The sequence below is a fragment of the Pristiophorus japonicus genome, chromosome X (assembly GCF_044704955.1).
Source record: "Pristiophorus japonicus isolate sPriJap1 chromosome X, sPriJap1.hap1, whole genome shotgun sequence".
In the NCBI taxonomy this organism is placed as follows: domain Eukaryota; kingdom Metazoa; phylum Chordata; class Chondrichthyes; family Pristiophoridae; genus Pristiophorus; species Pristiophorus japonicus.
The window spans coordinates 21,573,999-21,718,177 of record NC_092010.1 but is presented as its reverse complement, the minus strand read 5'-3'; positions in this window follow the sequence as shown (position 1 = coordinate 21,718,177).

Sequence of the window (144,179 nt, the reverse complement as noted above, 5' to 3'; positions counted from 1 at the left end):
GTGGGAGCAGTGAGTGTCTAATGGGAAAAGTGGGATCAGTGTGTGTCTCATGGAAAAAGTTGGATCAGTGTGTCTAATGGGAAAAGTGGGATCAGAGAAAGTCGAATGGGAAAAGTGGGATCCGTGAGAGTCTAATGGGAAAAGTGGGATCAGAGAGTCGAATGGGAAAAGTGGGATCAGAGAGAGTCGAATGGGAAAAGTGGAATCAGTGAGTGTCTAATGGGAAAAGTTGGATCCGTGAGAGTCTAATGGGAAAAGTGGGATCAGAGAGTCGAATGGGAAAAGTGGGATCAGTGAGTGTCTATTGGCAAAAGTGGGATCAGTGAGAGTCTAAGGGGAAAAGTGGGATCAGTGAATGTCGAATGGGAAAAGTGAGATCAGTGAGTCTGATGGGATACGTGGGATCAGAGAGTGTATAATGGGAAAAGTGGGATCAGTTAGTGTCTAATGGGAAAATTGGGATCAGCGTGAGACTAATGGGAAAAGTGAAATCAGTGAGAGCCTGATGGGAAAAGTGGGCTCAGAGAGTCTAATGGGAAAGGTGGGATCAGTGAATCTAATGCGAAAAGCGGGCTCAATGAGTGTCTAATGGGAAAAGTGGGATCAGTGAGTGTCTAAGGGGAAAAGTGGGATCAGGGAGTCTAATGGGAAAAGTGTGGTCAGTGAGAGTCTAATGGGAAAAGTGGGATCAGGGAGTCTAATGGGAAAAGTGTGGTCAGTGAGAATCTAATGGGCAAAGTGGGATCAGGGAGTCTAATGGGAAAAGTGGGATCAGTGAGAGTCTAATGTGAAAAGTGGGATCAGGGTGTCTCATGGGAAAAGTGTGGTCAGTGAGAGTCTAATGGGAAAAGTGGGATCAGGCAGTCATATGGGAAAAGTGTGGTCAGAGAGAGTCTAATGGGAAAAGTGGGATCAGAGAGTCTAATGGGAAAAGTGGGATCAGAGAGTCTAATTGGAAAATGGGATCAGTGTGTGTCTAATGGGAAAAGTGGGATCTAAGAGTCTAATGGGAAAGGTGGGATCAGTGAGTCCAATGGGAAAAGTGGGAGCAGTGAGTGTCTAATGGGAAAAGTGGGATCAGTGTGTGTCTCATGGAAAAAGTTGGATCAGTGTGTCTAATGGGAAAAGTGGGATCAGAGAAAGTCGAATGGGAAAAGTGGGATCCGTGAGAGTCTAATGGGAAAAGTGGGATCAGAGAGTCGAATGGGAAAAGTGGGATCAGAGAGAGTCGAATGGGAAAAGTGGAATCAGTGAGTGTCTAATGGGAAAAGTTGGATCCGTGAGAGTCTAATGGGAAAAGTGGGATCAGAGAGTCGAATGGGAAAAGTGGGATCAGTGAGTGTCTATTGGCAAAAGTGGGATCAGTGAGAGTCTAAGGGGAAAAGTGGGATCAGTGAATGTCGAATGGGAAAAGTGAGATCAGTGAGTCTGATGGGATACGTGGGATCAGAGAGTGTATAATGGGAAAAGTGGGATCAGTTAGTGTCTAATGGGAAAATTGGGATCAGCGTGAGACTAATGGGAAAAGTGAAATCAGTGAGAGCCTGATGGGAAAAGTGGGCTCAGAGAGTCTAATGGGAAAGGTGGGATCAGTGAATCTAATGCGAAAAGCGGGCTCAATGAGTGTCTAATGGGAAAAGTGGGATCAGTGAGTGTCTAAGGGGAAAAGTGGGATCAGGGAGTCTAATGGGAAAAGTGTGGTCAGTGAGAGTCTAATGGGATTAGTGGGATCAGGGAGTCTAATGGGAAAAGTGTGGTCAGTGAGAATCTAATGGGCAAAGTGGGATCAGGGAGTCTAATGGGAAAAGTGGGATCAGTGAGAGTCTAATGTGAAAAGTGGGATCAGGGTGTCTCATGGGAAAAGTGTGGTCAGTGAGAGTCTAATGGGAAAAGTGGGATCAGGCAGTCATATGGGAAAAGTGTGGTCAGTGAGAGTCTAATGGGAAAAGTGGGATCAGGGAGTCTAATGGGAAAAGTGGGATCAGTGCGTGTCTAAGGGGAAAAGTGGGATCAGTGAGAGTCTAATGGGAAAAGTGGGATGAGTGAGTCAAGTGGGAAAAGTGGGATCAGGGAGCCTAATGGGAAAAGTGGGATCAGGCAGTCATATGGCAAAAGTGTGGTCAGTGAGAATCTAATGGGAAAACTGGGATCAGCGAGTCTAATTGGAAAAATGGGATCCGTGAGTGTCTAATGGGAAAAGTGGGATCAGAGAGTCAAATGGGAAAAGTGGGATCAGAGAGATTCGAACGGGAAAAGTGGAATCAGTGAGTGTCTAATGGGAAAAGTTGGATCAGGGAGTCTAATGGGAAAAGTGTGGTCAATGAGAGTCTAATGGGAGAAGTGGGATCAGAGAGTCTAATGGGAAAAGTGGGATCAGAGAGTCTAATGTGAGCAGTGGGATCACTGAGTGTCTAAGGGGAAAAGTGGGATCAGTGAGAGTCTAATGGGGAAAGTGGGATCAGTGAGTCTTATGGGACAAGTGGGATCAGGGAGTCCAATGGGAAAAGTGTGGTCAGTGGGAGTCTAATGGGAAAGGTGGGATCAGAGAGTCTAATGGGAAAAGTGGAATCAGTGAGAATCTAATGGGAAAAGTGTAATCACAGAGTCTAATGGGAAAAGTTAGATCAGTGTGTGTCTAATGAGAAAAGTGGGATCAGAGAGAGTGTAATGGGAAAAGTGGGATCAGAGAGTCTAATGGGAAAAGTGGGGTCAGTGAGAGTCTGATGGGAAAAGTGGGATCAGTGAGTCTAATAGGAAAAGTGGGGGCAGGGAGAGTCTAATCGGAAAAGTGGGATCAGAGAGCATCTAATGGGAAAAGTCGGATCAGTGCGGGTCTTATGCAAAAAGTGGGATCAGTGAGAGTCCAACGGGAAAAGTGGGATCAGAGAGAGTCAAATGGGAAAAGTGGGATCAGGGGGTGTCTAATGGGAAAAGTGGGATCAGAGAGCATCTAATGGGAAAAGTCGGATCCGTGCGAGTCTTATGCAAAAAGTGGAATCAGTGAGAGTCCAATGGGAAAAGTGGGATCAGAGAGAGTCTAATGGGAAAAGTGGGACCAGAGAGAGTCTAATGGGTAAAGTGGGATCAGAGAGTCTAATGGGAAAAGTGGGATCAGGGAGAGTCTAATGGGAATAGTGGGATCAGAGAGAGTCCAATGGGAAAAGTGGAATCAGAGAGAGTCTAATGGGAAAAGTGGGATCAGAGAGTCTAATGGGAAAAGTGGGATCAGAGAGTCTAATTGGAAAATGGGATCAGTGTGTGTCTAATGGGAAAAGTGGGATCTAAGAGTCTAATGGGAAAGGTGGGATCAGTGAGTCCAATGGGAAAAGTGGGAGCAGTGAGTGTCTAATGGGAAAAGTGGGATCAGTGTGTGTCTCATGGAAAAAGTTGGATCAGTGTGTCTAATGGGAAAAGTGGGATCAGAGAAAGTCGAATGGGAAAAGTGGGATCCGTGAGAGTCTAATGGGAAAAGTGGGATCAGAGAATCGAATGGGAAAAGTGGGATCAGAGAGAGTCGAATGGGAAAAGTGGAATCAGTGAGTGTCTAATGGGAAAAGTTGGATCCGTGAGAGTCTAATGGGAAAAGTGGGATCAGAGAGTCGAATGGGAAAAGTGGGATCAGTGAGTGTCTATTGGCAAAAGTGGGATCAGTGAGAGTCTAAGGGGAAAAGTGGGATCAGTGAATGTCGAATGGGAAAAGTGAGATCAGTGAGTCTGATGGGATACGTGGGATCAGAGAGTGTATAATGGGAAAAGTGGGATCAGTTAGTGTCTAATGGGAAAATTGGGATCAGCGTGAGACTAATGAAAAAACTGAAATCAGTGAGAGCCTGATGGGAAAAGTGGGCTCAGAGAGTCTAATGGGAAAGGTGGGATCAGTGAATCTAATGCGAAAAAGCGGGCTCAATGAGTGTCTAATGGGAAAAGTGGGATCAGTGAGTGTCTAAGGGGAAAAGTGGGATCAGGGAGTCTAATGGGAAAAGTGTGGTCAGTGAGAGTCTAATGGGAAAAGTGGGATCAGGGAGTCTAATGGGAAAAGTGTGGTCAGTGAGAATCTAATGGGCAAAGTGGGATCAGGGAGTCTAATGGGAAAAGTGGGATCAGTGAGAGTCTAATGTGAAAAGTGGGATCAGGGTGTCTCATGGGAAAAGTGTGGTCAGTGAGAGTCTAATGGGAAAAGTGGGATCAGGGAGTCTAATGGGAAAAGTGTGGTCAGTGAGAATCTAATGGGAAAAGTGGGATCAGGGAGTCTAATGGGAAAAGTGGGATCAGAGAGTATAATGGGAAAAGTGGGATCACTGAGTGTCTCATGGGAAAAGTGGGATCAGTGAGAATCTGTTACGAAAAGTGGGATCATAGAGTCTAAGGGGAAAAGTGGGATTAGTGAGAGTCTAATGGGAAAAGTGTGGTCAGTGAGTGTCTAATGGGAAAAGTGGGATCAGGGAGTCTAATGGGAAAAGTGGGATCAGAGAGTCTATTGGGAAAAGTGGGATCAGTGAGTGTCAAAGGGGAAAAGTGGGATCAGGGAGTCTAATGGGAAATGTGGGATCAGAGAGTCTAATGGGAGATGTGGGATGAGTGAGTCTAGTGGGGAAAGTGGGATCAGGGAGTCTAATGGGAAAAGTGTGGTCAGTGAGAGTCTAATGGGAAAAGTGGGATCAGTGAGTCTAATGGGAAAAGTGGGATCAGGGAGTCTAATGGGAAAAGTGGGATCAGAGAGTCTATTGGGAAAAGTGGGATCACTGAGTGTCTCAGGGGAAAAGTGGGATCAGTGAGAGTCTAATGGGAAAAGTGGGATCAGAGAGTCTATTGGGAAAAGTGGGATCAGTGCGTGTCTAAGGGGAAAAGTGGGATGAGTGAGAGTCTAATGGGAAAAGTGTGGTCAGTGAGAGTCTAATGGGAAAAGTGGGATCAGGCAGTCATATGGGAAAATGTGGTCAGTGAGAGTCTAATGGGAAAAGTGGGATCACTGAGTGTCTCAGGGGAAAAGTGGGATCAGTGAGAGTCTAATGGGAAAAGTGGGATCAGAGAGTCTATTGGGAAAAGTGGGATCAGTGCGTGTCTAAGGGGAAAAGTGGGATGAGTGAGAGTCTAATGGGAAAAGTGGGATGAGTGAGTCGAGTGGGAAAAGTTGGATCAGGGAGTCTAATGGGAAAAGTGTGGTCAGTGAGAGTCTAATGGGAAAATTGGGATCAGTGAGTCTAATGGGAAAAGTGGGATCAGGCAGTCATATGGGATAAGTGTGGTCAGTGAGAATCTAATGGGAAAACTGGGATCAGCGAGTCTAATTGGAAAAATGGGATCCGTGAGTGTCTAATGGGAAAAGCGGGATCAGAGAGTCGAATGGGAAAAGTGGGATCAGAGAGATTCGAACGGGAAAGTGGAATCAGTGAGTGTCTAATGGGAAAAGTTGGATCAGGGAGTCTAATGGGAAAAGTGTGGTCAGTGAGAGTCTAATGGGAAAAGTGGGATCAGGGAGTCTAATGGGAAAAGTGGGATCAGTGAGTGTCTAACGGGAAAAGTGTGGTCAGTGAGAGTCTAATGGGAAAAGTGGGATCAGTGAGTCTAATGGGAAAAGTGGGATCAGGCAGTCATATGGGAAAAGTGTTGTCAGTGAGAGTCTAATGGGAAAAGTGGGATCAGGGAGTCTAATGGGAAAAGTGGGATCAGTGAGTATCTAATGGGAAAAGTGGGATCAGGGAGTCGAATGGGAAAAGTGGGATCAGAGATTCTAATGGGAAAAGTGGGATCAGGGAGTCTAATGGGAAAAGTGTGGTCAGTGAGAGTCTAATGGGAAAAGTGGGATCAGTGAGTCTAATGGGAAAATTGGGATCAGAGAGTCATATGGGAAAAGTGTGGTCAGTGAGAGTCTGATGGTAAAAGTGGGATCAGGGAGTCTAATGGGAAAAGTGGGATCAGTGAGTGTCTAAGGGGAAAAGTGTGGTCAGTGAGAGCCTAATGGGAAAAGTGGGATCAGGGATTCTAATGGGAAAAGTGTGGTCAGTAAGAGTCTAATGGGAAAAGTGGGATCAGGGAGTCTAATGGGAAAAGTGTGGTCAGTGAGAATCTAATGGGAAATGTGGGATCAGGGAGTCCAATGGGAAAAATGGGATCCATGAGTGTCTAATGGGAAAATTGGGATCAGAGAGTCGAATGGGAAAAGTGGAATCAGAGAGATTCGAACGGGAAAAGTGGAATCAGTGAGTGTCTGATGGGAAAAGTTGGATCAGGGAGTCTAATGAGAAAAGTGTGGTCAGTGAGAGTCTAATGGGAAAAGTGGGATCAGTGAGTCTATTGGGAAAAGTAGGATCAGGGAGTCTAATGGGAAATGTGGGATCAGAGAGTCTATTGGGAAAAGTGGGATCAGTGAGTGTCAAAGGGGAAAAGTGGGATCAGGGAGTCTAATGGGAAAAGTGGGATCAGAGAGTCTAATGGGAGATGTGGGATGAGTGAGTCTAGTGGGAAAAGTGGGATCAGGGAGTCTAATGGGAAAAGTGTGGTCAGTGAGAGTCTAATGGGAAAAGTGGGACCAGTGAGTCTAATGGGAAAAGTGGGATCAGGCAGTCATATGGGAAAATGTGGTCAGTGAGAGTCTAATGGGAAAAGTGGGATCAGGGAGTCTAATGGGAGAAGTGGGATCACTGAGTGTCTCAGGGGAAAAGTGGGATCAGTGCGTGTCTAAGGGGAAAAGTGGGATCAGTGAGAGTCTAATGGGAAAAGTGGGATGAGTAAGTCGAGTGGGAAAAGTTGGATCAGGGAGTCTAATGGGAAAAGTGTGGTCAGTGAGAGTCTAATGGGAAAAGTGGGATCAGTGAGTCTAATGGGAAAAGTGGGATCAGGCAGTCATATGGGAAAAGTGTGGTCAGTGAGAATCTAATGGGAAAACTGGGATCAGCGAGTCTATTTGGAAAAATGGGATCCGTGAGTGTCTAATGGGAAAAGTGGGATCTGAGAGTCGAATGGGAAAAGTGGGATCAGAGAGATTCGAACGGGAAAAGTGGAATCAGTGAGTGTCTAATGGGAAAAGTTGGATCAGGGAGTCTAATGGGAAAAGTGTGGTCAATGAGAGTCTAATGGGAAAAGTGGGATCAGGGAGTCTAATGGGAAAAGTGGGATCAGAGAGTCTAATGTGAGCAGTGGGATCACTGAGTGTCTAAGGGGAAAAGTGGGATCAGTGAGAGTCTAATGGGGAAAGTGGGATCAGTGAGTGTCGAAGGGGAAAAGTGGGATCAGGGAGTCTAATGGGAAAAGTAGGATCAGAGAGTCTAATGGGAGAAGTGGGATGAGTGAGTGTAGTGGGAAAAGTGGGATCATGGAGTCTAATGGGAAAAGTGTGGTCAGTGAGAGTCTAATGGGAAAAGTGGGATCAGTGAGTCTAATGGGAAAAGTGGGATCAGGCAGTCATATGGGAAAAGTGTGGTCAGTGAGAGTCTAATGGGAAAAGTGGGATCAGGGAGTCTAATGGGAAAAGTGGGATCAGTGAGTGTCTAACGGGAAAAGTGTGGTCAGTGAGAGTCTAATGGGAAAAGTGGGATCAGTGAGTCTAATGGGAAAAGTGGGATCGGGCAGTCATATGGGAAAAGTGTTGTCAGTGAGAGTCTAATGGGAAAAGTGGGACCAGGGAGTCTAATGGGAAAAGTGGGATCAGTGAGTGTCTAACGGGAAAAGTGTGGTCAGTGAGAGTCTAATGGGAAAAGTGGGATCAGTGAGTCTAATGGGAAAAGTGGGATCAGGCAGTCATATGGGAAAAGTGTTGTCAGTGAGAGTCTAATGGGAAAAGTGGGATCAGGGAGTCTAATGGGAAAAGTGGGATCAGTGAGTGTCTAATGGGAAAAGTGGGATCAGGCAGTCATATGGGAAAAGTGTGGTCAGTGAGAATCTAATGGGAAAACTGGGATCAGCGAGTCTATTTGGAAAAATGGGATCCGTGAGTGTCTAATGGGAAAAGTGGGATTTGAGAGTCGAATGGGAAAAGTGGGATCAGAGAGATTCGAACGGGAAAAGTGGAATCAGTGAGTGTCTAATGGGAAAAGTTGGATCAGGGAGTCTAATGGGAAAAGTGTGGTCAATGAGAGTCTAATGGGAAAAGTGGGATCAGGGAGTCTAATGGGAAAAGTGGGATCAGAGAGTCTAATGTGAGCAGTGGGATCACTGAGTGTCTAAGGGGAAAAGTGGGATCAGTGAGAGTCTAATGGGGAAAGTGGGATCAGTGAGTGTCGAAGGGGAAAAGTGGGATCAGGGAGTCTAATGGGAAAAGTAGGATCAGAGAGTCTAATGGGAGAAGTGGGATGAGTGAGTGTAGTGGGAAAAGTGGGATGATGGAGTCTAATGGGAAAAGTGTGGTCAGTGAGAGTCTAATGGGAAAAGTGGGATCAGTGAGTCTAATGGGAAAAGTGGGATCAGGCAGTCATATGGGAAAAGTGTGGTCAGTGATAGTCTAATGGGAAAAGTGGGATCAGGGAGTCTAATGGGAAAAGTGGTATCAGTGAGTGTCTAACGGGAAAAGTGTGGTCAGTGAGAGTCTAATGGGAAAAGTGGGATCAGTGAGTCTAATGGGAAAAGTGGGATCAGGCAGTCATATGGGAAAAGTGTTGTCAGTGAGAGTCTAATGGGAAAAGTGGGATCAGGGAGTCTAATGGGAAAAGTGGGATCAGTGAGTGTCTAATGGGAAAAGTGGGATCAGGGAGTCGAATGGGAAAAGTGGGATCAGAGATTCTAATGGGAAAAGTGGGATCAAGGAGTCTAATGGGAAAAGTGTGGTCAGTGAGAGTCTAATGGGAAAAGTGGGATCAGAGAGTCAAATGGGAAAAGTGGGATCAGAGAGTCTATTGGGAAAAGTGGGATCAGTGCGTGTCTAAGGGGAAAAGTGGGATCAGTGAGAGTCTAATGGTAAAAGTGGGATAAGTGAGTCAAGTGGGAAAAGTGGGATCAGGGAGTCGAATGGGAAAAGTGTGGTCAGTGAGAGTCTAATGGGAAAAGTGGGATCAGTGAGTCTAATGGGAAAGTTGGGATCAGGCAGTCATATGGGAAAAGTGTGGTCAGTGAGAGTCTAATGGGAAAAGTGGGATCAGGGAGTCTAATGGGAAAAGTGGGATCAGTGAGTCTAATGGGAAAAGTGGGATCAGGGAGAGTCTAATGGGAATAGTGGGATCAGAGAGAGTCCAATGGGAAAAGTGGGATCAGTGAGAGTCCAATGGGAAAAGTGGGATCAGAGAGAGTCTAATGGGAAAAGTGGGACCAGAGAGAGTCTAATGGGAAAAGTGGGATCACAGAGTCTGATGGGAAAAGTGGGATCAGGGAGAGTCTAATGGGAATAGTGGGATCAGAGAGAGTCCAATGGGAAAAGTGGGATCAGTGAGAGTCTAATGGGAAAAGTGGAATCAGAGAGAGTCTAATGGGAAAAGTGGGATCAGAGAGTCTAATGGGAAAAGTGGGATCAGGGAGAATCTAATGGGAACAGTGGAATCAGAGAGTCTAATTGGAAAATGGGACCAGTGTGTGTCTAATGGGAAAAGTGGGATCAGAGAGTCTAATGGGAAAGGTGGGATCAGTGAGTCCAATGGGAAAAGTGGGAGCAGTGAGTGTCTAATGGGAAAAGTGGGATCAGTGTGTGTCTCATGGAAAATGTGGGATCCGTGAGAGTCTAATGGGAAAAGTGGGATCAGAGAGTCGAATGGGAAAAGTGGGATCAGAGAGAGTCGAATGGGAAAAGTGGAATCAGTGAGTGTCTAATGAGAAAAGTTGGAGTATTGAGAATCTGATGGGAAAAGTGGGATCAGTGAGTCTAATGGGAAAAGTGGGATCAATAAGTGTCTAGTGGCAAAAGTGGGATCAGTGAGAGTCTAAGGGGAAAAGTGGGATCAGTGAATGTCGAATGGGAAAAGTGAGATCAGTGAGTCTGATGGGAAACGTGGGATCAGAGAGTGTATAATGGGAAAAGTGGGATCCGTTAGTGTCTAATGGGAAAATTGGGATCAGCGTGAGACTAATGGGAAAAGTGAAATCAGTGAGAGTCTGATGGGAAAAGTGGGATCAGAGAGTCTAATGGGAAAGGTGGGATCAGTGAATCTAATGGGAAAAGCGGGCTCAATGAGTGTCTCATGGGAAAAGTGGGATCAGTGAGTGTCTAAGGGGAAATGTGGGATCAGGGAGTCTAATGGGAAAAGTGTGGTCAGTGAGAGTCTAATGGGAAAAGTGGGATCAGGGAGTCTAATGGGAAAAGTGTGGTCAGTGAGAATCTAATGGGCAAAGTGGGATCAGGGAGTCTAATGGGAAAAGTGGGATCAGTGAGTGTCTAAGGGGAAAAGTGGGATCAGTGAGAGTCTAATGGGAAAAGTGGGATCAGGGTGTCTCATGGGAAAAGTGTGGTCAGTGAGAGTCTAATGGGAAAAGTGGGATCAGGGAGCCTAATGGGAAAAGTGTGGTCAGTGAGAATCTAATGGGAAAAGTGGGATCAGGGAATCTAATGGGAAAAGTGGGATCAGAGAGTATAATGGGAAAAGTGGGATCACTGAGTGTCTCATGGGAAAAGTGGGATCAGTGAGAATCTGTTACGAAAAGTGGGATCACAGAGTCTAACGGGAAAAGTGGGATTAGTGTGAGTCTAATGGGAAATTTGTGGTCAGTGAGAGTCTAATGGGAAAAGTGGGATCAGGGAGTCGAATGGGAAAAGTGGGATCAGAGAGTCTAATGGGAAAAGTGAGATCAGGGAGTCTAATGGGAAAAGTGTGGTCAGTGAGTGTCTAATGGGAAAAGTGGGATCAGGGAGTCTAATGGGAAAAGTGGGATCAGAGAGTCTATTGGGAAAAGTGGGATCAGTGAGTGTCGAAGGGGAAAAGTGGGATCAGGGAGTCTAATGGGAAAAGTGGGATCAGAGAGTCTAATGGGAGATGTGGGATGAGTGAGTCTAGTGGGAAAAGTGGGATCAGGGAGTCTAATGGGAAAAGTGTGGTCAGTGAGAGTCTAATGGGAAAAGTGGGACCAGTGAGTCTAATGGGAAAAGTGGGATCAGGCAGTCATATGGGAAAATGTGGTCAGTGAGAGTCTAATGGGAAAAGTGGGATCAGGGAGTCTAATGGGAGAAGTGGGATCACTGAGTGTCTCAGGGGAAAAGTGGGATCAGTGAGAGTCTAATGGGAAAAGTGGGATCAGAGAGTCTAATGGGAAAAGTGGGATCAGTGAGTGTCTCATGGGAAAAGTGGGATCAGTGAGAATCTGTTTCGAAAAGTGGGATCACAGAGTCTAAGGGGAAAAGTGGGATTAGTGAGAGTCTAATGGGAAAAGTGTGGTCAGTGAGAGTCTAATGGGAAAAGTGGGATCAGGGAGTCGAATGGGAACAGTGGAATCAGAGAGTCTAATTGGAAAATGGGATCAGTGTGTGTCTAATGGGAAAAGTGGGATCAGAGAGTCTGATGGGAAAGGTGGGATCAGTGAGTCCAATGGGAAAAGTGGGAGCAGTGAGTGTCTAATGGGAAAATTGGGATCAGTGTGGGTCTCATGGAAAAAGTGGGATCCGTGAGAGTCTAATGGGAAAAGTGGGATCAGAGAGTCGAATGGGAAAAGTGGGATCAGAGAGAGTCGAATGGGAAAAGTGGAATCAGTGAGAGTCTAAGGGGAAAAGTGGGATCAGTGAATGTCGAATGGGAAAAGTGAGATCAGTGAGTCTGATGGGATACGTGGGATCAGAGAGTGTTATAATGGGAAAAGTGGAATCCGTTAATGTCTAATGGGAAAATTGGGATCAGCGTGAGACTAATGGGAAAACTGAAATCAGTGAGAGTCTGATGGGAAAAGTGGGATCAGAGAGTCTAATGGGAAAGGTGGGATCAGTGAATCTAATGCGAAAAGCGGGCTCAATGAGTGTCTCATGGGAAAAGTGGGATCAGTGAGTGTCTAAGGGGAAAAGTGGGATCAGGGAGTCTAATGGGAAAAGTGTGGTCAGTGAGAGTCTAATGGGAAAAGTGGAATCAGGGAGTCGAATGGGAAAAGTGGGATCAGAGATTCTAATGGGAATAGTGGGATCAGGGAGTCTAATGGGAAAAGTGTGGTCAGTGAGAGTCTAATGGGAAAAGTGGGATCAGGGAGTCGAATGGGAAAAGTGGGATCAGAGATTCTAATGGGAAAAGTGGGATCAGGGAGTCTAATGGGAAAAGTGTGGTCAGTGAGAGTCTAATGGGAAAAGTGGGATCAGGGAGTCTAATGGGAAAAGTGGGATCAGAGAGTCTATTGGGAAACGTGGGATCAGTGCGTGTCTAAGGGGAAAAGTGGGATCAGTGAGAGTCTAATGGGAAAAATGGGATGAGTGAGTCTAGTGGGAAAAGTGGGATCAGGGAGTCTAATGGGAAAAGTGCGGTCAGTGAGCGTCTAATTGGAAAAGTGGGATCAGGGTGTCTAATGGGAAAAGTGGGATCAGGCAGTCATATGGGAAAAGTGTGGTCAGTGAAACTCTAATGGGAAAAGTGGAATCAGGGAGTCTAATGGGAAAAGTGGGATCAGTGAGTGTCTAAGGGGAAAAGTGGGATAAGTGAGAGTCTTATGGGAAAAGTGGGATCTGGAAGTCTAATGGGAAAAGTGGGATCAGAGAGTCTAATGGGAGAAGTGGGATCACTGAGTGTCTAAGGGGAAAAGTGGGATCAGTGAGAGTCTTATGGGAAAAGTGGGATCAGTGAGTCTAATGGGAAAAGTGTGATCAGGGAGTCCAATGGGAAAAGTGTGGTCAGTGAGAGTCTAATGGGAAAAGTGGGATCAGGGAGTCTAATGGGAAAAGTGGGATCAGAGAGTCTAATGGGAAAAGTGGGATCAGTGAGAATCTATTGGGAAAAGTGGGATCACAGATTCTAATGGGAAAAGTGGGATCAGTGAGTGTCTAAGGGGAAAAGTGGGATTAGTGAGAGTCTAATGGGAAAAGTGGGATCAGGGTGTCTAATGGAAAAAGTGGGATCAGTGAGTGTCTAAGGGGAAAAGTGGGATCAGTGAGAGTCTAATGGGAAAAGTGTGATCAGGGAGTCCAATGGGAAAAGTGTGGTCAGTGAGAGTCTAATGGGAAAAGTGGGATCAGGGAGTCTAATGGGAAAAGTGGGATCAGAGAGTCTAATGGGAAAAGTGGGATCAGTGAGAATCTATTGGGAAAAGTGGGATCACAGATTCTAATGGGAAAAGTGGGATCAGTGAGTGTCTAAGGGGAAAAGTGGGATCAGTGAGAGTCTAATGGGAAAAGTGGGATCAGGGTGTCTAATGGAAAAAGTGGGATCAGTGAGTGTCTAAGGGGAAAAGTGGGATCAGTGAGAGTCTAATGGGAAAAGTGGGATCAGGGTGTCTAATGGGAGAAGTGGGATCAGGGAGAGTCTAATGAGAAAAGTGGGATAAGAGAGCATCTAATCGGAAAAGTCAGATCAGTGCGAGTCTTATGCAAAAAGTGGGATCAGTGAGAGTCCAACGGGTAAAGTGGGATCAGAGAGAGTCTAATGGGAAAAGTGGGACCAGAGAGAGTCTAATGGGAAAAGTGGAATCAGAGAGAGTCTAATGGGAAAAGTGGGAACAGAGAGTATAATGGGAAAAGTGGGATCAGGGAGAATCTAATGAGAACAGTGGGATCAGAGCGTCTAATGGAAAAATGGATCAGTGTGTGTCTAATGGGAAAAGTGGGATCGGAGAGACTAATGGGAAAGGTGGGATCAGTGAGTCCAATGGGAAAAGTGAGAGCAGTGAGTGTCTAATGGGAAAAGTGGGATCAGAGAAAGTCGAATGGGAAAGTGGGATCAGAGTGCGTCATATGGGAAAAGTGGGATCAGTGAGAGTCTAATGTCAAAAGTTGGATCAGAGAGATTGCAATGGGAAAAGTGGGATCAGTGAGATTCTAATGGGAAAAGTGGAATCAGGGAGAGTCTAATGGGAATAGTGGAATCAGGGAAAGTCAAGTGGAAATAGTAGGATCAGAGAGTCTAATGGGAAAAGTGGGATCGGAGAGTCTAATGGGAAAGGTGGGTTCAGTGAGTCCAATGGGAAAAGTGGGAGCAGTGAGTGTCTCATGGGAAAAGTTTGGATCAGTGTGTGTCCCACGGAAAAAGTGGGATCAGTGTGTCTAACGGCAAAAGTGGGATCAGTGGAAGTCTAATGGGAAAAGTGGGATGCGTGAGTGTCTAATGGGAAATGTGGGATCAGAGAGTCGAATGGGAAAAGTGGGCTCAGAGAGAGTCGAATGGGAAAAGTGGAATCAGTGAGTGTCTAATGGGAAAAGTTGGAGTATTGAGAATCTGATGGGAAAAGTGGGATCAGTGAGTTTAATGGGAAAAGTGAGATCAGTGAGTGTCTAGTGGCAAAAGTGGGATCAGTGAGAGTCTAAGGGGAAAAGTGGGATCAGTGAATGTCGAATGGGAAAAGTGAGATCAGTGAGTCTGATGGGAAACGTGGGATCAGAGAGTGTATAATGGGAAAAGTGTGATTAGTTAGTGTCTAATGGGAAAATTGGGATCAACGTGAGACTAATGGGAAAAGTGGAATCAGTGAAAGACTGATGGGAAAAGTGGAATCAGAGAGTTTAATGGGAAAAGTGGGATCAGTGAGTCAGATGGGAAAAGTGGGATCAGAGAGTCTAATGGGAAAGATGGGATCAGTGAATCTAATGGGAAAAGCGGGGTCAATGAGTGTCTAATGGGAAAAGTGGGATCAGAGAGTCAAATGGGAAAAGTGGGATCAGAGAGTCTATTGGGAAAAGTGGGATCAGTGCGTGTCTAAGGGGAAAAGTGGGATCAGTGAGAGTCTAATGGTAAAAGTGGGATAAGTGAGTCAAGTGGGAAAAGTGGGATCAGGGAGTCGAATGGGAAAAGTGTGGTCAGTGAGAGTCTAATGGGAAAAGTGGGATCAGTGAGTCTAATGGGAAAGTTGGGATCAGGCAGTCATATGGGAAAAGTGTGGTCAGTGAGAGTCTAATGGGAAAAGTGGGATCAGGGAGTCTAATGGGAAAAGTGGGATCAGTGAGTCTAATGGGAAAAGTGGGATCAGGGAGAGTCTAATGGGAATAGTGGGATCAGAGAGAGTCCAATGGGAAAAGTGGGATCAGTGAGAGTCCAATGGGAAAAGTGGGATCAGAGAGAGTCTAATGGGAAAAGTGGGACCAGAGAGAGTCTAATGGGAAAAGTGGGATCACAGAGTCTGATGGGAAAAGTGGGATCAGGGAGAGTCTAATGGGAATAGTGGGATCAGAGAGAGTCCAATGGGAAAAGTGGGATCAGTGAGAGTCTAATGGGAAAAGTGGAATCAGAGAGAGTCTAATGGGAAAAGTGGGATCAGAGAGTCTAATGGGAAAAGTGGGATCAGGGAGAATCTAATGGGAACAGTGGAATCAGAGAGTCTAATTGGAAAATGGGACCAGTGTGTGTCTAATGGGAAAAGTGGGATCAGAGAGTCTAATGGGAAAGGTGGGATCAGTGAGTCCAATGGGAAAAGTGGGAGCAGTGAGTGTCTAATGGGAAAAGTGGGATCAGTGTGTGTCTCATGGAAAATGTGGGATCCGTGAGAGTCTAATGGGAAAAGTGGGATCAGAGAGTCGAATGGGAAAAGTGGGATCAGAGAGAGTCGAATGGGAAAAGTGGAATCAGTGAGTGTCTAATGAGAAAAGTTGGAGTATTGAGAATCTGATGGGAAAAGTGGGATCAGTGAGTCTAATGGGAAAAGTGGGATCAATAAGTGTCTAGTGGCAAAAGTGGGATCAGTGAGAGTCTAAGGGGAAAAGTGGGATCAGTGAATGTCGAATGGGAAAAGTGAGATCAGTGAGTCTGATGGGAAACGTGGGATCAGAGAGTGTATAATGGGAAAAGTGGGATCCGTTAGTGTCTAATGGGAAAATTGGGATCAGCGTGAGACTAATGGGAAAAGTGAAATCAGTGAGAGTCTGATGGGAAAAGTGGGATCAGAGAGTCTAATGGGAAAGGTGGGATCAGTGAATCTAATGGGAAAAGCGGGCTCAATGAGTGTCTCATGGGAAAAGTGGGATCAGTGACTGTCTAAGGGGAAATGTGGGATCAGGGAGTCTAATGGGAAAAGTGTGGTCAGTGAGAGTCTAATGGGAAAAGTGGGATCAGGGAGTCTAATGGGAAAAGTGTGGTCAGTGAGAATCTAATGGGCAAAGTGGGATCAGGGAGTCTAATGGGAAAAGTGGGATCAGTGAGTGTCTAAGGGGAAAAGTGGGATCAGTGAGAGTCTAATGGGAAAAGTGGGATCAGGGTGTCTCATGGGAAAAGTGTGGTCAGTGAGAGTCTAATGGGAAAAGTGGGATCAGGGAGCCTAATGGGAAAAGTGTGGTCAGTGAGAATCTAATGGGAAAAGTGGGATCAGGGAATCTAATGGGAAAAGTGGGATCAGAGAGTATAATGGGAAAAGTGGGATCACTGAGTGTCTCATGGGAAAAGTGGGATCAGTGAGAATCTGTTACGAAAAGTGGGATCACAGAGTCTAACGGGAAAAGTGGGATTAGTGTGAGTCTAATGGGAAATTTGTGGTCAGTGAGAGTCTAATGGGAAAAGTGGGATCAGGGAGTCGAATGGGAAAAGTGGGATCAGAGAGTCTAATGGGAAAAGTGAGATCAGGGAGTCTAATGGGAAAAGTGTGGTCAGTGAGTGTCTAATGGGAAAAGTGGGATCAGGGAGTCTAATGGGAAAAGTGGGATCAGAGAGTCTATTGGGAAAAGTGGGATCAGTGAGTGTCGAAGGGGAAAAGTGGGATCAGGGAGTCTAATGGGAAAAGTGGGATCAGAGAGTCTAATGGGAGATGTGGGATGAGTGAGTCTAGTGGGAAAAGTGGGATCAGGGAGTCTAATGGGAAAAGTGTGGTCAGTGAGAGTCTAATGGGAAAAGTGGGACCAGTGAGTCTAATGGGAAAAGTGGGATCAGGCAGTCATATGGGAAAATGTGGTCAGTGAGAGTCTAATGGGAAAAGTGGGATCAGGGAGTCTAATGGGAGAAGTGGGATCACTGAGTGTCTCAGGGGAAAAGTGGGATCAGTGAGAGTCTAATGGGAAAAGTGGGATCAGAGAGTCTAATGGGAAAAGTGGGATCAGTGAGTGTCTCATGGGAAAAGTGGGATCAGTGAGAATCTGTTTCGAAAAGTGGGATCACAGAGTCTAAGGGGAAAAGTGGGATTAGTGAGAGTCTAATGGGAAAAGTGTGGTCAGTGAGAGTCTAATGGGAAAAGTGGGATCAGGGAGTCGAATGGGAACAGTGGAATCAGAGAGTCTAATTGGAAAATGGGATCAGTGTGTGTCTAATGGGAAAAGTGGGATCAGAGAGTCTAATGGGAAAGGTGGGATCAGTGAGTCCAATGGGAAAAGTGGGAGCAGTGAGTGTCTAATGGGAAAATTGGGATCAGTGTGGGTCTCATGGAAAAAGTGGGATCCGTGAGAGTCTAATGGGAAAAGTGGGATCAGAGAGTCGAATGGGAAAAGTGGGATCAGAGAGAGTCGAATGGGAAAAGTGGAATCAGTGAGAGTCTAAGGGGAAAAGTGGGATCAGTGAATGTCGAATGGGAAAAGTGAGATCAGTGAGTCTGATGGGATACGTGGGATCAGAGAGTGTTATAATGGGAAAAGTGGAATCCGTTAATGTCTAATGGGAAAATTGGGATCAGCGTGAGACTAATGGGAAAACTGAAATCAGTGAGAGTCTGATGGGAAAAGTGGGATCAGAGAGTCTAATGGGAAAGGTGGGATCAGTGAATCTAATGCGAAAAGCGGGCTCAATGAGTGTCTCATGGGAAAAGTGGGATCAGTGAGTGTCTAAGGGGAAAAGTGGGATCAGGGAGTCTAATGGGAAAAGTGTGGTCAGTGAGAGTCTAATGGGAAAAGTGGAATCAGGGAGTCGAATGGGAAAAGTGGGATCAGAGATTCTAATGGGAATAGTGGGATCAGGGAGTCTAATGGGAAAAGTGTGGTCAGTGAGAGTCTAATGGGAAAAGTGGGATCAGGGAGTCGAATGGGAAAAGTGGGATCAGAGATTCTAATGGGAAAAGTGGGATCAGGGAGTCTAATGGGAAAAGTGTGGTCAGTGAGAGTCTAATGGGAAAAGTGGGATCAGGGAGTCTAATGGGAAAAGTGGGATCAGAGAGTCTATTGGGAAACGTGGGATCAGTGCGTGTCTAAGGGGAAAAGTGGGATCAGTGAGAGTCTAATGGGAAAAATGGGATGAGTGAGTCTAGTGGGAAAAGTGGGATCAGGGAGTCTAATGGGAAAAGTGCGGTCAGTGAGCGTCTAATTGGAAAAGTGGGATCAGGGTGTCTAATGGGAAAAGTGGGATCAGGCAGTCATATGGGAAAAGTGTGGTCAGTGAAACTCTAATGGGAAAAGTGGAATCAGGGAGTCTAATGGGAAAAGTGGGATCAGTGAGTGTCTAAGGGGAAAAGTGGGATAAGTGAGAGTCTTATGGGAAAAGTGGGATCTGGAAGTCTAATGGGAAAAGTGGGATCAGAGAGTCTAATGGGAGAAGTGGGATCACTGAGTGTCTAAGGGGAAAAGTGGGATCAGTGAGAGTCTTATGGGAAAAGTGGGATCAGTGAGTCTAATGGGAAAAGTGTGATCAGGGAGTCCAATGGGAAAAGTGTGGTCAGTGAGAGTCTAATGGGAAAAGTGGGATCAGGGAGTCTAATGGGAAAAGTGGGATCAGAGAGTCTAATGGGAAAAGTGGGATCAGTGAGAATCTATTGGGAAAAGTGGGATCACAGATTCTAATGGGAAAAGTGGGATCAGTGAGTGTCTAAGGGGAAAAGTGGGATCAGTGAGAGTCTAATGGGAAAAGTGGGATCAGGGTGTCTAATGGAAAAAGTGGGATCAGTGAGTGTCTAAGGGGAAAATTGGGATCAGCGTGAGACTAATGGGAAAACTGAAATCAGTGAGAGTCTGATGGGAAAAGTGGGATCAGAGAGTCTAATGGGAAAGGTGGGATCAGTGAATCTAATGCGAAAAGCGGGCTCAATGAGTGTCTCATGGGAAAAGTGGGATCAGTGAGTGTCTAAGGGGAAAAGTGGGATCAGGGAGTCTAATGGGAAAAGTGTGGTCAGTGAGAGTCTAATGGGAAAAGTGGAATCAGGGAGTCGAATGGGAAAAGTGGGATCAGAGATTCTAATGGGAATAGTGGGATCAGGGAGTCTAATGGGAAAAGTGTGGTCAGTGAGAGTCTAATGGGAAAAGTGGGATCAGGGAGTCGAATGGGAAAAGTGGGATCAGAGATTCTAATGGGAAAAGTGGGATCAGGGAGTCTAATGGGAAAAGTGTGGTCAGTGAGAGTCTAATGGGAAAAGTGGGATCAGGGAGTCTAATGGGAAAAGTGGGATCAGAGAGTCTATTGGGAAACGTGGGATCAGTGCGTGTCTAAATGGAAAAGTGGGATCAGTGAGAGTCTAATGGGAAAAATGGGATGAGTGAGTCTAGTGGGAAAAGTGGGATCAGGGAGTCTAATGGGAAAAGTGCGGTCAGTGAGCGTCTAATTGGAAAAGTGGGATCAGGGTGTCTAATGGGAAAAGTGGGATCAGGCAGTCATATGGGAAAAGTGTGGTCAGTGAAACTCTAATGGGAAAAGTGGAATCAGGGAGTCTAATGGGAAAAGTGGGATCAGTGAGTGTCTAAGGGGAAAAGTGGGATAAGTGAGAGTCTTATGGGAAAAGTGGGATCTGGAAGTCTAATGGGAAAAGTGGGATCAGAGAGTCTAATGGGAGAAGTGGGATCACTGAGTGTCTAAGGGGAAAAGTGGGATCAGTGAGAGTCTTATGGGAAAAGTGGGATCAGTGAGTCTAATGGGAAAAGTGTGATCAGGGAGTCCAATGGGAAAAGTGTGGTCAGTGAGAGTCTAATGGGAAAAGTGGGATCAGGGAGTCTAATGGGAAAAGTGGGATCAGAGAGTCTAATGGGAAAAGTGGGATCAGTGAGAATCTATTGGGAAAAGTGGGATCACAGATTCTAATGGGAAAAGTGGGATCAGTGAGTGTCTAAGGGGAAAAGTGGGATCAGTGAGAGTCTAATGGGAAAAGTGGGATCAGGGTGTCTAATGGAAAAAGTGGGATCAGTGAGTGTCTAAGGGGAAAAGTGGGATCAGTGAGAGTCTAATGGGAAAAGTGTGATCAGGGAGTCCAATGGGAAAAGTGTGGTCAGTGAGAGTCTAATGGGAAAAGTGGGATCAGGGAGTCTAATGGGAAAAGTGGGATCAGAGAGTCTAATGGGAAAAGTGGGATCAGTGAGAATCTATTGGGAAAAGTGGGATCACAGATTCTAATGGGAAAAGTGGGATCAGTGAGTGTCTAAGGGGAAAAGTGGGATCAGTGAGAGTCTAATGGGAAAAGTGGGATCAGGGTGTCTAATGGAAAAAGTGGGATCAGTGAGTGTCTAAGGGGAAAAGTGGGATCAGTGAGAGTCTAATGGGAAAAGTGGGATCAGGGTGTCTAATGGGAGAAGTGGGATCAGGGAGAGTCTAATGAGAAAAGTGGGATAAGAGAGCATCTAATCGGAAAAGTCAGATCAGTGCGAGTCTTATGCAAAAAGTGGGATCAGTGAGAGTCCAACGGGTAAAGTGGGATCAGAGAGAGTCTAATGGGAAAAGTGGGACCAGAGAGAGTCTAATGGGAAAAGTGGAATCAGAGAGAGTCTAATGGGAAAAGTGGGAACAGAGAGTATAATGGGAAAAGTGGGATCAGGGAGAATCTAATGAGAACAGTGGGATCAGAGCGTCTAATGGAAAAATGGATCAGTGTGTGTCTAATGGGAAAAGTGGGATCGGAGAGACTAATGGGAAAGGTGGGATCAGTGAGTCCAATGGGAAAAGTGAGAGCAGTGAGTGTCTAATGGGAAAAGTGGGATCAGAGAAAGTCGAATGGGAAAGTGGGATCAGAGTGCGTCATATGGGAAAAGTGGGATCAGTGAGAGTCTAATGTCAAAAGTTGGATCAGAGAGATTACAATGGGAAAAGTGGGATCAGTGAGATTCTAATGGGAAAAGTGGAATCAGGGAGAGTCTAATGGGAATAGTGGAATCAGGGAAAGTCAAGTGGAAATAGTAGGATCAGAGAGTCTAATGGGAAAAGTGGGATCGGAGAGTCTAATGGGAAAGGTGGGTTCAGTGAGTCCAATGGGAAAAGTGGGAGCAGTGAGTGTCTCATGGGAAAAGTTTGGATCAGTGTGTGTCCCACGGAAAAAGTGGGATCAGTGTGTCTAACGGCAAAAGTGGGATCAGTGGAAGTCTAATGGGAAAAGTGGGATGCGTGAGTGTCTAATGGGAAATGTGGGATCAGAGAGTCGAATGGGAAAAGTGGGCTCAGAGAGAGTCGAATGGGAAAAGTGGAATCAGTGAGTGTCTAATGGGAAAAGTTGGAGTATTGAGAATCTGATGGGAAAAGTGGGATCAGTGAGTTTAATGGGAAAAGTGAGATCAGTGAGTGTCTAGTGGCAAAAGTGGGATCAGTGAGAGTCTAAGGGGAAAAGTGGGATCAGTGAATGTCGAATGGGAAAAGTGAGATCAGTGAGTCTGATGGGAAACGTGGGATCAGAGAGTGTATAATGGGAAAAGTGTGATTAGTTAGTGTCTAATGGGAAAATTGGGATCAACGTGAGACTAATGGGAAAAGTGGAATCAGTGAAAGACTGATGGGAAAAGTGGAATCAGAGAGTCTAATGGGAAAAGTGGGATCAGTGAGTCAGATGGGAAAAGTGGGATCAGAGAGTCTAATGGGAAAGATGGGATCAGTGAATCTAATGGGAAAAGCGGGGTCAATGAGTGTCTAATGGGAAAAGTGGGATCAGTGAGTGTCTAATGGGAAAAGTGGGATCAGTGAGAGTTTAATGGGAAAAGTGGGATCAGGGAGTCTAATGGGAAAAGTGTGGTCAGTGAGAGTCTAATAGGAAAAGTGGGATCAGGGAGTCTAATGGGAAAAGTGTGGTCAGTGAGAGTCTAATGGGAAAAGTGGGATCAGAGAATCTATTGGGAAAAGTGGGATCAGTGAGTGTCGAAGGGGAAAAGTGGGATTAGTGAGAGTCTAATAGGAAAAGTGAAGTCAGTGAGAGTCTATTGGGAAAAGTGGGATCAGGGAGTCTAATGGGAAAAGTGGGATCAGTGAGAGTCTAATGGGAAAAATGGGATGAGTGAGTCTAGTGGGAAAAGTGGGATCAGGGAGTCTAATGGGAAAAGTGTGCTCAGTGAGAGTCTAATGGTAAAAGTGGAATCAGGGAGGCTAATGGGAAAAGTGGGATCAGAGAGTCTATTGGGAAAAGTGGAATCAGTGCATGTCTAAGGGGAAAAGTGGGATCAGTGAGAGTCTAATGGGAAAAGTGGGATGAGTGAGTCTAGTGGAAAAAGTGGGATCAGGAAGTCTAATTGGAAAATTGTGGTCAGTGAGAGTCTAAATGGGAAAAATGGGATGAGTGAGTCTAATGGGAAAAGTGGGATCAGGCAGTCATATGGGAAAAGTGTGGTCAGTGAGAGTCTAATGGGAATAGTGGGATCAGGGAGTCGAATGGGAAAAGTGGGATCAGAGAGTCTAATGGGAAAAATGGGATCAGTGAGTGTCTAAGGGGATAAGTGGGATCAGTGAGAGTCTAATGGGAAAAGTGGGATGAGTGAGTCTAGTGGGAAAAGTGGGATCAGGGAGTCTAATGGGAAAAGTGTGGTCAGTGAGAGTCTAATGGTAAAAGTGGGATCAGTGAGTCTATTGGGAAAAGTGGGATCAGGCAGTCATATGGGAAAAATGTGGTCAGTGAGAGTCTAATGGGAAAAGTGGGATCAGGGAGTCTAATGGGAAAAGTGGGATCAGTGAGTGTCTAAGGGGAAATGTGGCATCAGTGAGAGTCTAATGGGAAAAGTGGGATCAGTGAGAGTCTAATGGGAAAAGTGGGATCAGGGAGTCTAATGGGAAAAGTGTGGTCAGTGAGAGTCTAATGGGAAAAGTGGGATCAGGGAGTCTAATGGGAAAAGTGGGATAGTGAGAATGTATTGGGAAAAGTGGGATCACAGAGTCTAATGGGAAAAGTTAGATCAGTGAGTGTCAAACGGGAAAAGTGGGATCAGAGAGAGTGTAATCGGAAAAGTGGGATCAGAGTGTCTAATGGGAAAAGTGGGGTCAGTGAGAGTCTAAGGGGAAACGTTTGATCAGTGAATGTCGAATGGGAAAAGTGAGATCAGTTAGTGTCTAATGGGAAAATTGGGATCAGCGTGAGACTAATGAGAAAAGTGGAATCAGTGAGAGTCTGATGGGAAAAGTGGGATCAGAGAGTCTAATGGGAAAGGTGGGATCAGTGAATCTAATGGGAAAAGCGGGCTCAATGAGTGTCTAATGGGAAAAGTGGGATCAGTGAGTGTCTAAGGGGAAAAGTGGGATCAGTGAGAGTCTAATGGGAAAAGTGGGATCAGGGAGTCTAATGGGAAAAGTGTGGTCAGTGAGAGTCTATTAGGAAAAATGGGATCAGGGCGTCTAATGGGAAAAGTGTGTTCAGTGAGAATCTAATGGGAAAAGTGGGATCAGTGTGTGTCTCACGGAAAAAAATGGGATCAGTGTTTCTAATGGGAAAAGTGGGATCAGTGAGTGTCTAATGGGAAAAGTGGGCTCGGAGAGTGTCGAATGGGAAAAGTGGGATCAGTGAGTCTAATGGGAAAAGTGGGATCGGAGAGTCTAATGTGAATAGTAGGATCAGAGAGTCTAATGAGAAAAGTGGGATCAGTGTGTGTCTAATGGGAAAAGTGGGATCGGGGAGTCTAATGGGAAAGGTGGGATCAGTGAGTCCAATGGGAAAGTGGGAGCAGTGAGTGTCTAATGGGAAAATTGGGATCAGTGTTTGTCTCACGGAAAAAGTGGGATCAGTGTTTCTAATGAGAAAAGTGGGATCAGAGAAAGTCTAATGGGAAAAATGGGTTCAGTGAGTGTCTAATGGGAAAAGTGGGATCAGAGAGTCGAATGGGAAAAGTGGGGTCAGTGAGTGGAATGGGAAAGGTGGGATCAGTGAGTGTCTAATGGGAAAAGTGGGAGTAGAGAGAGTCTGTTGGGAAAATGGGATCAGTGAGTCTAATGGGAAATGTGGTATCAGTGAGTTTCTAATTTCAAAAGTGGGATCAGTGAGAGTCTAATGGGAAAAGTGAGATCAGTGAATGTCGAATGGGAAAAGTGGGATCAGTGAGACTGATGGGAAACGTGGGATCAGAGAGTGTAGAATGCGAAAAGTGGGATCATTCAGTGTCTAATAGTAAAAGTGGGATCAGCGAGAGACTAATGGGAAAAGTGGAATCAGTGAGAGTCTGATGGGAAAAGTGGGATCAGAGAGAGTCTAATGGGAAAAGTGGGATAAGACATCGAATGGGAAAGGTGGGATCAGTGAATCTGATGGGAAAGGCGGGCTCAGTGAGTGTCTAATGGGAAAAGTGGGATCAGTGAAAGTCTAATGGGAAAGGTGGGATCAGTGAGAGTCCAATGGGAAAAGTGGGATCAGTGGGTCTAATGGGAAAAGTGGGATCAGGGAGTCTAAAGGGAAAAGTGGGATCAGAGAGTCTAATGGGAAAAGTGGGATCACTGAGTGTCTAATGGGAAAAATGGGATCAGAGAGAGTGTAATGGGAAAAGTGGGATCAGAGAATCTAATGGGAAAAGTGGGATCAGAGAGTCTAATGGGAGATGTGGGATGAGTGAGTCTAGTGGGAAAAGTGGGATCAGAGAGTCTAATGGGAAAAGTGAGGTCAGTGAGTCGAATGGGAAAAGTGGGATCAGGGAGAGTCTAATGGGAAAAGTGGGATCAGAGAGCATCTAATGGGAAAAGTCGGATCAGTGCGAGGCTTATGCGAAAAGTGGGATCAGTGAGAGTCAAATGGGAAAAGTCGGATCAGTGCGAGTCTGATGCGAAAAGTGGGATCAGTGAGAGTCCAATGGGAAAAGTGGGATCAGAGAGAGTCTAATGGGAAAAGTGGAATCAGAGAGTCTAATGGGAAAAGTGGGATCAGGGAGAGTCTAATGGGAATAGTGGGATCAGAGAGTCTAATGAGAAAATGAGATCAGTGTATGTCTAATGGGAAAAGTGGGATCGGAGAGTCTAATGGGAAAGGTGGGATCAGTGAGTCCAATGGGAAAAGTGGGAGCAGTGAGTGTCTACTGGGAAAAGTGGGATCAGTGTGTGTCTCACGGAAAAAAGTGGGATCAGTGAGTGTCTAATGGGAAAAGTGGGATCAGAGAGTCTAATAGGAAAAGTCAGTGAGTCGAATGGGAAAGGTGGGATCAGTGAGTGTCTAATGGGAAAAGTGGGATCAGTGAGTGTCTAATGGGAAAATTGGGAACAGTGAGTCTAATGGGAAAAGTGGGATCAGAGTGTCTAATGGAAAAATTGGGATCAGTGAGTCTAATGGGAAAAGTCAGATCAGTGAGTGTCTAATGGGAAAAGTGGGACCAGTGAGTGTCTAATGGGAAAAATGTGATCAGAGAGAGTCTAACAGGAAAAATGGTATCAGTGAGTCTGATGGGAAAGGTGGGATCAGTGAGAGTCTAATGGGAAAAGTGGGATCCGAGAGTGTCTAATGGGAAAAGTGGGATCAGAGAGTGTCTAATGGTAAAAGTGGGATCACAGAGTCTAATATGAAAAGTTAGATCAGTGAGTGTCTAATGGTAAAAGTGGGATCAGAGAGAGTGTAATGGGAAAAGTGGGATCAGAGAATCTAATGAGAAAAGTGGGATCAGTGAGTGTCTAATGGGAAAAGTGGGAGTAGAGAGAGTCTGATGGGAAAAGTGGGATCAGTGAGTCTCATGGGAAATGTGGGATCAGTGAGTTTCTAATGACAAAAGTGGGATCAGTGAGAGTCTAATGGGAAAAGAGGGATCAGTGAGTCTGATGGGAAACGTGTGATCAGAGAGTGTCTAATGGGAAAAGTGGGATCATTTGATGTCTAATGGGAAAAGTGGGATCATCGAGAGACTAATGGGAAAAGTGGAATCAGTGAGAGTCTGATGGGAAAAGTGGGATCAGAGAGAGACTAATGGGAAAAGTGGAATCAGTGAGAGTCTAATGTGAAAAGTGGGATCAGCGAGAGACTAATGGGAAAAGTGGAATCAGTGAGAGTCTGATGGGAAAAGTGGGAGCAGTGAGTTTCTAATGGGAAAAGTGGGATCGGAGAGTGCCTAATGGGAAAAGTGGGATCAGTGAGTCTAATGGGAAAAGTGGGATCAGTGTGTGTCAAATGGGAAAATTTGGATCAGTGAGTGTCTAATGGGAAAAGTGGGATCAGAGAGAGTCGAACGGGAGAAGTGGGCTCTGTGAGTCTAATGGGAAAATTAGGATCAGTGAGTCTAATGGGAAAATTGGGATCAGTGAGATTCTAATGGGAAAAGTGGGATCAGTGAGAGTCTAATGGGAAAAGTGGGATCAGTGAGAGTCTAATGGGAAAATTGGGATTAGTGAATCTAATGGGAAAATTGGGATCAGTAGTGTCTAATGGGAAAAGTGGGATCAGAGAGTCTAATGGGAAAATTGGCGTCAGTGAGTCGAATGGGAAAGGTGGGATCAGTGAGTGTCTAATGGGAAAAGTGGGAGTAGAGAGAGTCTGATGGGAAAAGTGGGATCAGTGAGTCCCATGGGAAATGTGGGATCAGTGAGTTTCTAATGGCAAAAGTGGGATCAGTGAGAGTCTAATGGAAAAAGTGGGATCAGTGAGTCTGATGGGAAAAGTGGGATCAGAGAGTCTAATGGGAAAAGTGGGATCAGGGAGAGTCTAATGGGAATAGTGGGATCAGAGAGTCTAATGGGAAAATGTGATCAGTGTGTGTCTAATGGGAAAAGTGGGATCGGAGAGTCTAATGGGAAAGGTGGGCTCAGTGAATCCAATGGGAAAAGTGGGAGAAGTGAGTGTCTAATGGGAAAAGTGGGATCAGTGTGTGTCTCATGGAAAAACGTGGGATCAGTGAGTATCTAATGCGAAAAGTGGGATCAGAGAGTCTAATGGGAAAAGTGAGGTCAGTGAGTCGAATGGGAAAGGTGGGATCAGTGAGTCTAATAGGAAAAGTGGGATCAGTGCAAGTCTTATGCGAAAAGTGGGATCAGTGAGAGTCCAACGGGAAAAGTGGGATCAGAGAGAGTCTAATGAGAAAAGTGGAAGCAGTGAGAGTCTAATGGGAATAGTGGGATCAGAGAGTCTAATGGGAAAATGTGATCAGTGTGTGTCTAATGGGAAAAGTGGGATCGGAGAGTCTAATGGGAAAGGTGGGATCAGTGAGTCCAATGGGAAAAGTGGGAGCAGTGAGTGTCTAATGGGAAAAGTGGGATCAGTGAGACTCAAATGGGAAAAGTGGGATAAGACATCGAATGGGAAAGGTGGGATCAGTGAATCTGATGGGAAAGGCGGGCTCAGTGAGTGTCTAATGGGAAAAGTGGGATCAGTGAAAGTCTAATGGGAAAGGTGGGATCAGTGAGAGTCCAATGGGAAAAGTGGGATCAGTGGGTCTAATGGGAAAAGTGGGATCAGGGAGTCTAAAGGGAAAAGTGGGATCAGAGAGTCTAATGGGAAAAGTGGGATCACTGAGTGTCTAATGGGAAAAATGGGATCAGAGAGAGTGTAATGGGAAAAGTGGGATCAGAGAATCTAATGGGAAAAGTGGGGTCAGTGAGAGTCTAATGGGAAAAATGGGATCAGAGAGAGTGTAATGGGAAAAGTGGGATCAGAGAATCTAATGGGAAAAGTGGGGTCAGTGAGAGTCTAATGGGAAAAATGGGATCAGAGAGAGTGTAATGGGAAAAATGGGATCAGAGAATCTAATGGGAAAAGTGGGATCAGAGAGCATCTAATGGGAAAAGTCGGATCAGTGCGAGTCTTATGCGAAAAGTTGGATCATGAGAGTCCAACGGGAAAAGTGGGATCAGAGAGAGTCTAATGAGAAAAGTGGAATCTGTGAGAGTCTAATGGGAAAAGTGGGATCAGAGAGTGTAGAATGCGAAAAGTGGGATCATTCAGTGTCTAATAGTAAAAGTGGGATCAGCGAGAGACTAATGGGAAAAGTGGAATCAGTGAGAGTCTGATGGGAAAAGTGGGATCAGAGAGAGTCTAATGGGAAAAGTGGAGTCAGTGAGTGTCTAATGGGAAAAGTGTGATCAGTGAGATTCAAATGGGAAAAGTGGGATAAGACATCGAATGGGAAAGGTGGGATCAGTGAATCTGATGGGAAAGGCGGGCTCAGTGAGTGTCTAATGGGAAAAGTGGGATCAGTGAAAGTCTAATGGGAAAGGTGGGATCAGTGAGAGTCCAATGGGAAAAGTGGGATCAGTGGGTCTAATGGGAAAAGTGGGATCAGGGAGTCTAAAGGGAAAAGTGGGATCAGAGAGTCTAATGGGAAAAGTGGGATCACTGAGTGTCTAATGGGAAAAATGGGATCAGAGAGAGTGTAATGGGAAAAGTGGGATCAGAGAATCTAATGGGAAAAGTGGGGTCAGTGAGAGTCTAATGGGAAAAATGGGATCAGAGAGAGTGTAATGGGAAAAGTGGGATCAGAGAATCTAATGGGAAAAGTGGGGTCAGTGAGAGTCTAATGGGAAAAATGGGATCAGAGAGAGTGTAATGGGAAAAATGGGATCAGAGAATCTAATGGGAAAAGTGGGATCAGAGAGCATCTAATGGGAAAAGTCGGATCAGTGCGAGTCTTATGCGAAAAGTTGGATCATGAGAGTCCAACGGGAAAAGTGGGATCAGAGAGAGTCTAATGAGAAAAGTGGAATCTGTGAGAGTCTAATGGGAAAAGTGGGATCAGAGAGAGTCTAATGGGAAAAGTGGGATCAGAGATTCTAATGGGAAAAGTGGGATCAGGGAGAGTCTAATGGGAATAGTGGGATCAGAGAGTCTAATGGGAAAATGTGATCAGTGTGTGTCTAATGGGAAAAGTGGGATCGGAGAGTCTAATGGGAAAGGTGGGATCAGTGAGTCCAATGGGAAAAGTGGGAGCAGTGAGTGTCTAATGGGAAAAGTGGGATCAGTATGTGTCTCATGGAAAAAAATGGGATCAGTGTTTCTAATGGGAAAAGTGGGATCAGAGAAAGTCTAATGGGAAAAGTGGGATCAGTGAGTGTCTAATGGGAAAAGGGGGATCAGAGGGTCTAATGGGAAAAGTGGCGTCAGTGAGTCGAATGGGAAAGGTGGGATCAGTGAGTGCCTAATGGGAAAATTGGGAGTAGAGAGAGTCTGATGGGAAAAGTGGGATCAGTGAGTCCCATGGGAAATGTGGGAGCAGTGAGTTTCTAATGGCAAAAGTGGGATCAGTGAGAGTCTAATTGGAAAAGTGGGATCAGTGAGTCTGATGGAAAACGTGGGATCAGAGAGTGTCTAATGGGAAAAGTGGGATCATTTAGTGTCAAATGGGAAAAGTCGGATCAGTGCGAGTCTTATGTGAAAAGTGGGATCAGTGAGTGTCTAATGGGAAAAGTGGGATCAGAGAGTCTAATGGGAAAAGTGAGGTCAGTGAGTCGAATGGGAAAAGTGGGATCAGGGAGAGTCTAATGGGAAAAGTGGGATCAGAGAGCATCTAATGGGAAAAGTCGGATCAGTGCGAGGCTTATGCGAAAAGTGGGATCAGTGAGAGTCAAATGGGAAAAGTCGGATCAGTGCGAGTCTGATGCGAAAAGTGGGATCAGTGAGAGTCCAATGGGAAAAGTGGGATCAGAGAGAGTCTAATGGGAAAAGTGGGATCAGAGAGTCTAATGGGAAAAGTGGGATCAGGGAGAGTCTAATGGGAATAGTGGGATCAGAGAGTCTAATGAGAAAATGAGATCAGTGTATGTCTAATGGGAAAAGTGGGATCGGAGAGTCTAATGGGAAAGGTGGGATCAGTGAGTCCAATGGGAAAAGTGGGAGCAGTGAGTGTCTACTGGGAAAAGTGGGATCAGTGTGTGTCTCACGGAAAAAAGTGGGATCAGTGAGTGTCTAATGGGAAAAGTGGGATCAGAGAGTCTAATAGGAAAAGTCAGTGAGTCGAATGGGAAAGGTGGGATCAGTGAGTGTCTAATGGGAAAAGTGGGATCAGTGAGTGTCTAATGGGAAAATTGGGAACAGTGAGTCTAATGGGAAAAGTGGGATCAGAGTGTCTAATGGAAAAATTGGGATCAGTGAGTCTAATGGGAAAAGTCAGATCAGTGAGTGTCTAATGGGAAAAGTGGGACCAGTGAGTGTCTAATGGGAAAAATGTGATCAGAGAGAGTCTAACAGGAAAAATGGTATCAGTGAGTCTGATGGGAAAGGTGGGATCAGTGAGAGTCTAATGGGAAAAGTGGGATCCGAGAGTGTCTAATGGGAAAAGTGGGATCAGAGAGTCTAATGGGAAAAGTGGGATAGTGAGAATCTACTGGAAAAAGTGGGATCACAGAGTCTAATGTGAAAAGTTAGATCAGTGAGTGTCTAATGGTAAAAGTGGGATCAGAGAGAGTGTAATGGGAAAAGTGGGATCAGAGAATCTAATGAGAAAAGTGGGATCAGTGAGTGTCTAATGGGAAAAGTGGGAGTAGAGAGAGTCTGATGGGAAAAGTGGGATCAGTGAGTCTCATGGGAAATGTGGGATCAGTGAGTTTCTAATGACAAAAGTGGGATCAGTGAGAGTCTAATGGGAAAAGAGGGATCAGTGAGTCTGATGGGAAACGTGTGATCAGAGAGTGTCTAATGGGAAAAGTGGGATCATTTGATGTCTAATGGGAAAAGTGGGATCATCGAGAGACTAATGGGAAAAGTGGAATCAGTGAGAGTCTGATGGGAAAAGTGGGATCAGAGAGAGACTAATGGGAAAAGTGGAATCAGTGAGAGTCTGATGGGAAAAGTGGGAGCAGTGAGTTTCTAATGGGAAAAGTGGGATCGGAGAGTGCCTAATGGGAAAAGTGGGATCAGTGAGTCTAATGGGAAAAGTGGGATCAGAGTGTGTCAAATGGGAAAATTTGGATCAGTGAGTGTCTAATGGGAAAAGTGGGATCAGAGAGAGTCGAACGGGAGAAGTGGGCTCTGTGAGTCTAATGGGAAAATTAGGATCAGTGAGTCTAATGGGAAAATTGGGATCAGTGAGATTCTAATGGGAAAAGTGGGATCAGTGAGAGTCTAATGGGAAAAGTGGGATCAGTGAGAGTCTAATGGGAAAATTGGGATTAGTGAATCTAATGGGAAAATTGGGATCAGTAGTGTCTAATGGGAAAAGTGGGATCAGAGAGTCTAATGGGAAAATTGGCGTCAGTGAGTCGAATGGGAAAGGTGGGATCAGTGAGTGTCTAATGGGAAAAGTGGGAGTAGAGAGAGTCTGATGGGAAAAGTGGGATCAGTGAGTCCCATGGGAAATGTGGGATCAGTGAGTTTCTAATGGCAAAAGTGGGATCAGTGAGAGTCTAATGGGAAAAGTGGGATCAGTGAGTCTGATGGGAAAAGTGGGATCAGAGAGTCTAATGGGAAAAGTGGGATCAGGGAGAGTCTAATGGGAATAGTGGGATCAGAGAGTCTAATGGGAAAATGTGATCAGTGTGTGTCTAATGGGAAAAGTGGGATCGGAGAGTCTAATGGGAAAGGTGGGATCAGTGAGTCCAATGGGAAAAGTGGGAGAAGTGAGTGTCTAATGGGAAAAGTGGGATCAGTGTGTGTCTCATGGAAAAACGTGGGATCAGTGAGTATCTAATGCGAAAAGTGGGATCAGAGAGTCTAATGGGAAAAGTGAGGTCAGTGAGTCGAATGGGAAAGGTGGGATCAGTGAGTCTAATAGGAAAAGTGGGATCAGTGCAAGTCTTATGCGAAAAGTGGGATCAGTGAGAGTCCAACGGGAAAAGTGGGATCAGAGAGAGTCTAATGAGAAAAGTGGAAGCAGTGAGAGTCTAATGGGAATAGTGGGATCAGAGAGTCTAATGGGAAAATGTGATCAGTGTGTGTCTAATGGGAAAAGTGGGATCGGAGAGTCTAATGGGAAAGGTGGGATCAGTGAGTCCAATGGGAAAAGTGGGAGCAGTGAGTGTCCAATGGGAAAAGTGGGATCAGTGTGTGTCTCACGGAAAAAAATGGGATCAGTGTTTCTAATGGGAAAAGTGGGATCAGAAAAAGTCTGATGGGAAAAGTGGGATCAGTGAGTGTCTAATGGAAAAGTGGGATCAGAGAGTCTAATGGGAACAGTGGGGTCAGTGAGTCGAATGGGAAAGATGGGATCAGTGAGTGCCTAATGGGAAAAGTGGGAGTAGAGAGAGTCTGATGGGAAAAGTGGGATCAGTGAGTCCAATGGGAAATGTGGGATCAGTGAGTTTCTAATGGCAAAAGTGGGATCAGTGAGAGTCTAATGGGAAAAGTGGGATCAGTGAGTCTGATGGGAAACGTGGGATCAGAGAGTGTCTAATGGGAAAAGTGGGATCATTTAGTGTCAAATGGGAAAAGTCGGATCAGTGCGAATCTTATGCGAAAAGTGGGATCAGTGAGAGTCCAATGGGAAAAGTAGGATCAGAGAGTCTAATGGGAAAAGTGGGATCAGGGAGAGTCTAATGGGAAAAGTGGGATCGGAGAGTCTAATGGGAAAGGTGGGATCAGTGAGTCCAATGGGAAAAGTGGGAGCAGTGAGTGTCTCCTGGGAAAAGTGGGATCAGTGTGTGTCTCACGGAAAAAAGTGGGATAAGTGAGTGTCTAATGGGAAAAGTGGGATCAGAGAGTCTAATAGGAAAAGTGGGGTCAGTGAGTCGAATGGGAAAGGTGGGATCAGTGAGTGTCTAATGGGAAAAGTGGGAGTAGAGAGAGTCTGATGGGAAAAGTGAGATCAGTGAGTCTCATGGGAAATGTGGGATCAGTGAGTTTCTAATGACAAAAGTGGGATCAGTGAGAGTCCAATGGGAAAAGTTGGATCAGTGAGTCTGATGGGAAACGTGGGATCAGAGAGTGTCTAATGGGAAAAGTGGGATAATTTAATGTCTAATGGGAAAAGTGGGATCATCGAGAGACTAATGGGAAAAGTGAAATCAGTGAGAGTCTGATGGGAAAATTGGGATCAGAGAGAGTCTGATGGGAAAAGTGGGATCAGTGAGTGTCTAATGTGAAAATTGGTATCAGCGAGAGACTAATGGGAAAAGTGGAATCAGTGAGAGTCTGATGGGAAAAGTGGGAGCAGTGAGTTTCTAATGGGAAAAGTGGGATCAGTGTGTGTCAAATGGGAAAATTGGGATCAGTGAGTGTCTAATGGGAAAAGTGGGGTCAGAGAGAGTCGAACGGGAGAACTGGGCTCTGTGAGGCTAATGGGATAAGTGGGATCAGTGAGAGTCTAATGGGAAAATTAGGATCAGTGAGTCTAATGGGAAAATTGGGATCATTGAGTCTAATGGGAAAAATCGGATCAGAGTGTCGAATGGGAAAAGTGTGATCAGAGAGTCCAATGGGAAAATTGGGATCAGAGAGTCTAATGGGAAAAGTGGGGTCAGTGAGTCGATTGGGAAAGGTGGGATCAGTGAGTCTAATGGGAAAAGTTAGATCAGTGAGTGTCTAATGGGAAAAGTGGGAGTAGAGAGAGTCTGATTGGAAAAGTGGGATCAGTGAGTCTCATGGGAAATGTGGGATCAGTGAGTTTCTAATGACAAAAGTGGGATCAGTGAGAGTCTAATGGGAAAAGTGGGATCAGTGAGTCTGATGGGAAACGTGGGATCAGAGAGTGTCTAATGGGAAAAGTGGGATCATTTAATGTCTAATGGGAAAAGTGGGATCATCGAGAGACTAATGGGAAAAGTGGAATCAGTGAGAGTCTGATGGGAAAAGTGGGATCAGAGAGAGTCTGATGGGAAAAGTGGGATCAGTGAGTGTCTAATGTGAAAAGTGGGATCAGCGAGAGACTAATGGGAAAAGTGGAATCAGTGAGAGTCTGATGGGAAAAGTGGGATCAGTGAGAGTCTAATGGGAAAATTGGGATCAGTGAGTCTAATGGGAAAATTGGGATCAGTGAGTGTCTAATGGGAAAAGTGGGATCAGAGAGTCTAATGGTGAAATTGGGATCAGTGAGTCTAATGTGAAAAGTCAGATCATTGAGTGTCTAATGGAAAAAGTGGAATCAGTGAGTGTCTAATGGGAAAAGTGGTATCTGAGAGTGTCTAATGGGAAAAGTGGGATCAGAGAGTCGAATGGGAAAAGTGGGATCAGTGAATGTCTAATGGGAAAAGTGGGATCAGTGAGAATCTATTGGGAAAAGTGGGATCACAGAGTCTAATGGGAAAAGTGGGATCAGAGAGAGTCTAATGGGAAAAGTGGGATCAGTGAGTCTGATGGGCTAAGTGGGATCAGTGAGAGTCTGATGGGAAAAGTGGGATCAGAGAGTCTAATGGGAAAAGTGGGATCAGAGAGTGTCTGATGGGAAAAGTGGGATCAGAGAGAGTCAAATGGGAAAATTGGGATCAGAGAATCTCAAGGAAAAAGTAGGATCAGTGAGTCTAATGGGAAAAGTGGGATCAGTGAGAGTTAAACATGAGGTGGTCAATTGTTCAGGGTCTTGCAGTGGAATCGGGATCAATTGCACTCAATAGGGGAGGAGGGAGAAAAAATGGAAGTCTAGTCAGGGAAGAGGCTTCAATGCTTCCTGAAAGAAGTGGGGGATGACTGCACTGTGGAATAATTACACCTCTGTAGTTTAAACACCTGTCCATTGCCTTCCACAATCTGTCAAGCTGTAATAATCGAACAATCGGCACGTAATTGCATTATTTTATAAATCTCTATCAGCTCGCCTTTAAGACATCACTGCTGTAAAGTAATTAGACGCAGCAGTGTAAGCCTATCTGAGTAAATGAGCCACTTCACCACCCACCATGTGGGGGAACAAATGTAGCCGCAGTACTCCAGATGCAGTCTAACCAACGACCTGTACAGTGACAGAATGATGTACTTTGATTTATACTGAATGCTTCTCTTAATACAAACCCAATACCCTGTTAGCTTTCATCATCACCATCGGCAGTCCCTCGGAATCGAGGAGGACTTGCTTCCACTCTAAAAGTGAGTTCTGAGGTGACTGAACCGTCCAATACGGGAATTAGTCTCTGCATTGGTCATGGGCATTCCCCTCGCAGATCCAAATCTTTTTGCTGAAGATTGTACTCTGCTACTGTCTTAACCCTCGGACATTCACCGATCATTCCCCCAACGCCACTGTCATTAATAAAGACTGGTTACAGCCATGGGGATTAAGATTGATCATTAGCGGACACCAGTAGTAACCTTCCTCCAGACTGATCCACCTCCATTAACTAGAGCTTTTTGGCTGCGGGATTGGAGCCAATTCCAAATCAAGCATATCAACTTCCCACTGACACCAAAAGCTTCAAGTAACCTAGTGTGAGGAACCTTATCAAAGGCTTTCTGAAAGTCCAGGTTGATAATGTCTCCCTGATTTCCCTCATCCACTACCCTAGTGACTTTCTCAAAAAACTCTGTCCAGTTTGTACGACACAACCTTCTTTTCCGGAAGCCGTGTTGATTATTTCTAATTGTCCCTTCCCTTTCCCAGTGATCATAAAGGACATTTCTTAGGCTCCCTTCAAGCATCTTGCTGATAGATGTCATGCTGCTGGGCTTCTTATGTATGTTTGTGTGTGTGTGTGTGTGTGTGTGTGTGTGTGTGTGTGTGTGAGAGAGTGTGTCTGTGTGTGTGTGTCCGTGAGTCTGAGTGTGTGTGCCTGTGGTGTGTGTCTGTCTGTTATTATCTGTGTGTGTGTGTGTGTGTGTGTGTGTGTGTGTGTCTGTGTGTGCAGTCGGTGTCTGTTTCTGTGTGAGTGAGTACATTGGGAGAGGACAGCATTAGGCATGGCTATGATGCCCCCCGTGGTAGAATAGCGTGCAGACATTCACTGTGCAAGCTCATATACCTAGTGCATAATGACAGTGTGCAACGAGAGTGTGGTACAACTCTTAACCCTAATCTGCTACTGCTCCTAGGTGCTACCTGAGTGACAGAGGTGTCTGGCCATTGTGCGTTTAAAGGAGCCCGTGGGGATTGAGCTGATCGAGAGTCGACCTCTTCCAAGACGGCGGTAAAAGCACTTAAAAAATGGTAAGTATGCCAGCTTTCTGGCGGGCCTGAATTTCGGCCCCGTCGCCTCACGATCGATAGTCAGGTTTTTGTCTTTTTTTCGAGTGGCCCAGAAGTCGGTCATAATGGGGGCGGAAGTGCAGCGGTAAGTGCTGGTGAGGTGTGGAAGTGGGGCCGAGACGGATTCTCCGTCCCCGTCACTCAGCAGCGGAGCGGTGATGATGTCATTGTGCGTCTGCATCACCATCTCTCCCCTCCGTTAAAGGGGAGAGAATCGCCGATTATTTCGGCTCGGCCACTGGGCCACCAGGGAGGGTTTCGGCCGGGCCAGCGGTCTGGCACCCAAGAGAGGGTGCCACGATGCCTGTTGGTGGCCCGGCCGAACCCGGGGGGGGGGGCACAATAGTCCGGGAAGTCGGCCGGCAAAAAAATAAAATGGCGGCGGCATTGGGCCCTTGCCTTTAATGGCCGCCGCGCTGCCATGGCTCACAGAGGGAATGAAAGGTGCGCCGACAGAGAGAGCTGTCGGGGGCACCGCTCGGCGAGCATTCGATTTTTCGGTCTGAATTTCGACGGAGGTGGGAGATCCCAGTGCTACGTGCACTGATGACGCACTTACGGCCGCTCGGCAGCAGCACGGCGGGAGTGGGGACCGCCAGGAAACACCCTCCTGCTGAATTTGGCTGGTGGCAGCTATTCGACCAGAAATCCGTGGCCATTCGATTCCATCGCCTGACCGCCGCAATCCGGCGGTAACAGACCGTATTGGGGAGCTGAATTTCAGCACAGATGTGTGTGTGTGTGTGTGTGTATCTGTACGTGCGAGCATGTGTGTGTCTCTCTGCTGTGTTTACATGCATGTCTGGTGTGTGTGTTTATGTGTGTGTGCCTGTGTGTGTCTCTCTGTCTGTGCCTATATACATGTCTATCTGTGTGTGTCTGTGTGTGTCTCTCTGCCTGTCTGTGTCTAAGTGTGTGTTTCTGTGTGTGTGTCTCTCTGTCTGTGTCTATATATGTGTCTGTCTGAGTCTGTGTCTATGTGTGTGTTTCTTTGTGTGTCTCTCTGTCTGTGTCTATATATGTGTGTGTCTCTCTGTCTGTGTCTATGTGTGTGTTTCTGTGTGTCTCCGTCTTTGTCTATATATGTGTCAGTCTGTGTCTGTGTCTATGTGTGTGTTTCTGTGTGTGTCTCTGTCTGTGTCTATATATGTGTGTCTGTCTGTCTGTGCCTATATATGTGTGTGTGTCTCTCTGTCTGTGTCTATGTGTGTGTTTCTGTGTGTGTCTCTGTCTGTGTCTATATATGTGTGTCTGTCTGTCTGTGCCTATATATGTGTGTGTCTCTCTGTCTGTGTCTATGTGTGTGTTTCTGTGTGTCTCCGTCTATGTCTATATATGTGTCTGTCTGTGTCTGTGTCTATGTGTGTGTTTCTGTGTGTCTCTGTGCCTATATATGTGTGTCTGTCTGTCTGTGTTGTGTGTGTGTGTGTCTGTGTGCCTTTCAGGCAGTGCATTCCAGATCACAACATCTCGCTGCGTAAATAAAAGCTTCTCATGCCGCCTCTGTGTCTTTTGTCAATCACCTTAAATCGGTGTCCCCTGGTTACCAACCCCTTTACAGCCTCAGTATTGCGAAGGTGCCTGGCCCTTTAAGATGCGGTGGGCTATTCCACACCATGGGGTCCGGGCGAGATCAGGGATCTCGGCACTGACCCGGGAACCGAGCCTTGGCTCCCCGACCTGTGTGATTCCCCCCACGGCCGCACACGGTGCATGCGCCTGCTGTCAGCGGTCGGAAGCAGCGGCGCGTCTCCTCACGCTCGCCGAATGATCACATGAACCGCGCGGTGACGTTGAAATGCTCTCGGACCGGCACGCTCCCCAAAGACAGGCGCTTGCTGCGCTGGCCACTCGTCCGGATCAGTCAAAGCGCTCCGACTGCCGGTGCACGGCTGCTGGCTCGGGGACTCCTCCCTTCAGGTGGCCGCGAGCTAGTCTGCCGGGCGGGCCGTCACAACCGATCCCCGATCGCACCCGGCGGAACGCCCATCCCCCGGGAAGCGGTCACTGGACAACGACCAGGAACCGGAAGCGCAAGACCGTTGGCTGCCCTCGTAGCCCTGAGGCCAATTGTGCTTCTCCAGCTGCCATCCCGGGCCGAGATCAGGGAGCTCGGCATCGACCGGCCGTCGAGCCGAGACCTCCCCACCCCGATGTGTAGGTGGCCACACGGCTGCATTCGCTCACTATCAGCCGTCGGAAGTATCGACATTTGCCCTCGCACTGACGGAATGATTACACTCACCGCGGCCACATTTAAATGATAAACATACAGGGCACTCACGGCACGTCTGATGGAGCGGGGATCGCTGTCGCAGCACTTTTCTCCACCCTCGGCACTCTGATCGGAGTGAAGACGGAGCAAAGACCTTCAGCGCAGAGTTCAGGGAGTGCGGGGGGATTGGTGGGTGAGTGAGGTCCAACCCACTTTAATCAAGCGTCACTTCAAGTGCCAGCTAAAGAGAGCACGGCTGTAAATGACAGGGTCCGTAGCACTTTCAAGTGCTTCAGCTCTCCCGTAAAGCAGGTATTGCCTTTTCACACAGCCAACTGTTTCGGAGTGGGTGGCCAGATCTCAGTGTTCAGCATGTTTGTGGGGAGCACTGTATCGTGTAGAGTTAAAGCTGAGTCCTGTGCTGTGCCTGGGAGACAAGACACGAGTTGGTGTGTTCTACTCAAGCTGCTGCATTCTATCTTGTTGTGAATGTAGCAGCTTAGGGCTACTGACAGATCGCAGTGCGAGCTCCCACCTCATGGCTCCAGCAGTGACCGTCTCTACCAAATAGTAAACTCCCTGGTGAGCGGCTGATGTCAATTGCCGATCGAACCGCTGCCCTTTCTGCGGAAACAAGAAAGAATTTGCGGTTCAACAGCATCTATCATGGCCACAAATTGCTTCACAGCCAATGAAGTACTTTTGAAGTACTGCAGGAAACAAAGCAGCCCAATTACGAAAAGCAAGCTCCCGCAAAAAGCAATCAGACAATGAGCTGTTTTCGTGATGTTGATTGAGGGGCAATTGGTGGCCAGCACTCCAGCGAAATTACCCTTGTTCTTTTTTAAATAGCGCAGTGGGATCTTGAATTTTGACCTGAGAGGGCAGGCAGGGCCTCGTTTTAAGGTCTCATCTGAAAGATGGCTATTCCAACAATGCAGCACTCCCTCAGTACTGCCCCTCCAACAGTGCAGCATTCCCTCAGTACCGTCCCTCCAACAGTGCAGCGTTCCCTCAGTACTGCCCCTCCGACAGCGCGGTGCTCCCTCAGTACTGCCCCACCGACAGTGCAGCGTTCCCTCAGTTACGCCCCTCCAACAGTGCAGCGTTCCCTCAGTACCGCCCCTCCGACAGTGCAGCGTTCCCTCAGTACCGCCCCTCCAACAGTGCAGCGTTCCCTCAGTACCGCCCCTCCAACAGTGCAGTGTTCCCTCAGTACCGCCCCTCCGACAGTGCAGCATTCCCTCAGTACTGCCCCTCCGACGGTACAGCGTTCCCTCAGTACCACCCCTCCGACAGTGCGGCGCTCCCTCAGTAAGGCCCCTCCAACAGTGCAGCGCTCTCTCAGTACCGCCCCTCCGACGGTTCGGCGCTCCCTCAGTACAGCCCCTCCGATAGTGCGGTGCTACCTCAGTGCTTACCCTCTGACAGTGTGGTGCTCCCTCAGTACTGCCCCTCCAACTGTGAGGCATTCACTCAGTACTCACCCTCCGACAGTGCAGCGCTCCCTCAGTACTGCCCCTTCGACAATGCAGTGCTCCCTCAGTACTGCCCGTCCGACAGTGCGGCACTCCCTCAGTACTGCCCCTTCGACAATGCAGCGCTCCCTCAGTACTGCCCCTCCGACAGAACAGCGTTCCCTCAGTACTGCCCCTCCGACAGTGCGGCGCTCCATTAGTACCGACCCCCCCGATAGTGCGGCACTCCCTCAGAACTGCCCCCCTGACAGTACAGCACTCCCTCAGTACTGTCCCTCCGACAGTGCGGTGCTCCCTCAGGACCGCACCTCCAACAGTGCGACGCTCCCTCAGTACCGCGCCTCCGACAGTGCAGCGTTCCCTCAGTACCAGCCCTCCGACAGTGCGACGCTCCCTCAGTACTGCCCGTCCGACAGTGCGGCTCTCCCTCAGTACTGCCCCTTCGACAATGCAGCACTCCCTCAGTACTGCCCATCCGACAGTGCGGCACTCCCTCAGTACTAACCCTTCGACAGAACAGCGTTCCCTCAGTACCGCCCCTCCGACAGTGCAGCACTCCCTCAGTACTGCCCCTCCAACAGTACAGCGTTTCCTCAGTACCGCCCCTCCAACAGTGTGGCGCTCCCTTAGTACCGCCCCCCCCGATAGTGCGGCACTCCCTCAGAACTGCCCCCCTGACAGTACAGCACTCCCTCAGTACTGCCCCTCCGACAGTGCTGCGCTCCCTCAGTACCGCGCCTCCGACAGTGCAGCGTTCCCTCAGCACTGTCCCTCCGACAGTGCAGCCATCCCTCAGTACTGCCCCTCCGACAGTGCGGTGCTCCCTCAGGACCGCACCTCCGACAGTGCGACGCTCCCTCAGTACCGCGCCTCCGACAGTGCAGCGTTCCCTCAGTACCAGCCCTCCGACAGTGCGGCACTCCCTCAGTACTGCCCGTCCGACAGTGCAGCACTAATCCAGTACTGCCTCTCTGACAGTGCAGCGCTCCCTCAGTACTGCCCCTCCGACAGTACAGCGTTCCCTCAGTACCGCCCCTCCGACAGTGCGGCGCTCCCTTAGTACCGCCCCCCCGATAGTGCGGCACTCCCTAAGTACCGCCCCTCCAACAGTGCAGCGTTCCCTCTGTACCACACCTCCGACAGTGCAGCGTTCCCTCAGTACCACACCTCTGACAGTGCAGCGTTCCCTCGGTACCACCCCTCTGACAGTGCAGCACTCCCTCAGTACCGCCCCTCCGACAGTGCAGCGTTCCCTCAGTACAGGCCCTCCGAAAGAACAGCGTTCCCTCAGTACCGCTCCTCCAACAGTGCAGCACTCTCTCAGTACTGCCCCTCCAACAGTACAGCTTTCCCCCAGTACTGTCCCTTCGACAGTGCTGCGCTCCCTCAGGACCACACCTCCGACAGTGCGACGCTCCCTCAGTACGACACCTCCAACACTGCAGCGTTTTCTCAGTACCACCCCTCCGACAGTGCAGCGCTCCCTCAGTACTGCCCCTCCAACAGTGCAGCCATCCCTCAGTACTGCCCCTCCGACAGTGCAGCGCTCCCTCAGTACTGCCCCTCCAACAGTACAGCGTTCCCTCAGTACCGCCCCTCCAACAGTACAGCACTCCCTCAGTACTGTCCCTCCAACAGTGCTGGGCTCTCTCAGGACCGCCCCTCTGAAAGTGCAGCGTTCCCTCAGTACCACACCTCCGACAGTGCAGCGTTCCCTCAGTACTGTCCCTCCGACAGTGCAGCACTGCCTCAGTACTGTCCCTCCAACAGTGCTGGGCTCTCTCAGGACCGCCCCTCTGAAAGTGCAGCGTTCCCTCAGTACCACACCTCCGACAGTGCTGTGCTCCCTCAGGACCACACCTCCGACAGTGCGACGCTCCCTCAGTACGACACCTCCAACACTGCAGCGTTTTCTCAGTACCACCCCTCCGACAGTGCGGCACTCCCTCAGTACTGCCCCTCCGACAGTGCAGCCATCCCTCAGTACTGCCCCTCCGATAGTGCAGCGCTCCCTCAGTACTGCCCCTCCAACAGTACAGCGTTCCCTCAGTACCGCCCCTCCAACAGTACAGCACTCCCTCAGTACTGTCCCTCCAACAGTGCTGAGCTCTCTCAGGACCGCCCCTCTGAAAGTGCAGCGTTCCCTCAGTACCACACCTTCGACAGTGCGGCACTCCCTCAGTACTGCCCCTCCAACAGTGCAGCACTGCCTCAGTGCTGCCCCTCCGACAGTGCAGCACTCATCCAGTACTGTCCCTCCAACAGGGCAGCGCTCCCTCAGTACTGCCCCTCCGACAGTGCAGCGCTCCCTCAGTACCGCCCCTCCGACAGTGCATCGCTCCCTCAGTACCGCCCCTCCGACAGTGCAGCGCTCCCTCAGTACTGCCCCTCCGACAGTGCAGCGCTCCCTCAGTACTGCCCCTCCGACAGTGCAGCGCTGCCTCAGTACCGCCCCTCCGACAGTGCAGCGCTGCCTCAGTACCGCCCCTCCGACAGTGCAGCGCTCCCTCAGTACTGCCCCTCCGACAGTGCAGCGCTCCCTCAGTACTGCCCCTCCGACAGTGCAGCGCCGCCTCAGTACTGCCCCTCCGACAGTGCAGCGCTCCCTCAGTACTGCCCCTCCGACAGTGCAGCGCCGCCTCAGTACTGCCCCTCCGACAGTGCAGCACTCCCTCAGTACTGCCCCTCCGACAGTGCAGTGCTCCCTCAGTACTGCCCCTCCGACAGTGCAGCGCTCCCTCAGTACTGCTATATATAGCTCCACCTGTGCACTACTGTGGCATGCAGCCAGTGCTGTGTACAAATAAAGAGGGAACAGGCCACGTGACTGGAGTTCCGGAGTATTCTGCCATCTTAAGATTATGTGTGTTTGTGAGTTGTACTGAAGATATAACAATGGCAATGAGAATGTGATAATGGGGGAAAAAAGCTGCAACTTTTGTTGGTGGAGGACTCAGCCAACCGACAGAGAGACTTTGAGAGCTTCTCTGTTTTGATTAACAGCTACAAATCTAAGGTAGTTTACAACCCCACTTATTTGAACTGTCAGAGTACAGATGGCTACGCCTATGGGAATAATAGGGCATTTGGGGGAGTTTCAACGCGACCGAGAAAGATTCGGAGCTTATGTGGAGCGGCTAGAAATGTTTTTCACTGCAAATAATATCATTGAAGTCCCCATTGATGAAAACCGTAACTGGGTGGTGTTGGAACGACAAAGGGCTATTTTCTTAACTGAAGCAGGGCCCGAGGTGTATGACACCCTGAAAAATTTGCTTGTGCCTGTCAAGCCAAAGGACACAACTCTTAGGCAGATTCTAATTAAGTTAGAACAGCACTACAGCCTTGAACCCCTGGATATTGTTGAAAGTTATCGTTTCGGAATACGAGATCAGTTCACTGAAGAAAATATCAGTGAGTACATTGTAACATTAAAAAAGCTATCCATTCACTGTAATTTCGGAATCTTTCAGGACCAAGCATTGCGTGACCGCTTTGTTTGTGGGATGAAAAATGATGCGATCAGAAGACAGTTATTAACAACTCCTAACTTGACTTTTGATTTAGCTTGTCAGACAGCTATGTCAATGAACATGGCCCACCAATATTCCCGAGAATTTCATACTATTTCCAGTCGTCAGACAACCGAGGTGAATCACCTGCAGGTTAAAAGTAAAAGACAGTTGGGCCCCAAGGTCTCAGAAACTGGCCAAGGTAACAATATATTGAAGTCATGCTATCGGTGCCTGGGACAACACATTGCTCAAAGTTGTCCATATGTGAAGGCAGAGTGTTTCATCTGCAGGAAAACTGGGCATCTTGCGAAGGCATGCCGACTGAAGGATAAACCAGCTTTCAAAGCTATAAGTAGAAATCCCCAAAGACTACATAGCATGGAAGAAAAACAACAGGACAAGGAGATTTTAGAGCGACTCATCATCAGGAGCACGAGGGTAACTAACAGCGATTCGAAAAGTATGATCATCCACGTAGATGTCGCAGGAACCAAGATACCCCTGGAAATCGACACGGGTGCATCCGTGAGCTTAGTACCGGAATCGCTGTACCTCGACAAATTGCGTGATTTCCCATTGGAGAAATCCAAGATAGAGCTGCGAGGCTACTCGGAAGAGAACATTCCTGCGGTAGGTCATTTCACCGTACCGGTGAAATACAAGGATCAATTTCAGAGCTTGCCTCTATTAGTAGTGGCAGGAGACAAGCCTGTCTTACTAGGAAGAAATTGGTTGGCATCACTGAAGCTGGATTGGAGTGAAATGTTTCGTGTTGAAAGGAGATTTACGTCAAAGGATGATGTCATCAAGAACTATCCGAAGGTGTTCTGCGAAATAGGCAGTCCGATCCAAGGCTTCAAGGCGAGTGTCAGGGTACAGAAGGACGCTAGATCGGTTTACTGCAAGCCACATTCCGTACCATATGCACTCAAGGAGAAAGTTGATCAAGAACTCAAAAGACTAGAAACTGAGAACATTATTTCTAAGATAGATTGATGTAATTGGACTACACCCATTGTTGTTGTACCTAAGTCCGATGGTAAGGTAAGATTGTGTGGTGATTATAAAGTAACCGTAAACCAGGTTCTAGAGGGCAATATCCTCAATACATTGCCAAATGTAGAAGATTTGTTCACAACACTGATAGGTGGTCAGATCTTCTCAAAGTTGGATCTTACAAATGCCTACTTACAGCTTGAACGAGATGAGGAGTCCAAGTCATGCTTGACTATAAATACTCATCGAGGCCTATATCAATTTAATAGGCTACCATTTGGAGTGTCTTCCACCCCTGCCATATTCCAAGGGGTGATGAACCAGATTTCGCAAGGTATTGAAGAGGTAGTATGTTATTTAGATGACATACTAATTTCAGCACCAAACAGACAAATTCATAATAACATATTGAATGAAGTCCTCAAACGGCTAGAGAAGCACAGAGTACGAGTGTCTGCTCGTAAGTGTGAGTTATTTCAAAACTCCGTGGAGTACTTAGGGGACAGAGTAGACAAAGATGGTTTATATCCAACCAAGAGAAAGCTGGATGCAATCAGAAATGCACCCACTCCCAAGAATATCACTGAACTTCAATCATTTTTGGGTCTTTTGAACTATTATGCGAAATTCCTACCAAATTTAGCTACAGTATTACATCCATGGAATGACCATTTGAAAAAACAAGTCCATTGGAAGTGGTCAGAAGAATGCGATACAGCATTCAAGGAGTGTAAAAGCAAATTGGTAGAGAGCACCATGTTAGTTCACTATGACATATCTAAGGAGATTAAGCTAGCATGTGATGCCTCTCCATAAGGAGTTGGGGCAGTAATCTCTCATGTACTACATAGTGGGGAGGAGAGACCAATTGCTTTTGCTTCACATACTCTCCAATGCCAGTGAGCGTAATTATGTGCAAATCGAAAGGAAAGCTTTTGCACTAATTTTTGGGGTCAAGAAGTTCCACAAAAATTCGTATGGTCGTAAGTTTACCATCGTTACGGACCATAAGCCCCTAACAGCCAGCCCCCATCCAAAGTCCACAGTTCCAACATTCGCTGCAGCCCAAATGCAGAGATGGGCTTTGATTTTGTCAGCATATACATATGATATTGAATACAGACAATCAGCTGATCACAGTAATGCTGAAGCTATGTCTAGATTGCCTTCCCCATCACAAGTTACACCCGATAGGGAAGAAGTGTTTCATTTTTCATACATTGATGAACTGCCAGTCACAGCTGAAGACATTGGTAGAGCAACCAAATGTGACCCAGTGATGTCAAAGGTGTATGATTATATTGCAAATGGATGGCCAAACCAGGCAACAGACAAAGATATTCATCCATTCTTCATTCGTAGGAATGAATTATCAGTCGATAAAGATTGTATCATGTGGGGTGCAAGAGTGGTTATATCAAATAAATTCTGGTCCAAATTATTAGGAGACCTCCATGACCAGAACCTGGGAATGTACTTGACCAAGAGTTTTGCACGCAGTAACTTATGGTGGCCAGGCCTTGATAAAGATATAGAGTACATCGTCACTCAGTGTACAACATGTCAATCGGTAAGCAAGCAACCACCACCAGTACCATTACAGCCATAGAAATGGCCTCCCAGGGTGTGGCAAAGGCTACATATTGATTTTGCTGAGTTAGAAGGACAATAATTGTTCATTGTGATTGATAGCCATTCGAAGTGGGTCGAGGTGTTTCCAATGTAGAAAATAACAAGTAAAACATTAGACATTTTATGAAGATTATTTTCTTCATTTGGCCTCCCAGAAGAAATTGTTTCTGATAATGGACCACAATTTCGTTCAGAAGAATTTGCACAGTTCACGAGCAAAAATGGTGTGAAACATACCAAGGTTCCACCGTACCATCCTGCTTCGAATGGTGCAGCAGAGCGCATTGTACAAATTTTAAAACGTGCCCACATCCAACAAATGTTGGATCCAAATCCAAAGAAACGACAGTTGTCATTAGACCACAAATTGACTAATTTTCTAATAACGTATCGTAATACTCCTCACACAACTACTGGTGGAACACCAGCAGAGTTGTTTCTCAAATGACATCCACGAGCCAGATTCTTGTTGTTAAAACCAAACTTGGCACAGTCCGTAGAAGAGACACAATTAAGACAGAAAGAGAATCCTGATAGAGGTAGAGTAAAAGAGAGAAGTGTGAAATTATATCAGAAGGTGAGATTGAAGAACCATCACCATAAATGGTTAAAGTGGTTACCAGGAAGAGTGCTGAAGATACGTGGTGCTCTCACATATTTGGTCAAGATGTTTGATAATGGACAGGTTAGGTTTGTTCATATTGATTATATTTAACTACAGATATGAAAGTAGTTGAAGGTGGGAATGATTCAATTATTTCTGACTCATCAGATAGTTTTGATACACCAGTAGCATATCCTACATCCAATATACTGGAAACAAATCCAAGAGAAAGTCAGAATTTAAATCTGAGTCCAAGTCAGGCAGACAAACAGTCTAATGTTAGAGAGAATTCAAATGGAAATCAAGGGTGTTGTGTATATAGAAAGAGTCTGACTGGATACTGTGAGCTCAAAGTAAAGTGTGACCTTAGTCTTTTATTGCAGGTCTCCAGAGTGCCTCTCCAACCTGTGATGCCTCCTTAAATACCTGTACTCCCAAGGGATTATGGGATCCCTTGGTACTACGGGGAATGAGCCCTCTAGTGGCTCTACAGAGTAAATACAAGTCCACATACAAAACAACATTCCCCCCAAAGTCAGTAGTGTAACTATTTACAATGTGAGTCGATCTGGGGCCCTTCTTGCCCTGGTTGATGGTCTCGGTGTGAAAGCTGGTATTGTTGAATCATTTGTTGGGGCCTCGCTGGGATGCTGTGCAGCTGGCCTTGCTGGGCTGCCTGGTGTGTTGGGCCCTGCAGGGCTGCTGTGGATGATGGGTTCTGCTTCGTGGTCAACCGTGGTGTCAGTTGCCACTGGTGTGTATGTTGGGGGATCAAAAAAGGTAGGGTCCAAGGTGGGTTGCTCAGGATAGTCCGTGAATCTGAGTTTGATTTTGTCCAAGTGTTTCCGGTGAATGAGTCCATTTGAAAGTTTGACCCGAAACACCCTGCTCCCCTCTTTGGCCACGACAGTGCCGGGAAGCCACTTGGGACCTTGTCCATAATTGAATACAAATACAGGATCATTGACTTCAATCTCGCGTGACACATTTGCGCTATCATGGTCTGCACTTTGTTGAAGCTGCCTGCTCTCTATCTGTTCATGTAGATCAGGTTGAACTAACGAGAGCCTTGTCTAAAGTGCTCTTTTCATGAGCAGTTCAGCAGGTGGGATCCCAGTGAGTGAGTGTGGTCTCGTGCGGTAGCTAAGCAGGACTCGGGATAGGCGAGTCTGCAGTGAGCCTTCAGTTACCCTCGTCAAGCCTTGCTTGATGGTTTGCACTGCTCTCTCTGCCTGACCATTGGACGCTGGTTTAAACGGGGCAGATGTGACATGTTTGATCCCGTTACGGGTCATGAATTCTTTGAACTCAGCACTGGTAAAATATGGCCCGTTGTCGCTCACCAGGATATCGGGTAGGCCGTGTGTGGGAAATATGGCCCGCAGGCTTTCAGTCGTGGCAGCGGACGTGCTAGCTGACATTATCTCACATTCAATCCACTTGGAGTACGCATCTACACACACAAGGAACATTTTACTCAAGAACGGGCCTGCATAGTTGACATGTACCCTAGACCACGGTTTGGAGGGTCAAGACCATAAACTTAGCGGCGCCTCCTTGGGTACATTGTTTAACTGCGAGCATGTATTACATCTGTGACCGCAGGACTCTAAGTCCGCATCGATACCAGGCCACCATACGTGGGATCTGGCTATCGCTTTCATCATTACGATGCCTGGGTGGGTATTGTGGAGGTCATTGATGAAGGTGACTCTGCCCTTCTTGGGGACCACTACTCGATTGCCCCACAGAAGGCAGTCTGCCTGTATGGACATTTCATCTTTGCGCCGCTGGAACGGGTTTATCTCTTCCTGCTTTTCCACTGGGACACTGGACCAGCTCCCGTGAAGCAAACAGCTTTTGACTAGAGATAATAAGGGATCCTGGCTTGTTCAAGTTTTGATCTGTCGGGCAGTGACGGGTGATTGCTCACTCTCAAGTGCTTCCATAACCATGGCAAGATCTGCGGGCTGCGCCATTTCCACCCCCGTGATGGGCAATGGCAGCCTGCTGAGAGCATCAGCACAGTTTTCTGTGCCTGGCATGTGGCGGATGGCGTAGTTGTATGCGGACAACGTGAGCGCCCATCTCTGGATGCGGGACGATGCGTTGGTATTTATCCCTTTACTCTCGGAAAACAGGGATATAAGTGGCTTATGCTCAGTTTCCAATTCGAATTTTAACCCAAACAGGTATTGATGCATTTTCTTTACCCCATAGACACACGCTAACATTTCTTTTTCAATCATGCTGTAGGCTCTCTCAGCCTTAGACAGACTCCTGGATGCATAAGCAACTGGTTGTAGTTTCCCAAAATTCTTAGCTTGTTGCAATACACACCCGACGCCATAAGACGACGCATCACATGCTAGTACCAAACGCTTACATGGATCATACAACACAAGCAATTTGTTTGAGCATAACAATTTTCTCGCTTTTACAAAGGCATTTTCTTGGCTTTTGCCCCAAACCCATTCGTCCCCTTTTCATAGTAAGACAGGCAGTGGTTCTAGCAGTGTGCTGAGACCCAGTAAGAAGTTACCAAAGTAGTTCAAGAGTCCCAGAAACGACCGCAGCTCCGTCACGTTCTATGACCTCGGTGCGTACTCGATTGCCTCCGTCTTCGCGTTGGTGGGCCTGATGCCATCCGCCACAATCCTCCTTCCCAGGAACTCCACTTCAGGCGCCAGGAAAACGCGCTTCAAGCGTTTTAACCTGAGCCCCACGCGGTTGAGTCGACTAAGAACCTCCTCCAGGTTCTGCAGGTGTTCGACTGTGTTCCGACCTGTGACCAAGATGTCGTCCTGGAAGACCACGGTGTGCGGAACCGACTTCAGTAAACTTTCCATGTTTCTCTGGAATATCGCCACCGCTGATCGGATTCCAAACGGGCATCTGTTATAAACAAAAAGACCCTTGTGCGTGTTGATGCAGGTGAGAGCCTTCGATGATTCCTCCAGTTCCTGCGTCATGTAGGCTGAAGTCAGATCCAGCTTCGTGAACGTCTTTCCTCCCGCCAGCGTTGCAAAGAGGTCATTGGCTTTTGGTAGTGGGTATTGGTCCTGCAGGGAGAAACGATTGATAGTTACTTTGTAATCGCCACAGATTCTGACGGTGCCGTCTCCCTTGAGGACTGGGACAATAGGACTGGCTAACTCGCTGAACTCGATCGGTGAAATGATGCCCTCTCGTTGCAGCCGGTCTTGCTCGATCTCTACCCTTTCATCATGTGCGGTACTGCTCTTGCCTTGTGATGGATGGGTCGTGCCCCCGGAATTAGGTGGATCTGCACTTTTGCTCCATGGAATTTCCCGATGCCTGGTTAGAACAGCAAAGGAAATTTGTTTAAGATCTGGGCACACGAAGAATCGTCAGCGGGTGATAGCGCTCGGACGTCGTCCCAGTTCCAGCGTATCTTTCCCAGCCAGCTCCTGCCGAGCAGCATGGGACCATCGACCGGTACCAACAGAGTGGTAGCTTGTGCACCGCTCCATCGTTGGAGACCTTTACAGTAGCACTGCCGATTACAGGAATCAGTTCTTTTGTGTAAGTTCTTAGTTTCGTGCGAACTGGAGTTAAGACTGGCCTTCAGGCCTTGTTGCACCACAACCTTTCGAAAGTCTTTTTGCCCACGATGGACTGGCTTGCGCCCGTGTTCAGCGCCATTGACACCAGGAGTCCATTTAGTTCAACATTCAGCATTATCGGGGGACAATTCGTGGTGAATGTGTGCACCCCATGTACATCTGCCTCCTCTATCTGAGGCTCTGGTTCGTAGTGATCCTCAGTGTATCTGTCCTCCTCTGCAACATGGTGGTTTGCAGGTTTAACAGGCTTTGCAGCTCACCTGCACACTCGTTGGAGGTGTCCCATTGTTCCACAGCCCTTGCAAACGCATCCTTTAAATCGGCATGAATGGAAACGGTGATCACCCCCACAGCGCCAACAAGGTGTTAATGGCCTTGCATTCATCACCCTTGATGGTGGACTCTGAGACATCTGCGGACATGTAGCTGCAGATAAGTGTGACCTGCCCTGTATGTTGCGATTTGAAAACAACATCACTTTGTTCACAGTACTTGTAGCAGCACTCGTGTGCTGAGAGATTTGCTTAGTATAGTCACTGGTGGCAATGAACGCCTGGGCTATCGCTATGGCCTTACTCAAGGTTGGGGTCTGTACAGTCAAAAGTTTGGCAAGTATGGTTTCGTGGCCAATGCCAAGTACGAAAAAGTCTCTGAGCATGTGCTCCAAATGTCCTTCAAATTCGCAATGTCCTGCAACGCGTCTCAGCTCGGCGACATAACTCGCCACTTCCTGGCCTGCAGACCTTTTGTAGATGTAGAACCGGTACCTCGCCATCAGAACGCTTTCCTTCGGGTTCAAATGCTCTCGGACCAGTGTGCACAAATCATTGTATGATTTCTCCGTGGGTTTCACTGGAGTGAGCAGATTCTTCATGAGGCCATACGTTGGTGCCCCACAGATGGTGAGGAGGATCACTCTATGTTTGGCAGCGTTCTCTTCCCCATCTAGCTCGTTGACCAAGTATTGGTCGAATCGCTCCACAAAAGTTTCCCAATCATCTCCCTCCGAAAATTTCTCCAGGATGCCCGCTGTTCTCTGCATCTTTGGGTTCGCTATCTGTATCTCGACGCCAGTTGTTGAGTATGTAGAAAGAGTCAGACTGAACACTGTGAGCTCAAAGTAAAGTGTGACCTTAGTCTTTTATTGCAGGTCTCCAGAGTGCCTCTCCAACCTGTGAAGCCTCCTTAAATACCTGTGCTCCCAAGGGATTATGGGACTCCGGGGAATGAGCCCTCTAGTGGCTGTACAGAGTAAATACAAGTCCACATATATAACAAAGGGCATCTCTTGGAGGAAAACTTTCCTAAGGATCAGCCTCGAATGAGATTAATTTCGACACTGGGTTTGGAAGGTTCTGTTCGAGAGTGAAAGTATCCTCTTCGAAACAGAAAACAAGTGGTTTAGCTTGATTTGTAAATATGGCAACATAAGTATATATCTTTTGTTATGTATAACCATGCAAGTTATGTATGCTGATTGTTTGTTATAATTACTTCTTCATTAAGAAGGGAGAAGTGTAATATTGTGTAACACATAGAGCTCCAACTGGTGGACTCCTGTGGCACTGCAGTACTGTGTACAAATAAAGAGGGAACAGGTCACGAGACTCGAGTTCCGGAGTGTTCTGCCATCTTAAGGCTGTGTGTGTTTTTGTGAGTTGTACTGAAGAGATAACAGCTCCGACAATGCAGCACTCCACCAGTACTGCCCCTCCGACAGTGCAGCACTTACTCAGTTCTGTCCCTCTGACAGTGCAGCGCTCCCTCAGTACTGTCCCTCCCACAGTGCGGCACTCCCTCAGTACTGCCCCTCCAACAGTTCGCCGATCCCTCAATACTGCCCCTCCGACAGATCAACGCTCTCTTTGTACTGCCCCACCGACAGTGCAGCACGCCCTCAGTACAGCCCCTCTGACAGTGCAGCTCTCCCTCAGTACTGCCCCTCCGATAGTACAGTACTCCTCCAGTACAACCCCTCTGACAGTGCGGCACTCCCTCAGTACTGCCACTCCGACAGTGCAGCGCTCCCTCAGTACTGTCTCTCCGACAGTGCAGCACTCCCTCAGTACTGCACCTATGACAGTTCAGCGCTCTCTCTGTGCAGCCCCTGCGACAATGCAGCGCTCCCTCAGTGCTGCCCCTCACACAGTGCGGCAATCCCTCAGTACTGCCCCTCTGACAGTGCAGCGCTATCTCAGTACTGCTCTCTGACAGAGCGGCACTCCCTCAGTACTGCCCTCCGACAGTGCGGTGCTCCCTCAGTACTGCCCCTCTGACAGTGCAGCTCTCCCTCGGTATTGCCCATCCAACAATGCAGCACTCCCTCAGATACTGCCTCTCCAACAGTACAGCATTCCCTCAGTTCTACCCGTCCGACAATGCAGTGCTCCCTCAATACTGACCCTCTGACAATGCAGCGAGTACTGCCCCTCCGACAGTGCAGCCATCCCTCAGTGCTGCCCCTGTGATAGTGCAGCACTCATCAAGTACTGCCCCACCGACAGAGCAGCACTCCCCCAATACTGCCACTCCAACAGGGCAGTGCTCCCTCAGTACTGACCCTCCCACAGTGCAGCACTTCCTCAGTACTGCCCCTCCCACTTTGCAGTACTCAATCGGTACTGCCCCCCCAACAGTTCAGCACTCCCTCAGTACTGTCCCTCCGACATTGCAGCACTCCATCAGTACTGCCCGTCCGACAGTGCAGCCATCCCTCAATGCTGCCCCTCCCACAGTGCAGTACTCCCTCAGTGCTGCCCCTCCCACAGTGCAGCACTCCCTCATTGTTGCCCCTCCCACAGTGCAGTGCTCCCTCGGTACTGCTCTCTTACAGTGCAGCGCTCCATCAGTACAGCTCCTCCGACAGTGCGGCGCTCCCTCAGTACTGCGCCTCCGACAGTGCGGTGCTCCCTCAGTACTGCGCCCTCTGACAGTGCAGCTCTCCCTCGGTATTGCCCGTCCAACAATGCAGCACTCCCTCAGATACTGCTCTACCGACAGTGCAGCGCTCCCTCCGGACTGCCTCTCCGACATTACAGCATTCCCTCAGTACTGCCCGTCCCACAATGCAGCACTCCCTCAGTACTGACCCTCCTCCGACAATGCAGCGAGTACTGCCCCTCCGACAGTGCAACCATCCCCCAATACTGCCACTCCAACAGGGCAGTGCTCCCTCAGTACTGACCCTCCCACAGTGCAGCACTTCCTCAGTACTGCCCCTCCCACTGTGCAGTACTCAATCGGTACTGCCCCTCCGACAGTTCAGCGCTCCCTCATTGCTGCCCCTCCCACAGTGCAGTGCTCCCTCAGTGCTGCCCCTCCAACAATGCAGCGCTCCCTCAGTACAGCCCCTCTGACAGTGCAACGCTCCCTCAGTACAGCCCCTCTGACAGTGCAGCGCTCCCTCAGTGCTGCCCCTCCCACAGTGCGGCGCTCCCTCAGTACTGTCTCTCCGACAGTGCAGCGCTCCCTCAGTGCTGCCCCTCCAACAGTGCGGCACTCCTCAGTACTGCCCCTCTGACAGTACAGCATTCCCTCAGTACTGCCCGTCCGACAATGCAGCGCTCCCTCAGTACTGACCCTCCGACAATGCAGCGAGTACTGCCCCTCCGACAGAGCTCAGTGCTGCCCCTGTGACAGTGCAGCACTCCCCCAATACTGCCCATCCCACTGTGCAGTACTCAGTCGGTACTGCCCCTCCGAAAGTTCAGCACTCCCTCAGTACTGTCCCTCCGACATTGCAGTACTCCGTCAGTACAGCACCTCCGACAGTGCAGCCATCCCTCAGTGCTGCCCCTCTCACAGTGCGGCACTCACTCAGTACTGCCCCTCCCACAGTGCAGTGCTCCCTCAGTACTGCCCCTCTCACAGTGCGGCACTCACTCAGTACTGCCCCTCCGACAGTGCAGCGCTCCCTCAGTACTGCCCCTCCCACTGTGCAGTACTCAATCGGTACTGCCCCTCCGACAGTTCAGCACTCCCTCAGTACTGTCCCTCCGACATTGCAGTACTCCATCAGTACTGCCCCTCCGACAGTGCAGCCATCCCTCAGTGCTGCCCCTCCCACAGTGCAGCACTCCTTCATTGCTGCCCCTCCAACAGTGCAGCGCTCCCTCAGTACAGCCCCTCTGACAGTGCAACGCTCCCTCAGTACAGCCCCTCTGACAGTGCAGCGCTCCCTCAGTGCTGCCCCTCCCACAGTGCGGCGCTCCCTCAGTGCTGCCCCTCCCACAGTGCGGCGCTCCCTCAGTACTGTCTCTCCGACAGTGCAGCGCTCCCTCAGTACTGCGCCTCCGACAGTGTAGTGCTCCCTCAGTACTGCCCCTCCGACAGTGCGGTGCTCCCTCAGTACTGCCCTCCGACAGTGCGGTGCTCCCTCAGTACTGCGCCCTCTGACAGTGCAGCTCTCCCTCGGTATTGCCCGTCCAACAATGCAGCACTCCCTCAGATACTGCTCTACCGACAGTGCAGCGCTCCCTCCGTACTGCCTCTCCGACATTGCAGCATTCCCTCAGTACTGCCCGTCCCACAATGCAGCACTCCCTCAGTACTGACCCTCCTCCGACAATGCAGCGAGTACTGCCCTTCCGACAGTGCAGCCATCCCCCAATACTGCCACTCCAACAGTGCAGTGCTCCCTTAGTACTGACCCTCCCACAGTGCAGCACTTCCTCAGTACTGCCCCTCCCACTGTGCAGTACTCAATCGGTACTGCCCCTCCGACAGTTCAGCACTCCCTCAGTACTGTCCCTCCGACATTGCAGTACTCCATCAGTACTGCCCCTCCGACAGCGCAGCCATCCCTCAGTGCTGCCCCTCCCACAGTGCAACACTCCCTCATTGCTGCCCCTCCCACAGTGCAGTGCTCCCTCAGTACTGCCTCTCCAACAGTGCAGCGCTCCCTCAGTACAGCCCCTCTGACAGTGCAGCACTCCCTCAGTACTGCCCCTCTGACAGTGCAGCGCTCCCTCAGTACAGCCCCTCTGACAGTGCAGCGCTCCCTCTGTACAGCCCCTCCCACAGTGCGGCGCTCCCTCAGTACTGTCTCTCCGACAGTGCAGCGCTCCCTCAGTACAGCCCCTCTCACAGTGCGGCACTCCCTCAGTACTGCCCCTCTGACAGTGCAGCGCTCCCTCAGTACAGCCCCTCTGACAGTGCAGCGCTCCCTCAGTGCTGCCCCTCCCACAGTGCGGCGCTCCATCAGTACTGTCTCTCTGACAGTGCAGCACTCCCTCAGTGCTGCCCCTCCAACAGTGCGGCACTCCTCAGTACTGCCCCTCTGACAGTACAGTATTCCCTCAGTACTGCCCGTCCGACAATGCAGCGCTCCCTCAGTACTGACTCTCGGACAATGCAGCGATTACTGCCCCTCCGACAGAGCTCAGTGCTGCCCCTGTGACAGTGCAGCACTCCCCCAATACTGCCCGTCCCACTGTGCAGTACTCAGTCGGTACTGCCCCTCCAAAAGTTCAGCACTCCTTCAGTACTGTCCCTCTGACATTGCAGTACTCTGTCAGTACTGCCCCTCCGACAGTGCAGCCATCCCTCATTGCTGCCACTCCCACAGTGCAGCGCTCCCTCAGTAATGCCCCTCTGACAGTGCAGCGCTCCCGCAGTACTGCGCCTCCAACAGTGCCGCGCTCCCTCGGTACTGCCCCTCCGACAGTGCAGCTTCCTCAATGCTGCCCCTCCAACAGTGCGACCTCCCTCAGTACTGTCTCTCCGACAGTGCAGCGCTCCCTCTGTACAGCCCCTGCGACACTGCAGCGCTCCCACAGTGCTGCCCCTCCCACAGTGCGGCACCCCCTTAGTACTGCCCCTCTGAAAGTGCAGCGCTCCCTCAGTACTGCGCCTCCGACAGTGCCGTGCTCCCTCGGTACTGCTCTCTTACAGTACAGCGCTCCATCAGTACAGCCCCTCCGACAGTGCGGCGCTCCCTCAGTACTGCCCTCCGACAGTGCCGTGCTCTCTCGGTACTGCTCTCTTACAGTACAGCGCTCCATCAGTACAGCCCCTCTGACAGTGCAGCGCTCCCTCAGTGCTGCCCCTTCCACAGTGCGGCACTCCCTCAGTACTGTCTCTCCGACAGTGCAGCGCTCCCACAGTGCTGCCCCTCCCACAGTGCGGCACTCCCTTAGTACTGCCCCTCTGAAAGTGCAGCGCTCCCTCAGTACCGCCCTCCGACAGTGCGGTGCTCCCTCAGTACTGCGCCCTCTGACAGTGTAGCTCTCCCTCGGTATTGCCCGTCCAGCAATGCAGCATTCCCTCAGATACTGCCTCTCCGACAGTACAGCATTCCCTTAGTACTGCCCGTCCCACAATGCAGCACTCCCTCAGTACTGACCCTCCTCCGACAATGCAGCGAGTACTGCCCCTCTGACAGTGCAGCCATCCCCCAATACTGCCACTCCAACAGGGCAGTGTTCTCTTAGTACTGACCCTCCCACAGTTCAGCACTCCCTCAGTACTGTCCCTCCGACATTGCAGTACTCCATCAGTACTGCCCCTCCCACAGTGCAGCGCTCCCTCAGTACAGCCCTTCTGACAGTGCGGCACTCCCTCAGTACTGCCCCTCTGACAGTGCAGCGCTCCCTCTGTACAGCCCCTCTGACAGTGCAGCGCTCCCTCAGTGCTGCCCCTCCCACAGTGCGGCACTCCCTCAGTACTGCCCCTCTGACAGTGCAGCGCTCCCTCTGTACAGCCCCTCTGACAATGCAGCGCTCCCACAGTGCTGCCCCTCCCACAGTGCGGCACTCCCTTAGTACTGCCCCTCTGAAAGTGCAGCGCTCCCTCAGTACTGCGCCTCCGACAGTGCCGTGCTCCCTCGGTACTGCTCTCTTACATTGCAGCGCTCCATCAGTACAGCCCCTCCGACAGTGCGGCGCTCCCTCAGTACTGACCTCCGACAGTGCGGCGCTCCCTGAGTACTGTCCTCCGACAGTGCGGAGCTCCCTCAGTACTGCGCCCTCTGACAGTGCAGCTCTCCCTCGGTATTGCCCGTCCAACAATGCAGCACTCCCTCAGATACTGCTCTACCGACAGTGCAGCGCTCCCTCCGAACTGCCTCTCCGACATTACATCATTCCCTCACTACTGCCCGTCCCACAATGCAGCACTCCCTCAGTACTGACCCTCTGACAATGCAGCGAGTACTGCCCCTCCGACAGAGCTCAGTGCTGCCCCTGTGACAGTGCAGCACTCCCCCAATACTGCCCCTCCCACTGTGCAGTACTCAGTCAGTACTGCCCCTCCGTCAGAGCAGTACTCCCTCAGTACTGCCCCTCCCACAGTGCGGCGCTCCCTCAGGACTGCCTCTCCGTCAGTATAGTACTACCTCAGTACTGCCCCTCCCACAGTGCAGCACTCCCTCAGGACTGCCCCTCTGTCAGTGCAGTACTCCCTCAGTACTGCCCCTCCCACAGTGCAGCGCTCCCTCAGGACTGCCCCTCTGTCAGTGCAGTACTCCCTCAGGACTGCCCCTCCCACAGTGCAGCGCTCCCTCAGGACTGCCCCTCTGTCAGTGCAGTACTCCCTCAGTACTGCCCCTCCCACAGTGCGGCACTCCCTTCGTACTGCCCCTCTGAAAGTGCAGCGCTCCCTCAGTACTGCGTCTCCGACAGTGCCGTGCTCCCTCGGTACTGCTCTCTTACATTGCAGCACTCCATAAGTACAGCCCCTCCGACAGTGCGGCGCTCCCACAGTACTGCCCTCCGACAGTGCGGCGCTCCCTGAGTACTGCCCTCCGACAGTGCGGAGCTCCCTCAGTACTGCGCCCTCTGACAGTGCAGCTCTCCCTCGGTTTTGCCCGTCCACCAATGCAGCACTCCCTCAGATACTGCTCTACCGACAGTGCAGCGCTCCCTCCGAACTGCCTCTCCGACATTACATCATTCCCTCACTACTGCCCGTCCCACAATGCAGCACTCCCTAAGTACTGACCCTCCTCCGACAATGCAGCGAGTACTGCCCCTCCGACAGTGCAGCCATCCCCCAATACTGCCACTCCAACAGGGCAGTGCTCCCTTAGTACTGACCCTCCCACAGTGCAGCACTTCCTCAGTACAGCCCCTCCCACTGTGCAGTACTCAGTCGGTACTGCCCCTCCGACAGTTCAGCACTCCCTCAGTACTGTCCCTCCGACATTGCAGTACACCATCAGTACAGCCCCTCCGACAGCGCAGCAATCCCTCAGTGCTGCCCCTCCCACAGTGCAGCACTCCCTCATTGCTGCCCCTCCCACAGTGCAGTGCTCCCTCAGTACTGCCCCTCCAACAGTGCAGCGCTCCCTCAGTACAGCCCCTCTGACAGTGCGGCACTCCCTCAGTACTGCCCATCTGAGAGTGCAGCGCTCCCTCTGTACAGCCCCTCTGACAGTGCGGCACTCCCTCAGTACTGTCTCTCCGACAGTGCAGCGCTCCCTCAGTACAGCCCCTCTGAAAGTGCGGCACTCCCACAGTGCTGCCCCTCCCACAGTGCGGCACTCCCTTAGTACTGCCCCTCTGAAAGTGCAGCGCTCCCTCAGTACCGCCCTCCGACAGTGCGGTGCTCCCTCAGTACTGCGCCCTGTGACAGTGCAGCTCTCCCTCGGTATTGCCCGTCCAGCAATGCAGCATTCCCTCAGATACTGCCTCTCCGACAGTACAGCATTCCCTTAGTACTGCCCGTCCCACAATGCAGCACTCCCTCAGTACTGACCCTCCTCCGACAATGCAGCGAGTACTGCCCCTCTGACAGTGCAGCCATCCCCCAATACTGCCACTCCAACAGGGCAGTGTTCCCTTAGTACTGACCCTCCCACAGTTCAGCACTCCCTCAGTACTGTCCCTCCGACATTGCAGTACTCCATCAGTACTGCCCCTCCCACAGTGCAGCGCTCCCTCAGTACAGCCCTTCTGACAGTGCGGCACTCCCTCAGTACTGCCCCTCTGACAGTGCAGCGCTCCCTCTGTACAGCCCCTCTGACAGTGCAGCGCTCCCTCAGTGCTGCCCCTCCCACAGTGCGGCACTCCCTCAGTACTGCCCCTCTGACAGTGCAGCGCTCCCTCTGTACAGCCCCTCTGACAATGCAGCGCTCCCACAGTGCTGCCCCTCCCACAGTGCGGCACTCCCTTAGTACTGCCCCTCTGAAAGTGCAGCGCTCCCTCAGTACTGCGCCTCCGACAGTGCCGTGCTCCCTCGGTACTGCTCTCTTACATTGCAGCGCTCCATCAGTACAGCCCCTCCGACAGTGCGGCGCTCCCTCAGTACTGCCCTCCGACAGTGCGACGCTCCCTGAGTACTGCCCTCCGACAGTGCGGAGCTCCCTCAGTACTGCGCCCTCTGACAGTGCAGCTCTCCCTCGGTATTGCCCGTCCAACACTGCAGCACTCCCTCAGATACTGCTCTACCGACAGTGCAGCGCTCCCTCCGAACTGCCTCTCCGACATTACATCATTCCCTCACTACTGCCCGTCCCACAATGCAGCACTCCCTCAGTACTGACCCTCTGACAATGCAGCGAGTACTGCCCCTCCGACAGAGCTCAGTGCTGCCCCTGTGACAGTGCAGCACTCCCCCAATACTGCCCCTCCCACTGTGCAGTACTCAGTCAGTACTGCCCCTCCGTCAGAGCAGTACTCCCTCAGTACTGCCCCTCCCACAGTGCGGCGCTCCCTCAGGACTGCCTCTCCGTCAGTATAGTACTACCTCAGTACTGCCCCTCCCACAGTGCAGCGCTCCCTCAGGACTGCCCCTCTGTCAGTGCAGTACTCCCTCAGTACTGCCCCTCCCACAGTGCAGCGCTCCCTCAGGACTGCCCCTCTGTCAGTGCAGTACTCCCTCAGGACTGCCCCTCCCACAGTGCAGCGCTCCCTCAGGACAGCCCCTCTGTCAGTGCAGTACTCTCTCAGGACTGCCCCTCCCACAGTGCGGCACTCCCTTAGTACTGACCCTCTGAAAGTGCAGCGCTCCCTCAGTACTGCGTCTCCGACAGTGCCGTGCTCCCTCGGTACTGCTCTCTTACATTGCAGCGCTCCATCAGTACAGCCCCTCCCACTGTGCAGTACTCCGTCAGTACTGCCCCTCCGTCAGAGCAGTACTCCCTCAGTACTGCCCCTCCCACAGTGCTGCGCTCCCTCAGGACTGCCTCTCCGTCAGTATAGTACTACCTCAGTACTGCCCCTCCCACAGTGCAGCGCTCCCTCAGGACTGCCCCTCTGTCAGTGCAGTACTCCCTCAGTACTGCCCCTCCCACAGTGCAGCGCTCCCTCAGGACTGCCCCTCTGTCAGTGCAGTACTCCCTCAGGACTGCCCCTCCCACAGTGCGGCGCTCCCTCAGTTCTGCCCCCCCGACAGTGCAGCAGCCATCCAGTACTGCCCCTCCGACAGTGTGGCGCTCCCTCAGTCCTGCCCCTCCGACAATACAGCACTCCCTCAGTACTGATCCTCTGACGGTGCCGCACTCACTCAGTACTTCACCTCCGTCAGTGCAGCACTCCCTCAGTACTGCTCCTCCGACAGTGCGGTGCTCCCTCAGTACTGCCCTCCGACAGTGCGGTGCTCCCTCAGTATTGCCCGTCCAACAATGCAGCACTCCCTCAGATACTGCTCTACTGACAGTGCAGCGCTCCCTCCCTGCTGCCTCTCCGAGATTACAGCATTCCCTCAGTACTGCCCGTGCCACAATGCAGCACTCCCTCAGTACTGACCCTCCTCCGACAATGCAGCGAGTAGTGCCCCTCCAACAGTGCAGCCATCCCCCAATACTGCCACTCTAACAGGGCAGTGCTCCCTCAGTACTGACCCTCCCACAGTGCAGCACTTCCTCAGTACTGCCCCTCCCACTTTGCAGCACTCAATCGGTATTGTCCCTCCGACAGTTCAGCACTCCCTCAGTGCTGCCCCTCCCACAGTGCAGCACTCCCTCATTGCTGCCCCTCTCACAGTGCAGTGCAGCCTCAGTACTGCCCCGCCAACAGTGCAGCGCTCCCTCAGTACAGCCCCTCTGACAGTGCAACGCTCCCTCAGTACAGCCCCTCTGACAGTGCAGCGCTCCCTCAGTGCTGCCCCTCCCACAGTGCGCAACTCCCTCAGTACTGCCCCTCTGACAGTGCAGCACTCCCTCTGTACAGCCCCTGCGACAATGCAGCGCTCCCATAGTGCTGCCCCTCCCACAGTGCGGCACTCCCTCAGTACTGCCCCTCTGAAAGTGCAGCGCTCCCTCAGTACTGCGCCTCCGACAGTGCCGTGCTCCCTCGGTACTGCTCTCTTACAGTGCAGCGCTCCCTCAGTACAGCCCTTCTGACAGTGCGGCACTCCCTCAGTACTGCCCCTCTGACAGTGCAGCGCTCCCTCTGTACAGCCCCTCTGACAGTGCAGCGCTCCCTCAGTGCTGCCCCTCCCACAGTGCGGCACTCCCTCAGTACTGCCCCTCTGACAGTGCAGCGCTCCCTCTGTACAGCCCCTCTGACAATGCAGCGCTCCCACAGTGCTGCCCCTCCCACAGTGCGGCACTCCCTTAGTACTGCCCCTCTGAAAGTGCAGCGCTCCCTCAGTACTGCGCCTCCGACAGTGCCGTGCTCCCTCGGTACTGCTCTCTTACATTGCAGCGCTCCATCAGTACAGCCCCTCCGACAGTGCGGCGCTCCCTCAGTACTGCCCTCCGACAGTGCGACGCTCCCTGAGTACTGCCCTCCGACAGTGCGGAGCTCCCTCAGTACTGCGCCCTCTGACAGTGCAGCTCTCCCTCGGTATTGCCCGTCCAACACTGCAGCACTCCCTCAGATACTGCTCTACCGACAGTGCAGCGCTCCCTCCGAACTGCCTCTCCGACATTACATCATTCCCTCACTACTGCCCGTCCCACAATGCAGCACTCCCTCAGTACTGACCCTCTGACAATGCAGCGAGTACTGCCCCTCCGACAGAGCTCAGTGCTGCCCCTGTGACAGTGCAGCACTCCCCCAATACTGCCCATCCCACTGTGCAGTACTCAGTCAGTACTGCCCCTCCGTCAGAGCAGTACTCCCTCAGTACTGCCCCTCCCACAGTGCGGCGCTCCCTCAGGACTGCCTCTCCGTCAGTATAGTACTACCTCAGTACTGCCCCTCCCACAGTGCAGCGCTCCCTCAGGACTGCCCCTCTGTCAGTGCAGTACTCCCTCAGGACTGCCCCTCCCACAGTGCAGCGCTCCCTCAGGACAGCCCCTCTGTCAGTGCAGTACTCCCTCAGGACTGCCCCTCCCACAGTGCGGCACTCCCTTAGTACTGCCCCTCTGAAAGTGCAGCGCTCCCTCAGTACTGCGTCTCCGACAGTGCCGTGCTCCCTCGGTACTGCTCTCTTACATTGCAGCGCTCCATCAGTACAGCCCCTCCCACTGTGCAGTACTCCGTCAGTACTGCCCCTCCGTCAGAGCAGTACTCCCTCAGTACTGCCCCTCCCACAGTGCTGCGCTCCCTCAGGACTGCCTCTCCGTCAGTATAGTACTACCTCAGTACTGCCCCTCCCACAGTGCAGCGCTCCCTCAGGACTGCCCCTCTGTCAGTGCAGTACTCCCTCAGTACTGCCCCTCCCACAGTGCAGCGCTCCCTCAGGACTGCCCCTCTGTCAGTGCAGTACTCCCTCAGGACTGCCCCTCCCACAGTGCGGCGCTCCCTCAGTTCTGCCCCCCCGACAGTGCAGCAGCCATCCAGTACTGCCCCTCCAACAGTGTGGCGCTCCCTCAGTCCTGCCCCTCCGACAGTGCAGCAGCCATCCAGTACTGCCCCTCCGACAGTGTGGCGCTCCCTCAGTCCTGCCCCTCCGACAATACAGCACTCCCTCAGTACTGATCCTCTGACGGTGCCGCACTCACTCAGTACTTCACCTCCGTCAGTGCAGCACTCCCTCAGTACTGCTCCTCCGACAGTGCGGTGCTCCCTCAGTACTGCCCTCCGACAGTGCGGTGCTCCCTCGGTATTGCCCGTCCAACAATGCAGCACTCCCTCAGATACTGCTCTACTGACAGTGCAGCGCTCCCTCCCTGCTGCCTCTCCGAGATTACAGCATTCCCTCAGTACTGCCCGTGCCACAATGCAGCACTCCCTCAGTACTGACCCTCCTCCGACAATGCAGCGAGTAGTGCCTCTCCAACAGTGCAGCCATCCCCCAATACTGCCACTCTAACAGGGCAGTGCTCCCTCAGTACTGACCCTCCCACAGTGCAGCACTTCCTCAGTACTGCCCCTCCCACTTTGCAGCACTCAATCGGTATTGTCCCTCCGACAGTTCAGCACTCCCTCAGTGCTGCCCCTCCCACAGTGCAGCACTCCCTCATTGCTGCCCCTCTCACAGTGCAGTGCAGCCTCAGTACTGCCCCGCCAACAGTGCAGCGCTCCCTCAGTACAGCCCCTCTGACAGTGCAACGCTCCCTCAGTACAGCCCCTCTGACAGTGCAGCGCTCCCTCAGTGCTGCCCCTCCCACAGTGCGCAACTCCCTCAGTACTGCCCCTCTGACAGTGCAGCACTCCCTCTGTACAGCCCCTGCGACAATGCAGCGCTCCCATAGTGCTGCCCCTCCCACAGTGCGGCACTCCCTCAGTACTGCCCCTCTGAAAGTGCAGCGCTCCCTCAGTACTGCGCCTCCGACAGTGCCGTGCTCCCTCGGTACTGCTCTCTTACAGTGCAGCGCTCCATCAGTACAGCCCCTCCGACAGTGCGGCGCTCCCTCAGTACTGCCCTCCGACAGTGCGACGCTCCCTGAGTACTGCTCTCCGACAGTGCGGTGCTCCCTCAGTACTGCCCCTCCCACAGTGCAGCGCTCCCTCAGTACAGCCCCTCTGACAGTGCAACGCTCCCTCAGTACAGCACCTCCGACAGTGCGGAGCTCCCTGAGTACTGCCCTCCGACAGTGCGGAGCTCCCTCAGTACTGCGCCCTCTGACAGTGCAGCTCTCCCTCGGTATTGCCCGTCCAACAATGCAGCACTCCCTCAGATACTGCTCTACCGACAGTGCAGCGCTCCCTCCGTACTGCCTTTCCGACATTACATCATTCCCTCACTACTGCCCGTCCCACAATGCAGCGCTCCCTCAGTACTGACTCTCCTCCGACAATGCAGCGAGTACTGCCCCTCCGACAGTGCAGCCATCCCCCAATACTGCCACTCCAACAGGGCAGTGCTCCCTCAGTGCTGCCCCTCTGACAGTGCAGCGCTCCCTCTGTACTGCCCCTCCGTCAGTGCAGTACTCCCTCAGTACTGCCCCTCCCACAGAGCGGCGTTCCCTCAGGACTGCCCCTCCGTCAGTGCAGTACTACCTCAGTACTGCCCCTCCCACAGTGCAGCGCTCCCTCAGGACTGCCCCTCTGCCAGTGCAGTACTCCCTCAGTACTGCCCCTCCCACAGTGCGGCGCTCCCTCAGTTCTGCCCCCCCGACAGTGCAGCAGCCATCCAGTACTGCCCCTCCAACAGTGTGGCGCTCCCTCAGTCCTGCCCCTCCGACAATACAGCACTCCCTCAGTACTGCCCCTCGGACAGTGCAGCGCTCCCTCAGTACTGCCCCTCCGACAGTGCGACGCTCCCTCATTACTGATCCTCTGACGGTGCCGCGCTCACTCAGTACTTCACCTCCGTCAGTGCAGCGCTCCCTCAGTACTGCTCCTCCGACAGTGCGGTGCTCCCTCGGTATTGCCCGTCCAACAATGCAGCACTCCCTCAGATACTGCTCTCCCGACAGTGCAGCGCTCCCTCCGTACTGCCTGTCCGACATTACAGCATTCCCTCAGTACTGCCCGTGCCACAATGCAGCACTCCCTCAGTACTGATCCTCCTCCGACAATGCAGCGAGTACTGCCCCTCCGACAGTGCAGCCATCCCCCAATACTGCCACTCCAACAGGGCAGTGCTCCCTCAGTACTGACCCTCCCACAGTGCAGCCATCCCCAATACTGCCACTCCAACAGGGCAGTGCTCCCTCAGTACTGACCCTCCCACAGTGCAGCACTTCCTCAGTACTGCCCCTCCCACTTTGCAGCACTCAATCGGTACTGTCCCTCCGACAGTGCAGCACTCCCTCATTGCTGCCTCTCCCACAGTGCAGTGCTCCCTCAGTACTGCCCCTCCAACAGTGCAGCGCTCCCTCAGTACAGCCCCTCTGACAGTGCAACGCTCCCTTAGTACAGCCCCTCTGACAGTGCAACGCTCCCTTAGTACAGCCCCTCTGACAGTGCGGCGCTCCCTCAGTGCTGCCCTTCCCACAGTGCGGCGCTCCCTCAGTACTGTCTCTCCGACAGTGCAGCGCTCCCTCAGTGCTGCCCCTCCCACAGTGCGGCACTCCCACAGTACTGCCCCTCTGACAGTGCAGCGCTCCCTCTGTACAGCCCCTCTGACAATGCAGCGCTCCCACAGTGCTGCCCCTCCCACAGTGCGGCACTCCCTTAGTACTGCCCCTCTGAAAGTGCAGCGCTCCCTCAGTACTGCGCCTCCCACAGTGCCGTGCTCCCTCGGTACTGCTCTCTTACAGTGCAGCTCTCCCTCGGGATTGCCCATCCAACAATGCAGCATTCCCTCAGATACTGCCTCTCCGACAGTACAGCATTCCCTCAGTACTGCCCGTCCCACAATGCAGCGCTTCCTCAGTACTGACCCTCCGACAATGCAGCGAGTACTGCCCCTCCGTCAGAGCTCAGTGCTGCCCCTGTGACAGTGCAGCACTCCCCCAATACTGCCCCTCCCACTGTGCAGTACTCAGTCGGTACTGCCCCTCCAAAAGTTCAGCACTCCCTCATTGCTGCCACTCCCACAGTGCAGCGCTCCCTCAGTACTGCCCCTCTAACAGTGCTGCGCTCCCTCAGTACTGCGCCTCCAACAGTGCCGCGCTCCCTCGATACTGCCCCTCCGACAGTGCTGCGCTCCCTCAATGCTGCCCCTCCGACAGTGCGGCGCTCCCTCATTACTGATCCTCTGACGGTGCCGCGCTCACTCAGTACTTCACCTCCGTCAGTGCAGCGCTCCCTCAGTACTGCCCCTCCGACAGTGCAGCTCTCCCTCGGTATTGCCCGTCCAACAATGCAGCACTCCCTCAGATACTGCTCTCCCGACAGTGCAGCGCTCCCTCCGTACTGCCTCTCCGACATTACAGCATTCCCTCAGTATTGCCCGTCCCACAATGCAGCTCTCCCTCAGTACTGACCCTCCTCCGACAATGCAGCGAGTACTGCCCCTCCGACAGTGCAGCCATCCCCCAATACTGCCACTCCAACAGGGCAGTGCTCCCTCAGTACTGCCCCTCCCACTTTGCAGTACTCAATCGGTACTGCCCCTCCCACAGTTCAGCACTCCCTCAGTACTGTGCCTCTGACATTGCAGTACTCCATCAGTACTGCCCCTCCGACAGTGCAGCCATCCCTCAGTGCTGCCCCTCCCACAGTGCAGCACTCCCTCATTGCTGCCCCTCCCACAGTGCAGTGCTCCCTCAGTACTGCCCCTCCAACAATGCAGCGCTCCCTCAGTGCTGCCCCTCCCACAGTGCGGCACTCCCTCAGTGCTGCCCCTGCGACAGTGCAGCGCTTCCTCGGTACTGCCCCTCCGACAGTGCGGCGCTCCCTCAGTACTGCCCCTCCGACAGTGCAGCGCTCCCTCAGTACTGCCCCTCCAACAGTGCGGCGCTCCCTCGGTACTGCCCCTCCGACAGTGCAGCCATCCCTCAGTGCTGCCCCTGCGACAGTGCAGCGCTTCCTCAGTACTGCCCCTCCAACAGTGCGGCGCTCCCTCGGTACTGCCCCTCCGACAGTGCAGCGCTCCCTCAGCACTGCATTTCCCACAGTGCAGCACTCCCTCAGTTCTGCCCCTCCGACAGTGCGGCGCTCCATCAGTATTGCACTGGAGTGTCAGCACAGATCATGTGCTCAAGTCTCTTGAGTGGGACTTGAACCTGCGACCTTCTTGACCCAAAAGTAAGAGTGCTGCTCACTGAGCCAAGGCTGACAGCTCGGCGCATGGCCTCATTTGCAGTGAATGCCATTCGAGTGGGCGTCAAAATGAGGCGGAAAGTGACGGGCGCCCGAAGGAAACCTGGTGCTGGGGCTTGCTCTGGGACTGCTGCAGGCTGGAGGGTTTGTTGGGGTTATTCGCAGGGGTGGGGGGGGGGGGCTGCGGGGGGAGGGACGGGGAGTGGGGGTGAGGGGGAGTCTGGTGATTAAAAACTGCAGTCCGTTATCTTGTTTCATAGAACTCTGCGCACCCTGCCCCGCCAGCCCCACACCCATCCACCCGATGCCCGTGGACAAGAGGGCAGCTACAGCGGGTGAGCTGGCACTGTGCCCCCAGGACAGGAAACCTGCAGGCACCTCCTGATTTCAATCGTGCTACTGAGAACAGTGGCTAAACAGAGGCCAGGCGTGTGCATATTGTCGGAAGAGTTGCTGCTTTGCGCCCAACTGGGAAATTGGGCAAAAGCTGCGCTGTGAATGGCGCTGGCTGGACAACTGTTCAACTTCCGCTAAAATTCATTTGCAAAACCACAAGTGCACAATCTTCCGTGAACCATTATCAATTGTTTCTCTTTTCTTCTTTGCGTTCAAAATATTCCTTGATGTATTGGAGCAGTTTGATTCGTGCAACTGAAAATGGATCTATTGCAAAAAATAAGCACTCTTGATCAGAAATTCAGGTCCTTTGTGCCTGCTGTTAGCGCCCGGGGGGCGTTCACGGGATGCATGTACGACGTTCTGCCTGGGCGCGGCGCCGCTAACGTGTCTTGCTAAATTCAGCGGGAGGTGCCCGGCGCGGGGCAAGCACTGCGCGCATCACCGTGCGCAGCGAGCCGTTTTGGGCCCGGAGCGAAAATTCGGGAGCGCCCCCCCCCCGAAGCTGTGCCAGGCGATGCCAAAGACGGCCGCAGGGGTCGCGTCCCGGGCTGTAGGCCGCTCGCGGGGGCGATACTTAAAGGGGTGGGCGGGGCGCGGGCACTCGCACAAAAAAGGAATCGGCTGATTTACCGGGGGGGGGGGGGGGGTCCGTGCTGCCCGGCACTCCGACCCCGTCGCCGGTGCTCCAGGTAGGGACCCACAGAGTCGGCAGCTTGGCACACCCTTTAATAAAGGGGACGGCCCCTTCTCTGCGGCGGCGCTACCCGTCCCGGCGTGTGGCGCTGCGCCACTCTCCTTTTCCTTCCGCCCCGCTCGCGCCCCACCGAGCAAATGGAGCGCGTTACTTTGCGCTACGCTTCCTCTCGGGGGCACCAAGCCCAATGTCGCGAGCGCCTGCCGCTGGAACTCCCGCCTCGCGGACATTACCGCCCCCAAGCGAGGCGCTGCACCAATTCCCCGCCCCCACCGCGTCCCCGTCCCCACCCCCCTCCAGAGAGTGTCCACTCCTTCACCCGTGGGCAACCGGATGTTCAATCACTCAAAATGGCTTTAAAAAACTATGCGGACCATTTACTGGTTTCCTTGGTGTCGTCAGTTTCTTTGTAAGTTAAATACTTTTTTAATAAGTACAAACTTTTAAAATGTGCCTGTGCGCCGAAGAAAATGGGCCCAATTTTAAGAGCCTCGTCGAAGGCCCGCAATCGGGTGTCTTCGGCCAGGATTTCGATCTGGGGGGGTGCAGACAGATTTTTTGGGCAGGGCCAGCTTCGAGCCGGATGGTCTTTAAATCGACGTTATAAATCCACGGAAACTCGATTGATGCTGGGCGTAACTTACACTTGAAATTCCCCGACCTTTTGCGCCGATTTCGCCCGGATTGGGCGGATAAAACCAGCGCAGACCAGCGGAATCTCTCCATAGTGCATCGCAGAAAGCCCAGCCTGACCTCTAAATGCCCTGAGGATCTGTTAAAATCATCAGCTTCCAAATGAGGAAGTCAAAGCAATGTGGTCTTAAATGGACACGTCCGATGCAAAATTACTGCACTTTAGCAGTAAGGAAAGAGGAAAGAACTTGCATTTCTATAGCGCCTTTCACGACCACCAGACGTCCCAACATGCTTTACAGCCAATGAAGTATTTCAAAATTCAAAATAGTGTCGTGGGATCTTTTACGTCCAACTGAGAGAGCAGACGGGGCCTCGGTTTAATGTCTCATCCGAAAAACAGCAGAATAATATAGTGGGTTCGAAGTTAAAATGCTCCTGTCATTATAAAACAGCCTTAGCTTTGAATCACCATGAGCAGTGCCAGGGAAAATCCTACAGGCGTCTATTAAATTGTTCTATTAATTAGTTCCAGTTTTGCAGCTTCCTATTTGTTGCTTTATGGAAGCTGGGATAACCGTGCAACCCATCGATTGTTATGTAGAGCAGGAAAAGAAAAGGGGGAAGAGAATGGGTGCCCCACTTTGGTTAGCATTCCACAGCCGTGGCTCAGTGAGCAGCACACTTGCCTGAGTCAGAAGGTTGTGGGTTCGGGTCCCACTCCAGGAACTTGAACACATAAATCTCGGCTTACATTTCAGGGCAGTGCTGAGGGATTGCTGCACTGTCTTTCAAATGAGAGGTTAAACCGAGGCCCTGTCTGCTCTCTCAAGTGAACGTAAAAGATCCCACGGCACTATTTCGAAGAAGAGCAGGGGAGTTATCCCCGGTGTCCTGGGGCCAATATTTATCCCTCAACCAATATCACTAAAACAAACAGATCATCTGCTCATTATCCCACACTATTTGTGGGAGCTTGCTGTGTGCAAGTTGGCTGCTGCGTTTCCCACCTTACAACAGTGACTGCACTTCAAAATAGTACTTCATTGGCTGTAAAGCGCTTTGAGACGTCCGGTGGTGTGAAAGACGCTATATAAATGCAAGCCCTTGGTCTACACTGCAAGCAACACTGTACGGCAGTACAGTTTTCGAGGATCACAAGAGGCTTTGATCGTGTTGATCCAACAGTCACCTCCAGAGGGCGCTAATTTGCAGAAAGAATATACAGTTAAACCCAATACGCAATAAATCAGGATGGTCGAAAAACAGGGAGTTGTTTTTCTCTTACTCAGCCCTGCATAAGAATAGGACAACGTTATAATTCCTGTATCAAGCTGATAATTAGGAACTGGTAGCAGTTTGTTTAAATCAGGAATTTGCTTATCTCCCTGCTCCATACACAGCCAATTCAATGATAAATGATCTGACCCAGGATAAAGTTATCAAGTTGCATTCTAACGCTGCTAAAGTCATCCTGTTTATATGCAAGTCCAAGCATCGTTTGTGTTCCTCCTGACCTATTACATATAACAGGATATTCCCAAGTCGCATTCTATACTCAGCCCTCTCTGTGCACGCACAGTCAGTAATGATGTCACATCCGCTCTTTGAAGCGATCATTTAAAGGCAAAGAAATGATCCTGAAGCGGATTTTCTTTCAAATCTACCTCCATTTTCTCCCCTGGGACTGGCTTGCCCATGCACTGACTGTGACCTGAGGGGATAGTGGCTCACCTGCGCCCAACCCACGTCAATGTTGCTGGGGCCAACTGTGGCTCAGTGGGTAGCGCTCTCATGTCTGCTGGTCCTGTAAAGGTTGTGGGTTCCAGTCCCACTCCAGGGACTTGAGCACACAATCCAGGCTGACACTCCCAGTGCAGCACCGAAGGAGCGCTGCACTGACAGAGATGCCGTCTTTCAGATGAGGCGTTAAACCGAGGCCCTCTCTCAGGTGAGCGTAAAAGATCCCATGGCGCTGTTTTGAAGAAGAGCAGGGGAGTTCTCCCCGGTGTCCTGGCTGTAATGTAGCCCCCCAGTGGACAAATGTGGTAATGCAACTGCTGATGTATAATAATAAAAGGGGCATATGACCAGGTCACCTGACAAGTTTTTGGTAAAGCCATCTTGTAGTCTGTGTGTTTATGATGTCGTAAAGAAGATATCACACTGGCCAATAGTTATCCTTCAATCAAAATGACTAAAAACAGGTTATCTGGTCTTTACCACATTGCTGTTTGTGGGAGCTTGCTGTGCGCAAATTGTCGGCTGCGTTTCCCACATTACAACAGGGACTACACTACAAAAGTACTTCTTTGGCTGTAAAGTGCTTTGGGATGTCCGGTGGTCGTGAAAGGCGCTATGGAAATGCAAGTCTTTCATTTATTGAGAGGTGAGGAAGTGCAGCACACGACTGACTTCTTCTCCCCTCCCAAATCCGGGATCGCCCAGATTCTGCTTGGCGTCCCCGGATTCATGAACCTGCACTATCCCGCCAATTGTCAGGTAGGTTTGAAATTCATAATGATGCCACAGTTCGCTCAACACCTCTGAGCTAGGGAGGGGAAAAATCAGTCACAATTCCCACTCCTGATCACAATCTGAGCATACCTGGTGGAAAGTAAGTGTGTGTGTGTGTGTGTGTGTGTGTGCATTTGTGTCTACCTGTTTATGCATGTGTGTGTGTGTCTGAAAGAAAAAGAAAGACATGCATTTCTATAGCGCCTATCATGACCTCAGGATGTCCCAAAGCACTGCGTAAAAAAATCTGGTTCTTTTGCCAATTATTTTAAATCTGTGACCTCTAGTTACCGACCTTCCTGCCAGTGACTGCAGTTTCTCTCTATTTACTCTATTAAACCCCTCATAATTTGAACACCTCTATTAAATCTTAACCTTCTCTGCTCTAAGGTGAACAACCCCAGCTCATTTAAAACAGAGATGAGGAGACATTTCTTCTCTCAGAGGGTTGTAAATCTATGGAATTCTCTGCTCCAGAGAGCTGTGGAGGCTGGGTCATTGAATATATTTAAGTCGAAGATAGACAGATTTTTGAGCGATAAGGGAGTAAAGGGTTATGGGGAGCGGACAGGGAAGTGGAGCTGAGTCCATGATCAGATCAGCCACGATCTTATTGAATGGCGGAGCAGGCTCGAGGGGCCAAATGACCCACTCCTGCTCCTATTTCTTATATTCTTATGTTCTCCAGTCTCTCCACCTAACTGAAGTCCCTCATCCCTGATACCATTCCAGTAAATCTCCTCTGCACCCTCTCCAAGGCCTTGACATTCTTCCTAAAGTACGGTGCCCAGAATTGGACACAATGCTTTCTTGTTCGATTCTGTCAATTCAGGGTTGGAAGAGTTAAACAGAATAACGTTGTGCAGAAATTCTGCAATGAGGCCCAGCTCAATGTGTCTCACAATGTTCTTTCATCTGTTTGCAATTTACAAGATGTCACTTTCAAAACAACATGTGATGCTTCTTTGGCACCTTCAGAAGCTTTTATTGATGGGTGTTTTTGTGACTGGAAGGATGTTTCCAGTGGGGTTCCGCAGGGCTCAGTACTGTGTCCCTTGCTTTTTGTGGTGTATCAATGATCTAAATTTGAATATAGGGAGTTTGATTAAGAGATTTGCAGATGATACTAAAATTGACTGTGTGGTTGATAATGAAGAGGAAAGTCATGGGCTGCAGGAGGATATCAATCTGCTGGTCTGGTGGGCAGAGCAGTGGCAAATGGAATTTAATTCAGAGAAGTGTGAGGTGATGCACTTTGGGAGGGCTAATAAGGAAAGGGTATACACATTAAGCGGTAGGCCACTTAATAGTGTAGATGAACAAAGGGACCTTGGAGTGCTTGTCCACAGATCCCTGGAAGTAGCAGGCCAGGTGGATAAGGTGGTTAAGAAGGCATACGGAATGCTTGCCTTTATTGGCCGAGGCATAGAATACAAGAGCTGGGAGGTTATGCTTAAATTGTATAATACTTTGGTTTGGCCACAGCTGGAGTACTGCGTGCATTTCTGGTCGCCATATTATAGGAAGGACGTGATTGCACTAGAGAGGGTGCAGAGGAGATTTACTAGGATGCTGCCTGGAATGGAGAATCTTAGTTATGAGGACAGATTGTATAAGTTGGGTTTGTTCTCATTGGAACAAAGGAGGTTGAGAGGAGACCTCATCGAGGTGTACAAAATATTGAGGGGCCTGGACATAGTGGATAGTAAGGGTCTATTTCCATTCGTGGAGGGGTCTATTACGAGGGGGCATAGTTTTAAGGTGGTTAGTAGAAGGTTTGGAGGGGATTTGAGGGGGGGGGGGCTTTTTTACGCAGAGGGTTGTGGGGATCTGGAACTCACTGCTTGGAAGAGTGGTGGATGCAGAAACCCTCACCACTTTGAAAACATGGTTGGATGGGCACTTAAAGTGCAGTAACCTGCAGGGTTACAGACCTAGAGCTAGTAATTGGGATTAGACTAGCTGACCTTTCGTTGGACGGCGCAGTGTTAATGGTAAGTGCTGCTGGGAATAGAATACGGCCAGGGTGATCTCCTGGACTAGTTTCGATCGCCTGGACGGGTCGGAGAGGAATTTTCCCAGATTTTTTCTCCCTAAATTGGCCTGGGTTTTTATCTGGTTTTTGCCTCTCCCATGAGATAGGAACATAGAAACATAGAAAATAGGTGCAGGAGTAGGCCATTCGGCCCTTCGAGCCTGCACCACCATTCAATATAATCATGGCAGATCACATGGCTCCGGTTGGGGTGGAGTGTAGAATGTTTCAGTATAAGGGGTGTTGCAGTTGTGTGAGGCGGACTGGTTGGACTGGGTGCTCTTTGCCTTTCCTTCATTGTTCATGGGTTTGTATGTAATCTTTAGGGCTGCTGCTGAAGCGCCGTGTGGCTCTTTGTCGGCCGGCGCGGACACGATGGGCCGAAATGGCCTCCTTTTGCACTGTAAATTTCTATGTTTCTATGTTTCTATGAATGCCTTCAGGCTATTTGACCATGGAGGGCATCACATCCAAGGCTGAGCCCGCCCTCACCTGACATCCCCATGGGCACATTCGAGCAGGAATTGATTTGGGGTGGTGGTGGGCGGGTTGGGACATCATGGGAAATTCTGGGATTTGGAGCAGGAGGCAGAGAGGAGGGTCATTATTATGCCCCTCCCTCACTTCATTTCTCCCCCTCCCCCCGTCACTGCATCTATGGTGGATAATAATCAGGAGTGGAAACTCGGACTGATTTTGGCTCTCCCTAGCCCAGGAACACTGAAGCTAGTTGCAGTGTCCCTAGCACTGTGGACATATTATCAGACCTTACTGATCTGTATGAATCAGCACCACATCACACTGTGTGTACACCCACTGAGAAAACAAGAGGGGAGTTTAGTTTTTACTCACCCAGAACTGGGTGGGTCTCTACGCTCTTCGAATTCTGCCCTCTTGCACCTCTCTGATTTTCTTCACCCATCATCGGTGGCCGTGCCTTCAGCTGCCTGGGCCACAAGCTCTGGAACTCCCTCCCTAAACCTCTGCACCTCTCAACCTCTCTTTCCTTCTTTAAGATGCTCCTTAAAACCTACCTCCTTGGCCAAGCTTTCGGTCACCTGCTCTAATATCTCCTTATGAAGCTCGGTGTCAAATTTTGCCTGATAATCGCTCCCTTGAAGCGCCTTGGGATGTTTTGCTACATTAAAGGCACTATATAAATGCAAACTGTGGTTGTTGGACTGGCTGCCTGCCCTCTAGCTTCCACCAATCCTGCGGTAAAGATTCTTTTATGCGATCGAAAGAAAGGCTCTTATTTCAGGAGAGAGGTTTCTGGGCACTGCTCTCCCCACTCCGCGTACTTGATCAGGAGTTGTCTGATTTCGTTGTGTAAGGCCAGACACGAGACTCCCAAAGCAAGCGCTCTACTCGGAACTCCTTTGCGGCAAACGAGCCAAAGGTGGGCAGAGGAAACGTTACAGGGACACCCTCAAAGCCTCCCTGATAACGTGCGACATCCCCACCGACACCTGGGAGTCCCTGGCCAAAGACCAGTCCGCCCTAAGTGGAGGAAGTGCATCCGGGAGGGCGCTGAGCACCTCGAGTCTCGTCACCGAGAGCATGCAGAAATCAAGTGCAGGCAGCGGAAGGAGCGTGCGGCAAACCTGTCCCACCCACCCTTTCCCTCAACGACTGTCTGTCCCACCTGTGACAGGGACTGTGGTTCTCGTATTGGGCTGTTCAGTCACCTAAGGACTCATTTTTAGAGTGGAAGCAAGTCTTCCTCGATTCCGAGGGACTGCCGATGATCTAATGCCAGAGGTCTGATTGCTCAATGGAGTGTGCAAGCAAGACCATTCCTACCCCCTGGCAGAGGTGGAACCGGTGAGTCTGACAGGAGCCAAGAAATTCTCATTATGGGATGTTGAATTTCTCTCTGTTCCTGCTCCACCACCACACCACATACGCTGACTGAGGGTAGGGGGAAGAAAACCTCTCCAGCTCATCGTGTACATGGCCAATCGACACGTGTGAACGCAGAGAGTGAGGATCAGCAGTGTACTTGACTCGCGTCAATCAGCGCCGAACCTGATGCTCTCCTCCCCTGATGTCCATACGCCTGAACTTCCACCCCCCCCCCCCAAGAGTAACTGGAGAGTAACCAGGACCGAGAACGCGGGCTGATTTTTTTCCTCCCCCTCCCTTCCTAGCACGGAGGCCAATGGTAGCACCACCGTGACTCAACATACACCGGAGATCAAATCCAAGCCTTCCTGAGCTGTACGACTTAATGCCACACCAGACCCTGCATGTACCCACTAAGCCCTCTTCAGTTTGGGTATTTGCAAAGGCAGTCTGGGACAAGGAACAGTCCGTTCATGGAATCACACAAACGTACAGCACAGAATGAGGCCATTCGGCCTATTGTCTCTCTCTGAAAGAGCTACCCAATCAGTTCCACTCCCTTGCACCTTCCCCATAGCCCTGCAATTCCCTACCGAGTGGGTCGTAGGAACAGGAGTAGGCCCTTCAGCCCCTCAAGTCTGTTCCGCCTTTGGCCCATATCCCTAATACCTTTGGTTAATAAAAAGCTATCAAACGCCGATTTAAAATTAACAATTGATCTCGCAACAATTGCTGTTTGCAGAAGAGAGTTCCAAACCGCTACCACCCTTTGTGTGTAGAAATGTTTCCTCATTTCACTCCTGAAAGGTCTGGCTGAAATGTTTAGACGATGCCCCCCAACCAGCGGGAATACTTTCTCTCTATCTACCCTATCTGTTCCCCTTAATATCCTGAAAACTTCCATCAGATCACCCCTTAACCGTCTAAATTCCAGGGAATACAACCCTAGTTTGTGTAATCTCGCCTCGTAACGTAACCCTTGAAGTCCGGGTATCATTTTGGTAAACCTACGCTGCACTCCCTTCCAGGCTCGAGGGGCTAAATGGTCGACTCCTATTCCGATACATTTTACTTCGCCCCCACTTAAGGCATCCCAGATCATAACAACTCGCTGCAACAAAAAAATTCTCCCCATCTCCCTTCTGGTTCCTTTAACAATTAGCGTCAATCTGTATCCCCTGGTTACCAACCCACACGCCAGCGGTCACAGTTCCTCCTTATTTACGCTATCAAACAATCGCCCCCCTCCCCCGTGTCCCCTTGTTAGTGGACATTGAACCACCCCCGATGGATGAGGTAATAAAGAACAAATAAAACAGATGGTCGTGTCATAGGCGGTCGCTGCATGCGTTGCCCAGCGCGAGAGCGTGCAACGGGAACAGGGAAAATGGCGGCACGCACGTGGGCAGGTGCAGCTCGCGCAGGTGTCCAGCTTTCCTGTTAGCAACCCGTTAACGGGAACATTCAAAACAAGAACATTCCAGGAAGTGTCAATCAAAACCCGCATAATATGTTAAAAATCAGGGCTTCAAAATATATAAAACTGACACGAAGAATGCTGTGTTTAAATTGTTCCATTGAACTGGAGACAAAGTTTCTCCTCAGACTCGTATTAGATGTTTAGAAATGCTAATATTTTGGTACCCTGCTGAGATGTTACAGCATTCTGCTCTATGACAACCATTATCTGTTGTTTTCAAGTGAAGACTTCAACTTTGTTTATGTATCTTTAAGACAATGTGTTAAGCATTTGCTATGTCGTAAAGGAGATAACGACTCTGAAGTGAGCAATTTTCTGGTTTAAGCTTCAGGATTGTACCCGAGAGAATAGGGACAAGAGATAACACATAAAAAATCTTCGGGAAAGTATAAACAACAAGACATGTGGCCAAAATCTTTAGGGCAGGCTTTGACACAAGTATCGAAACAAAGAACTCTATACGGCATAGGATAGCAAGTTTTTAGGGAAACCTCCATAGGTCAAAAGGTCTTGTCGATATCCCATGTCAGGCCCACTCCAAAGCAGAGAATATAAGTAAAACAAACAGTGTGAGGGGAGAGCGAAACAGGAGTTGGGCTGGTCGAACACTCTTTGAGCGATCCCATGTTTTACCGAAGGAAGCTCGAGATAACGAGAAAGAGGCTGCAAGCCAGAGAACTGCTCACGTGCACCAGCTGTTTGTCGGATCAGTATCAACTACTTGTCATGGTCGTATGTTTTTGCTGTATAACTAATGTGTTACATTCCATCCTAAACTCTGATTAAACACAATACACCCACCAGATTGGTTTACAGTCGATCCTGATTATTAAAGTGACCTGAGATAGTCTTAACTTGGCTATTTCTAACACCTCCATGGGGATGTAGCCAAGCAGCGACATGCCAGCGGAAGTGTCTCCCAGCCTGAGTGCTTTGGTTTCCTTTTCTACTGTGAACATTAGCCACATTGTTGTCATGCTCTTCTTAATGGGCACACGGGAGGAGGGGTTGCTCTGGGAAATAAGGAAAATCAGACCAAAAAAAACAATGCAGTCTACAGGAAAGGTCTGATTGTGATCTCGAATTGCTATTACTGAAAGGTACACATTTCTCTGGCTCAGAATCTCTGCCTTCACACACAAAAAAAACATGTTATCAGTGAGTAACCCAGGTGAAGGGCCCATCCCCACAGGACAGGGTAAGGTTGTGCAGTGGTTATGTACACTGGACTAGTAAGCGAGAGGTCTGGACAAATAAGAACATAAGAAATAGGAGCAGGAGTAGGCCATACGGCCCCTCGAGCCTGCTCCGCCATTCAATGAGATCATGGCTGATCTGATCTTGACCTCAACTCCACTTCCCTGCCCGTTCCCCATAACCCTTGACTCCCTTATAATCCCCCTAATAATCTCCAGTTGAACGAGAGTTCAAATCTCACAACAGCCTTTCGAAAAAATTTCAAATAAATAAATCTGGAAATAAAGAGCTGTTATCAGAAGAGTGACTGTGAAGCTGGTGGATTGTTATAAAAACCCAAGTGGTTCACTAATGCCCTCGAGGGAAGTAAATCTGCCGCCCTCCCTCAGTACTCATCCATGTTGAATATCACTAAAGGGCTGGATTTTCGGCTTTGATGATTTCGGGGCAGTAACGACGGCGGGGCGGTAAAGTTAGCGCCCGGGAACAGTTTGCGCCTCAGTCGGTAAGTTTGGGCAGCTGGGCCCTGAGTCAGGGGGAGCAGCGCTAAGGGAGGTGTTGTACCTCTCTCAGGGCGTTAGGGTGGGAAACTCCCGAGCTAAAGAGCTGGGCCGGGAGCGATCCCAGAGACGTCTGGCCGGGGGGGGGGACAAAAAAACATCACAACAACATACCCAAAACATTGTCCTCGCCACCATCCTAAATCCCCCCAAAATTAAAAGAAAACACAATCACACTTACCTCAGGAGTCCATTACTTACCTATCCGCTGTCAGTATCGTTGTCCCGCTTGATTTCCCAGGCGATCACTGCGGGGCGCGTTGCGGGGCGCACGGGTCGGGCGGGAGTCAAAACTCGCGCCGGTGTCACAACCAGGGGGCGTTGCACACCGGGCGCAGCTCTTCCGGGCAGTGCTGGTCCGCTCCACGCCGCTAAACCCGACCCGAGGATCGCCGCGGGGCACTGGAGGCTGATCGCCCGGCCAGAGCACCTCACTGCCACCATTGTCGGTGCTCCGGGGCAAAAAATGGAGCGCAAAGGAACTGAAAATCCATCCCATAGAATCATAGAATGATTACAGCACAGAAGGAGGCCTGTCGAGCCCAAGCCGGCTCTCTGCAAGAGCATTTGGAGGAAGCACTGAAGGAAGCAAGGGCATATAACTGGATCGGGGACTTCCATGTCCATCATTAAGAGCGGCTTGGTAGTACCTCAGTGGGACCGAGCTGGCTGAGGCCTGAACGGTGTAGCTGCCAGGGTGGGCTTACAACACGACAAACCAACACGAGGGAATAACCGACTTGACCTCGTCTTAGCTTACCCATCGGAGACGGTATTGGTAGGAGTAACCACCGCACAGTCCTTGTGGAGACCAAGTTCAGGGTCTTCACGCTGAGGACACCCTCCAGTGTGTAGTGCGGCAACGTGTTGAGATAGATCGCTTCATTTTCTGTCCATCAGATAACGGAATTGCATCATCTCTTCACACAGGTAATTGGACGTATTTGAACACAATTTACACCTTACTACCACCCAGTGAAATTGCAAAAATCAAAACACGGACTTTAAACTCACTGCAGAAAGTTAGGGCTGGTAATTAACAGCGTCAGAACCTTTTTACTGACGAGATTTATTTTTCTGCAATGTCACTCAACCTGCCCAGAAAGGGAACAATTGAATCCGTGGCGTCTCATTCCTGCAGGGAGTAAATTGTTCCTAGAGATTTTTTAAATTTGAAATTTAATTTTTTTCTGACTTTTTCTTTCTGTCTCTTTTTCTTTCTCTCTCTCTTAATCCAATCCTTCTTTCCACCTCTTTATTTCTCCTTCTGTATCTGATTTGACTCTAATTCACTGTCTTCCGTCGCATCCCTATGTTTCTACCTCAATCGTTAAAATCTCTTTGGTCAATGAGATAGACAGTTGGTCACGTCATTCACTGAGGCCCCAGATGTCCCATCGCTGAACAGTGCGGAAAATAGTCTAACTAACGGGGCACGCCACGCGATGGTCTGCTCCAGCAAATTCTAGGCCAATGTCTCATTCCAGCAGAATTTCTGGGGTTGTCACCTGACTGAGAGAGTGCACACGTATCAAGGAGAGGAGAATGTATGAACAGAGCAATGACACAGCTGGGTTCAGTACCGCACCATGTGGGAAATCCTGGATGCAAACTTCTACTGCGCTGGAGCTCAACACATTAAAGCTTCTTTCTGTACCACGACCTCCCTCTCCACTGCCCCTCGCTGGAATTCAATGCTTAAAGAGTACGAGACACTTTTTGCCACACAAGCGTGTGTTTGAATGTACATTTCCTTTTTTTCACTCCTCTATAAACTTCACCCCATCCAAAACTCTGCTGCCCGTGTCCGAGCTCCCGTTCACCCATCACCCCAGTGCTCGTTGACCTACATTAGCTTCCAGTCCTCCAATGCTGCAAGTTTAACATTCTCCTCATTGCGTTTTAAATCTCTTCATGACCTTGCCCCTCCTTATCTCTGTAACCCCCTCCAGCCCCTACAACTCTCCCGATCTCTGTAACCTCCTCCAGCCCTACACCCCTCCCTATCTCTGTAACCCCCTCCAGCCCCTACACCCCTCCCTATCTCTGTAACCCCCTCCAGCCCCTACACCCCTCCCTATCTCTGTAACCTCCTCCAGCCCTACACCCCTCCCTATCTCTGTAACCTCCTCCAGCCCTACACCCCTCCCTATCTCTGTAACCCCCTCCAGCCCCTACACCCCTCCCTATCTCTGTAACCCCCTCCAGCCCCTACAACTCTCCCTATCTCTGTAACCTCCTCCAGCCCTACACCCCTCCCTATCTCTGTAACCCCCTCCAGCCCTGCAACCCTCTGACCCTGGTCTCTCGTGCACCCCAATTCCCTTCCTCTCACCATTGGCGGCCTTGCCCTCAGTCATCTCGGCCCCATGCTCTGGAATTCCTTCCCTTGAGCCCTCGGCCTCTGAACCTTTGAGACTCCCCTTAACACGCACCTCTTTGGCCAAGCTTTTTGTCACCCAACTCCGAATAGCTCCTTCTTTGGCTTGGGGTTTAAATTTTTAAGCTTACGTTGCTGCAAAGCACCTTGAGATGTTTTGCTGCATTAAAGGGCCTATATGCATGCAAGTTGTTTGGTCTGGAATAAAGGTTGTCAACACGCAGCACAGGTTAACAGGGACAGTACTCCATTTGTAGATGAAGGTGAGTTGTGCAATCACTTCAAATAAGAGGTATCATTAATAACAAGGGGGAGATTTTTTCTGGTCACTATGTGGTCGATACATTTCCTATGATTTTGATTTTTAGCTCTTCAGGAAAAGTGGCTAAACATTTGAATTTGGACCCTTGAAGGGAAAAGTGGATAAATATTTGAAGCAACGGATGATACAGGGCATTGGGGAGAGAACAGTGCAACGGGATTAATTTTTGGCTTGCTCTAGCAAAGTGCGACACTGACACAATGGGCTGAATGCTCTCACTCTGTGGTATGACCCTCTCTGCTTCTAAGTAACCATGGGAGAAATCTTCCCTTGTGCACTCTTTCAGAATTATTATCTACTGTTCTCAGATTTGAAAAGAGAAAGTTAAAACCAGAAGCTGAATCCACTGTGTGAAGTTTGACAGCATCTATGTGTGTGCATTCCTGTGTACGAGTTCCGAATGGTGTATGGTTTATTTAATCCTGCAGGTGGCGCTGCAGTCTTGTTCAGCGACACTAAAGGCCAGACGTCGGACACTTAAAATTGGAATTCTAATTCTGAAAAAGATCACACTGTGCATTGCTCATTTCAGCTCATTCGCACCATATGACTCAGATATTGCTTAGCAACCTATATTTTCTCCCTCGATTTTTTACTTCTGGTTTGTTCGCAAATGGTATGTTAGTCTCCTTCAAATAGTATTGCAAGGGGGTTGGAGTATGAGAGTAAGGAAATCTTGCTACAATTATATAGGGCTTTGGTGAGACCACACCTCACCTGTATTGTGTATAGTTTTGGTCTCCTTACCTAAGGAAGAATATAAGAACATAACAACATAAGAATTAGGAGCAGGAGTAAGCCATTCGGCCCCTTGAGCCTGCTCTGCCATTTAATCCGATCATGACTGAGCTGAAGGATATACTTGCCATAGAGGGAGTGCAACAAAGGTTCACCAGACTGATTCCTGGGATGGGGGGATTGTCCTATGAGGAGAGATTTGGTAGACCAGGCCTATATTCTCTGGAGTTTAGAAGGATGGGAGGTGCGGGGCCGAAATTCACCGTCCCCGAAGGGATGGCTACCGCGGAGTTTGGGCGGGCGACCGATAAAATCGATGTGCCGCCGCGGGCAGATGATTTTCCCTCCCCGAGCCACATTCAGCTCGGGGGGGATTTGAGCGGTGTGCACTTCCGCCAGAAACGGCGCGGTGAAGTCGCTGTAAAGGAAACATTCCAGCGGTGAGCTCTGCAGCGTGCCGGCCGCTGGAAGGTGGAAAGGACAGGGATTTTCAGCTGCAAAACGGTAAGACTTTTCCCAGCAGTGCCCTCGCGTGGTATTCGAGTCGGTCGGTGCTTGAACGGGTCACCGCTGGAGTGTTGCCGCGATCGGGGCCCTTTGGTAGGGAAATCGTTTTGTTAATTTCACTGTTTTTTACTTAAGATTACACCATCCACTGTATTTACCTTTAAATAGTTTTATTAATTATTAGTGTTTTTATTTAAGATTACAGCATCACTGTATTTACCTTTAAATAGTTTTATTAATTATTAGTGTTTTTATTTAAGATTACAGCATCACTGTATTTATCTTTTATTTGTTTTATTCATTGTTTTGGCTCCATTCAACCTGCTGAGTGCTGCTCAGAGGTTTGCACATACCCCTGTACTTTTGTACAACTTTCAGGTCTGACTAGTGGAGTCCCATGGGCTACAGAGACCTGCTTGGCAGGGTTCACCCTGAGGATGGGAGGAGTGTTGGGAGGGCAACACCTGGTACACCTGGTCAGGAGCAGGGCAGCACGCAGGAGAAGGTGTCACCGTCAGCACCGTGCAGAGAGGCAGCGGGCAAGGGAGGCAGCAGCCATGATTCGTTCATTCTGCGCCAGACCAGATGTTCCCGCCGTCTTCACCGGCCCGAATCAGGATCGCAGTCGGCTGCTTGGGGACAAGGGGTATCCCCTGTCCACTTGGCTGCTCACTCCACTGCGGAACCCCAGGACAGTGCCAGAGCATCCATACAATGTGCCACCAGGTGCATCATCGAGCAATGCATAGGCATCCTCAAACAGAGGTTCCGGTGCCTGGACCGCTCTGGTGGCACCTTGCAGTACTCTCCTCAATGGGCCTCCATCATCGTCATGGTCTGCTGCATGCTGCACAACCTGGCCATCATGAGGGGACAGTCGCTGGAGATCGAGCCAGCAGTACCACCTGAGGAGGAGGAGCAGGAGGAGGAGGAGGATTCCCATTGTCCAAGAGCTCGGGGGCTTCGACCTATCGCCACCCTGGAAGGGCCAGGTGCAGATTGGCCAGCACTCTCCTGGGAGGGTGCGTGCTCACATATATGGAGGTGCCTGACACCTCCCCTACAATCTCCCTCCATGCATTATGTACTGGCGGTCTGCCAGGTCTCCCCACGTCAGGAAACAGTATTCTTCTTCTGTCCTCCACACCGTCCATCAGTGTCTCCAGCTCCATATCAGTGAACCTGTTGGCTCTCCTTGCACCTCTTACACCAGCCATCCTTCCAACTGTGGTGTATCTAGCACACAAATCACTGACTCCACACGGTCTGGTGTAAGTCTAACTGCTGTGACCTTCGTCCTTTATTGTTCAGCTCCAGAGTGCCTCTCAGGTGTGGTGGTCAGCCTTTTTTAGTGCCTGTTCTCGGTACTTCCAGGTTTCCCACCACAGCGCCCTCTGTGGTGTGGCATAGTGCTTACATTACATTTAAGGTACCAGGACGATACACACATCATTACATAACACCAACCTTCTTCCAAACTCCTCCCAACCTCCTTCCCCCCTCAGGGCCTTGCAGTAAACCCTGCCCTTTAAAAAGGCCAGGAAGCAGCTGGCTCATTAGAAACCCTTACCTGCATGCTGAATTTCTCAGCGGTGGGTGGACAAAACATTTTAACAAAAATATCTGCTGGCACCAGGGGATCGTAAGATTGCGGTCGGAGGCCTAGTTGTGCAGTCCAGCGCCTGGGAACATGTCTTCCAGGATCGTATGTGTATCCTGGGATCACATGGGCCTGGACCATCAATCACTATGTAGTATTCTCCTTCATAGTAATGGGAGCTTCGAGCTCCGAGCTCCAATACTATCAATGAGAATACCCCAAAATCAAATAAAACACACATAAATAAAAAAACACTTCACTGTTTAAAATTAATAGAAATTGCATTAAATTAAATGTTTTAGAGAAAAACATATTTAATTTATATTAAAAAAATGTTTTAATAGCATCAAAAATAAACTTATCTTCATAGACAGGGTTTTTAATATAAAAATAAGTAATAACATTTAATTTTTCTATGTTTTAAAACTTTCGCTGGTAAAAGTAAGCTTTTCCCAGGCGTAAGAGTTTGAAGGACATTCTTTGGTCAAGAGTGGGGCAAATAGCTCAATCTCCACCTGCAAATGTCCTTCTCCTGGGGATGCGTGCGATATGTCAAAAGACAATTTGACAGATCGCAAAAGCCGGTTCTCGTTGCATGCGCATCGCGCCCCGAGAACTGGCATTTGCGAGGCCCCTTCAGGTCCGTGTGCACATCGTACGCACCCGGTGAGGCCGCAATTTTCGGGCCAAGAAGATTGAGCGGATTCAACACAGATTTATGAAAATAAAATCATTTTTGACAAATCTGTTCGAGTTTTTTGAGGTTGCAACTAGCAAGGATAGATAAGGGGGGACGAGTGGATGTGGTGTATTTGGATTTTCAAAAGGCATTCGATAAGGTGCATACAAGAGGTTATTAAACAAAATTAGGGCTCATGGGATTGAGGGTAATATACTAGCATGGATTGAGGATTGGTTAACGGACAGAAAACAGAGAGTAGGAATAAACGGGTCATTTTCGGGTTGACATACTGTAAATAGTGGGGTACCGCAAGGATTGGTGCTTGGGCCTCAGCTATTCACAATCTATATCGATGATTTGCATGAGGGGACCAAATATAATATATCCAAGTTTGCTGATGATACAAAGTTAGGTGGGAATGTAAGTTGTGAGGAGGATGCAAAGAGGCTTCAAGGGGATATAGACAGGCTAAGTGAGTGGGCAAGAACATGGCAAATGGAATATAATGTGGAGAAGTGTGAAGTTATCCACTTTGGTAGGAAAAATAGAAAAGCAGAGCATTTTTTAAACGGTGAGAGATTGGGAAATGTTGGTGTTCAGAGGGACCTGGTGTCCTTGTACACCAATCACTGAAAGTTAACATGTAGGTACAGCAAGTGATTAAGAGAGCAAATGGTACGTTGGCCTTTATTACAAGAAGATTTGTGTATTAGAGTAAAGACGTCTTACTACAATTATATAGGGCCCTGGTGAGAACGCACCTGGAGTTTTGTGTACAGTTTGGGTCTCCTTACCTAAGGAAGGATATACTTGCAATAGATGGAGTGCAACGAAGGTTCACCAGACTGATTCCTGGGATGGGAGATTAGTGTATGAGGAGAGATTGAGTAGACTAGGCCTATATTCTAGGCCTGGTGGGGCGTTCAGAACCAGGAGTCATAGTCTCAGAATAAGGGGTCGGCCATTTCGGACTGAGATGAGGAGAAACTTCTTCACTCAGAAGGTGGTGAATCTTTGGAATTCTCTACCCCAGAGGGCTGTGGAGGCTCAGTCGTTGAGTATATTCAAGACAGAGATCAATACATTTTGGGATATTAAGAGAATCAAGGAATACAAGGATATTGCAGGCAAGTGGAGTTGAGGTAGGAGATCAGCCATGATCTGATTAAATGGCTGAACAGGCTCAAGGGGCCAAATGGCCTACTCCTATTTCTTATAGTCTTAGTTGGGCCAAATGGCCTGTTTCTGAGCCATAGACGCTATGTAATATAATAATATGAAACAGTAAGGGCTTTTATAAGCTTATAAAAAGTAAAAGTATGGTTCCAGATAGGACAGGACCACTCGGGGATGAAGGGGGATGAACGTTTTACAAAGACATTGTAATGTATGCTCACAGGTTGGTACAGCTGTTGAGTTGTGAGTGGCTTAGCCAGTCACGTGATGCTTACAAGACTCAATAAAACCCCAGCCAGTTAGGTTCGGGGGATCCACGATGAGGCAGGTGGTTGTGAGCCTGGTGGATGAACTGGTAATGTGTAGTGTGATTGTTAAACCTTTGCTAATAAACCAAATGGTTCTAAATAGCAATGTGTTGCGATGAATTTTTAAGTAAAGAACCCATGAAGCAAATATATTACAGGCATAAAGTAAATATTCTGCATCAGTGTTGTGCCAATGGTGGTGGAAGTGCAGGTTAGGCTTGTGACAAACTGTTTTCCTTCATGGTTTAGAACTCCGAGGCATGCTTCCTTTGGCCTGTGTGTCAGATCAAGGGCCAAGCTATGAGGTGGATTTGTGGCAGTAAAGGTTGTAGGGAGAGAGTTGGTGAGTGAAATTTTCCAGGCCCAGTTTCAATATTCATCCTCAACTGTCTGTGACCCAGCACAGTTTCGAAACTACCCAGTGTTGGGCGTAACCAATGAGGGGATGAGAGGAAGATTTCCTCTCTCAAGTACTTGCGATGGAATTGCAAAATGGCGGGTAAGTGGAGTTGAGGTCGGAGATCAGCCATGATCTTATTGAGTGGTGGAGCAGGCTCGAGGGGCCGTATGGCCTACTTCTGCTCCTATCGCTCACGTTCATATGTGCTCTTCACATTCACAGTCACAATTTCACCACAAATAGCGCGGCAGAAAATATCTCCCCCCCCCCCCCCACCGCCCCCCCCCCCGTGAGGTGAGTTCCTGATATGAGCAGCTTGAGAACAAGGATTTTGCAGGGAAATCTGGGCCAGGGATGTGCCCTTGTTGGTGCTGCTCAGTGTGTGACCAGTAGATGGTGGATTTGGTCATGGGTGAGATGGGTCTTTAAGGACTGAAAACTGATTTTTTTTAAAGTGTCTTGAGGACAGTGCGCACCAAGTGACTGGCAAACCCCAGAATAAAACTCGTCCGAGCCAGAAATCGAGGGGCCAACCAGAGTTCAGAGCAGTGAGTCACAGGTACCAGTGGGTGTGATATCTTCAGGGAAGCACACAACACACAACCTGTAAGATGGCTGCCGGTCCGGAATCATCTGACCTGCTGGTCAGGTGACCTGCTCTTTATTAAACAGCGCTAGCTGCAGTAACACAGGCGTCCACAGTGTGGAGCTACAGACATTACAGTGGGAAAGGGCAGTATGTTACAAAAATGTCCTTTCACCTCTGGAACGGAATGGTTTCCTCCCTACACTGACCGTAAGTGTTGGAAGTAAAATCTGGTAATGTGTAGTGTGATTGTTAAACCTTTTGCTAATAAACCAACTAGTTCTTAGTAGCAATGTGTTGGTATGAATTCTTAAGCAAAGAACCCATGAAGCAAATACATTACAGCTACCTCTCGTCCCACCTTCAAAGGCCTTCTCAGCTCTTATCCCTTTAACACTGCGTGAGGCCACGTTCCCCGGTGTATTTCCCACCTTCCTGCTCGGGTATCCACTGTAAACTCCCTGGGGTTGTATGTCATGTCCTGTTGTAGACTAATTGATAGAGGCTGATCACTATGACTAGTCAACAACTCTATTATCGTTGTATCATGCGACTTACCAGGATGGTGGATGGCAAACTAGATTTTTAAGGTGTTTAAGGGGATTAAAAGAATCGATAGGGTAGATAGAGCGAAACTATTTCTCCTGGTTGAGGAGTCCAAGATAAGGGAGTGCAGCAGTTCAAGAAGGCGGCTCACCACCACTTCTCAAGGGCAATAAGGGTAATAAATCCTGGCCTTGCCAGCGAGGCCCACATCCCGTGAATGAATGCAAAACAACATCTGAGCTGGGCCATTCAGGGGTGTAATGTATGCACCTGTGAGTAATGTCTAAAGTTTAATTTGTTTAAGTTTGTTGGTTTTAGTGCCCCCAATCCTCCCCGCTTTTAATCAGGGGGCACTTGATTTAATGATTTACAGGTGCAACTTAAAATAGTTGTAGAGCTGTTGAGTTGTGAGTGGCTTAGCCAGTCGCGTGATATTCACAAGACTCAATAAAACCCCAGCCAGTTGGGTTCGGGGGATCCACGATGAGGCAGGTGGTTGTGAGCCCGGTGGATGAACTGGTAATGTGTAGTGTGATTGTTAAACCTTTGGCAATAAACCAACTCGTTCTTAATATTCTGTCATTGTTTTTCTCTCTCTCTGTGTCTCCCATGGCAGCTGGTCATTATTCTGCTGTTCGCACCCTATCTAGACTCACCTTTTTCTAACTTCTGCCATTACCATCTCAAGTCGGCCCATCATCCCTTTTGTCTCTCTAATCTCTCCTGCCTTCCACCCTATCACAGACCTTCCCTTTTGTTCTTTCCTCCCCTCCCCCCTTGCTGTGTTCCTTAAGAATCTGCTCGTTTCGAACACTCGCCAGTTCTGACGAAGGGTCATCGACCTGAAACATTAACTCTGTTTCTCTCTCCACAGATGCTGCCTGACCCGCTGAGATTTCCAGCATTTTCTGTCCTTAATAGCAATGCGTTGCTATGAATTCTTAAGTAAAGAACCCAGGAAGCAAATACATTACAAGAGGTGATGTCAAAAAACACAGAGTCGTGGAAATCTGGAACTCTCTCCCCGATAAAGCTGTGGCAGCTGAGGGTGAAAAAATGTCAAAACTGAGATTGATGGCATTTTGTTAGGCAAGAGTATAAAGCCAGGTAGATGGAGTCAAAATACAGATCAGCCATGATCTGATTGAATGGCGGAACAGACTTGAGGGGATGAATGGCCTCCTCCTGTTCCTATATTCGATGGACCTTGGTTTTCTTTCGTCTCACAATTCCTATGTATTTGCAAAAAAAAATAAAGATTTATATTTCTATAGCGCCTTTCACGACCACTCTATTGAAGCCCTTTTCAGGGTTGAAAACGGAATTGTAAAGAAGAAAGCCAATCCTTCGCTGAATTTTATCCGAACTGTTCGAAAGACTGGCATTTATATAGCACCTTGCATGACCACCGGACGTCCCAGAGCGCTTTACAGCCAATTAAATACTTTTGGAGTGTGGTCACGGTTGTAATGTAGGAAACGCGGCAGCCAATTTGCGCACAGCAAGCTCCCACACACAGCATTGGGATAATGACCAGATAATCTGTTTTGGCGATGTTGGTTGAGGGATAAATATTGTCCAGGACAATAACTCCCCTGCTCTTCTTCAAAATAGTGCCGTGGGATCTTTTATGTCCACCTGAGAGAGCAGACGGGGCCTCGGTTTAACGTCTCATCTGAAAACAGCACCTCTGACAGTGCAGCGCTCCCTCACCACTGCACTGAAGTGTCAGCATAGATTTTTTGCTCAAGTCTCTGGTATAGTAGTAGTATGACTTGCTTCCACACCAAAAAGGGATGAGTTCACAGGTGTTTCAATGAGGGACCTAATATTCCAGATCCCGAACTACATCTTGGACCGTGGAAGATGCCTGTGCGTGGATTTTTTTAACGTGAGGTGGCCGTTGTACACCAGCCACCACACGAGCTTGACAGGGCTAGGTCTTGGTCCAGTGGCAAGAGGTCTCTGGTCGGGGGACTTTAACCCACAACCCACAATGACGAGGGTGCTACCAAAGGAACCAAGGCTGATACTTAGCTGAAAGGCGCAATATCAATACAAGTTGTTGTTGTAGATGTGAGGGGTCTTTCATGGAGAAAGCAGGTAGGGAATGTCAAAAAGTGGGAAAGCATGGAGAGAATTTGTAGCAGGACTGACCAGTTCCATCCTAGATTTATGGCACACTCGTAAAAATGGCCCGTACAACATGTTTCTATCAATAACAGTCCTTTACTGTTTCCTTCTTTTTTTGCGTGTGTGTTTTTAGCACAACAAAATGTGGAGAAAAACAAAACACTTATTAAAACTCTGGAACTGGCAGCAAAACTGCCGTCAGCTATATATAGTCTTCTGTATTTTCTCTTTTGGTTTCTGCTGGAATGCCAGGCTTAATTTTTTTTTAAAAAGGCAGCAGTGAAAACTGGGGCGTTCACCAGACCGAGACGTCCAGAGATGAAAATCAAGGAAGTGGCTTCCTGTCCTACTCAGACGGCCTTTGAAAAGCAGCATGCACTAGCGCAGTGTCGCCGTCTGCCTTTGCCGTGTGGTCTGTACATGTAATGTGCAGCCTCAGCGCCTGTGGCATGCAAAGGTTAGGCCAAGTTCGATGGAAAATTATCAACGCAAACATAGGTGTCATTGGCGTGACGCAAAGTGGTGGGCTGACAAGGTTCAAACGGTCGCTGGATATATTGGGGGAGAAATTCCCTGGCTCGAAGTTACGCTTACCGCCTCTCACAGGAAGTGGGGCGCAATCTCGCGCGCTCCACTTCATGACGGGGCGGGTTCCGGGCAATATAATGCCCGATGGTGGCCCGGACCACGGCAGAGGAGTAAAGAAGGGGCCGACCAGTGACTGGGCCAAACGGGTGAGATGGCAGCGCGGTGCGCTCCCCAACCTCCCCTGTAACGTCTGCCCCGGGAGCGGATGTCGGCCTGGTTCGCGACCTGCCAGGCTGGCACAGACACCGCTCGCGGCGGCCGCGCAGGACGCAGGGCAATATCCGTCGCGGTGCGGAAAGGGGTCGGCAGGCGGCGCGAAGGAGTCGCCGCGCTCGGCGATCCACAAACCCCCGCGCAACTTCCCGGGGGCCGATCGCGCGCCCCCTCCCGGCCCCACTTCCCGGGGAAAACCTGTTTCATGCCCGGCTAGCGGGGAGGACATGCTGGGGCAGGGGGGCAGATCACGGGTCGGGAAGAACATTGGAAGGGCATTGGATCGCGGGGGAAGTGGAGGGGCAGGGGGGGAGGCGGGTACGGGCGGAGGAAGTCTGATCAACGAGGATAGCTTGAGGGGCCGAGGGGAGCACGCCTTTCTCCTAGACCACAAGCAGTGCAGAATCCAGCAGTCTTTGCCTCCTTTTAGCTGCCGCGTTTCCAGAGGCCCGGCTAACCCATTCAGCCAGCGTTAAAGCAGCAATTGAGAAAAACTCAGGCAAGCAGCCTCATTAAAATATTGAAGTCAGGGACCCGCCTCCTGGGGGCCGTTGAAACCGGAAGTGGCCGGCTTCGTGGCTGGGTTGGTTCGGGTTTGAGATTTTGAAAGTTTCAACATTCTACCCGACCCAAACCCACCTGTTTTGGGGGTTAAAGTGACCCCCTGTGTGTCTGGATCCCTCATTTGCATAATCTTGGAGTGCTTAGTGACAGTTATGCACAGTTTCGGGGCAGGCTCTGAAATGTCAATAGCGCTTCAGCCCATATTGAGGGAGGCACAAATCCAAGGCCAGGCCAAAGATCTGTGTCCGCTCAGTACCACACAGTACTGTGCAAAATTCTACATATGCAGTTTGATTGTAGCCATTGCTGATATATGGGTTAATATTTTATCGAATCATAGAAATTTACAGCCCATCCTATCCGCGCCACTCTAATCCCACTTTCCAGCTCAAGGTCCGTAGCCTTGTAGTGCATATCCAAGTACTTTATAAACATGGTGAGGGTTTCTGCCTCTACCTCCCTTTCAGGCACTGAGTTCCAGACCCCCACCGCCCTCTGGGTGTTAAAGGTTCTCCTCAACTCCCCTCTCAACCAATTACTTTAAATTTATGCCCCCTGGTTGCTGACCCCTCTACTAAGGGAAATAGGTCCTCCCTATCCACTCTATCCAGGCCCCTCATAATTTTACACACCTCAATTAAGTCTCTCTTCGGCCTCCTCTGTTCCAAAGAAAACAACCCCAGCCTATCCAATTTTTCCTCATAGCTAAAATTCTCCAGTCCAGGCAACATCCTCATAAATCTCCTCTGTAGCCTTTCTAGTGCAACATCCTGGTAAATCTCCTCTGTACCCTCTCTAGTGCAACATCCTGGTAAATCTCCTCTGTACCCTCTCTAGTGCAACATCCTGACAAATCTCCTTTGTATTCTCTCTCGTGCAACATCCTGGTAAATCTCCTCTGTACCCTCTCTAGTGCAACATCCTGGTAAATCTCCTCTGTACCGTCTCTAGTGCAACAAACTCGTAAATCTCTTCTGTACCCTCTCTTGTGCAACATCCTGGTAAATCTCCTCTGTACCCTCTCCAGTGCAACATCCTGGTAAATCTCCTTTGTACCCTCTCTAGTGCAACATCCTGGTAAATCTCCTCTGTACCCTCTCTAGTGCAACAAACTCGTAAATCTCTTCTGTACCCTCTCCAGTGCAATCACATCTTTCCTGTAATGCCTGTAGCACAAACAATATTCCAATAAATTAACAGCCATTTCAACACCTAATTTCAATCTTTTCTAAGCTGTTGTGGTTTAATTCCACTGGTTTATTGAAGAGTGTTAAACACTGGCTTAGTAGTTATGTTATCTGAAAGAAGGATATTCATTGGCCAGAAGTCGATAACATCAATAACAACAACAACTTGTATTTATATAGCATTTTTAACGTAGTGAAACATCCCAAGGTCCTTCACAGGAGCCTTATCAAACAAAATTTGACACCGAGCCACAAAAAGAGATATTAGGGCTGATGACCAGAAGCTTGGTCAACGAGGTAGGTTTTAAGGAGTGTCTTAAAGGAGGAGAGAGAGGTGGAGAGACAGAGAGATTTAGGCAGGGAATTTCAGAGCTCTGAGCCTTGGCAACAGAAGGCATGGCCACCAATGGTGGAGCAATTAAAATCGGAGATGTGCAAGAGCCAGAATTGGAGGAGCGCAGAGAGCTCAGAGGGTTGTAGGGCCGGAGGAGATTATGTTCAGGAAAGACTAACGGTCAAAAGCAGAGTGAGTGCGGCCTGTGAGTGAGGTGACAGCGGGGCCACCAATCCACCTACTCCTGGTCCTATTCCTTATCTTCTTATGTTCTTATGTCAGTAATCGGTTAGTGACGGCCGAATGTGCTTCCCGTCCGGGGGCAAAGGTCATCGAGGTGTCAGGTCGGGATAAAAAATAGCAACTCACGATTTCTGTACAAAATCTCATGGGGGCCGAAATTTCCCTGTCCTGCACCTTCCGTTAGTACCTCCAGGGGAGAGGGGGGGGCAGGCGGCGCTACCACCTCCCGCGAAATTGCTTGGGAGTTAGCGGACGCGCGAAAACAGTAGCGCCGCGACCCCGCCAGTAGCGACCCGGGCCGCTGCGCCTCCGCCGCTGACGTCATCGTCGTGTGCGCTGACCCCTTTTCGCGGGGCAAAGCTTAAATAGAGGAGCGCTGTGCCGCGCGCTGCCATCTTTGTTTTTTTCAGTCGGGCCGTTCACCGTTGCTTTTTCGGGGTCCGGGCCGCGATCGGGCAGCCCGCTACTCTGTCTCAGTGCCAGGCTGTGGCCACGACACCCCTTAGCCCTGGTGGCCCAGTGAAAGCCATCAAAGGGCTTGCAGAGTTCGCAGCGCCCCTCCCCTTTAACGGAAGGGAAGGGGCGTTGAAACGCGATGCGCCCGCATAGCGCCCAGGTAGCGACCCCGAACCCACCCCAAAAGGAAGTGGAGCGCTCCACTTTCTGTGAGGGGCGGTAATCGGAATTTCGCGGCTGGGGCGGGACTTCTGCGCAGGAAGTCCGTCCTCATCTCGGTTAATGCCTCCAAACGGGGTGTAACCGAATTTCAACCCCCATGTTTAAGATTGGACTAGAAATTCGTTCTAGCCAAGAAATGGACAGTGCTTAGACTAAAACAGGTTAAGCTGCACCACCTGAAAATTATCTCGACTGCACGCAAAATTCATGCTCACTCCTCATTAAAATGATTGCAGTCATGATTCTAGTCTAAAAACCCAAGCTCATTGGCAATGCACTGACAAAATGGACCAATATTAGGGGCAGTCTAAACACAAGTACTGATTGCCACTGGCTTTTCTCACTGCTTAAAAGGGAGGTACATTGATTCTGTAGCTCCTCATTCTCAGCATTGTTGGGTGAGCAGCTGCCTCAACAACCATAGGAAGGTGAAAGAGAAGGTGCACTTATTTACAGATGCTGATGGCAGATCGCCGCCCCAGGGAGAGAGCCCGGAGCTTTGCCGAGGAAGCTTTGGAGGCCTTGGTTTTAGCGGTGGGGAGAAGGCGGGCAGTCCTGTACCCAGAAACTGGCAGGAGGCCCTCGCCACAAGTCTGCCAGACCATGTGTAGGCAGGTGGCACACCGCCTCACGGGCAACACTGTGGTCCTCAGGACCCACACACAGCGCAGGAAGAAGTTTAACGACCTCACGCGGGTGGTCAGGGTGAGTGACGGCTTCAACAAATGCTACATGTCACCGTCTGTACCACAAGCTTCACACACTGCTCAATGCACCACACCCCCAGCACTCACCCACCAACAATCTCTACCCCCATCTCACACCTTGCACACAATGACAGCTATTCAACTATGGCAGGCACAAGCATCATTAGTTATTGGAATTCATGTCATATGTATGATATGTTTGTAGATAAATTGATTAATGGAGTTTGGAATATTTAGTGGTGTCTCTCAATTCAGCTTTGCGCCCAGGAGGACGTTGTGATACGCCATGAGACAAGGATGGTATGATGGGAATGTGGTGAGCGACGGGGATCTGGGGTTTCATTCATTCGAATCACAGTCTGATGAGCCAGTCACAGACAGCCTGTCTGGAAGGCCGATTGTCTCGCTGCCTCCGCCCTCTCTCCTCCTCCTCCTCCTCGTCCTCTTCCTCATCTTCCTCTTCCTCCTCATCCTCCTCCTCATCCTCCTGCTCGTCAATGTGGGCTTGTCCCCACACCCACGCCCCCTGTCCGCTCTTGTTCCCGTCGATTATGCGCTACCTTAGCCTGCAAGAGAAAGGAAAATATGTGAGCGAGTGTGATGCAATGTGCTTGGGTGTTGTGCCCGCCATAGTTGAACAACTGTCATTGTGTGCAAGGTGTGAGATGTGGGTGTGAGATGTGGGTATCATTGGGCACCAGGTAGTGGGCACTGTGGCCCCTTGGGGACAATAACAGTATGTTCATTCCTACTCCTTCTTCTCACATCCCAATTCCCCCTCAGCCCACAATCTTTTCTCATTTTCAATGTACTCACGCTGTACGCATGCATTTCTGGCTCCTCTCCCCCCACTCCCGTTTCCCCCTCACCCCCCACCCCTCGGCCCTCCCCTCACTATAACCCGACTCTTGCAGATAATCAGGAAGCACCCGAGTAGCTTATCCCCGATGTCATTGCAGAGAGCTGGGGGGGGGGGGGAGATTGTGGGGGGGGGGGGATTGGGGGGTGGGGGGAGAAGAGGAGGAGGAAGAAGAAGAGGCAACCTCACTGCATCTCTAACTCCAAACACCAGCTCAGAATCTGGCACTACGCAAACATTAGAGGCTAGTGCAGCAACGGGATCTGCACAGGGTGAGGCACCGGACACAAGTGGGCTGCAGCAAGGGGGAAAGGGTAGCTCGGGGGCCAGCTCCCCGAAGGGCGAGTTCCCTCGCGAGGACTGCTGCAGTATTGTGTTCATACTCGATTTATTTGTTGCAGCTCACTGGACGGGCATTAGGACCCTGCGGGAGCTATTCACAGTTGCTGTGTTCGTGCTGGCTCATGCTGGTTTGGGGACACCATTTTGGGTTGTATAAAAGCACAGTTAAGTTAAGTTACTTTTCTCCTGGCTCAGTTTGTCAGTTCTTTACGCGTACACAACACACAGGACTCAGATGAGGATCTCGATGGGGAGGCCTTCAGAAGAAGGGTGACGGGAATGCACGCAGAGATGGTCGGTGCCAAAGAGCCTCTCGGCAATGGTAAGGAGCGTGGAGGAATCCGCCTCCAACATTGCATGGGACTTTGTGCAGAACATGGAGCCCATCATTTCCAGTCTGGACATGATGGCACACACGTAAAGAGACCATGTCGACCCAGACGTGATGGCGCGTGTGATGGGCGATGTCACAGCTTCCATGCAGCCTCAGCATGATGTCACCCAAGCTCTGGCTGCTGCCACCCTCGAGCTTGACGTGGTGGCTGGCGCATTGGTCTGGCGCAGGATTAAGGCATCGTGGCCGCTGCCAGGCTAGCGGGCACTGGCATTGAGGATTCGCTCACACACCAACTGCCCATTCAGTGAGTGGGACCCTTTATGGTTACGGGAGATCTCAGGATTGTTATGCAAAGCCATGTGGTTGCAGTCGATGGCAGCCTGCACCATGGGGAATCCCGCTCTCCTGGCAAAGCCACATGCACGCTTATCCTGCTCCTCTCTGGTGATCGGGAAGGAAATGTAATCCCTTCTCCTACTGTAAAGAGCCCCAGTGACATCCCAGATGCAATCAAGGATGGTGGTCTGTGATATGTGTCCTGCTGCAGACTGGAAGGATCCACTAGTGAAGAAATTCAGGGCCACAGTGACCCTGACTGCCAATCGGAGAGCCCTGGTCTTAGGCTAGTCCTTGGTGAAGCGGAGCTTCCTAATACATTGCTCCTCGCTTAATAGAAGGTAGAAGTGATTTCGGAAGACCCTAGGAGGGTAAGGCCTCCTGTTGAGAGCCCTGATGGCCCTCCTCCTCCCTCTGCAGACATATTCCTGTCTTTCTTGTTGCCTCCGCTCCCTCCGCCATCGCTCTTGGGGGGGTGAGGTTGACTGCCGGTGCAGTCCGTGTTTTGAGCATTTTCATTTATTTGTTATTAAAAAACGCATTCATTCATTTAATCATTGTTAGATAAAAAGGCTGTTTGACAAAGAGTGAAGAACCATCGAATCAGGTGTTCGCTTTCTGATTGGCCCTGGGGAGGTGGGGCACCGCGAGGATGGACATGTCGGGCGACCAATGGCGGGAGTGTGGGGGCGGGGCAGTTGGAGGCAGGAGGGTCATGGGACGACACCTCCAGAAATATGTCCATCCAGAGTTGGTGACCCTATGTGTCATCTTCCTGTCGGGTTATGGGTTTCAGTGAGGGAAGTGTAGTGAACTGATCCCACTATGGGCCCAGTGTCCTTATCATGACTTGCTCCACAGTCTGAGTCTTAAAGTGGGAGAGGGGTGCATGGACCTGAACTCCAGAAGAGTCAAATATAAAAACACTTCAAATAAATACCGTTATTTTCTGGCCCAGCAGGAAATACATGGTTATTAGATTAAACACAAGCCATTCTAGTGTCGGTCGTGCTCAGTGGGTAGCACACTCGCCTCTGAGTCAGAAGGTTGTAGGTTCAAGTCCCACTCCCGAGACTGGAGCTCAATAATCTAGGCTGACACTCCCAGTGCAGTGCTGAGGGAGTGCTGCATTGTCAGAGGTACTATCTTCCAGATGAGATATTAAACCGAGGCCCTGTCTGCTCTCTCAGGTGGATGTAAAATATCCCATGGCACTATTTCAAAGAAGAGCAGGGGAGTTCTCCCTGGTTTCTTGACCAATATTTATCCCTCAATCAACAAAACAAAAACAGATTATCTGGTCATTATCACATTGCTGTTTTTGGGAGCTTGCTGTGTGCTAATTGGCTGCTGCGTTTCTCACATTGCAACAGTGACTACACTCCAAAAGTACTTCATTGTCTGTAAAGCGATTTGAGATGCGTAGTGGTTGTGAAAGGCGCTATAGAAATGCAAGCCTTTCTTTTTTTTCCTTCGCAATGGTGGCCATGGGATATTTTACGTCCCCCTGAGAGATCAGACGAGGCCTTGGTTTAACGTCTCATCCGACAAACACAACTTAGCACTTTAAGCCCCAGTCGAAAGAAAGCCCTGAAGCAGAGTCAGATACCCTGGGGCAACGGCAGCCATCTTATGATTTAGGTGTCCACCGACAGCCCTCTGATACCTCACCCAAGGTGATGTGTGAGCTTAGACAGTGAGCACCAACGTTCATACATGTGTCGGAGTCACTGGATAAAGATTGATCGCTCAGCGCCCGGGGCTGCTCGGGTCAGGGCTCAGCGGGCAACGTGGTCGGAATGATTCAGGTTCGGGGTCGCACTTCCGGTTCGGGTGGGCGGCAGCGGGAGCGGAGTCACGACAGACGCATGCGCAGAAGGACAGAAAAAAACACAGTGCAAATAGTCAGTCCCACAAAGATGAGGGACCAGGAACCACGGCTGATTTTCCCCTCCTTGGCCCAGGAAGACAGAGGACAATGGTAGCTCCCTCTGCTGGTGCCTCAGCTACAATCAGCTAAACTTTGTTTGCTATGTTCTTGGGATGTGGGCATCGCTGCCGAGGTAGCATTTACTGCCCATCCCTAGTTGCCCAGAGGGCATTAAGAGTTAACCGCATAGTGTGGGACTGCAGTCACGTGTAGGCCCAGACCGGGAAGGGGCGGTATGTACACTAAACTGAAGGATATTGGGTGAACTAGTTGAGATTTTGATCCCTGTGGGCAGTGTTCCCATGGCAGGAGTGTGATCTCGTGGGCAGAGTGTTTTCCCGTGTGTTCCTGGGGAGGGACCCAGTAAATGGAGGGATAGGGGAGGGGCACCAGTAAATGGGGGGATAGGGGAGGGGCACCAGTAAATGGGGGGGATAGGGGAGGGGCACCAGTAAATGGGGGATAGGGGAGGGACACCAGTAAATGGGGGATAGGGGAGGGGCACCAGTAAATGGGGGATAGGGGAAGGGCACCAGTAAATGGGGGATAGGGGAGGGGCACCAGTAAATGGGGGGATAGGGGAGGGGCACCAGTAAATGGGGGGATAGGGGAGGGGCACCAGTAAATGGGGGATAGGGGAGGGGCACCAGTAAATGGGGGGATAGGGGAGGGGCACCAGTAAATGGGGGATAGGGAGGGGCACCAGTAAATGGGGGATAGGGGAGGGGCACCAGTAATTGGTGGGGATAGGGGAGGGGCACCAGTAAATGGGGGATAGGGGAAGGGCACCAGTAAATGGGGGATAGGGGAAGGGCACCAGTAAATGGGGGATAGGGGAAGGGCACCAGTAAATGGGGATAGGGGAAGGGCACCAGTAAATGGGGGATAGGGGAAGGGCACCAGTAAATGGTGGAAGGGCACCAGTAAATGGGGGATAGGGGAGGGGACCAGTAAATGGGGGATAGGGGAGAGGCACCAGTAAATGGGGGATAGGGGAGGGACACCAGTAAATGGGGGATAGGGGAGGGACACCAGTAAATGGGGGATAGGGGAGGGGCACCAGTAAATGGGGGATAGGGGAAGGGCACCAGTAAATGGGGGATAGGGGAGGGGCACCATAAATGGGGGATAGGGGAGGGGCACCAGTAAATGGGGGATAGGGGAGGGGCACCAGTAAATGGGGGGATAGGGGAGGGGCACCAGTAAATGGGGGGATAGGGGAGGGGCACCAGTAAATGGGGGATAGGGGAGGGGCACCAGTAAATGGGGGATAGGGGAGGGGCACCAGTAATTGGTGGGGATAGGGGAGGGGCACCAGTAAATGGGTGATAGGGGAAGGGCACCAGTAAATGGGGGATAGGGGAAGGGCACCAGTAAATGGGGGATAGGGGAAGGGCACCAGTAAATGGGGATAGGGGAAGGGCACCAGTAAATGGGGGATAGGGGAAGGGCACCAGTAAATGGTGGAAGGGCACCAGTAAATGGGGGATAGGGGAGGGGCACCAATAAATGGGGGATAGGGGAGAGGCACCAGTAAATGGGGGATAGGGGAGGGGCACCAGTAAATGGGGGATAGGGGAGGGACACCAGTAAATGGGGGATAGGGGAGGGGCACCAGTAAATGGGGGATAGGGGAAGGGCACCAGTAAATGGGGGATAGGGGAAGGGCACCAGTAAATGGGGGATAGGGGAGGGGCACCATAAATGGGGGATAGGGGAGGGGCACCAGTAAATGGGGGATAGGGGAGAGGCACCAGTAAATGGGGATAGGGGAGAGGCACCAGTAAATGGGGCATTGGGGAGGGGCACCAGTAAATGGGGGATAGGGGAGTGGGGCGGGTTCCCAGGAATCACCCTGAAAATACACGCTCCTTCCGCTGTTCCAAAATCTGCTGTTTAATTACCATACCATTCATGGGGCATTTCAAACATCAAAGAATCGCTTATCAGTTTTCCGGCATTGTTTCCTTATCGCTGCAACTGTCAGCATTGTTTCACCTTATCAGGTTTTATCTTACCAAGGCTCCATTCAGTCTTGCTGACAACATACGTTCCTCTCTCTTATCATCCTGGACAATAAGCAAAGACCATCATAAGAACATAAGAATTAGGAGCAGGAGTCGGCCATTCGGCCCCTCGAGCCTGCTCCGCCATTCAATAAGATCACGGCTGATTTTCAACCTCAACTCCACTTTACTGCACTATCCCCATATCCCTTGATTCCCTTAATATCCAAAAATCTATCGATCTCAGCCTTGAATAAACTCAACGACTGAGCCTCCACAGCCCTCTGGGGCAGAGAATTCCAAAGATTCACCACCCTCTGAGTGAAGAAATTTCTCCTCATCTCAGTCCTAAATGGTCGACCCCTTATTCTGAGACTGTGACCCCTGGTTCTAGACTCCCCAGCCAGAGGAAACATCCTCCCTGCATTTACCGTGTCAAGCCCTGTAAGAATTCTGTATGTTTCAATGAGATCACCTCTCATTCTTCTAAACTCTAGAGAATACAGGCCTAGTCTACTCAATTTCTCCCCATTAGATACTCTGTCTAGTTCTGGTCTCCACATTACAAAAAGCATATAGAGGCCCTGGTGAAGGTACAGAATAGATTTACACGGGTGATAACCAGAACGGAGGTTGTACCCATCAGGAAAGAATGAATGGGCTGGGGTTCTTTTCTCTAGAAATGAGACTGCTGAGGGGATTTCATCGTGTGGGCGTGCATCATGCATCCTGTTTTTGGCCAAGCTGACAGTTCTGTGTTTGTTGACCAAGCAATCGAGAGTTCTGACGAAGGGTCATCGACCCGAAACATTAACTCTGTTTCTCTCCACAGATGCTGCCTGACCCGCTGAGATTTCCAGCATTCTCTGATTTTATTTCAGATTCCAGCATCCGCCGTATTTTGCTTTTGTATTGAAGAAATAGAGTGTTTCAGGCCCATTGTTTTATCTTCTTTAAAACAAGTGTCAAAAGCTCACAATGAAAAATCCAGAATCCTTTGGCACCCACTGCTGCCTGGGTTGAAATCAGCTAACTCAGCACTGTATCCTGTTTTCCCTTTCCGATGCTGACTCATCCTCGTCATCATCATAGGCGGTCCCTCGAAATCGAGGAAGACTTGCTTCCACTCTAAAAGTGAATTCTCAGGTGACTGAACAGTCCAATGTGGGAATTACATTCTCTGTCACAGGTGGGACAGTCAGTGGTTCGGAGGAAAGGGTGGGCGGGGAGTCTGGTTTGCCGCACGCTCCTTCCGCTGCCTGCGCTTGGTTTCTGCATACTCTCGGCGACGAAACTCGAGGTGCTCAGCACCCTCCCGGATGCTCTTCCTCCACTTAGGGAGGTCTTGGGCCAGGGACTCCCAGGTGTCGGTGGGGATGTTGCACTTTATCAGGGAGGCTTTGAGGGTGTCTTTGAAGCGTTTCCTCTGCCCACCTTGGGGCTCGCTTGCCGTGTAGGAGTTCCGAGTAGAGCGCTTGCTTTGGGAGTCTCGTGTCAGGCATGCAGACAATGTGGCCCGCCCAACGGAGCTGATCGAATGTGGTCAGTGCTTCGATGCTGGGGATGTTAGCCTGGGTGTTGGATGTTGACCAACCTTCTGTGCGCTTCCAACACCTTCAACATCACTGGTGGAACCACCTGGGTGAAGTTACTGAGCCCGACAGTGAAGGAGCCGAACCATAGCGCTCCAATCTTCAGAGAATGCGTCAATTCCAACCCTGCCTCGTGTTACTTCAGTTATCTTGCACTGTCAGGATTTGTGGCCATTTTTGTCCCTTGACATACAGCAGGGGGCAAACCAGGCCAAATTGTTTTATGCATCCTCACATCACAGCCTGAAGTATCATCATAGGCAGTCCCTCAAAATCAAGGAAGACTTGCTTCCATTCTTAAAATGAGTCCTTAGGTGGCTGAACAGTCCAATACGAGAATCACAGTCCCTGTCACAGGTGGGACAGATAGTTGTTGAGGGTAAGGGAGGGTGGGACAGGTTTGCTGCACGCTCCTTCCGCTGCCTGCGCTTGATTTCTGCATGCTCTCGGCGATGAGACTCGAGGTGCTCAGCGCCCTCCCTGATGCACTTCCTCCACTTAGGGCGGTCTTTGGCCAGGGACTCCCAGGTGTCAGTCCTCCACCCCTCCAGCCTGAAGTATATTTAAAAGTTAGATACAGGAAATATTTCCTGAGGGGCCATCGAAACATAGAAACATAGACAATAGGTGCAGGAGTAGACCATTTGGCCATTCGAGCCTGCACCACCATTCAATATGATCATGGCTGATCATGCAACTTCAGTACCCCATTCCTGCTTTCTCTCCATACCCCCTGATCCCTTTAGCCGTGAGGCCCACATCCAACTCCCTTTTGAATATATCTAACGAACTGGCCTCAACAACTTTCTGTGGTGGAGAATTCCACATGCTCAAGCACAAATCCATAAATGACCCAGATCACCCATTCTGGATTATGTCGAGCCCTTTTTTCTGGAGTACTGTGCTCGCTGACCTACATTGGCTCCTGTTCCGGCAATGCCTCGATTTTAAAATTCTCATCCTTGTTTTCAAATCTCTCCATGGTCTCATCATCCCTGATTTCTCTGTCGCCTCCTTACAGGTGTTGGTACAATCCATCTATGCCTTCCATGATAACATAAACATCCTTGCTTGGTGTTCCTGGTTGAGGTCTAGGTAGCTCTATTGCCTACTGTAGACATACTGCCTGGGATTTTTAAATCTTTAGTTATTCGTTCATGGGGTGTGAGTGCAGCTGGCAAGGCCAGCATTTATTGCCCATTCCTAATTGCGCTTGAGAAGGCTGTTCTTTGCAGCAGTTTGGTACAACTGAGTGTCTCACTGGGCCATTTCAGAGGGCAGTTATGAGTCAGCCACATTGCTGTGAGTCTGGAGTCACATATCGGCCAGACCGGGTAAAGACGGCAGATTTCCTTCCCTCAAGGACATTAGTGAACCAGTTGGGTTTTTACGACAATCTGGTAGTTTGACGGTCACCATTACTGATACTAGCTTTTTAATTGCAGATTTATTTAATTAACTGAATTTAAATTCCCCAGCTGCTGTGGTGGGATTTGAACTCACGTCTCCGGATTATTCGTCCAGGCCTCTGGATTAATAGTCAAGTAACATAACCACTCTGTCACTCTGTTACTGTTCCCTTTTAGATTGTAGTGGATTGTGGTGGTTCAGAACTCCATTGCGCACCACTTCTATCGTTGCTTATCCTCCTCCTCCAACATGTCTGGAAAAGTGTGACTTGCTGTTGCACCCATGTGTGGACTGACACAATTGAGCAGCTTCTTACAACGTCTCCTGCATTACTCAGTGCTGCACCTCTGCAGACTCGCTCCAACGCGTTTATGCCATCTTTATAGCGGGCCTCATTAATGTGATGGTGGGCTGAAAGGCAAACAGGCGTATGTTTGCATGATCATTTTTATCTCATATTATTTCTGTGAAGCACCTTGGGACGTTTCACTACGTTAAAGGCGCTATATAATACAAGTTGTTGTTGTTGCTGTTAAATGTTAGTTGATGTTTAACGAGAAAGAAAATAACATGTATTTGTATAGCACCTTTCACAACCTCAGGACGTCCCAACATGCATTATAGCCAATTAAGTGCTTTCTTGAAGTCCAGTCACTGTTGCATTGTAGGAAACGCAGCAGCCAATTTGCGCACAGCAAGCTCCCTCAAACAGCAATATGATGATCACCAGATAATCTGCTCTAGTGATGTTGGTTGAAGGGTAAATATTAGCCCAAGACATAGGAACATAGGAGCAGGAGTAGGTCATTCAGCCCCTTGAGCCTGCTCCGCCGTTGAATGAGATCATGGCTGACCTGTGACCTAACTCCATATACCCGTCTTTGGCCCATATCCCTTACCAGAAAGCTATCAATCTCAGATTCAAAATTGACAATTGATCGAGCATCAGTTGCTGTTTGCAGAAGAGACACCGGGGATAACTCTCCTACTCTTCTTCAAAATAGCACCATGGGATCTTTTACGTCCACCTGAGAGGGCAGCCGGGGCCTTGGTTTAACGTCTCATCCGAAAGACAGTGCAGCACTCACTCAGTACAACCAGTCGTTACCAAGCCAAAAAAAACCTTTAGCAGATCCGTATGTCAACATGAGTGAATCCAAAATAATCCCTGGAGGAATTTTCAATAGTGTAGGCAAAAATGAGTGAAGACATTGTTCGTGCTGATGCACAGAATCACTACACAGAAGGCACACTTAGTGCGTGTTTTCGCCGTAACATACAGAGGAATTGAAACTCCCTTGGGTCTTCTCTTAATTGTTCAGCTGGAATGGCATCAGTCCATTGGACATTTGGACAGAGGGCTAGCTTCAATCCTGACTTAAACATTCCTTCTCCGAGACCTGTTTATATCTTATAAACAGACCCAGTTGTCATCTCCTCATAAAATAAAAGCTGCAGTCTTACTGGCAGACTGTTCAGAACCTACCATTAAGCCTCCAAGACCAATCAAGAGAAACATTGTCAAATTGAAACAAGGTGTAAACCAAAAGGATAAAGTTGATTAAAAGTCGATTATTTCAGCCATGATTATTTGGATGACCTCAGGGTAAAACATCAAACCACAAGGAATCTCAGAAACGCGGGCTGAGAGATGTCAACAAGGAAGACATGCCAAGGCACCTCCAAGATGATACCCGTCACAATTATTCACAGTTTGCCTTAATGTTCTCAATTGGCTTTTCTCATAATGTTACCTCAATAATGTTCTGCTAACATAGAAACATAGAAAATAGGTGCAGGAGTAGGCCATTCTGCCCTTTGAGCCTGCACCACCATTCAATAAGATCATGGCTGATCATTCACCTCAGTACCCCTTTCCCACTTTCTCTCCATACCCCTTGATCCCCTTAGCCATAAGGGCCATATCTAACTCCCTCTTGAATATATCCAATGAACTGGCATCAACAACTTTCTGCGGCAGGGAATTCCACAGGTTAACAACTCTCTGGGCCCAAGTTTCGGCCTCAGATGCTCCTGATTTTTTTGGAGCAACTGGTGTAGAACGGAGTATCTTAGAAATTCAAATTATCGGCATTTAGTTTGCTCCAGTTCTAGTCAGTTGGAACAGAATTTTTTTTTCAAAAGGGGGCGTGTCCGGCCAATTACGCCTGTTTTCAAAGTTTCAGCAGTGAAAACTTACTCCAAACTAACTTAGAATGGAGTAAGTGAAGATTTTTGTACGCTCGAGAAAACCTTGTCTACACTTTAGAAAATCAGGCGTAGGTTACAAATCAGGCGTAGGGAATGGGGGGGAGGGGTTTAAAGGGAAGTTTACAAACATTAAACACTTCAGTTTTACAAATAAAGAGCCATCATCAATAATAAATGATAAAACATCAATAAATCAACCAATAAATCAATCAAAAAAAATTAATAAGATATAATTTTTTTTAAATCAATAAATAAAATATTTTCTACTTACCGACTGCAGCACCGGGAGCCCTCCAACAGTGTGCTGGGGTGCCCCCCCCCCAACCCCCCCCCCCCCCCCGCCCCAGTGTGTCTCTGTCAGTGTCTCTATCTCTCTGTCTGTCTGTGTGTGGCGTTGGGTCGGGTCGGGTCCGGGGTCCGGGGTCGGGAGCGCGGGTTGGTCGCGGGGGCGGAGGGAGGTCGGTTCGGTTCAGTTTGGGTCGGGGGGGGGGAGGGAGGTCAGCTTGGGTGGGAGGGAAGCGCGGGTCGGGTCCAGTCCAGTCCGGGGGCGGGGGGGGGCGGGGGGAAACGGGAGTCGGGTCGGGGTCAGGAAGCAGGAACTGGCCGTGGGAGGCAGCCTTATTCACGCAGCCCCAGTGAGGCCATTCGGCCAGGGCTAGGGGCTGTGTGCTTCTGGCCCCTCCCACACAGTTTTGGGTGCCTGGAGCTACTGCACATGCGCGCCCACTGTAACGCGCATGTGCAGAGGTCCCGGCACTGTTTTCAGCGCAGTGACCTGGCTCCGCCCCCTACAGCTCGTGCTGCGCCGCGCCCGACTCCAGAGGACCAGCAGGGAGCCGGAGAATACGTAAGTTTTTTTTAGGCGCACTTTGTGGTGCGAAAAACGGGCGTGCAGGTTGGGACTGCACCATTTTAGGCGTGGCCCGAAACTTAGGCCCTCTGAGTGAAGACGTTTCTCCTCATCTCGGTCCTAAATGGCTTACCCCTTATCCTTCGACTGTGTCCCCTGGTTCTGGACTTCCCCAACATCGGGAACATTTTTCCTGCATCTAACCTGTCCAATCAGAATTTTATATGTTTCTATGAGATCCCCTCTCATCCTTCTAAACAGGCCCAGTCGATCCAGTCTCTCCTCATATGTCAGTCGTGCCATTCTGGGAATCAGTCTGGTGAACCTTACGCAACAATTTAGCTTATTACCATGTTATAGAGTGTTAATGGACTCCTCTTCTGGCCTGGTTACTCAGCTAGTACAGACTCACCTACCCTGGCATCAGGAGTTCAGTCCGTTGCTAAACAACAACAACTTGTATTTATATAGCGTCTTTAACATAGTGAAATGTCCCAAGGCGCTTCACAGGAGTATTATGAGATTAAAAATTTGACACCGAGCCGCATAATTAGAAATTAGGGCAGGTGACGGGTAGGTTTTAAGGAGCGTCTTGAAGGAGGAAAGAGAGGTAGAGAGGCGGAGAGTTTTAGGCATGGAGTTCCAGAGCTTGGGGCCTAGGCAACAGAAGGCACGGCCGCCAATGGTGGAGCGATTATAATCAGGGATGGTCAAGAGGGCAGAATTAGAGGAGCGCAGAGATCTCGGGGGGTTGTGGGGCTGGAGGAGGTTACAGAGATAGGGAGGGGCGAGGGCCACGGAGGGATTTGACCGGGAGCCAATGTAGGTCAGCGAGCACAGAGGGTGCTGGGTGAGCGGGACTTGGTGCGAGTTAGGACACCAGGCAGCCGAGTTTCGGATCACCTCTAGTTTATGTAGGGGAGTATCAGCATAGTGAAGCCATGATGGAGAACACTGAGGAATGTTGTTGGCTTCTTTGAGTTCCCCTCCCTTGCAACACAGGACTCCGTCTAATTTCCCAAACACGTTGCTCTTCGTACTCTTCCTCCTCCCTGAAAACGCACTCCCACGCATTCCACACGTGCTTACATCACGCAATTGGGCAATTAGGGCCCCAGCACTAACATCAAATTCCTCAAAGTGAGAATTTTGCTGGTATTTCGAGGAGGTGCTGAGAGCAAGTGTGGACCTCATTACATCCCTGCATTAAAATAGGTTCTGTGCCAAATTTCCCACGGGTGTCACGCCTCTGTGTCAGCTGTGGCTCAGTGGCTCACTCGCCTCTGAGTCAGAAGGTTGTGGGTTCAGGTCCCACTCCAGGGACTTGAGCACATAAATCTAGGCCGTCACTCCAGTGCAGTGCTGAGGGAGTGCCGTACTGTCGGAGGTGCCGTCTTTCGGATGAGACGTTAAACTGAGGCCCCGTCTGCCCTCTCAGGTGGATATAAAAGATCCCACGGCACTATTTCGAAGGAGAGCAGGGGAGTTCTCCCCGGTGTCCCGGCCAATATTTATCCCTCAATCAACATAACAAAAACAGATGACCTGGTCATCATCACATTGCTGTTTGTGGGAGCTTGCTGTGCGCAAATTGGCTGCCGTGTTTCCCACGTTACAACAGTGACTACACTCCAAAAGTACTTCATTAGCTGTAAAGCGCTTTGAGATGTCTGGTGGTCGTGAAAGGCGCTATATAAATGCAAGTCTTTCTTTTTCTTCATTCTGGGAGTGCAGCCCAGATAAACAGGAACTTTTGATCTTCCACATTTGGATTCAACATTTGGATTCTTAAAGCTGGGACTGCGTGCTGTTCTGCGAGTGCAATTTCCTTCCTTATTTGACTTCCCATCCTGATGGTTCTGAATTTTAGGCTTTCAAATACTTACTTCTGCTGCCCAGCTACTGAATTTATGCAACACAGCTCTGTTCCTGCCACCAGCTGCCAACCTGCCGTCCAACCACACTGCCCAACATGGACATCCCATTGGTCCTGGGTTTGGAGAAGGAGGAGGAGTTCAGGCGGAGGGTAGAAAGACAGGCGCCTTTGCACGAAGCCCAGGAGCCCAAGCATTCAGACCCAGACACACCGACTTGGCCACATCTGAGGAGACCTGCGTTCACTGTCTCCGCTTCCCGAGGGAGGCTGTCCTGAAGTAACACCGTCTGCTGGAGCCTGATCTACAGATCTCACACGGGGGGCAGTGCTGTCTGTAGCTGTTGGTCACCCCAGCATTGAACACGGGTCCCTTCCAGCCACTCCTGCCGCCATTTGCCGCATCAGTCAGACTCTGGCCCACCGACATTGAAGCCTTGCTTGCTGCTTCAACGCTTTGGTCACTTTCCCCGTAAAAAGGAGGCATCAGCATGAGGTAGCGCAGCATTTTTACCAGGTGGAAGGTTTCCCTAAAGTTGTGGGCCTCATTAATTGCACATGTGCAGCCAGCAAGACCTCCAACAGCAACCATGGTGCATCGAAGCATTGACCACACTCGACCAGCTCCGCTGGGCAGGCCACATTGTCCACATGCCAGACACGAGACTCCCAAAGCAAGCGCTCTACTCGGAACTCCTTTACAGCAAAGGAGCCAAAGGTGGGCAGAGGAAACGTTATAAGGACACCCTGATAAAGTGCGACATCCCACCGACACCTGGGAGTCCCTGGCCCAAGACTGCCCTTAGTGGAGGAAGTGCATCCAAGAGGGCGCTGAGCACCTCGAGTCTCATCGCCGAGAGTGTGCAGAAATCAAGTGCAGGCAGCGGAAAGAGCGTACGGCAAACCTGTCCCACCCTCCCTCACCCTCAACGACTATCTGTCCCACCTATGACAGGGACTGTGGTTCTCGGATTAGACTGTTCAGTCACCTAAGAACTCACTTTTAGAGTGGAAGCAAGTCTTCCTGGATTCCGAGGGACTGCCTATGATGATGATATATGGTATCTCAACCAGGTGTCTATCTCCTGAAGTGGACGTTTGTGTGCTGGTGCTTGAGGGGTCTTGAGTGAGGTGTTGGAAATATGACAAGTTTAAGCCAATTTCCGGTCACTTTAATAATCAGGATCGACTGTAAAACCAATCTGGTGGATATATTGTGTTTAATCAGAGTTTAAGACGGAATATAACACATTAGTTATATAGCAAAAACATACAACCATAACAGGTAGTTAATACCCATCCCGATTGGACAAATGGCTGGTGCACATAAGCAGTTCTTTGGCTCGCAGTCTCTTTCTCTGTTTAAAGCTTCCTTTGGTAAAGCATGGAATCACTCGAAAAGTGTTCGACCAGCTCGACTTCTGTTTCGCTCTCCCTCACACCTTTTGTGGTGAAACGATCTCTAAGTGTTACTTTTATCCTCTTTTTAGGGGTGGGCCTGACCCTGGATATTGACAAGACCTTTTGACCAATAGAGGCTCCCCTAAAAACTTTATATCCAATAAGACGTCTAGTTCTTGTTCTCGATTCTTGAAACAAAGCCCGCCTTAAAGATATCTTACGATTTTGGCCATGTGTTACTTTGTTTACACTAACCCAGGGTTTCTTCCTGTGGAAATCTCTCTCATCACTCTTGTCATGTATGCATGTTAATGTATGTACTGTAACATTAGACCACTGAATGTACCTTCACACTGTATACACCATACTTGTACCACCAGAGGGTGCTGCTGCTGGAGACCTAAGGGTCACCTGCACACTGCAGGTAACCAAATATAAAGGGGAGCTCACCTCTTGGTGTCCTCACTCTAGGAGCTGCAATAAAGGACTAAGGTCACTACAAAGACTATACCTGCAAAGGCTGCAACGTGAAAGGTCACCTTCAGCGAATGTGTAGAAAAAACTTTACTCACCGAGTCGCTGAAGAGTTGGCCGATCACCTGGGCTGATGAAGACGAAGCTGCTCAGCCCCTGGAAGAGGAGCACGGAATATATATCTGCTCCACCGAGAGTTCCCCGTGGAAAATGGAAGTAGAAATCAACAGTGTTCCAGTCTCGATGGAGATCGACATAGGGGCGCGCCAATCGTTGATGAATCAGACGGCCTTTGAGAGACTCTGGGACAATCCCGCCGAACGACCCAAAATGTCCCCAATACAGGCAAAGCTGCTCATCTACACAAAAGGCACCACCCCAGTTGTTGTCAGCATGGAGGTACAGGTATCCCATGGCAGCACGATGCACAAGCTTCCTCTGTGGATCGTTGCCGGTGATGGTCCAACTTTGCTGGGAAGAAGTTGGATGAAGCAAGTCCAAACTGTCGGAGTGACGAAGGTCTCTGGGCCCAGGCGATCGACATCCTACGCGGCCCCAAACTTGGATCCATCGCAGCACCTGAAAATCCTACCGTCCGACTCGACTGCGTGGCGACGACACGGACCGCACAACTCAACGGCAAGATGATCCAACCTGAACGACCAGACCTCACCTTCCGGGCTGCAGTGGCAGGACTCCGAGGGAAGAAGATCGGTGCAGAAGGTAGATTCCCGGCATCCGTGGCAGAACCTGGGGAAAAAAGGATCACCGCAGCCTACCTCGTGGAGAGAGAGAAGATGGTGCCCACACCACGAGGTGAAGCACCTGGAATCAAGATGGCCACGACCAGACCACGAGGGGCAGCGTTGCGGGAGCAACACTTGTTACCGAGCGGCGAACCGGATTGGGGTAAAGATTGCAAGGCCCTCTTAAAGGAGACTGGCAACCCAGAACAATTAAAGGGACAGGTCCACTCTTGGCACAGCGATGCCAGTGATATTAAAGATAAAAGTGTAAATAATGAATGCAGGTATATAAATGTACTGTTGAACAGTGATGCCGGTAATGCTAGCGGGACAAATGTAATCTTTGTAAGTGACAAACATGAAAGTGGAAAGAAGTATAACAATGTCGAAGTAGCTAGTTGCGATCGGAGCTAATGTATCATGTGTGCTAAGGATAGAATGAGAAATGATACCGGGTTCTACATGTATACTGACAATGCCAAAGGGAACACCCCCGTGGGAGACCCCCAGGTCCAGCGGGCTACCTGATCATGTAGCCTGTGCTTCCGGGACCAATGTGATGCCCCAGGAAGGGTTCACACACACCCAGTGGGAGCCTGCCCACTGCAGGGACAGCAGTCAATGGGCAGCACAGCCACCACCACTGGCAACCTGCCCCAGATCGGCCCTACCCCCCCTGGCCACCAGGGCCAGCACCGGGAGCAAGAGGCCAGTACCCTCCAGCTTTCCCAGCGGAACCTGGGATGACCAGACTTCCACCACCAATGGAGGACAAGGAACCCACACCACCCTGTGGCCCTGCCCAGCACCAAACGCCACCACCTACCCATTCTACAATTATGTACCTTACCCATAACACTTGCTCCACCTGGAAGCACCTGTGGGTGCGGGATCCTCCAACAGTGACACCCACATGGTCTGTGTGTGAGGTTGGGGGGGGGGGGTGGAAATGGATGTGTGCAGCCACGAGCACATGGATCACATTCGGCACCCACACAACCCTCACCACAACCTCCCACTGTCCGCCACTGATCACCTCCCCATGTCTTGGCAATGAGGACTTGGAAAAGGCTTAGGGGGGAGTGTTGTCATGTATGCATGTTAATGTATGTACTGTAGCACTCGACCACTAAATGTACCTTCACCCTGTATACACTATGCCTGTACCACCAGAGGGTGCTGCTGCCGGAGACCTAAGGGTCACCTGTACACTGCAGGGAACCAAGTATAAAAGGGAGATCACCTCTTGGTGTCCTCACTCTAGGAGCTGCAATAAAGGACTACAGTCTGTACAGTTCAAGTACTATACCCTTACCTCGTGGAGTCATTATTAGCGTGCTTGCATATACTACACCTCTCATCACCTTTGATCCCATGAAGCCAAACCAGAAAACTGCTTGTTATCTCTTTTACGACGTAGCAACAGGTTTACGTTAACTCCGACAAACATCCTTCGATTCTAAGCCTTTCCATACAAATTGTCCTAAGATACATAAACAAACTGAAGCTTGAAAACCACAGATAATTAGCATTTCTAAACATTTCTCTATCATTCTAAGCAGACACCTCATCTCCAGTCCAAAACAATGATTTAAACACAGCATTCATATCAGTTTTATACATTCGTATCAATCTTATACATTTTTAGGCATCCCTGATTTCTAACAGAGGTGCCAGCTTCTGTTAGGGGGATAAGGGGTTATGGGGAGCGAGCGGGGAAGTGGAGCTGAGTCCATGATCAGATCAGCCATGATCTTATTGAATGGCGGAGCAGGCTCGAGGGGCCATATGGCCTACTCCTGTTCCTACTTCTTATGTTCTTATGTTCTTCCTGCTTGATCCTATTGGGTGGAACACCATCTTGGGAGGCCACTACACAAAGAGATGAGGACCATGTGTTTGCATGGCGTATGAGGGAAATGGTTCTGTGAACAGTAGCAAAGCCAATATAGTGCCATGCTCCTACTGGGCAGAGGTGCCAGCACATTACCGAGCGAGCAAGCTGGATGGACAGTCAGAAGAGGTTGGGATGGCACAAAGCTACCAAGCAGTCCCTCACCCACGTCCTTCATGGCCATTTATGGTGACCTCATGGCGGGTGAGTTGGCGCAGGTTGGCAGTGCTGCCAACAGCGCCGGTGCGCTCTCATTGGTTGTGGACATCCTCCTCCTTATGAAACAAATGCTTTCAGCATTGGGATGTAATATGCGATGCAGCCCAAAGCCCAGCCGACATTTCATCTTGCGGGAAAGGATGGCGACACACCATGCAAATAGTTCGAGGTCCCCTATGGACTTGTTGACAAAAGGTGGCGCAGGTTTGTGGGCTACCTCCTCCCCTTTGTCAGCCACCAAGTGGTGGCTACAGCTATACAAACATGGTCATTGGAAGAGGGGCAGGGTGTGGCGCAGGGGACAGCAGTGCTTTCCATGCTGTATTGTTGATGTGACACCATGGTGCTTGATCATAGAATCACAGAAATTTACAGCACGGAAGGACACCATTTCGGCCCATCGTGTCCGCGCCGGCTGACAAAGAGCTACCCAGCCTAATCCCACTTTCCAGCTCTCGGTCCGTAGCCCTGCAGGTCACGGAACTTCAGGTGCACATCCAAGTACTGTTTAAATGTGGTGAGGGTTTCTGCCTCTACCACCCTTTCAGGCTGTGAGTTCCAGACCCCCACCCACCCTCTGGGTGAAGAAATTTCCCCTCAAATCCCCTCTAAACCTCCCCCCAATTACTTTAAATCTATGCCCCCTGGTTGTTGACCTCTCTGTTAAGGGCAATAGGTCCTTTCTATCCACTCTATCCAGGCCCCTCATAATTTTATACATCTCAATCAGGTCTTTCCTCAGCCTCCTCTGTTCCAAGGAAAACAAACCCAGCCTATCTAATCTTTCCTCATAGCTAAAATTCTCCAGTCCAGGCAACATCCTTCTAAATCTCCTCTGCACCCTCTCAAGTGCAATCACATCTTTCCTGTAATGCGGTGACCAGAACTGCACGCAGTACTCCAGCTGTGGCCTAACCAGAGTGTTATACAGTTCTTGTATTCTAGGCTTGATGCATCTTATTTTATTTGAACTGGCAACGTATAGTCAACTGTACCCGACAGCAGAGAACATCATCTACTCCCATGACCCATTGACGCACTTACTCTGAGGGCTACCTCCTGCCCTGTTTGCTGCACACTGCTCAGATAGGAGGCTTACCCTCAGTCCCAAATATGAGCTCCGTCTGCTCTCTCAGGTGGATGGAAAAGGTCCCATGACACTATTTCGAAGAAGAGCACGGGGAGTTATCCCCAGTGTCCTTGGGCTAATATTTATCCCTCAATCAACATAACACAAAAACAGACTATCTGGTCATTATCATATTGCTGTGTGTGGGAGCTTGCTAAGCGCAATTTGCCTGCTTCATTTCCCACATTACAACAGTGACTACATTTCTAAAGTACTTCATTGGCTGTAAAGTGCTTCGAGACTTCCAGAGGTTGTGAAAGGCGCTATATAAATGCAAATCTTTCTTTCAGTGGCCAGCAGCTGTGTGTGTTGAAGCGATGGCGGCCAGGAGCTCGGAAGAGTCCAGCTTGGCCTGCCCTTATACCTTGCCCAAGCCTCAGAACTGTGGAGATCCTCACCTCTCTCAGTCTCCCCTTCCTCTTGTCAATTTTCACTGCTTCGATCTTCTTCTCCTGAAGTCTTTGGCTGTCTGCTCGAGTAAGGTTGTGGCAGCACCAAGTGTCCTCTCGGAACCTCGCCCAAGTGGCTTTACTTGATGCTTGAGCCGAGACAGGGAGGAGCAACAGCTAAGGGAAGGGCATAGGTCATCGCAAATTAGGGTGTGGGGCCCAGAAGAGCGGAGGGCCCAGGGGCAGCCCACACTGTGATATGTGTGTGCACTAGGTTCATGCAGCAGAGCAGGTCTCCAGTCATCCTGGTTAACCCTTGCCACTGGATAAAGGCCGAGCTCTGTTGAGCCCGTGTGGTGGCTGATGTGCAATGGTCACCACACGTTAAAAAAATCCACGCACAGGCATCTTCCATCCCTGGAGTTCACGACTGGAACATCGAGTCCTTCATTGAAACACCTATGAACCCTTTTAGTGTGGAAGCAAGTCATCCTCGTTTCGAGGGACCACCTATGATGATGATAGGTCATCGCAGCTGAGCTTGATGTCCACACCCACTCACTTCCAGTAGAAATTCCTGGAATGAACCTGAAATAATCGGCAATAACCCCCATCCCTAACAAAGGGTGCTGCGGCCAATTGCCGCACTTCGACACCACTCAGCTGAGATGAGTTAAATCGGCACGGAATGGGGGTGGAACTCAAGCCCTTGGCGGTCGGTAGGGCTGGGCTACTTAACGCCGATAACAAGCTGCACCATCGGGGGATTTCTTCCCGTCATGCTTCAATCCACAGGCTTTTCAAACTCAAGCTTGACGTCACCTGACCATTTCAAACTTGATGTTGTGTTTTCACTGTGAGCACCAGCACAGATTGACAGAACGAGAGAATCATCAATAACAACATAAGAACATAAGAAATAGGAGCAGGTGTGGGCCATTTGGCCCCTCGAGCCTGCTCCGCCATTCAATAAGATCATGGCTGATCTGATCATGGACTCAGCTCCACTTCCCTGCACGCTCCCCATAACTCTTTATTCCCCTATCACTCTGTTATGTATGTAAACTTTATAATAGTGTAAGACTTGCCACCAGGGGGGGCGCACCTGTTGGAGACCCAAGGGTCACCTGCACACCTCATGCAAGCAAGTATAAAAGATTGTCTGCCATGCTGCTTTGGCACTCTGGAGTTTGATTAAAGAGACTAAGGTCACACTAGTTTGAGCTTACAGCATACAGTCTTGTGGAGTTATTCTGAACATAACAATTGGCGACGAGTAACAGAAAATGAACTTTCACGCGGTTATGGCTGCCATTGGTATTCGTGAGAGATTTGTTGAGGGTGATGATTGGGAAGCCTTCGTTGAGCATCTTGACCAGTACTTCATGGCCAACGAGTTGGATACGGACAGTAATGCGGTCAAGCGCAGGACGATTCTCCTCACCGTTTGTGGGTCCACGATATATGGCCTCATCAAAAATCTGCTAGCACCGATGAAACCAACAGACAAGACATATGCAGAGTTGTGCACGCTAGTTTGGGAACACCTCAAGCTGAAGGAGAGCATCTTAATGGCCAGGTATCACTTTTATATGCACCATCGCTCTGAGGGCCAGGACGTGGCGAGCTATGTCGCCGACCTAAGACGCCTTGCGGGACCATGCGAATTTGCTGGATTTTAGGGGGAAATGTTGCGGGACTTTTTCGTGCTTGGAATCGGCCACGAGGTCATTCTTCGCAAACTGCTGTCTGCTGAATCCCTAGATCTGAGCAAAGCCATTACGATAGCCCAGGCTTTCATGTCCACGAACAATAACACTAAGCAGATATCTTCTCAGCATCGAAGCTCACCGGCAAGTACTGTGCATAAAATAACACCTTCAGCAGGCAGAACTGTACATAGCAGGGCCTACACGCCCGCAGAGGCCAAACCTAGGATGACTCAGAGTCTGCTGTGGGGTGTGAATGCGAATCCATTAGCACCGTGTTGGCGCTGCGGGGGTAATCATCAGGCCCATCAATGTCGACTCAAGCACTACACGTGCAAGGACTGTGAAACAATGGGGCACCTCCAGCGAATGTGCAAACGTGCTATGACTCACCACGTGGCAGAGTCGGCAGAAGATGACTGATCCGGCGCAGATCACGCTGAACGAATAAGACAGGCAACTCAACCCGAGGCTGAAGAGGAAGTGTACGGGGTATACACCTTCACCACCAAAAGCCCTCCGATAATGTTAAAAGTCAAATTAAATGGCATTCCAGTTTCCATGGAATTGGACACTGGGGCGAGTCAGTCAATTATGAGCCAGAAGGCTTTTGAAAAACTGTGGGGCAACAAGGCACAAAGGCCCAAACTGAGCCCGATTCTTACAAAGCTGCGCACTTACACCAAAGAGCTCATACCAGTCATTGGCAGTGCGGCAGTGAAGGTATCGTACGACAGGATGGTGCATGATTTACCACTATGGATTGTACCAGGCGATGGCCCAACGCTGTTCGGCAGATGCTGGCTAGGAAAGATCTGATGGAAATGGGACGACATCAAAGCACTGTCTTCAGTGGATTACACCTCGTGCGCTCAAATGCTAAACAAATTTCCGTCACTATTTGAGCCAGGCATCGGCAACTTTACAGGCGTCAAAGTGCAGATCCATCTAGTCCCTGATGCACGACCCATTCATCACAAGGCCCGAGCGGTTCCATACATGATGCGAGAGAAAGTCGAGATCGAACTGGACAGACTTCAACAAGAGGGAATTATATCGCCAGTCGAGTTCAATGAGTGGGCCAATCCAATTGTTCCGGTGTTGAAAAGCGATGGGATGGTCAGAATCTGCGGAGACTACAAGGTAACGATCAACCAAGTCTCGTTACAGGACCAGTACCCACTACCCAAAGCGGATGACCTGTTCGCAACGCTAGCAGGGGGGAAGTCGTTCATCAAGCTGGACCTAACCTCTGCTTACATGACACAGGAGCTGGCTGAACCTTCGAAAGATTGACGTGCATCAACACGCACAAAGGACTGTTCAGATACCACAGATGCCCTTTTGGGATTCGCTCAGCTGCCGCCATCTTCCAGAGAAACATGGAGAGTTTGCTGAAATCGGTTCCGCACACTGTGTTGTTTCAAGACAACATCCTGATCACTGGTTGTGACACCATCGAACACTTGCACAACATGGAAGAGGTTCTAAAGCGACTGGACAGAGTGGGACTCAGGCTGAAATGCTCCAAGTGTGTTCTCCTGGCGTCAGAGGTCGAATTTTTTGGGAGAAAGATTGCGATAGATGGCATCACACCCACGGATTCAAAGATGGAGGCCATCAAGAATGCACCTCGATCGCAGAATGTGACGGAGCTGCATTCGTTCCTGGGACTCCTCAACTATTTTGGTGACTTTCTACCAGGGTTGAGCACTTTGCTGGAACCTTTGCATTTATTGCTACGTAAGGGTGACGACTGGGTTTGGGGTAAATCTCAAGAGACAGCCTTTGATAAGGCCAGAAACCTGCTATGTTCGAACAAGTTACTTGTATTGTATGACCCGTGTAAACGTTTAGTACTAGCTTGTGATGCATCTTCGTACAGTGTCGGTTGTGTGTTACAGCAAGCCAATGTGTCAGGCAAACTGCAACTGTTTGCATATGCATCCAGACGTTTATCTAAGGCTGAAAGAGCCTACAGTATGGTTGAAAAAGAAGCATTAGCATGCGTATACAGGGTTAAGAAAATGCATCAATACCTATTTGGACTCCGGTTTGAGCTCAAAAGCGACCACAAACCACTCATTTCTCTGTTTTCAGAAAGCAAAGGTATTAACACCAATGCTTCATCCCGCATCCAAAGATGGGCACTAACGTTATCTGTGTATGACTATGTAATCCGCCACAGACCAGACACTGAGAACTGTGCCGATGCCCTCAGTCGGCTACCATTGCCCACCACCGGGGTGGAAATGGCGCAACCTGCAGACTTGCTTCTCGTAATGGATGTTTTTGAGAGCGAGGGGTCACAGCTCACCAGATCAGGACCTGGACTAGCCAGGACTCGGTGCTATCACTAGTAAAAAACTGTGTCCTTAATGGGAGCTGGTTGGCTGTTCCCGGGGAAATGCAAGACAAAATTAAGCCGTTTTACTGACGCAAGGATAAAATGTCCATCCAATCGAATTGTCTCCTATGGGGGAATCACGTGGTTTTGCCAAAAAAAGGCAGGGAAACGTTTATACGTGACCTTCACAGTACCCACCCAGGCATAGTCATGATGAAGGCTATCGCCAGGTCGCACATTTGGTGGCCCGGCATTGACTCGGAATTGGAGTCATGCATATACCAATGTAACACTTTCTCATAGTTGAGCAATGCACCTAGGGAAGCCCCACTGAGTCTGTGGTCATGGCCCTCCAAACCGTGGTCCAGGGTCCACGTAGATTTCGCTGGCCCCTTTCCAGGAAAGATGTTCCTAGTAGCAGTGGACGCTTACTCTAACTGGATTGAATGTGTAATAATGTCATCATGTACCTCCACTGCCACCATTGAAAACCTCTGGGCCATGTTTGCCACCCATGGTTTGCCCGATGTCCTTGTTAGTGACAATGGACCATGTTTCACCAGCTCAGAATTCAACGAGTTCATGACCCACAATGGCATCAAACATGTCAGGTCTGACCCGTTTAAGCCCGCATCCAATGGTCAAGCGGAATGGGCAGTCCAAACCATCAAGCAGAGCTTGAAACGCGTGACGGACGGTTTCCTGCAGACCCGGTTATCTCGGGTCCTACTCAGCTAACGGACGCGACCCCACTCGCTTACCGGGGTTCCCTCGGCAGAATTGTTAATGAAGAGAGCACTCAAAACCAGGCTCTCCCTAGTCCACCCGGATCTCAATGATCATGTAAAAACCTGGCATCACCGGCATAACATGTACCACGGTGGTATCGCGTGACATTGAGGTTAATGACCCTGTGTTTGTTCTTAATTATGGTCATGGTCCCAAATGGGTTGCTGCCACTGTTTTGGCCAAGGAGGGGAATAGAGTGTTTGTTGTCAAACTTTTGAATGGACAAACGTGCAGAAAGCACTTGGATCAGACTAAACTGCGGTTCACTGACAACCAAGAACAGTTTGAAGAGGACATCACCATCATTGATCCACCAACACACACCCAACCAGCAATCGACCTCGCGGTCAACCACGAGGATGAACCCACCTTGCCCGACAGTCCAATCAGACCAGCCACACCGCAGTGCAGCAATGATCTGACCAACTCACCCATGCCAGGACTTCAACTCAGGCGATCAACCCGAGAACGAAGAGCCCCTGATAGCTTCAACTTGTAAATAACTTGTATCTAAGACTTTGGGGGGGTGGGGAGTGATGTTATGTATGTAAATTTTATAATAGTGTAAGACTTGCCAACAGGGAGCGCACCTGTTGGAGACCCAAAGGTCACCTGCACACCCCGTGCAAGGTTGTCTACCATGCTGCTTCGGCACTCTGGAGTTTGATTAAGGAGACTAAAGTCGGACGAGTTTGAGCTTACAGCATACAGTCTTGTGGAGTTATTCTGAACATAACACGCTCAAAAATCTGTCTATCTCCTCCTTAAATTTATTCAATGACCCAGCCTCCACAGCTCTCTGGGGCAGAGAATTCCATAGATTTACAACCCTCTGAGAGAAGAAATTTCTCCTCATCTCAGTTTAAATGGGTGGCCCCTTATTTTGAGACTATGTCCCCTAGTTTTAGTTTCCCCTATGAGTGGAAATATCCTCTCTGCATCCACCTTGTCGAGCCCCCTCATTATCTTATATGTTTCGATAAGATCACCTCTCATTCTTCTGAACTCCAAAGTGTATAGGCCCAACCTACTCAACCTTTCCTCATAAGTCAACCCCCTCATCTCCGGAATCAACCTCGTGAACCTTCTCTGAACAGCCTCCAATGCAAGTATCAAAGTAGTGGGCTGAAAGTATGACACTTTTGTGCAGGAGAGGAACAGGGCTGGCAGAAGCCTGGAAGATAGTGAGTAACTTTAGTCCATAGACAAGATGCGCCATAGGTCCTAGCAATAAAAGTAGCACCAGAGATGGCACATAAGACATGAAACCACTGTCGCAAACTACACTCATTTAAGGTTTCAGCCGTGGCTCAGTTGGTAGCACTCTCATCTCTGAATCAGAACGTTGTGGGTTTGAGTCCCACTCCAGAAACTTGAGCACAAAATCCAGGCTGACACTCTAGTGGAGGGCTGCACTGTCGGAGGTGCTGTCTTTCGGACGAGGTGGAAGTCAAAGATCCCATGGCACCATTTTGAAGAAGAGCAGGGGAGTTCTCCCTGGTGTCCTGGACAATATTTATCCTTCAACCAACATCATTAAAAACAGATGATCTGGTTATTATCATGTTACTGTTTGTGGGAGCTTGCTGTGCGCACATTGGCTACCGCGAATCCCACATTACAACAGTGGCTACACTCCAAAAGTACTTCATTGGCTGTAAAACACTTTGGGACGTCCGGTGGATGTGAAAGGCGCTATATGAATGTGAATTCTTTCTTTTTCGTTAGCTGGCTTGTTTGAGTTCCCAGGCTCCTTCATCAACGCACTCTTCCTTACTGCTCCCTCAATGGCAAAGGATTTTTTTTTGTGAATGTTCTCTGGTCTCGCCTAGTTCCACATTCATGCAGTTTGTCTGACTGCCTGCCAGGGTACACGCTGTCCAGGGCACAGCGAGGGAGTCTGCAATCTGGAAACAACATGCTGCCTTGTAATTAATAGTTCAGGTATCCTTGCCGAACATGTGCACTCCATCACTCAATAGGGTCTGTGTAATCTTTGGAAAACGGCAGGAATTCTTGAGTCATACTCCTGTTGTGAGATGCCAGCAACACCAGCTCCAAAGTGGGATCATATGTCAGTTAAACTCTTCCAGACGTCGAAAGCTGAGCTGCGCTGCGACTCCGAAAACACAAATACGCAGCAATCCAAAATATTGGCACAGAGGAGTCGCTACCCTTGGTGACACACTGGCACGCCTGTTCGAACGCTGACTGCTTTTCAAAGGTACAGAATCGGACCAATGTCTTTCTTAGTGCAGCTGGGTGGAGGCGAGATGGGGACTGGTGTGGAAACAAACTAGGCCAGGGATGAAAGGGAAGAAAGACTTGCATTTAAACAGCACCTTCACAACCTCAGGACATCCCAAAGTGCTTAACAGCCAACGAAGCACTTCTCTGAACTGTAGTCACTGTTGTAATGTAGGAAACATCCTCCCTGCATCTACCCTGTCAAGCCCTGTAATAATTTTGTATGTTTCATTGAGATCACCTTTCATTCTTCTAAACTCGAGAGAATATATGTCTAGTCTACTCACCTGACTACATATTTGACCAGGTAGATTTACCTTATAGCCACGTGGCCAGAAACAGACCTGACCTTGACAACAGGGTTAAATGAATTGCTACGGAGAATTATAACAAGGGTAAGGGGTGAGACTGATCAGGTAAGCACGGTTAAATCGCCTCCAGACCTGATCCAAGACCGTCTCATCCTCCATCATCGAACTACAGTAGGCAGATGACGCCTGCGTCTGAGCACACTCGGAGGCCGAACTCCAAGCCATCATTGTTATATATGTAAACTTGTATTTACTCTGTACAGCCACCAGAGGGCTCATCCCCTGGAGTCCCAAGGGATCCCATAATCCCTTGGGAGCAAAGGTATTTAAGGAGGCCTCACAGGTTGGAGAGGCACTCTGGAGTCCTGCAATAAAAGACTACGGTCACACTTTACTTTGAGCTCACAGTGCTCAGTCTGACTCTTTCTTCATACACAACAACTGGCGATGAGATACAGATAGCGAACCCAAAGATGCAGAGAACAGTGGGCATCCTGGAGAACTTCTCGGAGGGAGATGATTGGGAAACTTTTGTGGAGTGACTCGATCAATACTTCGTGGCCAACGAGCTAGATGGGGAAGAGAGCGCTGCCAAATGAAGGACGATCCTCCTCACCGTCTGTGGGGCACCAACGTATGGCCTCATGAAGAGTCTGCTCACTCCAGCGAAACCCACATACGATGATTTGTGCACACTGGTCCGAGAGCATTTGAACCCGAAGGAAAACGTTCTGATGGTGAGGTACCGGTTCTACACCTACAAAAGGTCTGAAGGCCAGGAAGTGGTGAGTTATGTCGCCGAGCTAAGACGCCTTGCAGGACATTGTGAATTTGAAGGACATTTGGAGCACATGCTCAGAGACATTTTCATACTTGGCATTGCCACGAAATCATACTTCGCAAACTTTTGACTGTAGAGACCCCAACCTTGAGTAGGGCCATAGCGATAGTCCAGGCGTTTATTGCCACCAGTGACAATATGAAGCAAATCACTCAGCACACAAATGCTGCTACAGGTACTGTGAACAAAGTGATGTTGTTTTCGAATCATAACGTACAGGGCAGGTCACACATGCCTGCAGCTACATGTGTGCAGATGTCTCAGAGTCCACCATCAAGGATGATGAATGCAAGGCCATTAACACCTTGTTGGTGCTGTGGGGGATGATCATCATTTCCATTCATGCCGATTCAAAGAGTACGTTTGCAAGGGCTGTGGAACAATGGGACACCTCCAATGAGTGTGCAGACGAGCTGCAAAGCCTGTTAAACCTGCAAATCACCATGTTGCAGAGGAGGACAGATACATGGAGGATCACTACGAACCAGAGCCTCAGCCCAAGGAGGCAGAGGTACATGGGGTGCACACATTCACCACGAATTGTCTCCCGATAATGCTGAACGTTGAACTAAATGGACTCCTGGTGTCAATGGAGCTGGACACGGGCGCGAGCCAGTCCATCATAGGCAAAAAGACTTTCGAAAGGTTGTGGTGCAACAAGGCCTAAAGACCAGTCTTAACTCTAGTTCGCACGAAACTAAGAACTTACACGAAAGAACTGATATCTGTAATCGGCAGTGCTACCGTAAAGGTTTCCTACGATGGAGCGGTACACAAGCTACCACTCTGGGTGGTACCGGGCGATGGTCCCACTCTGCTTGGTAAGAGCTGGCTGGGAAAGATACGCTGGAACTGGGATGACGTCCGAGCGCTATCGCCCGCTGACGACACTTCGTGTGCCCAGGCCTTAAAAAAATTTCCTTTGCTGTTCGAACCAGGCACAGGGAAATTCCAAGGAGCAAACGTGCAGATCCATCTAATTCCAGGGGCGCAACCCATCCATCACAAGGCAAGAGCAGTACAGTACAAGATGAGAGAAAGGGCAGAGATCGAGCTAGACCGGCTGCAAAGAGAAGGCATCATTTCCCCAATCGAGTGGTCTAGTCCTGTCGTCCCAGTCCTCAAGGGAGATGGCACCGTCAGAATCTGTGGCGATTACAAAGTAACTGTCAATCGTTTCTCCCTACAGGACCAAAACCCACTACCAAAGGCCGACGACCTCTTTGCAATGCTGGCGGGAGTAAAGATGTTCATGAAGCTGGATCTGACTTCAGCCTACATGACACAGGAACTGGAGGAATCATCGAAGGGCCTCACCTGCATCAACACGCACAAAGATCTTTTTGTTGATAACAGATGCCCATTTGGAATCCGATCAGTGGCGGCGATATTCCAGAGAAACATGGAAAGCTTATGAAGTCGGGGTCTTCCAGGACGACATCTTGGTCACAGGTCAGAACACAGTCGAGCATCTGCAGAACCTGGAGAAGGTTTTCCTGGTGCCTGAAGTGGAGTTCCTGGGAAGGAGGATTGTGGCGGACGGCATCAGGCCCACCAACGTGAAGACGGAGGCAATCGAGAACGCACCGAGGCCACAGAACGTGACGGAGCTGCGGTCGTTTCTGGGACTCCTGAACTACTTTGGTAACTTCTTACCGGGTCTCAGCACACTGCTAGAACCACTGCATGTCGAAAAGGGGATGAATGGGTTTGGGGCAAAAGCTAAGAAAATGCCTTTGTAAAAGCGAGAAAATTGTTATGCTCAAACAAATTGCTTGTGTTGTATGATCCATGTAAGCGTTTGGTACTAGCATGTGATGCGTCGTCTTATGGCGTCGGGTGTATATTGCAGCAAGCTAATGATTTCGGGAAACTGAAACCGGTTGCTTATGCATCCAGGAGTCTGTCTAAGGCTGAGAGAGTCTACAGCATGATTGAGAAAGAAGCATTAGCGTGTGTTTATGGGGTAAAGAAAATGCATCAATACCTGTTTGGGCTAAAATTCGAATTGGAAATTGAGCATAAGCCACTTATATCCCTGTTCTCTGAGAGTAAAGTGATAAATACCAATGCATCGGCCCGCATCCAGAGATGGGCGCTCACGTTGTCCACATACAACTAAGCCATCCGTCACAGGCCAGGCACAGAAAACTGCACTGATGCTCTCAGCAGGCTGCCATTGCCCACCACGGGAGTGGAAATGGCGCAGCCCGCAGATCTAGCCATGGTTATGGAAGTATTTGAGAGTGAGCAATCACCAGTCACTGCCCGGCAGGTCAAAACTTGGACAAGCCAGGACCCTTTATTATCTCTAGTCAAAAGCTGTGTGCTTCATGGGAGCTGGTCCAGTGTCCCAGTGGAAATGCAGGAAGAGATAAAGCCATTCCAGCGGCACAAAGGTGAAATGTATATAATGCAGACTGCCTTCTGTGGGGCAATCGAGTAGTGGTCCCCAGGAAGGGCAGAGACACCTTCATCAATGACCTCCACCGTACCCACCCAGGCATTGTAATGATGAAAGCGATAGCCAGATCCCACGTGTGGTGGCCCGGTATCGATGCGGACTTAGAGTCCTGCGTTCACAGATGTAATACATGCTCGCAGTTAAGCAATATACCCAGGGAGGTACCGCTAACTTTATGATCTTGGCCCTCCAAACCGTGGTCTAGGGTACACGTCGTCTATACAGGCCCGTTCTTGGGTAAAATGTTCCTTGTGGTTGTAAACGCATACTCCAAGTGGATGGAATGTGAGATAATGTCGGCTAGCACGTCCACTGCCACTACTGAAAGCCTGTGGGCCATGTTTGCCACACACGGCCTATCCGATGTCCTGGTGAGCGACAACGGGCCATGCTTAACAGTGCTGAGTTCAAAGAATTCATGACCCGTAACAGGATCAAACATGTCACCTCTGCCCCATTTAAACCAGCGTCCAATGGTCAGGCAGAGAGAGCAGTGCAAACCATCAAGCAAGGCTTGAAGAGGGTAACTGAAGGCTCACTGCAGACTCGCCTATCCCGAGTCCTGCTTAGTTACCGCACGAGACCCCACTCACTCACTGGGATCCCACCTGCTGAACTGCTCATGAAAAGAGCACTTAAGACAAGGCTCTCGTTAGTTCACCCTAATCTACATGAACAGGTAGAGAGCAGGCGGCTTCAACAAAGTGCATACCACGATAGCGCAAATGTGTCACGCGAGATTGAAATCAATGATCCTGTATTTGTATTAAATTATGGACAAGGTCCCAAGTGGCTTCCTGGCACTGTCGTGGCCAAAGAGGGGAGCAGGGTGTTTCGGGTCAAACTTTCAAATGGACTCATTTGGACCAAATCAAACTCAGATTCACGGACTATCCTGAGCAACCCACCTTGGACCCTACCTTTTTTGATCCCCCAACATACACACCAGTGGCAACCGGCACCACGGTTGACCACATAGCAGAACCCATCATCCACAGCAGCCCAGCAGGGCCCAGCAGGGCCCAACACACCAGGCAGCCCAGCAAGGCCAGCTGCGCAGCAGCCCAGCGAGGGCCCAACAAATGATTCAACAACACCAGCTTTCACACCGAGATGATCAACCAGGGTAAGAAGGGCCCCAGGTCGACTCACATTGTAAATAGTTACACTATTGACTTTGAAGGGGGGGTGCGGGAGTGTTGTTATATATGTAAACTTGTATTTACTCTGTACAGCCACCAGAGGGCTCATGTCCTGGAGTTCCAAGAGATCCCACAATCCCTTGGGAGCACAGATATTTAAGGAGGCTTCACAGGTTGGAGAGGCACTCTGGAGACCTGCAATAAAAGACTAAGGTCACACTTTACTTTGAGCTCACAGTGTTCAGTCTGACTCTTTCTTCATACACAACAATCGTTAACACCCTCACCGAAGCGTGCGAGAGCATGGGCCTTACACTAAACATCCGTAAGACAAAGGTGCTCTCCCAAACTGCCCCACCATGCAGCACTGCTCCCTGATTCTCAAAATCCAGGATGAGGCCTTTGACAACATGGACCATTTCCCATACCTCGGGAGCCTACTGTCAACAAGGACAGACATCGATGACGAGGTCCAACACCGCCTTCATTGTGCCAGTGCCACCTTCGGTCGCCTGAGGAAGAGAGTGTTTGAAGACCAGGACCTCAAACCCAGCACCAAGCTCATGGTCTGCAGAGCAGTAGTGATACCCGCCCTCCTATATGCTTCAGAGACATGGACTATGTACAGCCGGTATCTCAAAGCACTGGAGAAGTACCATCAATGCTGCCTCCGCAAGATCCTGCAAATCCATTGGCAGGATAGGCGCACCAACGTCAGTGTTCTCGCTCAAGCCAACATCCCCAGCATTGAAGCACTGACCACGCTCAATCAGCTCCGCTGGGGGGGGGCTACATCGTCTGCATGCCCGATACGAGACTCCCAAAACAAGTGCTCTACTTGGAGCTCCGACATGGCAAGCGAGTCCCAGGTGGGCAGAGGAAATGTTTCAAGGACATCCTCAATATCTCCTTGAAAAGCCCCTGGCCCAAGAATGCTCAAAGTGGAAGAGAAAAATTCGGGAAGACACCAAGCATCTCGAGTCTCTTCGCCGGGAGCATGCGGAAGTCAAGCGCAAACAGTGGAAGGAGCATACATTAAACCAAGCACCCCAACCCACCCGTCTCTCCAAGCACTGTCTGCCCCACCTGTGACAAAGACTGTAGATCCCACATTGGATTTATCAGTCACCTGAGAACTTATATTAGTGTGGAAGCAAGTCATCCTCGACTCCGGGGGACTGCCTCAGAAGAAGAAAACACGGTTAACACCCAAAAAGTCATTGGCTCAGCAAATGTGAGATAATTGGCTTTCATATCAACAACAACAACTTGTATTTATATAGTGCCTTTAACGTAGTGAAACATCCCAAGGCGCTTGACAGGAGTATTATGAGACAAAAAAATTTGACAGCGAGCCACGTAAAGAGCTATTAGGTCAGGTGACCAAAAGCTTGGTCAAAGAGGTAGGTTTTAAGGAGCATCTTAAAGGAGGAAAGAGAGGTAGAGACAGAGAGGTTTAGGCAGGGAGTTCCAGAGCTTGGGGCCCAGGCAGCTGAAGGCACGGTCACCGATGGTTGAGTGATTATAATCAGGGATGCTCAGGAGAGCAGAATTAGAGGAGCGCAGATATCTCAGGGGGTTGTGGGGCTGGAGGAGATTACAGAGATAGGGAGGGGCGAGGGCCATAGAGGGATTTGAAAACAAGGATGAGAATTTTGAAAGGGAGGAGTTGCTTAGCCTTATATACCAATATATAATTGGTAGTCATACACATATGTAGCAATGTAAAGTAATTGGCAGTTCGGCCCACACATAGTAATGTTAGATAATTGCTGACCTCAACACTTCTTCTTCCTCACATCCTTCCAAGTGTGGCAGGTGGCAGACGTTGAATTCACCTCTTTGTGACTACCTCCCATGTCCGATGGTTCCTCTGTTTAGCGTTGGTTGCCCTTCCGACCCCTCGGGGGCAATTCGCCTTTCTCTCACCCCGGCCGCAATGATCTGCAGGGCCTCAGCTGTGGAGCGAGTTGCCCTTAGCTACCTCGCTTGCTCCATTGGTGCTTGCATTCATGTCCTGCACAGCTGGATCAATGCCCGAGCATTATTCATAGTATTTAGACACTTATTCACGGATCAATCGGCTATGTCAGCAGCGTTATTACAGCTGCTTTCTCATTTGCTGTTCAGTTGTTACACACCTGACCTTCAAAAAAATTACACTGAGAGAACTTGCGCATTAACCAACAACTACTTGCATTTATATAGCGCCTTTGACCTGGGAAAACGTCCCAAGGCACTTCACAAGAGCGATTATCAAACATAATTTGACAACGAGCCACGTAAGGAGCTATTCGGACAGGTGACTGTAGTGTGTTTGTTTCATGGGTTCTTTGTTTAAGAATTCACAGCGACATATTTGCTATAGCTGGTTTATTAGCAAAGGTTTAATAATCAAACTGAACCCCACCAGCTCATCCACCAGGCTCACAACTGTATGCCCCATCGTGGATCCCCCGAACCCAACTGGCTGGGGTTTTATTGAGTGTTGTAAACATCACGTGACTGGCTAAGCCACTCCCAACTCAACAGCTCTACAACTATCTACAAACCTGTGAGCATACTCACACGTGCATACTTACAGTGACCAAAAGCATGGTCAGAGAGGGAGGTTTTAAGGAGCGACTTAAAGGAGGAAAGAGAGGTAGAGAGGCGGAGAGGTTTAGGGATGGAATTCCAGAGCTTAGGGCCCAGGCAACAGAAGGCACGGCCACCAATGGTGGAGTGATTTAAATCGGGGAGGCCAGAATTGAAGAAGTGCAGATATCTCGGGGGTTGTAGGGTTGGAGGAGATTACAGAGGTAGGGAGCGGCGATGCCATGGAGGGATTTGAAAACAAGGTTGAGAATTTTAAGCTCAAGGCATTACCAGGCTGGGAGCCAATGTAGGTCAGCGAGCACAGGGGTGATGGGTGAGTGGGACTTGGTGCGAGTTAGGACACGAGCAGCCGAGTTTTGGATGGGCTCAAGTTCACGGAGGGTGGAAGATGAGGGGCCGGCCAGTCTACTGTAAAAAGAGGGAGAAATATTCACGCTGATTTAATGAGACCCCTTTCCACCATTCCCCTTTAAGACAGTCATTTCCCACCAATGTGGACAAGTCCAACTGCTGCAGAATGCTCAAATCCACAACCTTGGAGCTGAGAGGTCGTATGAGGAACCCTTCAGGAGTACGTCCAACCTGAGTTGGCAAGCTAAGTTTTATACAGGGACCCACCCACACATTGACCCGACTCTGTATTTCTATAATATTCTTTTCTTATTTCAGATTTCCAACATTTGCAATTTTTCTTTCAATCTAGTTTTGCTTTGCTGAATTACTGCATTTCTGCCACCAGAGGCCCCCAATGAGTTAATCTACCTCGCATCTCCTTAAATAACCGATGTATGGTCAGTCTTTCAAAACACTTGGGGTAGTTTCAACATTTGGCAAATATCGAATTGTCTGGCATTATATGCCCTGCTTGAATTTCCTTTCTATTGAAGTCAGTAGGTGTGAAAGAAGAAATACTTGCTTTTCTATAGCGCCTTTCACGACCTCAGGATGTCCCAAAGCACTTTACAGCCAATGAAGTACTTTTGGAGTGTAGCCACTGTTGTAATGTGGGAAACGCGGCAGCCAATTTGCGCACAGCAAGCTCCCACAAACAGCAAGGTGATAATGAGCAGATAATCTGTTTTTAATGATGTTGATTGAGGGATAAATATTGGCCCTAGGACACCGGGGATAACTCCCCTGCCCTTCTTCGAAATAGTGCCGTGGGATCTTTTACATCCACCTGAGGGGGCAGACAGGGCCTCAGTTTAACATCTCATCTGAAAGACAGCACCTCCGACAGTGCAGCACTCCCTCAGTACTGCCCCTCCGACAGTAGCGCTCCCTCAGTACTGCACCTCCGACAGTGCAGCGCTCCCTCAGTACTGCCCCTCTGACAGTGTAGCACTCCCGCAGTACTGCCTTTCCAACAGTGCAGCACTCCCTCAGTACTGCCCCTCTGACAGTGCGGCACTCCCTCAGTACTGCTCCTCCTACAATGTGGCACTCCCTCCGTACTGCCCCTCCGACAATGCGGCACTCCCTGAGTACTGCTCCTCCGACAGTGAAGCATTCCCTCAGTACAACCCCTCCGACAGTGCAGCGCTCCCTCAGTACTGCCCCTCCGACAGTGCAGCGCTCCCTCAGTACTGCCCTATGGCAGTGCGGTGCTCCCTCAGCACTGCACTGGTGTGTCAGCCTGGAATATGTGCACAAGTCTCTGGAGAGGGACCTGAACCCATGACCTTCTGGCTCAGTGGCGAGGGTGCTACCCACTGATGGGAGGACAGGTGCAATTAGAGAGAGGAACTGTTGGCAAAGTCCATTCTTTCTCTGCAATGGGGCCGCCAATTTGCAATTATGAGCAATAAAGATGCTTTGCAAAACATGGCAACCTTGTGGGAGGCCCAGAAGGTTCTCCCTCCCCGGCCTAATTGTACCTGACTGCTACACGTGTGTCCTTGCACAAAGTACGTTACAATCACGGGTGTACATACTCTGTCACCTCCCTCCTTGCGACTCTGATTCAGCTGGATGGAGCCCTCCCAAAAAATATAGGGATCATTTAAGAAACAGTTGATGTTGTGAGAGTGGACAGCGTAGGTGGGTTCCTGATGGATGAGCGAAAGCAGCTTTCATATTGTTTTTTTGTGTGTGTGTGGATGGGTGGCTGGGTCTTAACACAAGAGGGTTCGATTCTATCACTGTGCAATGGTCCACGACAACAACTTGCATTGGATACAATGCCTTTAACATCCCAGGAGCGCTTATCAGACAAAATCTGACACCGAGCCAGATAAGGAGATGTTAAAATTGGGGATGTGCAACATGATCCTTCTGATGTTTGCTTTCTTACATTGAAAATTGTGGAAATGTATTTTTATCTAAGCCGATACCATACGGTATTTGTGTGCCTTTTGATTAAAATGGAGTCCTGGCCCTTCCAGAACTTTCTGCATTTTAGCAGTCAGCTTGCATAAACAGCTAAACCTGGTTTGAGATGGCTGATGGCCATCAGTCAGCTAGGAGACAAGTCATGCTGAGACAAGTAACCCCCCATGGTGCTCTCCTATTGTCTACACTACAGGAGTTCCATGTCACCCCACCCTTATCTTCTAGCCATTATCTCTTCCCGAGACCTCATCCATTTGACGCAAACAGATAAACTGACCAGGAAATTGGAACAATCCTGACACAATACAAGACAGGTGATAGCCCATTACCTATGACTCATGGAGTAATGGCCGTTTGGCTTTCTGATAACCCTGACAAAAAGAAATATCTGGATACCATGTCAGGACCAGGATATAGTAATTAACTCTTTATCTGTATTCACTGACTGTGAGACAGAGCAATGCACAGGGAGAGGCCATAATTTTGGTTTTACTGTATAAATATCTTGTTAAACTGAACCATTTGGGAGGTGTTCACTTAGCCCTTGACTGAGTGTGACCTACCCCTTGCGAGCAAGTAAATTAAAGAATCTTCTACCGGAGCTGTAAGTGTCGGAGTCATTCTTTTCGGAGGTCGAGATTTCGACAAAATACATTGAAAGCCTCATAGGGCATGGAGGCAAGTGGAAAAATGACTTTGTTTTCTATTAACAGACTTTGAGGGGGTCATTTCCCCTCTGTGCTATTTGATGCAAACGGGGTAATGTGTTGGTGTCACCCTCCTGTGTCTGAGATTTTAACTCATTCAAAATTATTAGGTTGACAACTGTGTTACATTTTCGAAAATTTCCCACATCTCGGCACCGACTGCCACCGAACGCAGACTGGTGATAATTACATAGGGGCCGAAATGACCCCTTCCCTTAAGGCCTGTAACCGCGGCCATGCTGTGGAGTGCAACGGCCGCCGATTTTTTTTGTGGAATGGCCGCCATTTTGAAAATTCCGCTCCTGCGGTATCCCGGGGCTGACCCGCTTCCCCCCCCCCGCCCCCCCTCCCCCCCGCCGCCGCCCTCCACCGCTCCGCGGCTGCCAATCCATCCTAGGTGCGTCATCAGAGCGCACGCCGCTGATGTTCCTCCCCCCCCCACCCGCCCGATGGTGAAATTCTGCCGAGAAAATCTTGCTCCCGCCACACGGTGCCACCGGCAGCTTTTTCTGTCGGTGCACTGAGCTTGCAAAATGGCGGTGCGGCTGCCATTAAAGGGGAGGGCGCACTGCCGTGGCCGCCATTTTTTTTTCTTTGTCGGCCGACTGCCATGTCGGGTTGACAATTATGCCCCCCCTGGGTTCGGCCGGGTGACCAACAGGCAGCCTGACACCCCCTCTTGGGTGCCAGGCCGCTGGCCCGGCCGAAACCCTCGCTGGTGGCCCAGTGGGCCGAACTAAAAGAATCGCTGAGCTCGCAGCGGCCCTCCCCTTTAAGTGAAGGCGAGAGACGTGGTGACGCGCCAGCGTGATGTCACTCCGCCCGCCCCCCCCCACTTCCGCCCCTCTAGTGTGCGAATTTCCGCTCACCGCCCCACATCCGCCCCCATTCTGACCGACTTCCGGGCCGTTGGAAAAATAAAACCAAAGAACGGAATTTCATTCAAGAGGCCACCGCATCCACCGCGCCGGTAAAATCACCAGAAACACGGTAGGTGTGCCCCGTTTCCAGCGGTGGGCAGTTTCGGAGAATTGTCAGCACAGAAACAGGCCATTCGGCCCAACCAGTCCATGAGGCATTTATGCTCCACTCGAGCCTCCTCCTGTCCTTCCTCATCCAAATCTATCCGTATAACCCTCTATTCCCTTTTCCCTCATATGTTTATTTAGCTTCCCCTTAAATGCATCTATACTATTCGCCTCAACCATTCCCTGTGGTAGCGAGTTCCACATTCTCACCACTCTCATTTCGATGTCTACACCAAGCGAGCATCGTAATGTCTACACCAAGCGAGCATCGTAATGTCTTGGCACAAACCTCTCAGTAAATAAGATCTCATCAAGCAGCATGGATCCACAGGGCTGCAGAAAAACATTGTGTTGGCCTTCGAAAAGCTGGCAAGCTGTGCCACTGGAAAGTTTATGCATGCCACCATAAAATGGTCATGTCATGCCACCCGAGGAATAAGATGGATCAGTACAGTCATCCACCTCTGAATGTAGTCCAGTGATTTTTTTTTCTTTACGCGGCAGATGTATCTCATCACACTGGAAGTCATTTTGACTTTGTCCGATGGTGCAGAACAGGCAGCATGGGATTGGCCACCGGGTCAGGTGTCAGCCGTGGTTCAGTGGGTAGCACTCGCTCCTCAGAATCAGAAGGTTGTGGGTTCAAGTCCCAGTCCTTGAAGAAGTGGGGCTGCGTGGACGGCTGAGGGAGGGGAGACACTCCACACCGTGGATTTCAACACAGGGCGGAGGAAGAATGTGTTGGATGGTGTGTTTCGAAATAACCATAGAATTACAGAGTATTTACAGCTCAGAATCAGTCCATTCGGCCCAACCGCTCCGTGCCGGTGTTTATGTTCCACACCAGCCTCCTCCCACCCCTCTTCATCTCACCCCATCAACATATCCTTCTATTCAGAGAATCATAAAATCGTGCAGCATGTAAGGAGGCCAGTCGGCCCATCGGGTCTACTCTGGCTCTTTCGAAGAGCAATCCAGTTAGTCCCACTCCCCCGTTCTTTCCCCATATCCTTACTATTTTTTTCTCCTTCAATTATATATCAATTCCCTTTTGAAAGCTCCTATTGAATCTGTATCCACCACCTCAAATCATAACCACTTGTAGCGTACAAAAGTTTTTCCTCATGTCGCCTTTGGTTCTTCTGCCAATCACCTTAAATCTGTGTCCTCGACCCTTCTGCTAATGGGAACAGTTTCTCTCTCTCGACTCTGTCCGGACCCCTCATGATTTTGAACACTTCGATCAAATCTCCTCTCTGTTCTAAGGAGAACAACTCCAGCTTCTCCAGTCTATCCACGTGACGTTAATCCCTCACCCCTGGAACCATTCTCGTAAATCTCTTCTGCACCCTCTCCAAAGCCTTCACGTCCTTCCTGAAGTGCGGTGCCCAGAATTGGACACAATACTCCAGCTGGGGCCGAACTCGTTTTTTACATATGCTCAGCATAACTTTCTTGGCTTTTGTACTCTGTGCCTCTATTTATAAAGCCCAGGATCTCATATGTGTTATTAACTGCTTTGTTAACCTGTCCTGCCACCTTCAGAGATTTGTGCACAAATCTTCTCCCTCATGTGCTTATCTAACTTCCCCTTAATTGCATCTATGCTATTCGCCTCCCTGTGGCAAAGAGTTCCATATTCTCACCACTCTCTGGATTTATTAGTGACTATCTTATATTGATGGTCCCGAGTTCTGGTCTCGCCCTCAAGTGGAAACAGGTTCTCTACATCTACCCATCAAACTCTTTCATAATCTTGAAAATCTCTATCAGGTCACCCCTCAGTCGTCTCTTTTCTGTGTAATCTTTCCTGATAGGTATAACCTCTCAGTTCTAGTATAATTCTAGTAAATCTTTTTTGCACCCAGATTGAGATGGTCTGATAATATTAACGATTCCAAAGTAAAAACGTGTGCTGATTTACAGTAATATTTCTTGCACTATTAATTTGAAAAAGTCATGGGTTATTCAGCAGGCATACAATGTCTTGAGTGCTGTTTGACAGCCATTTGGAACACACTTTAAATGAAAGCAAACCTTGGCACCATTTTGATCACCTCCAGCACCATGTAAGGCTTGTCTGCAAGTTTTTTTCCAATGTCGGACAAGTAACAAATGTTTGATCAAATCAGCCTTAACTATTTGACTATTACAAGCCAAAGGAAACTTTCTCATGGCTAAAATTCACCAGTCCCGGCAACATCCTCGTAAATCTCCTCTGTGCCCTCTCTAATGCAATCATATCTTTCCTGCAATGTGGTGATCAGAACAGTACGCAGTATAGTTTTCTCAATCATGGCACAAGTGGGCATCATTACCAACCCCAGATCCTGTCCTCACTTGGCATCTACACACAGCCACTTTTCAGCAGCCAGTGCTGGATGGTGATCAGGAGCAGGAACCCTGTCTGATTCCCTAGTCACTGCGCCCCACCACCTGCTCCTGTCAGCCGTGGCTCAGTAGGTAGCCGTCATGTCTCTCAGTCAGAAGGTCGTGGATTCAAGCCCCACTCCATGGACTTGAGCTGACACTCCAACAACACCAGCTTGCATTTATATACAGTTACGGTAGCTTGGTGGTTCGGCTAGGACTATTTCTCAGGAGCCGTGAATTCCAATCCCACCACAGCAGCTGGGGAATTTAATTTCAGTTAATTAAATAAATCTGGGATAAAAAGTTAGTATCACTAATAGTAACCATGAAACTATTGGATTATTGTAAAAACCCATCTGGTTCACTAATGTCCTTTAGGGAGGGAAATCTGCTGTCCTTACCCGGTCTGGCCGCTATGTGACTCCAGACCCACAGCAAGGTGGTTGCCTCTAGACTGCCCTCTGAAATGGCCGAGCGAGACACTCAGCTGTACCAAACTGCTAGGAAAAAAACAATACTACAGCGGTTCAAGAAGGTGGCTCACCACCACCTTCTCAAGGGCAATTAGGGATGGGCAATAAATGCCGGCCTCGGCAGTGATGGCCACATACCACAACAAATCAAAAAAATATATTGAACCTTTGACGTAGTAAAACATCCCAAGGAGTGATCTGTGATAAGCTGTTAAACCGAGGTCCCGCCTGCTCTCTCAGGTGGCGCGATTTCAAAGAAGAGCAGGGGAGTTCTCCTCCGTATCATGACGAATATTTATCCGGAGTGATTATTTTCCCTGCTTTTTTCTGCGCATGTACGCTCATTTGGTACTGACTACTGATGGACATGGGGCTTTGACCTGCTCCGTTTCGGACCTGGGCCCCTCTTTACCCACCCTGGTGATCCTGGATTTCTCTGGGCGGACACCATATCGACGCCCAACTTAGTGAGGTCAACCTATCGGCATAGTCCGCAGCAGCCCAGAACTCCTGGCTTCAAGCAATCCGAAAGCCTCAGTCTCCAGGAAGGTTAGGAACTCGGGGAGGAGGGGGGGAGCGTGAACTGTGGACTTGTTAGGGGGGTGGCACAGTGAGAACAGTGGGGAGGGGGTAAGAATGTGATCCAGGTCTAAAGGAGGTGCGGGGGGGTGGGGGGGATGAGAACAAGAATGTGATCCAGATGGTCAGACGGATCACATTTTTACGCCCCTTTACACCTGCACCATGTTCTCCCTCTCCTTTGCTGCCGCCCACCCCCGCCCCAGTCTGCAGCATTTCAAGAAGGAATCTCTCGACCACCCTCTCAAGAGCAACTAGGGATAGACAATAAGTAAATGAATTGTATAAAATGAGAGCGCATTCTGCGGAATGTTCCCTGTTGTAATGTATTTGCTTCAAGGGTTCTTTGCTTAAGAATCCATAGCAACACATTGCTATTAAGAACTAGTTGGTTTATTAGCAAAGGTTTAACAATCACATGACACATTACCAGTTCATCCACCAGGCTCACAACCACTTGCCCTATCGTGGATCCCCCGAACCCAACTGGCTGGGGTTTTATTGAATCTTGTGAACATCACGTGACTTGCTAAGCCACTCCCAACTCAACAGCTCTACAAACCTGTGAGCATACGCACCGGTGCATACGTTACACCTGTAAGTGGCCGCGCAGCGCTCCACGGAAGCCGCTCAGCCGCTTTGCCGGATTTTCAAAACAAAAACCGGAGTGATAAATTGCACGGGCAAATTTGAGACGTTCTGCACATGCGCACCGTATGGGAAGCAGAGCCTAAAGACTGTCCTGTCCGCCCCCCCCCCCCCCCACCGCTCCCCCACCTCCCCTCCTGAGCCGCGCATGCGCACCCATCATTCCAACCGCGCATGCCTGTAGGCCCAGCAAAAACCCCAGAGCCCATTCACAGGCTGTAGGCCCAGCTCAGGGGGTGAGAAGGTCAGATATGCAGTGGGTGGAGGCGATTGGGAGAAGTTCAGGAACTTGTTGGCGGGGGGGGGGGGGGAAAGGTCCTAACCTGATAGGGTGGAGCCCTGTCTGTTCTCTGAAAGCAGTCGTGTTAACACTGTGAGCTTTTTCTTCAGCCAGGCTTTCACAATGAATGGATCAAATTGCACTTTGCAAAGGTCTTGAATACGCAGGCAGCCAGGAACAAATTTCACATTCAGGACAAACTGCTGGGTGTGTTTTGCCCTCCAAGGGGATCAATCAGAAATCTGGACTTGTCATCCAAGGGGACTAATCAGAACTTTGCAAATACACACTGCCCTATTTATCCCGCCACCAATATCACAAAAACAGATTATCTGGTCATTTACATTACTGTTTGTGGGAGCTTGCTGTGCACAAATTAGCTGCCGCGTTTCCCACATTTCAACAGTGACTACACTCCAAAAGTACTTCATTGGCGGTAGTGGATGAACTGGTAATTTGTAGTGTGATTGTTAAATATTTGTTAATAAACCAACGCGTTCCTAATAGCAATGTGTTGCTGTGAATTCTTAAGCAAAGAACCCATGAAGCAAATATATTAGAGCTGTAAAGCACTTTGGGATGTCCTGAGGCCATGAAAGAGGCTGCATAACTGCAAATCTTTCATTCTTTAGCCCAAATACAGTATGGGAGTAATTTAAGAGATGGCATGTGGTGAGGAACAAGTGACTTTGGACCTGTGGTTCCCAAAGCTCTGCTCCACTGGGCATTTTCCACATCTCCTGTCTGGGTCTGTTGTAGACTCATTGATCGAGAATCCTCCTCAACCGTCTTCTCCCTGTGCTTGAGGAGCTCGTCCCGGAGTCACAGTTCGGATTCCGTCCACTACGGGGTACAACGGACATGATCTTTACGGTGCGACAACTGCAAGAGAAATGCAGGGAACAGCACCGACCCTTGTACATGGCCTTCTTCGACCTCACAAAGGCCTTTGACACTCTCAACCACGAGGGACTATGGAGCATCCTCCTCCATTACGGCTGCCCCCAAAAGTTTGTCGCCATCCTCCACCTGCTCCTCGATGACATGCAGGCCGCGACCTTTACCAACGGATCCACTACAGACCCAATCTACGTCCGGACCGGGGTCAAGCAGGGCTATGTCATCGCGTGAACCCTCTTCTCAATCTTCCTCGCTGCAATGCTCCACCTCACATTCAACAAGCTCCCCGCTGTAGTTGAACTAAACTACAGCACCAGTGGGAACCTGTTCAACTTTCGTCACCTCCAGGCCAGGTCCAAGACCGTCCCATCCTCTGTCGTCGAAATACAGTACCTGACAACGCTTGCGTCTGCGCACATTCAGAGACAGAACTCCAAGTCATCGTCAACATCTTCACCGAGACATACGACAGCATGGGCCTTACAGTAAACATCCGTAAGACAAAGGTCCTCCACCAGCCTGACCCCGCCACACAGCACTGCCCCCCAGTCATCAAGATCCACGGCGCAGCCCTGGACAACGTGGACCACTTTCCATACCTCGGGAGCCTATTATCAGCAAGGGCAGACATCGACGACGAGGTCCAACACCGCCTCCAGTGTGCCAGTGCAGCCTTCGGACGCCTGAGAAACAGAGTGTTCAAAGGTCAGGCCCTCAAATCTGGCACCAAGCTTATGGTCTACAGGGCTGTAGTGATACCCGCCCTCCTGTATGGCTCAGAGACGTGGACCTTATATAGTAGACACCTCAAATTGCTGGAAAAATACCACCATCGATGCCTCCGCAAGATCCTGCAAATTCCCTGGGAGGACAGACGCACCAACGTCAGTCTTCTCGATCAGACCTACATCCCTAGCATTGAAGCACTGGCCACACTCGACCAGCTCCGCTGGGCAGGCCACATTGTCCGTATGCCGGATACAAGACTCCCAAAGCAAGCGCTCTACTCGGAACTCCTACATGGCAAACAAGCCCCAGGTGGGAAGAGGAAACGTTTCAAGGACACCCTCAAAGCCTCCCTGATAAAGTGCAACATCCCCACTGGCACCTGGGAGTCCCTGGCCAAAGACCGCCCTAAGTGAAGGAAGAGCATCCGGGAGGGCGCTGAGCACCTCGAGTCTCATCGCCGAGAGCATGCAGAAATCAAGCGCAGGCAGCGGAAGGAGAGTGCGGCAAACCTGTCCCACCCTCCCTTACCCTCAACGACTATCTGTCCCACCTGTGACAGAGACTGTAATTCCCGTATTGGACTGTTCAGTCACCTGAGAACTCACTTTTAGAGTGGAAGCAAGTCTTCCTCGATTTCGAGGGACTGCCTATGATGATGATAATGATAGAGATTGATTTCTGTGATCAGTCAACAACTCCATTATCGCTATATCGTATGACTACCAGGGGATGGTAGGAGGTGAACTAATGGGTCTTTTTTCATCTAGAAATTCCAAAAACTATGACCAATTGTATCACCACTAAGTCAGCCTTGGTTGAGATAGAAACATAGAAAATAGAAACATAGAAAATAGGTGCAGGAGTAGGCCATTCAGCCCTTCTAGCCTGCACCGCCATTCAATGAGTTCATGGCTGAACATGAAACCTCAGTACCCCCTTCCTGCTTTCTCGCCATACCCCCTGATCCCCCGAGTAGTAAGGACTTCATCTAACTCCCTTTTGAATATATTTAGTGAATTGGCCTCAACTACTTTCTGTGGTAGAGAATTCCACAGGTTCACCACTCTCTGGGTGAAGAAGTTTCTCCTCATCTCGGTCCTAAATGGCTTACCCCTTATTCTTAGACTTCCCCTTATTCTTAGACTTAACATTCTTCCTGCATCTAACCTGTCTAAACCCGTCAGAATTTTAAACGTTTCTATGAGGTCCCCTCTCATTCTTCTGAACTCCAGTGAATACAAGCCCAGTTGATCCAGTCTTTCTTGATAGGTCAGTCCCACCATCCCGGGAATCAGTCTGGTGAATCTTCGCTGCACTCCCTCAATAGCAAGAATGTCCTTCCTCAAGTTAGGAGACCAAAACTGTACACAATACTCCAGGTGTGGCCTCACCAAGGCCCTGTACAACTGTAGCAACACCTCCCTGCCCCTGTACTCAAATCCCCTCGCTATGAAGGCCAACATGCCATTTGCTTTCTTAACCGCCTGCTGTACCTGCATGCCAACCTTCAATGACTGATGTACCATGACACCCAGGTCTCGTTGCACCTCCCCTTTTCCTAATCTGTCACCATTCAGATAATAGTCTGTCGCTCTGTTTTTACCACCAAAGTGGATAACCTCACATTTATCCACATTATACTTCATCTCCCATGCATTTGCCCACTCACCTAACCTATCCAAGTCACTCTGCAGCCTCATAGCATCCTCCTCGCAGCTCACACTGACACCCAACTTAGTGTCATCCGCAAATTTGGAGATACTACATTTAATCCCCTCGTCTAAATCATTAATGTACAATGTAAACAGCTGGGGCCCCAGCACAGAACCTTGCGGTACCCCACTAGTCACTGCCTGCCATTCTGAAAAGTACCCATTTACTCCTACTCTTTGCTTCCTGTCTGACAACCAGTTCTCAATCCACGTCAGCACACTACCCCCAATCCCATGATCAGTTCATTCAGTACAGACCGGAGACCTGGGATTTGGCATTCTTCTCTGTCTCCATGTGTAATGTATGCACCGGTGAGCATGCTCACAGGTTGGTAGAGTTGTTGAGTTGTGAGTGGCTTAGCCACTCACAACTCACGTGATGTTCACAAGACTCAATAAAACCCCAGCCAGTTGGGTTCGGGGGATCCACGATGAGGCAGGTAGTTGTGAGCCTGGTGGATGAACTGGTAATGTGTAGTGTGATTATTAAACCTTTGCTAATAAACCAACTAGTTCTTAACAGCAATGTGTTCCTGTGGGTTCTTAAGCAAAGAACCCATGAAGCAAATACATTACAGCGTGGCTCAGCACTAACTGGGCCATCAAAGAATCGCAAACTGCTCAGGGCACATGACCTTCATCAGAGGGCAGAATAGAGAAAAGAACAGAGATTATAGCTGTAAGTCATAACTTTGCAAAGATCACATGGTGAGGTGTGGATTGTGATTCTGCCCTCCTCAGTAGCTGACAAGAACACGCATGAGTAACCAAGTCTGTTCTCAGTTGTAACGTCACCTGCATGAGGTCAACATATGTGGTGCACTCTTCGGGCACATTGCAGGTCAAAGGTCAACTTGAAAACTGCAGTAAACAATCCCCAAAAGTAATGACAGGCGGGAGGCTTCTTCAACACAACAGAATATTGATTCTGTGTCCTGAATTTTTAAATTGGGAGAAGCTCTAATGGTAAAATGGGTCCCAACATCCCCCCTCGATCACGCCTGGAGACCGCACTGCTGGAAGTGACTGGGATTGAGTTTACACACATCATTTGTATTGTGTAACTCTCCTCCATTCACTGCATTTTGCTGGAGGATTAACCCTGCTTTTATTGGGAGACATTGCAGCAGTTCCTATCATGAGTTCTGTTTGCTGTAGTTCATAGCGACTCCATTTAAATAGACTCTGTAGACTGTTTGCTGTAGTGTACTGTTTAAACAGACTGTTCATTGAATAAATAGACTCTGTAGACTGTTTGCTGTAGTGTACTGTTTAACAGACTATTCATTGAATAAATAGACTCTGTAGACTGTTTGCTGTAGTGTACTGTTTAAACAGACTATTCATTGAATAAATAGACTCTGTAGACTGTTTGCTGTAGTGTACTGTTTAAACAGACTGTTCATTGAATAAATAGACTCTGTAGACTGTTTGCTGTAGTGTACCGTTTAAACAGATTGTTCGATGAGTAACTAGACTCTGTAGACTGTTTGCTGTAGTGTACTGTTTAAACAGGCTGTTCGTTGAATAACTAGACTCTGTTTGCTGAAAAATACACTGTTTGCTGTGAGTGCTGTCATAAGTCCCGTCCCGCCTCTAACTGTTTGGCTGACACAAAAAGGATAACGCTACCGTGAAGCGCCTTGGGACGTTTTACTACGTTAAAGGTGCTAGATAAATGCAAGTTGTTGTTGAAAGAAAGACTTGCATTTCATGACCTCAGGTCGTCCCAAAGCACTTTACAGCCAATGAAGTACTTTTTGAAGTGTAGTCACTGTTGCAATGTTGGAAACGCAGCAGCCAATTTGCGCACAGCAAGCTCCAACAAATAAGCAATGTGATAATAACATTAGGTTCAGGACACCGGGGGGGATCTCCCCTGCTCTTACTCAAAATAGTGCCATGGGATCTTATACAGGGGAGATAGGACCTCAGTTTAACGTCTCATTCGAAAGACGGCACCTCTGACAGTGCAGCACTCCCTCAGCTGGCACTGGAGCATCAGCCTAGACTTTGTGTTCAAGTCTCTGGAGTGGAACTCTGAACCCATGACCTTCTGACTCAGAAGCGAGATTGCTACCCACTGAGCGACGGCTGACACTAAGAAACAAAGCAAAAATAGGAGGGAGGCAAAACCAAAAAACTGCGGATGCTGGAACCTGAAATAAAAACAGAAAATGCTGGAAATCTCAGCCCATCAAGCAGCACCTGTGGGGAGAAAAACCGAGTTAACGTTTCAGGTTGATGACCCTTTGTCAGAACTGGCGAATGTTCAAAAAAAAACATTCTTAAGGAACACTGAAAGGGGGAGGAGAAGAAAGAACAAAAGGGAAGGTCTGTGATCAGGTGGAAGGCAGGAGAGATTAGAGAGACAAAAGGGATGATGGGCCGACTTGAAATAGTAATGGTAGGAGTTAGAAAAAGGTTAGTCAAGATAGGGTATGAATGGCAGAATAATGACCAGCTGCCATTGCAAAGAGAAAAAAAACAGAAGATTATAGAGGGGGCGGGGGGCAGTGGGGGAGGGCAGAAGGGAGCCAAAAATAGGGGCAGGGGTTATGGTCTGAAATTGTTGAACATGATGTTGAGCCCTGAAGGCTGTAAAGTGCCTAAATGAAAAATGAGGTGCTGTTCCTCGAGCTTACGTTGAGCTTCGTTGGAACAGTGCAGGAGGCCAAGGATGGAGAGGTCAGAGTGGGAGTGGAGTGGAGAATTAAAGTGACAGACGACCGGAAGCTCGGGGTCACACTTGCGGACTGAACGGAGGTGCTCCGCAAAGCGGTCACTCAATCTACGTTTGGTCTCCCCACTGTAGAGGAGACCACATCGTGAGCAGCGAATAAAGTATACTAAATTGAAAGAAGTACAAGTAAATCGCTGTTTCACCTGGAAGGAGTATTTGGGGCAGTGGGAAGGGAGGAGTTAAAAGGGCAGGTGTTGCATCTCCTGTGCTTGCATGGGAAGGTGCCATGGGAAGGGGAGGGGGTACTGGGGGTGACTACGGAATGGACCAGGGTGTCACGGAGGGAGCGGTCCCTTCGAAATACTGAGAGGGGAGGGAGGGGATGATGTGATTGGTGGTGGGATCATGCTGCAGGTGGTGGAAATGGCAGAGGATGATCCGTTGAACGTGGAGGCTGGTGGGGTGAAAGGTGAGGACGAGGGGAACCCTGTCATGGTTCTGAGAGGGAGGGGAAGGGGTGAGAGCAGAGGTGCGGGAAATAGAACGGACACGGTCGAGGGCCATGTTAACCACGGCGGAGAGGAATCCTCAGTTGAGGAAAAAGGAAGACATTTCAGAGGCACTAGTGTGAAAGGTGGCTTTGTCAAAGCAGATGCGACGGAGATGGAGAAACTGGGAGAATGGAATGGAGTCCTTACAGGATGCGGGGTGGGAGGAAGTGTAGTCCAGGTAGCTGTGGGAGTCAGTGGGCTTATAGTGGATACTGGTCGATAGCCTATCCTCAGAGATGGAGACAGAGAAGTCGAGGAAGGGAAGGGAAGAGTCAGAGATGGACCATGTGAAGGTGAGGGAAGGGTGGAAATTGGATGCAAAGTGAATTAAATTTTCTAGTTCAGGGCAAGAGCAGGAAACGGCACCGATACAGTCATCAATGTACCGGAAAAAGAGGTGAGGGAGGGGACCCGAGTAGGACTGAAACAAAGAATGTTCCACATATCCCACGAAAAGGCAGGCATAGCTAGGACCCATGCGGGTTCCCATAGCAACACCTTTAA